This window comes from Eschrichtius robustus, chromosome 3, assembly GCF_028021215.1.
Source record: "Eschrichtius robustus isolate mEscRob2 chromosome 3, mEscRob2.pri, whole genome shotgun sequence".
In the NCBI taxonomy this organism is placed as follows: Eukaryota; Metazoa; Chordata; class Mammalia; order Artiodactyla; family Eschrichtiidae; genus Eschrichtius; species Eschrichtius robustus.
Genome location: NC_090826.1, coordinates 102565631 through 102709809, shown reverse-complemented (window position 1 = coordinate 102709809; position 144179 = coordinate 102565631). Strand labels below are relative to the sequence as shown.

Sequence of the window (144179 nt, the reverse complement as noted above, 5' to 3'; positions counted from 1 at the left end):
CTTTTGTCCTTACTTCTGCTTCACTGCAATCATTCACGCAGGAGTCCCTTTCCTCTGGTGGGGCCTTTCCTACTATTCTAAGGTTACCCCAGTCGCCCGTCATCAGATGCACAAACTTTCATCCTTTTGCGCCTGTGGTGGCCTTACCTCGATTGCTCCAGTACCGCAGCTGATCAAAATGCTGAAAGTGGCATTCTTCTCTCGTGCTAGGGTCCAGTGACACTTGCCAGATGTGAGCGGGGAGAGCAATGAACAGGGCCAACTGAGGAGCCTGGGAGAAGAAGAAGGAGCACATGCTCAGGGTGGCTTACTAGAGTCTAATTTTACCTGGATGCTGTACCCAGGAAATGGGGTGTTGTATAAACACAAGCAGTTCCCTGCTCCATGATGTTCCTTACCGGCAAAGGTTCTGAAATACAGGGCAGTCCCACAAACACAGGTGCTCTGACAGATTGGCAAAGACAACATTTCTTTGTAGATAGAGATCTCTGGCTAATTGGATATTGGATCAGCAAATATTTATTGAGCAACAGATTGCCCAAGGCACTGTGCTGTGTCACTGAGGGGGATTAAAAATGGACTCAGATTCCCCTCTTTCCTCGGGAAATAAATATCCTCGTTTCTCATGACTCACACCAAATGCAAGTATGAACATGTAAACCAACGTTAGCTCAATTTCTGTGGTGAGGACCAAGAAGTTATTCTTTAAAGTCAGTTTAACAAGGCATTCAAACCCTAAACCATCAATATGAGAAGCCCTGGGAAGATCATGTCACCTGGTTCACCAGCAAAGGTGTTTGTCACTGGTTTACCTTAGTGGCCAGGATTTTCATACCAAAAAGGGGAAGGGTTGGCTTGATTCAGATCAATCTTAAATATACAAATTCGTTAAACTTCACCAAGATTACAAATTCTGACTTATTCTTTCAAAGATTTCTTTTAATCCCAGGGTGACTCAAATCTGACAGTTCAGAGGACAAAATAGAGATAATTGTTTAAGCTGTGGGAAGCCCCCAACAATGAACAGACCCTGTCTGTTCTGTGTCACCTGCGTAGCCCGGTACCTAACTCAGGGGTCCCCAACCCCCGGGCCGTGGACCGATACTGGTCTGCGGCCTGTTAGAAACCGGGCCACATGGCAGGAGGTGAGCGGCAGGTGAGCAAGTGAAGCTTCATCTGCTGCTTCCCAAAGCTCTCATCACCACCTGAACCATCACCCCCCCCACACCCAGCCCCCGACCCTGTCCGTGGAAAAATTGTCTTCCACGAAACCAGTCCCTGGCGCCAAAAATGTTGGGAAGCACTAACCTAACACATAACCGACCCTCAATGAATAGTGGTGAATATTTCTTTGCCTTAAACATTAAAGTGACCATTCTAATAAATAAAATACTTTGAGATGCATAGAACAGCAAAGATGACCTGTTGCAAAGTAGTACATACTCAGTGATCCCAGACTGGGCTAGAGGAAAGGAAAGGAAAATATCTAGATCTGTGTCCATCTGGCTGTGTGTCCATCCGTTTATAGTTCTGTGCACTGGAATGTCATTCTGGATCTTCCTCACTCAAATGGCCCAATGCTGAAAGGCAACCCAGAAACTTATTTTTAACAGAGACCAGCTGTCGATGTAATAAAGCTCCTGCTATGGCTTGGATGACACTTTATTTTCAAATTAAATAGTAAGGTATTTCCATGTTCATATCTCTCTACCTGGTAAACAGAGTTATATTTTCATCTGAAACTTTTCCTTAAGTCAGGGTGCAACTCCCTTCCCTCTGCTCTGAGTCATGTGAGGCTGGCATATTTTTCAGTTGACATCACCAGGAAAACACTGGGAGTGAAGAAAGCCTTTAAGGAAGAAGACATTTGGCTTTATTAATCTGTTATACCATGAAACTAACTGGTTCACCTAAGTTTCTGTGATACCTGAGTTAGGAAGTGGCAGGAAATAGGTGATGGGAGGAATTAATTGTTCCTAGTTCTTGGGAACACAGGGGACTGCTTTTCCTCCCCCCTCTATTGCTCATGACACATGACAAATTTATCTGTTTTTAGTTAAAAGAGACCCAGCCAGAAGATAAAGACATAGAGATCGAGGGAACAAAATAGAAAGTCCAGAAATAGACTCACACAAACACAGTCATTTGATCTTTGATAAAGTGTAAACACATTTCAGTGGAGGGAAGATATTTCTTTCCACTAATGTGTATTGGAAAAATTGGTTGTCCATAGGAAAAGAAATAAACCTTGATATAAATCTCATACCTTACATAAAGATTAACTCAAAATGGATCATAGATCTTAATGAGAAACATAAGCTGAATCCTTGTGACCTGAGGTTAGGCCAAGAGTTCTTAGGAGTGATAAAAAAAAATTTGATAAATTAGACTGCATCACATTTAAGAACTTTTGTTCTTCCAAAGATACTGTCATGAGAATGAAGAGACAAGATATGGACTAGGAAGATATATTTGAAAACTACATACCCAACAAAGGACTTGTATCCAGAATATGTAAAGAACTCTCAGACTTAATAATAAGAGAACAACACAACTTAAAAATGAGTAAAGGGCTTGAACAGGCACTTCACCAAAGAGGATATAAGGATGGCAAATAAGCATGTGAAAAGATAGTCGGTATCATTAGACATTCAGGAAATGCAAATTAAAAACACGAAAAGATACAATTACATACTTAATTGAATGGCTAAAATGAAAAAATGGTGACAATACCTAGTGTTGACAAGTATACGGAGCAACTGAAACTCTCATACATTTCTGATGGGAATGAAAAATGGTTTGGTAATTTCTTATGAAGTTAAATATATATTTGACCCCCAGCAATTCCACTCCTAGGCATATAGCCTAGAGAAATGAAAACCTGGTTTACACAAAAACCTGTACATGAATGTTCACAGCACTGTTATTTGTGACAGTCAAAAGTTGGATGCCACCCCAAAGCTTCTCAACAGGTGAATTGATAAACTGTGGTACGTCCATACCATATAATAATATACAACAATAAAAAGGAACAAATTATTGATATACACAACTTGGATGAATCTTAAATACATTGTGCTGAGTGAGAGAACCCAGTTTCAAAAAGTTACATATTGTATGATTCCATTAATTTGGCATTCTCAAAAATTCTTGAAAAAAGACCAAGTTACAGTGGTGGAGAACAGATCAGTGGTTGCCAGGGGTCTTGGGTGAGGTGAGGGTGTGACTACCCAAGGGATAGCGTGAGAGAGTTTTTTGGAATGGTCTAACTGCTCTGTGTTCTGATTTTGGTGGGGTTTTCATGAATCTGTATATATGTTAAAATTCATACAACTTTTCACCAGAAAAAAAAAGTGTTACTATAGATCATTTTTAAATAAAGAAACCCAAAGATATTGATTATAATGAAAATACAATCAAGTTACCAGGTCCTCATAGATAATACATTTTGTGTTATTTTTTGGGAAAATGTAAGTATTGTGTAATCAAATAGTATCTTTTTAAAAAAAACTTTTTAGAGCAGTTTTAGGTTCACAGAAAAATTGAGAGGAAGGTAGAGATTTCCCATATACTCCCTCCCCCAAGACATGCATAACCTCCTCCATTATCAACATCTGCCACCAGAGTGGTACATTTGTCACAGTTGATGAACCTACATTGTCACACCATTATCACCCAAAGTCCTAATTTACATTATGGTTGACTCCTGGCGTTATGCATTTATGGGTTTGGACAAATGTATCCATCATTATAATATTGTACAAAGTATTTTCACTGACCTAAAAATACTCTGTGTTCTGCCTATTCATCCCTCCTCCACCCCCACCCCCCACCAACTCCTGGCAACTATTCTTTTTTATAGTCTCCATAGTTTCACCCTTTCCAGAATGTCATATAGTTGGAATCATACAGTATGTAGCCTTTTTAGATTGGCTTCTTTCACTTAGTAATATGCGTTTAAGTTCCTCCATGTCTTTTCATGGCTTGATAGCTCATTCTTTTTAGTGCTAAATAATATTCCATTGTCTGGATGTACCACAGTTTATTTATCCATCGCCTACTGAAAGACATCTTGGTTGCTTCCAAGTTTTGAAAATTATGCATAAAGCTCCTACAAACATCCAGTTACAGGTTTTTATGTGGATATAAGTTTTCAGCTCCTTTGGGTAAATACCAAAGAGGGTAATTGCTGGATCATATGACAAGGATATATTTGGTTTTGTAAGACTCCACCAAACTGTCTTCCAAAGTGGTTGTATCATTTTGTATTTCCACCAGCAATGATTATAATTTCCTGCTGTTCCACATCCTCTCCAGAATTTTGTACTGTCAGTGTTTCAGATTTTACCCATTCTTATAGTTGTGTAGTGGTATCTCATTGTTGTTGTTGTTGTTTTTTTTTTAAAGACACCAATTGTACTTGAACATTCATTATTATTATTTTTTTTTAATTTATTTATTTATTTATGGCTGTGTTGGGTCTTCGTTTCTGTGCGAGGGCTTTCTCTAGTTGCGGCAAGTGGGGGCCCCTCTTCATCGCAGTGCGCGGGCCTCTCACTATCGCAGCCTCTCTTGTTGCGGAGCACAGGCTCCAGACGCGCAGGCTCAGTAGTTGTGGCTCATGGGCCTAGTTGCTCCGCGGCATGTGGGATCTTCCCAGACCAGGGCTCGAACCCGTGTCCCCTGCATTAGTAGGCAGATTCTCAACCACTGCGCCACCAGGGAAGCCCCTCATTGTTGTTTTAATTTGCATTTCTCTGATGACTTATAAGGTGAAGCATCTTCTCATATGCTTATCTGCTATCTGTATGGCAGTGGTGAGGTGTCTTGTTAAGGTCTTTGGCACATTTTCTAACTGGATTTTTTGTTTTCTTCTTCTTAAATTTCAAGAGTTCTTTGTATATTTTGGGTAATAGTCCTTCATCAGATGTGTCTTTGGCAAATATTTTCTCCCAGTCTGTGGCTTGTCTTCTCATTCACTTGCCATTGTCTCTCATAGATCAGTAGTTTTTCTTTTAATGAAGTCCAGTTTATTCATTAGTTCTTTCACGGATGGTGCCTTTGGTATTTTAAGTAAAAAGTCATCACCATACCCAAAGTCATCCAGGTTTTCTCTAAAGTTATATTCTAGGATTTTTACAGTTTTGTTTTTTATATTTAGGCCTATGATCCATTTTGAGTTAGTTTTTGTGAAGAGTGTAGGTGTCTAGATTCTTTTTTCTTTTTTTTTTTTGGCATATGGATGTCCATTGTCCCAGCACTATTTGTTGAAAATATTATGTTTCATTGTATTACCTTTGTTCTTTTGTTAAAGATCAATTGACTATATTTATAGGGGTCTGTTTCTGGGTTCTCCATTCTGTTCATCCATTTGTCTATTCTTTTGTCAATACTACACTGTCTTGATTACTGTAGCTCTATAGTAAGTCTTGAAGTCAAGTATTGTCAGTCCTCTAACTTTGTTCTTCTCCTTCAATATTATGTTAGCTATTCTGTGTCTTTTGCCTTTCCATATAAACTTTAGAATCAATTTCTCAATATCCACAAAATGACTTGCTGGGATTTTTATTGGGATTGCATTTAATCAAGTTGGGAAAAACTGACATCTTGACAATATTAAGTCTTCCTATCCATGTACATAGAATATCTCTTCATTTATTTATGGATCTTGTACCTAAGTATTCCATTTTGGGGGGATGCTAATGTAAATGGCATTGTATTTTTAACTTCAAATTCCACTTGCTCATTGCTGATATATAGGAAAGCCATTGGCTTTGTATATTAACCTTATATCCTGCAACCTGTCTATGATTGCTTATTAGTTGCAGGGGTTATTTTCTGTTGATTTTTTCAGATTTTCTACATAGAGGATCATGTCACCTGAGAACAAAGAAAGTTTTATTTTTCCTTTTTAAATCTGTATACCTTTTATTTACTTTTCTTGCCTTATTGCATTAGCAAGGACTTCCAGTATGATGTTGATAAGGAGTGGTGAGAGGGGACATCCTTGTTTTGTTCTTGATCTTAGTGGGAAATCTTCTAGTTTCTCACCATTAAATATGATGTTAGCTGTAGGTTTTTTGTAGATAATCTTTACCAAGTTGAAGAAGTTACACTCTATTCTTAGTTTACTGAGAATTTTTATCTCAAAGAAGTGTTAAATTTTGTCAGATACTTTTTTTGCTTCTATTGATATGATCATGTGATTTTTCTTTCTTAGGCTGTTGATGTGATAGATTATATTAATTAATTTTTGAATGTTGAACCGGCCTTGCGTACCTGGGATAAATCCTACTTGGTCTTGGTGTATAATTCTTTCTATACGTCGTTACTGATATTTTGTTGAAGATTTTTGCATCTGTGTTCATAAGAGATATGGGTCTATAGTTTTCTTTCCTTGTAATGTCTTTGTCTCATTGAGTATTAGGGTAGTGCTGGCCTCATAGAATGAGTTAGGAAATATTCCTTCTGCTTCTATCCTGTGAAAGAAATTTTAGGGAGTTGGTATAATTTCTTCCTTAAATGTTCAGTAGAATTTACCGGCAAACACATCTGGGACTGGTTCTTTCTGTTTTGCAAGGATATTAATTATTGATTCAATTTCTTTAAAATATATAGGCCTATTCAGATTGCCTGTTTCTTCTTCTATGAGTTTTGGCAAATTATGTCTTTCTAGGAATGGGTCCATTTCATCAAGGTGATTAAATCTGTGGGCATAGAGTTGTTCATAGTGTTTCTTTATTATCCTTTTAATGTTCATACGACCTGTAGTGATATCGCCTCTTTCATTTCTGATATTAGTAATTTCTGTCCTCTCTCTTTTTTTCTTAGTCTGGCTAGAGGCTTATCAATTTTATTGATCTTTTCAAAGAATCAGTTTTAGTTTTGTTGATTTTCACTATTGATTTTCTATTTTCAATTTCATTTATTTCTGCTCTAATTCTTATTCTTTTCCTCTGTGTATTTTGGATTTTTTTCCTAGTTTCCTAAGGTGGAAACTTAGATTATTGATTTTAGATCTTTCTTCCTTTTTAATATATCCATTCAATGCCATAAAATTCCCTCTAAGCACTGCTTTCACTGCATCCCACAAATTTTGATAGGTTGTGTTTTTTCATTTAGTTCAAAATATTTTAAAATTTCTCCTGAGATTTCTTCTTTGACCCATGTATTATTTAGAAGTGTGTTGTTTAATCTCCATGCATTTGGGGATTTTCCAGTTATCCTTCTGTTATTGATTGGTTTTTTAGTTTAATTCCATTATGGTTTGACAGCAGACACTGTATGATTTCTGTTCTTTTAAATTTGCTTTATGGCCCAGAATGTGGTCTATCTTGGTGAATGTTCTATCTGAGTTTAAGAAGAATGTGTATTCTGCTGTTGTTGGATAAAATAGTCTGTAGATATCAATTATATTTGGTATATTTATTAGATAAATATTTAGTTGCTTTTTAATTGAAATATAGTTGATGTGCAATATTATGTTAGTTTCAGGTTTTATTATAAAATGGTTGAACTTTTGCATACATTTTGAAATGATCACTGTGATAAGTCTAGTAACCATCCATCCCCATACGAAGTTATTACAATACTATTGACCATATTCCTGATACTCTTTATTACATCCCTATGACTTATTATATAACTGGAAGTTTGTAACTCTTAATCCCCTTCACCTATTTTACTCCCTCCACCCCCCTCCTTTCTGGCACTTATATCTAATATTGATGGTGTTGTTGAATTCAACTATGTCCTTACTGATTTTCTGCTTGCTGGATCTGTCCATTTCTGATAGAGGGGTATTGATATCTCCAGCTACGATAATGGTGTCATCTATTTCTCCTTGCAATTCTGTTGGTTTTTGCCTCACATAGTTTGACACTCTGTTGTTAGGTGCATACATGTTAAAGACTGCTGTGTCTTCTTGGAGAATTGACTCCTTTATCATTACATAATGTCCTTCTTTATCCCTGATAACTTTCCTTGCTTTGAAGTCTGCTGTCTGAAATTAATATAATTATTCCTGCTTTCTTTTGATTAGAGATAGCATGGAGTATTTTTCTCCATATATTTACCTTTTATCTTTATATTTAAAGTGGGTTTCTTGTAGACAACATACAGTTGGGCCTTGGGTCTCGTTTTCTGATCCACTCTGACAATCTTTGTCTTTTAATTGGTGAATTTAGACCATTGACATTCAAAGTGATTATTGACATAGTTGGATTCATATCTAACATGTTTGTTACTGTTTTCTATTTGTTGCCCTTATTCTTTGTGCCTCTTTTTGTCTTCCACTCTTTTTTCTGCCTTTTGGGGTTTTAATTAAGCATTTTTTGTGATTCCATTTTCTCTCTTTTCTTAGCATATCAGTTAATTAATAAGTTAACTTATTTTAATATTTTTTAAGTGGTTGACCTAGAGTTTGCAATATACACTTATAACTAACCCAAGTCTACTTTCAAAGAACACTATACCACTTCACAGGTGGTGTGAGTACCTTATAATAATGAAATAATCCTAATTTCTTCCTCTCATCCCTTCTATTCCTTGTATCATTGTTATCATTCATTTCATTTATATATAAGCATACATAAATGTGTGTGTATATATATAAATGCATTATATATATACACACACATATATATAATATACAGAAATACACATAGTCAAATTCATTGTTGCCATTATTATTTTGAACAAATTGTTTTCTGTTAGATCAATTAAGAATAAGAAAAATAAGTTTTTATTTTCCTTCTTGTATTCCTTCTTCAATGCTCTTCTTTTCTTTATGTAGATCCGAGTTTCTGACTTATATTATTTTCCTTCTCTAAAGAACTTCTTCAACTTCTTTAACATTTCTTGCAAGGCAAGTCTAATGGCAACATATTCTCTTAATTTTTGTTTGTCCAAGAAAGTCTTTCTTTCTCCTTCATTTCTGAAGAATACTATATTGGTGGTTTTTATTCTTTCAACACTTTAAATATTTCACTCCACCCTTTTCTTGCATCATTTCTGAGAAATCAGATGGAATTTCTTTGTTCTTTTATAGGTCAGTGTTTGTCTCCTTGTCTTTGATTTTCTGTAATTTGAATATGATACACCTAGGTGTAGTTTTTATGGCATTTATTACACTTGGTATTCTCTGAGCTTCCTGGATCTGTGGTGTGGTATCTGCAATTTATTGGGGGGAAATTACCAGTCATTACTGTTTCAAATATTCTGTTTGTTTCTTTTCCTTCTGGTATTCTCATTATGTGTATTTTACACCTTTTGCAATTTTCCCACAGTCCTTAAATATTTTTTTTATAGTCTTTGTTCTCTTTATTTTTCAGTTTTGGAGGTTTCTATTAAGATAGCCTCTAGCTCAGAGATTTTTTTTTTCCTCAGCCATGTCCAGTCTACTAATAAGCCCATCAAAGGCATTTTCATTTGTTTCAATGCTTTTTTGTTTTTTTTTTTTCATCTCTAGCACTTCTTTTTGGTTCTTTTTTAGAATTTCCTTCTCTCTGCTTACATTACGCATCTGTTATTATATGCTGTCTACTTTATCCGATAGAACCATTAGCATATTAATTACAGTTTTAAATTCCCTATCTGAAAGTTCTGACATCTTTGCCATGTCTGATTCAAACTGTGTTTTTTGTCATTTCATATGCCTTGTAATTTTTTCTTGTCAAACATAATGTGCTGGGTAAAAGGAACTGATGTAAATAGGCTTTAGTAATGTGGTGGTGGGGAAATATTCTAGAGTCCTATGATCAGTCTTTTAGTGAGCCTGTGCTTTGGACCATGGACTTCACTAGTGTTTCTCAGGGTTTTTTCTTCCTCCTTCCTGAAGTGGGACAGGATGGCTAGAGTGGGCTGGAGTTGGCTATTCTCCTTCTCCCTTATGGAAGGCTAGAGCTTACTAGAGTTGGATATTTCCCTTCTCTCAGGTCTGATAATACCCCAGCAGGTTAGGTTTTGGTTACCCAGTTTCTGCTGAGGACAGGCCTTGCTAAAAAGAATAGATTGCTCTGGTTCATTTTCTCTCCCCTGCAGGAAGCACGAGGGATTTTTGGTTTTGTTTTGTTTTGTTCTTTCTGATGTTTACTGTGAGGATCTGGTGGAGAACCTAGAGGTAAGTCTCACAAAATTGTGGAGGTCTCCCCATGACCGGGTCCCTGGAGTTTTCTGCATTGAGCTTCCAGCAATTCATCAATTACAGTGCAGGTTTCCCTACCTTGGTGCTGGTTCCCATGGTGGTTTCTACGTCCATGCCTCTGCTCTGTGACTCCTTGTATTTGCTTGTCTGCCTCTTCAATTTGGGGGAGAGTGGTCTGCCTTGTGTTATCTCCTCTCTTACTAATCCAAGAGGAGTTGTTGATTTTTCAGTCTGCTCAGTCTTTTTTGTCATTGTGAGGGTCGAGTAGCAACTTCCAAGCTCTTTACATGTGGAACCAGAGACGAGACATCCAATAGCGTCTGTTTTGAACTCTCATTATTAGATCTCAAATATTTCTAGTTATTAAAATGCTAATAGTAATTTAAAATTTTAAAATCAGACAGGTAACAAGTCAGATTTAAATAATTAAGTCTAATATTATGAGTGAAAATCAGGAGGGTAATTCTGCATAAGTAAATGTGCTATTACTGCCTTGGACAGTGGTCTTTCTGAATGATATATTTTAAACAGACATTTTGGAAATTTTTAAGAATGTGTAGAAGAAAGAGGAGAGGGAGAAAAATATGCGATGAAATTAACAGTTGTTATTTTTGGATGGTGGAATAATTACGGGCTTATTTCTTTTTGTGAATTGGTTTTTATACATTTTCTACAAAGAGCATATGCTATTTATAATCAGAAAAAAGGTGTAAATGCTACAAATGCTATTTAAAATAAAACAAAATGAATTCATTTCTTGATGCTTCTTTTTATATTTGCTTTCCAGTTTTGCCAACATTATTCTGCACAATCAGAAAACAGACCCAATCTTATAAATGTTCAAAAGTAGGAAAATACTATTAGCGCAACTGTAACGTATATATTTCTATGTTGGTTTTCTTTATTAAGATGTATCATGCTGAAGCAGGAAAGATATAATCAGAAAAAGAAACAAATGTAGGTCAGAGGCAGTAAGAGAACATTCATAAATCATTTTGCGGTACATGTCTATCTTTTCAAGGTAGCTACACAATTTCAAGGGCAAGCATTTAATATTTGAAAGTACACTGGGAAATTTTAAAAGAATCTTCAGATGATACAACCAAAGTCATTGCCCTCCTGCTTTGTCCAAGTCCTGTGCTGGGTGCCCAAAATGCAAAGATCCTATGGATTCCATAGGTTCCTCCCTCAGGTAAAATTAGAGAGTTGAGGCCATAGTATAAAGAGTGGTTATCATCAGTCCTATACTGAAGAGTCAAGCCCCAGCTGTCCCAGACAGGAATTGCTGTAGGGAAGCACGGGAGGGAAGGCTGAGTGTACACCGAGGAGGTGAGTGATAAGAGAGGTAGGTGGGAGGCGGCATCCTAAGCCAGGGATAACAGCTGGGCACAGGTATAGAGACGTAGCCAGGGACTGTGGTCAGAGCAGAACACCTGAAGGATGCCAGATTAGTCTGAAGAGATTACACAAGGTGCTGAATTCAAGGCTAAGGTATTTTAATTTTTCCTTGTAGGCAATGGAGAGCCTTTGAAGGATTTTGACACTGATAGGACAGAAATTGTTCTTTAAAGTGATTTATTTTACAGCTAGTTGTCTATGGGATTATCCATCTCTATTAGCTTGTCAGCCTTGCAGGCATAGATTGTGTCTGATTCACTGTTGTTGTGGGACTCAGGGCTGATACTAGCTGCTTTAACACCATTGTGCAAATCAGGAAGGGTGGCCCCTCTGGGTAGACTCAGTCCTACAAGGCCAATGCTTGGTGAGCTGACCATACCTGTGTGAAAAAGATCTTCCAGGAAGAAGCAGCCCTCACAAAGGTTTATGGCTTGACGAGGAAATAGGAGAGAATTATATACACTTTCTCTGTATCTCCCTAACAATATAGTGTGGAAATTCCCACCCCCTTACCCTGCCATGTTTACTGCTATAGACAGAATTCACTCTTTAAGCAGTTTTATAATAGTCTATAGTATAAGCATGTCACAATTTACTCCACTTCTGATGGGCATTCCCTTTGTTTCCAGGTTTCTGCCTGGAAACAAACAATGCTGCAATTCATCTATATTTTTTGAGAGTTTAGAATGGCTTAAATAATGTAAGGAATGTCTTTTCTTCAAAACTTAGATACAACTCAGCTGCCAAAGCATTTTGGCTAGGTCCTTTTAAAAATAAAAAAATCTATTTTTGAACATCTCTCAATACTAATGATACGTTTAATTTTTCTACCTCTTCTAGGGTCAATGTTGGCAGTTTATAGTTGACTCAAAAATCATCCATTTCATCTAAATTTTCAAGTTTATTGTCACAAACTTTTACATAATAATATTCCTTTATGATTATTTTCATTTCTTCATACTAAACCCTCGATATTTCTCCCAAATCTTCTCTTTGTCCAGTTTTATGGAGATCAGAAAAAGGAACCATCATCATCCCAAATTTAAAGTCATCTTTGTCTCTTTCCTATCCTTCACCTCCCACATTCAATCTTCCATTCAATCCTGTCTGACTCTAAAATAACTCTTAGGTCCATCCATCCATCCCTCCTGACCGCATTGCCATTGCTTCTCTACCTCACCCTTGGGAATCTAATTCAAAGAAATAAATAATCATATATGAAGATACCAGATACAAGTAATAATGACAATTACTTTTCTCATTTTACAAGTGTACTAGAAAATGTAAATACAAGGATGTTTATTACAGCATTATTTATAATAAAGACAAAAGGGTCGCCTATCATTGCTGGAATAGTTGAACAAAATGTGACCATCAAATGGAAGCAAACTGGGACTTCCCTGGTGGCGCAGTGGTTAAGAATCTGCCTGCCAATGCAGGGGACACGGGTTCGAGTCCTGGTCCAGGAAGATCCCACATGCAGCAGAGCAACTAAGACCATGCGCCACAACTACTGAGCCTGTGCTCTAGAGCCCACGGGCCACAACTACTGAGCCTGCGTGCCACAACTACTGAAGCCTGCACACCTAGAGCCCGTGCTCCACAACAAGAGAAGCCACCACAATGAGAAGCCCGCACACCGCAACAAAGAGTAGCCCCCACTTGCCACAACTAGAGAAAGCCCATGTGCAGCAATGAAGATCCAACGCAGCCAAAAATAAAATACAATAAAATAAATTAAAAAAAAAAAAACAAATGGAAGCAACCTGAGTGTTCAACAACAGAGGAATGGATAAAGAAGATGTGGTATACATACACAATGGAGTACTACTCAGCCATAAACAAGAATGAAAATTTGTCATTTGCAGCAACATGGGTGGACTTGGAGGGTATTGCGCTAAGTGAAATAAGTCAGAGAAAGACAAATCCTATGTGATATTACTGATATGTGGAATCTAAAAAATACAACAAACTAGTGAATATAATAAAAAAGAAGCAGACATATAGAGAACAAACTAGTGGTTACCAGTGGGGAGAGGGAAGGAGGGAGGGGCAATATACGGGTAGGGGAGTAAAAGGCACAAAGTATTAGGTATAAAATAAGCTACAAGGATATATCGTATAACACAAGGAATATAGTCAATATTTTATAATAACTATAAATGGAGTATAATCTTTAAAAAAATTGTTTAGGGACTTCCCCAGTGGTCCAGAGGTCTCTTCCAATGCATCAGACGCGGGTTCGATCCCTGGTCGGGAACTAAGATCCCACATGCTGCAGGGCAACTAAGCCTGAGTGCCACAACTAGAGAGCCCGTACACCACAACTACAGTGTGCTCTGGAGCCCATGCACCACAACTAGAGAGAAGCCCGCACACCTCAAGGAAAGATCCCGCGTGCCACGACTAAGACCCAGTGCAGCCAAAAATAAATAAATAAATATTTTAAAAAGTTAAAAAAAAATCAGACCATCCATATCATACAACAGTGTGTAACTATTTAAAAGAATGATTTGGATTAGTTCTCAACCCTGGTTATACACAGAATCATCTGAGTAGCTTTTGAAAAACATGCTTGGGTCCCACCCCAAACCAATTAAATCAGTCTCTGGGGGTCAGTTAGGGTGACAGTCATTGAGTTATATTTGGCAGTTAACTTGGAGGGATGTCCATAACAAATTATTAAAGATGCCAAGAAGGTTGCATTACATAATGCCATTTTTAAAATTTTATTTTATTTATTTATTTTATTATTTTTTTGGCTGCATTGGGTTTTCACTGCTGTGTGTGGGCTTTCTCTAGTTGTGGTGAGCAGGGGCTACTCTTTGTTGCAGTGCACAGGCTTCTCATTGTGGTGGCTTCTCTTGTTGCAGAGCATGGGCTCTAGGCGCACAGGCTTCAGTAGTTGCAGCACGTGGACCCTAGAGCTTGTGGGCTTCAGTAGTTGCGGCACATGGGCTCAGTAGTTGTGGCTCGTGGGCTTAGTTGCTCTGCGGCATGTGGGATCTTCCCGGACCAGCATTCGAACCCGTGTCCCCTGCACTGGCAGGCGGATTCTTAACCACTGCGCCACCAGGGAAGTCCCCATAATGCCATTTTTTAAAACAATGACAAACAACCCCAATCTGAGTGTATATCTTTCTACTACATTTATATTTGGTGTATATAGACACACTATGTAGATATAGATACAATATATATACTTATATAAAATGTCACATATTATATATAGTATATATATCATATATAATAATACATGGGAAAAGTATATATATGTGAACATGAAAAAAGTACAGATATATACACACATTGTTGTTATTAGTTAAGAAATGGGGTACAAATGGCTTGTAAGTGGGAGACAGAGAGGGAGGAGGTGGAGGGAAGATGGGAAGAAACTAAAAAAGCAAACGAAGCTTAAGGCTGCTCTTCACCATGTAAAAAAGCATATATTCTGATAGTAGTTATCTCAAGGAGGTAAAATTTCAGGTCATTTTTTTTACAGTTCCCTGCGTAAAAAAACATTTTCTATAAGCGTGCATCATTTATACAATCAGAAAAAACTTTCACATTATCTTCTTTTTTTTAAAGCTGTCTTTTGCTTATGACTTTAGCACACACAGTGCTCTCTGCTGGAACAATGCTCCTCTGATTCTTTGCCTGGCTAACTCGTCCTTATCCTTAAGGCCTCAACTTACATGTCAGTTCCTCAGAATTCCTTTGAGTTGGATCAGAATGCGTTCTCTCTGTCACTCTCAATCCTGTCCCACTGCCCTTTGATTTCAGAGCATTTATCACAGTTTGAGATTAAATGTGTGGCATTTACACCACATCTGTTCCCTGCTCTAGAGTGGAAGCCACAAGAGGTCAGAGACCAGGTCTGCTTGGCTCTCAGTAAACTCCCAGTGCCTTGCCTAGGGCTGGACACACAGAGGTCTCAGAAAAACCTTGGTAAATGTTTGGATCATTTCTCTGAACTTAATAACTTTCCACATGTTCCTACTTTGTGCTTTAATGAGATTTTGTGCTCTCTGATGTCTGGGACTGTGTCTTCCACTTCTCAGCACTCTCCTGAGCGCTCAGCAGATCTCTGGCTGATTGGACATGCTGATAAACCTTGGTTTCCCCAGGAGCATAAGCATATTTCCTACCATTCCACTGCTGCTGTCTCCTTCTCCTGCTGCTCTGGGAGAAAGATAAATGGGGATAAAGTTCCCAACTACCCCAGAGGTTTCAGTTCTTTTGAATACACTTCAGCTCTTTTGACTATACTTAGGTGGTCATTAGTTGCCAAGTATTGTAAATTACAGGTCTTTTTTTTGGTGGGGGGGGAGTGAGGGAGGGCTTTCCCTCCTATCCCTTCTTATTATGAACTTATGTTGCCCCCCTGCTCAATTCATATGTTGAATTCCTAACCCCTAGTATCTCAGAATGTGACTGTATTTGGAATCAGGGCCTTTAAAGAGGTAATGAAGTTAAAATGAGGCCATTTGAGTAGGGTACAAATCCAATCTGACTAGTGTCCTTATAAAAAGAGGGAGAAACATCAGGGATGCATGTGAACAGAGGAAAGGCCATGTGCAGACACAGTGAGAAGGTGGCCATCTGCAAGCCAAGGAGAGCCCTCAAGAGAAACCAAACCTGTTGACTCCTTGATCTTGGACTTGTCATCTCCAGAACCGTGAGGAAAGAACTTCCATTGTTAAGCCACCCAGTCTGTGGTATTTTGTTCCAGCAGCCACTGCACACCAGTACTCCTCTGTTGAAGACCTCATGTGGGTTCCCCAGGGCTAAACAGGCCTCTTAGAGGCACCGCCCTTTGTTCACTCCCTGACACCAGTCAACCAATTGCCCCAGGAAGGGCAACAACATTTCAGCTGGTGTCTTCTGAAGGGTGAGTTTCTTACTTTTCTGGGACATGTTTCTGCTACTCTTTCCACCTCTACCAGAAGTTGGGGACAGCTTTTTCTTTACTCAGGACTTTCAATCCTACGACCACAGAAAGCTCACTCTTACACCACAATTCCCTCTTTGTTATTTTTCTTCAAATGAGTCTCCCCAAAAGTCTTGATAACATAGCATTCTTTGTTTTTTTTAATTAATTAATTAATTAATTAATTTTTGGCTGCGTTGGGTTTTCATTGCTGCACGCAGGCTTTTCCTAGTTGTGGTGAGCAGGGGCTACTCTTCGTTGTAGTGTGTGGTCTTCTTATTGCAGTGGCTTCTCTTGTTGTGGAGCATGAGCTCTAGGCGCGCGGGCTTCAGTAGTTGTGGTGCACGGGCTTCAGCAGTCACAGCTCGCGGGCTATAGAGCGCAGGCTCGGTAGTTGTGGCGGACGGGCTTATTTGCTCCACGACATGTGGGATCTTCCTGGACCAGGGCTCGAACCTGTGGCCCCTGCATCGGCAGGCAGATTCTCAACCACCGCGCCACCAGGAAGTCCAATAACATAGCATTCTTGATTTAGACCCCCAACTTGGAAGCTACTAAAGTAAAATCTTTCTTTTGAGCTTTCTCTCAGGACTTTAGGAAACCTAGAAAGCTCACAGAGGCTACATGAGGAACAACGCCCTTTCTTTCCTCTCAGAGTGCATGCTGGAGGCTTCATCACCAAAAGGAACACTCAGACCCCCTTCTCTGCTTCACTACTCAGAAACCACAATATTTGTTCTTGAAACATGATTAAGGAAACCAAATGCCAAGGAAAACAGCTTTTTATCATGGGTTTATGGAAGTTTTTAATCTACAGTCAATGTTGAGAAAAAAAAATTTGGCCTTTTGGGCAGATGTTCCTTTAATAAAAGTGATCAAGGTCAACCCATCCAGAGAAAACAATAACAACAATAAGAGAGAATAGAAAAGAATGAATGAAGTTTGATTCCTAAATATCAAGGAGTCTTTATTATTAAACATTTTATTAAAAAAAAAAAACATGGTGGAACAAAGTGCCAAATGACTGGTACCAATTGAAATAACTCTTTTACATTTTGCTTTAGTTCCTAAACTTATCATAAAACACTAAAATTTTTCTTACTACCAAGTCTCTGTCTCAGTATGTAAGCCTCCTTAGGGTCATGGGATAATGGAGTGAACACAGAGACAAGTCTGATTTGCAGAGCCATAGGATATTTTACTGTCTTCATTTTATACTCTAGCATCAAGAGAGGCAACATGATATTACAAGCCCTATTCAGAGGAAGGCTATAACAAAGTCCTATTAACAAAAGATATGTAGGTTAAGTCCTGTTCTTCCACACTGCAATGTCTATCACAGCCACCTCCCAATTCATTCTCTCCCATCACCATGACAACCCCCATCAGTCATAAGCAGCCAGAATACTATCAACCAAGAAGTAAAGAGTAAGCCTTTATCCCCAGCTCGTGTGGGTTTATTTCAAATAATGATCTTGTTTCTCAGTAAATTCTTGCCTTATTACATCGAGTAGTCAGTCATTAGCACTGGAGAGATCCAAGGCTTCTGGGCTCTTGGCACCAAAAACTGCTTAGATTCCGATTTCCTCTTTAATATCCAATTAAGGGTAAGATTACATAAATCCTCAGCTTCCCAGCTAAGTCTAACTATACCACAATCATTAAATGAGACTAAAATGATCTAAAATAAAAGGCAATGCTGAATGACACTGGGCAACAAATTAATCATACACAGGCCTTACTAAAAAGGAAATGAAAGAAATAGCATAAAGGCTAACCAGGTCTGCAGTTTGCGTACCTCAGCTTGGGGACCCAGTATAGCTCAACATAACTTCTTTTGATTAACTACTTCTAGAAGCTTCCTAAACCAAAATATCTGTTAAAAATATTTCAGGTTAATTGAGACAACCCAGGTAAAGATAGAACAATCCATGGCTATAATTATGAGGGGATTATAACAGCTTTTGTCTACAAGCTGGGAGCAAAGTAATTATTCTTCATATAGTTTGTAAACCTAAATTGGGTAAAAGCCAATCACTCGCAGCAAGACTGCTATGTAGGGTGGATAGAAGAACACATAACTGACAAATCTGTCTGCCATTTGGAGGTCTATCAATAAGTTGGTTTTAATCTTTTGATAAGTGAATTTTGTATTTTCTACTTTAAAGCCTTAAGTAAAATCTTTCAGGGTAGCTGTGTGCATTTAAGTTAAGCTGTAGAACACTGAGAACAATTTTCTTTACATTAAACATGGTGCCACACTGAAAAGTTCCAAACTCATGGAAGGGAAACAAAAGGACTGTTTTCATGATGAGAGAAACACAGACACTTAATTGTCATACAAGGTGATAATAAGTACGAGCAAGACCATTAACGGTGCTAAAGTAAATAAGATCAATACTGCCTGGCAGGTTAAGGAAAACCTCACTGAAGAAGGAACACTTAGACTGAGTCTTGAAAAGTTAAAAAAATTCCATGAGGGAGTTTAGTAAAATGATCTCTATTTGAAGATGACATAATCTTGTATATAAAAAATCATAAGGAATCCACACACACACAAATCTATTAGTGCTAATAAACAAGTTCAGCAGAGTTGATGGATATAAGCTCAAAACCAATATACTAAATCAGTTAAGTCAGTTTTATTAATATACACTTAGAAATGAACAATCTGAAAATGAAATTAAGAAAATAATTCAATTTATTATAGCATAAAAAAGAATAAAATACTTAGGAATAAATTTAACAAAAGAAGTATAAGACTTGTACACTGAAAATTAAAAAACACTGACAGAAATTAAATAATACTTAAGTAGGTAGAAAGATATTTCATGTTCATTGAATGGAAGACTTACTACGGTTAAGATGGAAATACCCCCCAAATTGATCTACAAATTCAGCACAATCTCTACAAAAATTCCCGCTACCTTTTGGGGAAGAAATTGACAAGCTGATTCTAAAATTTATATACAAATACAAGGGACAAAGAATAGTCAAAGAAATCTTGAAAAAGAACAAAGTTGAAGGACTCATGCTTCCTGATCTAAACTTACTACAAAGCAACTATAATCATGACTGTGTGACACTGGCATTACGTACAGACATCTAGAACAATGGAATAGAATTCAGAGTTCAGGGGAGAAAACCCATACGTCTATAACCAAATGATTTTCAATAAGAGTGTCAAGACAATTTGATGGGAAAGAACAATCCTTCAAAAAATGGTGTTGAGACAATGGATATTCATAGGCAAAAGAATGAATGTGGATCCCTACCTCATACCATATACAAAATTAAATAAAAATGGAACAAAGATCTAAATGTAAGAACTATAAAACTCTTTGAAGAAAATATAGGTGTAAATCTTCATGACCTTGGAATAGCGATTATTTCTTAGACATGATATCTAAAGCACAAACAATTAAAGAAAAATAGATAAATTAGACGTCATAAAAATTAAAAACTATTATGCTTCAAAGATCACTATTAAAATGTGAAAAGACAACCCACAGGATGGGAGAATATATTTGCAATTTATATTTCTGAAAGAGTCTGGTATCCAAAGTCTATAAAGAAGTCTTAAAACTCAACAATAAAAAGACAGTTAATTAAGAAATGGGCAAAGGATCTGAATACACATTTCAACAAAGTAGACATACAAATAAGCCAATAAACACATGAAATGATATTCAACACCATTAGTCATTAGGAAAATGCAAATTAAAACCACAATGAGATGTGACTTCACATCCAGTAGGATGGCTATAATCAAAAAGACAGACAATAACAAATGTTGGGAGGATAAGGGGAAGTTAGAATCTTCATAAATTGCTGGTGGGAATGTAACATGGCGCAGCCACACTGGGAGACAATTTTGCAGGACCTCAAAAAGTTAAACAGAGGGTTATCTGATGACCCAGCACTCCTAGGTATATACCCAAGATAAATGAAAACATATGTCCACACATAAATCTGTACCTGAATGTTCATAGCAGCATTACTAATAATAGCCCCAAAGTAGAAACAACCTAATTGTCTACTGACTGATGAATGAATAAATAAAATGTAGTGTATCCATACAATGGAATATTATTTGGCAATAAAAAAGAATAAAATACTGATACATACATGCCACAATATGGATGAAGCTTGAAAACGTGCTAAGTAAAAGAAGCCGGACACAAAGGGCCACAAGTTATATGAAGCATCTATAATAAGTCCATAGAGACAGAAAATAGATTAGTAATTGCCAATGGCTGGGAACAAGTGGGAATGGGGAACCACTGCCAGTGGGTACAAGGTTTCTTTTTGGGGTGATGAAAATAATCTGGAATTAGAGAGTGGTGATGGTTAATGCTAAAATAAACAGTGAATCATACATTTTAAAAGAGTGGATATTATGGTATGTGAATTACATCTCAATAAAAAAATAAAGAAAACATGAAGTCATAACAACTTTCCTAAAGCATTCTCTATATGCTTCCTGCTATAGGAGTTATCAAAACTGGATTGATAATAAAACTGATACATTTCTGTGTCTCCTCAACCAGGCTTAAAAGATCCTTAAAATTAGAATTTATTAGAAAGATTGTTTTCCTAGAGTCCAGCATAATGCTTAGCAGAACGTAGGCTTAAGGTATTTAAGCAACTGAAATGAGTTAGTCATTGCTGGAATGAGGTGAAAAAGTGGTCGGATTTGAGACCCTAGAGGTCAGCAGTGTCCAGATAATGGCTGGGCCTAACATGAAGAGGCATCTGAACTTTGTCCTGTAGGTACTGGGGAACCCTTGAGAGTTTTTAAGCTGGGGAGTAAAATGATAACATTTGCATCTAGAAATAAATCCCTCTGATGGCAGAAAGATGGCAACAAAATAGAGATATTAAGTTAGGAGGCACTGAATGACCATAGACTTCCAATCAAATGACAAAATACACCCAGGCATCACAAACCCTACTCTACTCTCACCCCCAAGCCAACTGAATTGACTAATGAAAAATAAAAATATGTTTGTTTTTGAATTCACATTGGAACTAAGACGTGATATTATCGGTCTGTCACAACCTGCAGAGGGATACAAATTGGAAGACACCGAGAGCCAATTCCCTGTAATGATAGTGAGGATGGGATATATGTTATAGTAGGTAGGTATGGGTTCTGCCGAAACCCATTAATCATCCTAACTTGGAAAGTGAGGGTAGGATACTAGCTAGAGGAGATGTGCTTCACCTCTCCCACTTCCCAGTGGTGAGGCACCAGTCTCAGAGGCTATTGTATTGGAAGTCTCTAGGTGAGAAGAAGCCCAACCAGACTGTAAGCCTGCTAGACGTGGGAGGATAAACTAGTAAGAACCCGGATGCATGCACATTGACCCCCTGGGGTGACAGCTAAGCCAAACAGAAAATTAAATTCATTAAACCAGACCCTGGTTCAGAGGTTTTGCCCAGCCTGAAGGAGACATATTTCCTCTGCTGAAACAGCCTGCAGCCCCAGCTCTGTCTCCCCTCCATTCAGGTCCTGGGACATTGAATTATTTAGGTAAGCTTTTATCAACCGTTTCCCAAAGATAAAATCCAGGGATTAAAATTCTAATAGTATCCAGGTGAGGGGATTCTCCAGTAAGAATCCAACAAATTTGCTGGCAAGCATCAGGACTGGATTTGTCCTTTTGGTTCATAAACACTTAATAATTAACATGGGAGTGTGAAAATATTATATAACCTAAAAACATGGAGGAAGAGCATCATTCAAGACATGAAGCATGAGGATATTTGTGAAAGTACTATAAGAAAGAAGATTTAGGGGGTTTCTGTTTTCATGTTGTATATAAAATTCAAAAAAAAACACATGGAATTGATTAAATCAAAGGCAAAAGATAAAACTCTAAGGCAAGAGGGATCTGGCTGGACTGAGTTAAATAAAGATTGTGAGGGGCTTCCCTGGTGGCGCAGTGGTTGAGAATCTGCCTGCCAATGCAGGGGACACGGGTTCGAGCCCTGGTCTGGGAGGATCCCACATGCCGCGGAGCAACTAGGCCCGTGAGCCACAATTACTGAGTCTGCATGACTGGAGCCTGTGCTCCGCAACAAGAGAGGCCGTGATAGTGAGAGGCCCGCGCACTGCGATGAAGAGTGGCCCCCGTTTGCCACAACTAGAGAAAGCCCTCACACAGAAACGAAGACCCAACGCAGCCAAAAATAAATAAATAAAAATTTAAAATAATACAGACATACACTTTATTAAAAAAAAATTGTGAGAAATATAACAATAATCAAAATGAATTTAAAACAATTAAAAACAGAAAGAGAATCTGCATTACTGTTAGTCAAATTAATCATGTGGACAAAATTGAGAAACCTCCTCTAATGCAAAGAAAAAGGACAAAAATATTAACATAATGGGAAGATGATGGATGTAAAGAAAAGAAAATGGAAATCTTACATATGGTGCGCCTTAAGAAGAGAGAAGAAAAAGAACAGAAGCAATAATTAAATTAAAAAATAGAAGGAAGCTTCTTCCAATGAAAAAAGACCTGAATCCAGACGATAAAGGACTCACATGTTCTATACAACATAAATGAAAAGACAAGACTAGTTAGATGTGTCCAGGTAAATCTCTACAATTTAAATGATAAGCAGGGGGCTTCCCTGGTGGCACAGTGGTTAAGAATCCGCCTGCCAATGCAGGAGACATGGGTTCGAGCCCTGGTCCAGGAAGATCCCACATGCCATGGAGCAACTAAGCCTGTGTGCCACAACTACTGAGCCTGAGCTCTAGAGCCCAAAAGACACAACTACTGAGCCCGCGTGCCATAACTACTGAAGCCCGTGCACCTAGAGCCCGTGCTCCACAACAAGAGAAGCCACCACAATGAGAAGCACACGCACTGCAACGAAAAGAAGCCCCTGCTAGCCACAACTAGAGAAAAGCCCATGCGCAGCAACGAAGACCCAACACAGCCAAAATTAAATAAATAAATTTACAATAAATAAATAAATAAATGCTAAGTAAAGAATTCTACTGCATGCAGGATGGAGAAAAATAACCTAAAAAGGAGCAAAAAATGAGATAGCCTCAGACTTCTCTACAACAATGAGTGACAGACTGCAATCAAGCAAACTGACAAAGTTTTTGGGGAAAATATTTTTATTTGTCATGAAGGCAGCAAAAATACCCTCAGACATATATGAATTTAGAAAGTACACCACTATGTAGCTATCGTGCAAAATTTACTCAAATTCATGAGGACAACTGGATTTCCACATGCAAAAGAATGAAGTTGGATCCCTACCTTAAACAATACACAAAATTTAGCTCAAAATGGATCAACGACCTAAACATAAACACAGTAACCATAAAACTCTTAGCAGAAAACATAAGGGAAAAGCTTCATGACACTGGATTTGGCAACAGTTTCTTGGATATGACACCAAAAGCATAGGTGACAAAAGTAAAAAGAAATTGGACTATATCAAAATTTAAAACTTGTGCATCAGGCTTCCCTGGTGGTGCAGTGGTTGAGAATCTGCCTGCCAATGCAGGGGACATGGGTTCGAGCCCTGATCTGGGAAGATCCCACATGCCGCGAAGCAACTGGGCCCGTGAGCCACAACTACTGAGCCTGCGCGTCTGAAGCCTGCGCTCCGCAACAAGAGAGGCCGTGATAGTGAGAGGCCCGCGCACCGCGATGAAGAGTGGCCCCCGCTCGCCACAACTAGAGAAAGCCCTTGCACAGAAACGAAGACCCGACACAGCCAAAAATAAAATAAAATAAATAAATTAATTAAAAACAAAAAAACAGAAGTCTTGTGCATCACAGGGAGATCAGCTCCATGCTTTGTGACAACCTAGAGGGGTGGGATAGGGAGGGTGGGAAGGAGGCTCAAGAGGGAGGGGATATGGGGATATGTGTATACATATAGCTGATTCACTTTGCTGTACAGCAGAAACTAACACAAGATTGTAAAGCAATTATACTCCAATAAAGACGTAAAAAACAAAAACAAAAAAACTTGTGCATCAAAAATCATTGTCAAGAAAGTGAAAACACAATCCACATAATGAGAGAAAATATTTGCAAATCATATATCTGATAGGGGAATGATATACAGGATATATAAAGAACTTCTACAACTCAGCAACAACAAAACAATTAAAAAATGTGCAAAAGACATGAATATCATTTCTCTAAAGAAGATCTACAAATAGCCAATAAGCACATGAAAAGACGCTCAACATCACTAACCATTAGGGAAATGCAAAACAAAACCACAATGAAGTACCACTTCACACCCTTTAGGAAAACTGTAATTTAAAAAATTAGAAAATAATAAATGTTGGTGAGGATGTGGAGAAATTGGAACCCTTGTACATTGCTGCTGGGAATGTAAAATCGTGTAGCTGCTGTGAAAAATAGCATGGCAATTCCTCAGAGAATTAAACATATAGTTACTACCTAATCCAGAAATTTCACTTCCGGGTATTGTACTGAAAAGAAATCAAAGCAGGGACTTGGACAGATATTGCACGCCCATGTTCGTGGCAGTATTATTCACAACAGCCAAAAGGTAGAAGCAATCCAAGTGCCCATCAATAGATGAATGGATAAACAAAATATGGTATATACAAACAATGGAATGGTACATGACCTTAGAAAGGAAGGAAATTCTGACAACATGCAACAACATGGATGAATCTTGAAGACGTTTTACTGAGTGAAATACGCCAGTCACAAAAGGACAAATATTGTACCATCCCACCTGTGTGAGGTACCTAAAGTAGTCAAATTCATAGAGCCAGGAAGTAGAAAAGTGGTTCCCAGGGGCTGGGGAGAGAAAGAATGGGGATTTAGTGCTTATTGAATAGAGTTTCAGTTTGGGAAGATGAAAAAAATTCTCGAGATGGATGCTGGTGATGGTTGTACAACAATGTGAATGTACTTAATGCCACAGAACTGTACACTTAGAAATGATTAAAATGGTAAATTTTATGTTATGTATATTTTATCACAATAAAAAACCACAATTCATACAGAAAAAGATAGAAAATATATAATATAGCAAGAAAACACACAAGCCAGAAAACATAAGATGACAGAAGCCCGAAATATCAATTACGACAATAAATATCAGTGGGTTAAACTCCCTTATAGACTCGCATATGGAACACAATCATTTCAATTTTCTGCTATTTTTAATAGGCATTGTGAATATGTAGTAGTCAAGTAAGAATCATCATGTACCATTACTAACATTAAGAATAATCATATAAAGCATAAAATACTAGAAGTCCAAAAAGAATTTGGCATAAACACAGCTGTGGTAGGAAGTTTTAACACTCCTATTTCAGTCCCTGGCAGATCAAGTAGGCAAAAATTAAAACAGAAACCTGAACAGTCTTATCAAGTGCTCATAAAAAATACGGAAAAATCATGGCAAAGAGAATCTTAAATATTCTAAAAAGAAACTGCACTGACTACATATTTTGACCAGTGCAAAACAACAAAAAGTTATAATGATTATATACGAAATAATTCCAACTACTTGGAAATTTTTAAAAAATAAATAAAAGCAACAGAAACACAAAGACACTTTAGTTAATCTCATCAAGTAAAAAGAAGACAATTACAATATACAAAATAGGAATCAGAAAGATATAGTCACAGATAAAAAGAGATTACTCTGTTGAAACACATACCAATTAATTCAACACCTGAATAAAGTGGATAATGTCCTAGAAAAAAATTAATGAGGAAAATCGACTCAAAAGAATTAAGAACACTTTAAGGGCAACCGCTATAGAAGAAATGATAAAACTGTTAAGAAGGTGCCAGGCTCAATTTACTGGTGACTCTTTTAAACTTCCAGGGAATATACAGTTCTCATAAATTTTTTTACAGAGCACCAGAAAAATATAGAAAATCATTCTAGACCCATACATCTAGACTTTACAAACGAAAACATTTGTCATTTTTTGCTACTGATTTTTTTTTAAAAAGTGTAATTGACATACTAGTCATAAAGTTGAAGTCTCCTTACTTTCTGCCTTTCCCAAGCCCCATTCCTTCCCACCCACCTCCCTTCATCTGCCTGAACAACCCTGACCATGCACGAGCTCTGGATCCTTACAGGCTCTGAGATAAAGGTGGCATTTTTAATCTGTGGGGATAATATGAACCACTGAGATGAAAGAAAAATGCTCAGCTATTCAGGAATAAAAAAAAAAAAAAAAAGCCAGGCTCCTATATCCTTTCATACACCAAAATAAATTCCAAGTAAATGAAGGAGTTACATATAAAAACAAATCACAAAAGAAACCAGAAGAAAAAGGAGATCAACATTTATCTAAACTTGTGTATATGAAGAACATATGCTGAAGGTCCTGAAAACTTTAAATAAAAATTAAAAACTTCAAAATTAGAAAACATAATTCCACAATATAGAATAAGCAGAGTATCTGAGTAGGCAATCCATAGAAGAATAAATACAAATGGTTAATAAACATTAAAAAAAAAACCGATTACATCTCTAATTACAAAAACATGCAAATTAAATTCTAACGATGAGATACTCCTTCATCTGGCCCGTCCCCCAATTTGATAACTTGGCAAAAATTAGGAAAAGGTAATAGTGCTTAGAAGCCTGTTGGAAATGTGGCCCTCATGTATTAACAAGGGCAATGTAAACTGACAGGACAATTTTCATCAAAACTTTAAAGAAATCCTGCCCATTGACCCAATGAGTCTGCATCTTAAAATTTATATGAAGGAAACATAAGGGGTATGCCAACTCTCTGTATGCCTCATTTATAATAGGAAACAATGGACATAAACTAAATAACAATTGGACGCTGGCAAATAAGTTACAATTCCATCTATATGATGGAATACTTTGTAGCCTTTAACCGTTATACAGTAAAAGAATATTTAATAACAGAAAAATGTTTGTGATATTATTGGTAGATAGAAAAAAGTAGGTCACAAAACATTACCCATACATGTAGAAAAAGTTAAAATGGTCTTCTCTGGGTGGTGGGAGTGCATCCAATTTTTACTTTCCATGTTACCTTTCTTCCCATTGATTTTTTTTTTTTTTTACAGTTAACGTACTGATATTTTTATAATCAGAGAAAAGATATATAAATAATAAAATTCAATATTCAGAGTGGATGGCGTTGAGATTGCTCAGGGAGAGTATATAAAGTGGAAAGAGAAAAGGGCAAGGGATAGAACCCATGTGAACAACAAGATACAAATGAGTGGTAATATTTGTTTGTTCTCAAAACAGTAAGACCTGTCCATCAACCTTAAGGGTGGTCCACATATTGTAATTGAATTTGCTTCCTGTTCCTTCACCTAAGGCTCCCTTGAGTTTCAAGGATTTAAACACAGATGACACTCTGGCCAGAGCACAGTCTTCCTGAGCACACCTACAGCCAGAAAGAATCCTCAAGAATCATCCCCTCTCCCTACAGCCCAGAGAATGGTGCAATCGGTGTTCGTGGCTTCCTCTCCCCAGTTCCCTTATAGAGCTCTAGATGGGAAACACACACACACACACACACACACACCCCCTAACGGTGTTCGTGGCTTCCTCTCCCCAGTTCCCTTATAGAGCTCTAGATGGGAAACACACACACACACACACACACACACACACACACACACACACCCCTAACTGCCTCTCTCCCACACTTACCCTTCCAAGCTGGTTCCAAAAGGGAAAGAGAGAAGATCTGCCGTCCAGGGCTAGAGGAAATTGATTTTATAGTCCTTCCTCTCCTCCCACCAGGAGGCTACCATCTCCTCCCCAAACCAGGATTCCTCAGGAAAGTGGGAGGGGAAAGGGGGAGGGGAGCTTACAGATCTTCAAGGAAGATAAGAAGGAAGTGGTCTTACAAAAGTCTTATTTCCTCAGTTACATGATTAGGTGGCAGATGAACTGGACCAGATTGAAAATATGTTTTCTTGAAACATTCCTTATCAATTTCATTTTTGGAAAAAAATATGGCACCATGAGAGTTCACTTTTTTTTTTAACATTTTAAAAAATGTGTGTATTAAATCCTTGTTTTAAAATATTTGGCAGTTTCTAGGTAGTAGAATTTATTGAAGTCCTCCTACTTGGCAGCTGGAGTTTTACATACACATTACTTAGTAATCAGCACAAGGACTTATAATAAAAATGATATTACTAATATTTCATGTTAAAGAAAAGGAAAATGAGAATAAGAAAGAAAATCTCTCTTGATTCTAAAACCGTATTCCTGCGATACTGTGACGATTTCAGAGGGTACTTAAAATATCTTTTGGGAATATTCTGAACTACTCCAAAGCTAAAAGTTATTAAGAATCAAATAAAGAAGTTTAATGAGGAATGTGGGGAAAAAAATGGTGGCAGTCGGGAAGGCCTGGTCTTTACACTGGACTTTTAACTGATAAAGGGAAAGAGTATTTACAAGAGGAAATGTTTATGTGTCCCTTTGCTGATAGCAGCATGCTTACTCTCCCCAGATAACAGGCTTTAGCCTGTTAATTAATTTTAATTGTTGGCATAATTAAAAGCATAGGGTGAGGGACAGCTCAAAAGTTCTGTAACTTAGACTTCCTTGAAATCACTATCAAAAGTCTCAGCCTGCGACCTCACTGCTCAAGAAATTTTTCATTGAAAAAGAAATCCATTTCTGTCACTAGCAAGTTTCCCAAACTTGGATCCCAGAGGCTGTCTCAATTTCACCAAGGCCTTTTCATCTTTGCAGTACTTAAATCCCTCTGGGAAGGCTCACAGCTTGAGAAACCCATCTCACTGATCTTTGACAACTCCAAGCCTACGACAATCCCTAGTACACAGTAGGCGCTCAGTGAATTTTTCTTGAATATATTTGGTGAAATGGTAGGTTAATAGTTGCCCTAAAGTGAATAATTTAAGTAACCTCAAAGGGTACTCCAGAGATATGGAGAATTTTTCCATCTTCTCTATGAGATCATAGCTGGATTTGGCCCATTAATGAGGAGTCTGAATCTTGATGAGCTTCTGAATCCACATTTTTGACTGACAAATGTATTCCTTTACTGATTTAATTGTGGAGAGAAAAAAAACCTCAATGGTTCTAAAATACAGGGAGAATCATTAACTAATTAGAATCCTTAAAATGCTCTGCCTCCAGAAAGAGCCTAATCAAAATGTCTGGGCCTTGGCATAAGACAAAATGGGATCTAGACCTAACACTGCCTATTATTAGCTGTGACCTTGAAAAAGTTATGTAATGCCCCTAAGCTTCATTGTTTTCATCAGCAGAGCAAGAATTATACACTACCTAATAGAACTGTTGTGAGAATTTTAAGACATAACCACAGAATGTATGGACATGGTGACATGGTGCATGGTACTCAGTGCATAGTAGTTATAATCACCATCATCAGTATCATCAAACAGCCTATGGAAAATATAAGGCCTGGCTAAAATTTAAGAGCCCCTCTAGAATTGTAGCGGTATACCTTAGTCTCTTAAGAAATGACCTCTGGTTGGTGGGAATGTAAACTGATACAGCCACTATGGAGAACAGTATGGAGGTTCCTTAAAAAACTAAAAATAGAACTACCATACGACCCAGCAATCCCACTACTGGGCATATACCCTGAGAAAACCAGAATTCAAAAAGAGTCACGCACCACAATGTTCATTGCAGCTCTATTTACAATAGCCAGGACATGGAAGCAACCTAAGTGTCCATCGACAGATGAATGGATAAAGAAGATGTGGCACATATATACAATGGAATATTACTCAGCCATAAAAAGGAACGAAATTGAGTTATTTGTAGTGAGGTGGATGGACCTAGAGTCTGTCATACAGAGTGAAGTGAGTCAGAAAGAGAAAAATACCGTATGCTAACACATATATATGGAATTTAAAAAAAAAATGGTTATGAAGAACGTAGGGGCAGGACAGGAATAAAGATGCAGACGTACAGAATGGACTTGAGGACACAGGGAGGGGGAAGGGTAAGCTGGGAAGAAGTGAGAGAGTGGCATGGATATATATACACTACCAAATGTAAAATTGATAGCTAGTAGGCAGCAGCCGCATAGCACAGGGAGATCAGCTCGGTGCTTTGTGACCACCTAGAGGGGTGGGATAGGGAGGGTGGGAGGGAGGGAGACGCAAGAGGGAAGAGATATGGGGATATATGTATATGTATAGCTGATTCACTTTGTTATAAAGCAGAAACTAACACACCATTGTAAAGCAATTATACTCCAATAAAGATGTTAAAAAAAAAAAAAAAAGAAATGACCTCTGAAGTCAGATAATCCAATCTTTGCCAACTATTAGTTGCCTGACTTGAGGAGGTGACTTAACTAGGGCCTCGGTTTTCTCATCCATAAAATGGAATCCATAGTATACGTTTCATAGTTTTCTTCTGAGGATTGGATGTACCAAGAAATATAAGCTGTTTAGAGTGATGCTCAATACATGTTCTTTCTTTTAACCCAGCACCAAGAATAGGACACAGCACATAGTAGGTACTCTAAATATTTTATGAATAAGTAAATGATTTTTTTCCCTGAAATAATCTTTTGAATACAAAGAAACTAATTAAGGAAATCTTTTGATCTTTTGTGCACATCTTCCTAGGATAAACTTGAAGCTATCTGGGTGGTTTGAAAGAAAATTTAAAGACATACAAAGCCTAGGTGGTCACTCCACTTCTCATTGGATGTCATTTTATGACACTTTTGTCAACAAAACTTGTTAATGATTCTATACCTCTGCTTAACTCAAATACTTTGTTCCACAAGACAAAACAACACTACCTTTGCTCTCTGATTTTTTCCCCAAATTCTCTGCTGCTATCCAGGTCTTCAACTTTTTACCAAGTCATTCTTTCCTTTATCAGTTAAATCCTTATCAAGCCTCATCTCTCTCCTGATGGACTGGATTGGGAAGATAATAAATTCTTTCACTGTGAGAAATGCATCTGCTATGCTCTGACCCTGCTTTAATATTGGCAAATCAATCATTATAGAATTCTATAGCTCAACGGCATCTGAATGCATTTTCTGGCCTTGAAGATGCTTTGGAACCTACTTACCAATAATAAATAGTTTCTGGATATGGCAGGATGGAGAAGTAAGTACAACTAGCCTAACTGTCCAGCATTCCCCTTAGGCTTTACTCTGAGTTGTTTTCAGTTATTTATTCATTCCTCTGACAAAGCATTCCTCTGATAAATTAAGGAAAACCTATATTTTAGTCAACATTAGAGCCAGCTTGTGAATCACCTAGCAAACAGGAAAATCTAAACATTGATCCAACTCCTAAAAACTTTCTTACTGGGCTGATCCCTCAAGTGCCTGGAATCAAATTGACAGCATTTCTGAACTTTTTACATGTTGTTTCCACTAGATGAATTATTTTAGGAGATCTGAATATTACAACATTGAAGGTTATACCAAAAATTCCTCCAAAGAATACACTCATAGGGTAGAATGTCTCTCTATGGGGAGAGGGAGATGCCTCAGTGAAAAGAAAAGAATCACCAAATTAAAATTATTCTACAACTCAGTGGGAAGAATCGTATTTTAGTAATAAGTCCATAAATACATGGACAAGATTGTTATTTAATAATCAACCCTTCTTTGCTTACTTCTATTTTCAAGGTAGACATTTTAGACCAAGGTAGACATTTAAAAGGGATCATTTCTCTCTTGAATATATTCTAATCCTAACTCTTAACTTTGCTCAAAATGGTAATTTACGTAATAGGAAGGTTAACGTAAATGAAGGTTTTTCTAGTTTCCTATGAGTAGTTTTCTTAGAGCTAAATAATCCATAGACCTTTTCAAGTTGATCTTGGGGAAGAGTATCCCGTTTGAGAATATTACTTGATAGGTCAGTTAAGCCAATCTTGACTACCTTGTGTCCAGGTATTCACTCATATAAAAATTTAATAAATGCCTACCATGTCCCCAGTACTGTGCTAGCTCTTAGAATTACTAAGATGAGTAAGATACAGCCCCCTTGGTTGCTTTTGAGTTCAATGTACTGACTGAGCTCATAGGAAAGAGTGGTGAGGGATTCATGCCTTTCTTCAAAAATATCTGAATGCCTAATAAACACTGGGTCCAGTGTTATGGGCAGGAATGTAGTAGGAAAAAAGACAGACATTTACCCAATTTTCATAGAGCGTATGGCTTAGTAGGGAAGACATCATCGTTTATTAAATTACACAGTAAGTACTATAATTATGGAAAAGTATAGGATGCTTAAGAGCATGTAACAAAGGCAGAGATAATAACAATTGATTTTGATAAGAAAACTACTGGAAATTGTTAAGATACAGCAACAAATAAAACTCAGAAATAAAGTCTTAGTAGGTTCAAATTCTTTTGTAAGCAGTTCATTCTTTCAAACAGTAACTGGAAGACTTCAGGCTTAGCCAACTGGGTCTATAAACTCAATAATAAAAGTAGATTTGAGGCTGTTACCTGTGGTCTGGGTCCAGCTCCTCTTGATAATGACTAGGTTTTCCCATAAAACTTACAATTATACACTGATGACTCCAGCAGGTCTCATCTACTCAGAAAACTTTAATGACACACACTTAGGACACCTGTGATAAGCTGAATACTGGCCCCCAAAGATATCCACATGCTAATCACCAGATCCTGTGAATGTTACCTTTTATGGCAAAAGGGACTTTGCAGATGTGATTAAGGATCTTGAAATGGGGAGATGAGCCTGAATCATCTGGGTAGGCCTGATGTAGTCACAAAGGTCCTTATAAGAGGGAGGCAGAAGGTCAGAGCGAGTAGAAGGCCGTGTTAGACAACAAGACTGGAGTGATGTGGCCAGGAGCGAGGAATGCTGCAGACTCTAGAAGCTGCGAGACAGAAGCTGCAAGAGACAAAGGAATGGATATCCCCCAACCACCCGCCCGCCAAGAACTCAGGAAAAAACAGCCCTGCTGACATCTTCATTTTAACCCCTTACGATTCACTTCGTTGTCTAACCTCCAAAACTGTAATAGAATAAATCTGTGTTGTCTAAAGTTTGTGGTATTTTGTTATAGCAGCAATAGGAAACTAATATAACGCCCGATTACTTATGTAAACTAAAAAGGGTCTTGGGAGTCTTTATGGAAAAGTTAGTTTGATTGGCATTTCTTAACCACCCGTCTATTCTGCTGCCATTCTGCCAGTAAAAGCAAAATACTCTTCCTCTTCCTCCTCCTCTCTCTTGGTTACAGTATCCATTCAGAGAAAACTATAATGGAAAACTTAATGACAATAAATAGTACGGGAAGGATATTATTTGAAAGTGAACTGCTGCTCTCTACCAATTTCCTTCCCTGTTAACTTCAGAATTAAGTTTTCCAATCTAACTATGCTGCATTAGAGGCAAGCATATCATAGACATAACAATTCATTTCAGTTCACCATTCTTCTATTTTGTATTTTCAGGGAAATTAGTGGGGGGAGATGTGAGACTTTAAAATATTTGGGGATCATCATCAACCTGTTTCCTTAAGAAAGATCATCAATATGGTGAAATGCTGCCCTTGATGTTATTAGTATTTCCTCAGAACCCATTGAAAGAATCAGAGCGGTTGAGGGAGGTCGTTTGGCAGATCACACTCCAGTGGCAGGCAATGTAAAACGTGTTAGAGTCCCTCTTATATTCATTTACATATAACTTGATCCTGCTACACAATTAAATAGGTGCATGCCATCTGCAATAGCCAATAGGAAAGCAAACATCCTATATATGGTGAAATGCATTTCTAATAATTAAAGTGGCTCTAGGAAACAAATGAACCTATTATATTATCACCGGCAAGCATATTGTAGCTTCTACAATTTTAAAACCCTAATCTGACATGACAAATATTTACCATCTTTCAAGTGCTTCCCAGTGCTGAACAGTTTACCTCTCCGGATCCACTCCTCGACCTATGCTGTGTGGACTGTATCAACGGGCTTCCTTCTGCATACTGCCTTCTGTTCTGTGGTTTCTGGAAGCTCTGCCTACATATTGGTAAATCATTCATTGATTAAACTCACTTCCAAATTGAGTGTGCATTTTTGCCCATCTTACACAATCATTTCACTCAATTTCTTGAAGTTATATTTTGAAGCAAAGAAATTCCATCAACATCTATTCTATTCAAAATCAATTGTTCTGCAAGGTCTAGACTGAAGTTATTTTAATACTACTTTGACTACATCTGCCCTTGACATTTTTCAATAAATAAGTAATCTCTTCTAAGCTTTGTATTACAGAGCTCCAGGGTCTCAGCTGAGAAGTCCAAATGTTTCCACAGATGCAAAGCTCTTTTCCAAGAGAAATTTAGACCTATAGGGAAGAGGGATAACTCTTCATTTGGGTGGGAATAACAGTGAGACTTGTATTTCTGCAACAGAATATCAACAGTCTTGACTGTAAAGTGTGGCCTAAAAAGCATTTGAATCTCTTTAACTGGCAAATACTCCTGTCACTCACTTAAGAATTTAACCATGAAATAACTTTGATCTAGCAAAAATTTTGTTTCACTTTTTCCAACTGCTTGATTTGCTTATGAATTGTGAAATCACTTTTGTGTGTCTTCACCAACATTCTTTTCATTTTAAAGTAAAATACAATACCATAGAAAATACAATGCAATGTATCTAGTAAGTATTATTTTATAAAACTTTTTTTGGTGATATATGTATGTGTGGATATGTATATGTAGGTGTGTGTACTGTGTGTCGCAGAGTGTGAAACAGTTTTCTTAAAATGTTAGTCAAAATATCTGAAAACTCTTCCATGACATAGATATAGAAGCAAAATTCCTGTGTCATAGAACATTTACAGTTTTCAACCTCACTTGCTACTGACAATCTAGTTGATGAATAAATTTATACTACCAGGATGTAAGTAAATTCCTTTTTCTTCATATCTTCAAAATTTGGTATTAGCCTCTTTTTTTCTCCAATCTAATGGATTTTACATAACTTAATCTTCTTTCAATTTGCATTTCTCTGGTCCTCTACTGAGGCTGAGCATCTATTATCTGTGAACTGCCTAAAAATATTTTTTGTAAACTTTCTTATTGTTTCTCTTTCTTATCTGCACTAATTCTTTCTATATTCTGGATATTGATCCTTGTTTTTTTACAGCAGTTGCAAATATTTTCTTCTTATCTATTGCTTTTCTTTTAACTTTGTGGTGTGTCTAGTCATACAGAAAGAAGTTTTAAATTTAGATGCAGTGAAACATATCAATCTGTCTCTTTAAAAATGATTTGTGATTTTTACTTCTTGTCTGAAAAATCCCTCAATCCCCCAAGGTCATAAGAACATTCTCCTATACCACTTTATAGCTGTTTTAAAGTTTTGACTTTTTCCATTTAGGTCTTCAACTTATTTGGAATTTTTGTTATGGTGAGAAGAAAGGTCTTAATTTAGTTTTCTTTGATATGGAAACCCAGTAGTTCCCACATCAATAATTGAATAGTTCGCTCTTTTCCCACTGATTTGTCATGCCATCTTCAAAAAATGCCAAATTGTTATATATGTTTGGTCTTGTTCTGGGATCTATTATGTTCTATCGATCTGCTTATCTACTGCTACACTGACACCACGGCTTCAAAAGTTTCAATATCTAGGAAGTTGAGTCCCTTCTGCTTGCTCTTATTTTTTGGGATTGTTGAATACTTTCGAATCATTACTTTTCTTTTTTTTTTTTTTAATTTAATTTAATTTATTTATTTTTGGTTGAGTTGGGTCTTCGTTGCTGTGCGCGGGCTTTCCCTAGTTGCAGGGAGCAGGGGTTACTCTTCGCTGCGGTGCGCAGACTTCTCATTGCAGTGGCTTCCCTTGTTGTGGAGCACGGGCTCTAGGTGCGCGGGCTTCAGTAGTCGTCGCACACAGACTCAGCAGTTGTGGCTTGCAGACTCTAGAGTGCGGGCTCAGCAGTTGTGGCGCACGGGCTTAATTGCTCTGCGGCATGTGGGATCTTCCCAGACCAGGGCTTGAACCCGTGTCCCTTGCATTGGCAGGCGGATTCTTAACCACTGCGCCACTAGGGAAGCCCCGAATCATTACTTTTCTTTACTAGAATTATTTTGCCAGGTTCTATGCAAAAAATCTTGTTAAGATTTTAATCAATATTGCCCCTGACTGTCACATCTCTGCTGAAACTGCCTCAGCAAGACCAAATGCCTCCATCCCTGGAGACCCCAGCAGGAAAAAACGATGCATCACAAATATGGCCTCCACCTCACTCCCACCTTCCAAATTCCATCTGAATCTGACTGATGGAAACTTAATTGCACCTAGAAGCCTAGCTGCAAAGGGTGTTTGGGAAATGTACATCTTAGCTTTAAAGCCTCTGCAGTACAAGAAGACAGAGAAGAACCAAGGTTTTTTTTTTGGTTTTGTTTTGTTTTGTTTTTAAGCAATTAATGTATTTATTTTTGGTATTGCTCTTTTTTATTTATTTTTTATTTTTTTATTTTTTTACATTTAGTATTTTATTTTATTTTTTGTTTAACATCTTTATTGGAGTATAATTGCTAAAGACACAGACCTACTAGAGAATGGACTTGAGGATATGGGGAGGGGGAAGGGTAAGCTGTGACAAAGTGAGAGAGTGGCATGGACATATATACACTACCAAACGTAAAATAGCTAGCTAGTGGGAAGCAACCGCATAGCACAGGGAGATCAGCTCGGTGCTTTGTGACCGCCTAGAGGGGTGGGATAGGAAGGGTGGGAGGGAGGGAGACGCAAGAGGGAAGAGATATGGGAACATATGTATATATATAACTGATTCACTTTGTTATAAAGTAGAAACGAACCAAGGGTTTTTAAACTACAGTAGGTCATGAAATCGGTTTAGTGGGTCACAAGTGGCATTTTATAAAACAAAATGGGACAGAATATAAGCTGTCAGTGTACCAAGCAAGAATAAGCATGTTTCATGAAAGTTTTATGTATATATTTTAATATATTTTAAATATATATATAGTAAGTATTGTAAGGCGGGGAGAAAGAGACAGAGATAGAGACAGAAACAGAGACAGAGACAGAGATTAGAAAGAGGTGGAGGAACAGGGAAGAGAAAGAATATGTAAAATACATTTCTTATTGTGGTCATTATCAAGAAAGTCTGAAGGTCCCGGGAAGGTGAAGAGATGCCTTAGGTCAATTCACCTTACGTGCTACAATACCCCTTATACTGCTAAGGAAGTTTCCTTTTACTCCTTGTCTGCTAGTAGCTTTTATTTTAAATAGGTGTTGAATTTTGTCAAATAGTCTTCATGCATCTATTGAGATAATCATAAGATCTTTCCCTTTAACATACTACACAGATGCATTTTCTAACAATGCAGTATCTTTGCATTTTTCTTTTTCTAGAAATACTTTTATAGTTATCTTTTGTACCCACTGACTCCCTAACTTTGCTACAGCCCCTGACCCACATACCACCCATAATTTCTAGCAGATTCTATATTTGCTCAATTTGTCAAAGATGCTACTGTGTACATCCTGATAACGTTCTGTAAGAACAAAAGGTCTACATTTTACAATTCTTTATCATATTCACAAGAAACCAAAATACCTGCATTTTATTTTGTTAAAAAAATCCTTTATACGTGTCCAAGAACTAATAATCTAGTAAGAATTAGTAATGGAAGAGTAAGTCCTATTAGAAAGCTGCAGTTTAATTCAGTTTAATTAGTAGAGATAATTATTTCAATATGTTTTCGTTAGGAATATGAATCTATTAAAACTACCTTTATCAATTTGACCTCCATAAAAATACTTGCCCAGATAACATTTACTTAAGTAGTGTCCCAGAAACTTTCATTTGCTTCTTATTTGTTGTATTTTATTTGTTCATTTTTAAGTACTAAAGAATGTCTACATTGCTTGAAATCAGCCAAATGACAAATACCGCATTTTCAAGGGGCAGTGGTTTTAACTCAACAATCAGGAAACTACAAAACAGTTTCTTTCAACATATCCGTGTGGTGCCAGGGTTCTGGACAAGCTGTTGATAAGACCTTTGACCCTGGAAGCCCTGGGATTTCTTATGTGTCTTATGGTTTCCTTGCTGCTTTTTAGGAGAAAAGAAATTTAATTTTGAATGCAATAAAAAATTTTAAAGGATACCTTTTACAAATCATCTGAACAGACAAAATATGTTACCTATAAATTAAGAGTTTTCCAATAATTTAATCAATACAAATATGCTCATGTGCACCATCTCTACAATCACTATTTTTCAACAGTTAATAGCAAAAGGAAAAAACCTGTTTTTATAAAAGGCAAAGGGATGAAAAAACAGTAATTATTATTTTTTTAAATTATTTATTTTTGGCTGCGTTGGGTCTTCGTTGCTGCACGCAGGTTTTCTCTAGTTGCGGCGACCGGGGGCTACTCCTCGTTGTGGTGCACGGGCTTCTCATTGCAGTGGCTTCTCTTGTTGCAGAGAACGGGCTCTAGGCACGCGGGCTTCAGGAGTTGTGGCACGCAGGCTCAGTAGTTGTGGCTCACAGACTCTAGAGCGCAGGCTCAGTAGTTGTGGCACACGGGCTTAGTTGCTCCGCGGCATGTGGGATCTTCCTGGACCAGGGCTCAAACCCATGTCCCCTGCATTGGCATGCAGGGGACATGGGTTTGAGTTGTAAGTTCTTCCTTTCTTCCTCTCTTGATGGTGGGCAGGGTCTCCATTTCCCAGAGAAGGACAGCGAGATTCCACAATTTGGGGGTTTGGGTCAGATTTGCCTGTGATTTACAAAAATGATACTGGGAGGAGTTCTACAATTTCCCTGATGGCTAGAAACAGTAATACTTACCGTGTTCTGGGCACAGCAGAGAGAAATAAACAGTAGTAGAGATGGTCCCTATTTATAAAGAGCCCAATACATAATCAAGGGCATGAAGGACATAAAAATACTTTAACAAAGGTACAAGCTGGTATAGTGCAAACCAAGAGGTCAATGGAAGAGGACAGGAGAGGGTTGGAGCCAATGCGAGGTGAGTCCTCCAAGATTTCCAGAAACAGACTCAGTGATGACTTCTCTTTATCTCCAGTGAAATTTCTTTTTCTCCAAGGGATTAATAGAAATGGAAATTCTGAAAACACAGAAATTTTCCCAGTTGGGAAAGTGACCTAAAGCAACACTGTCCAAGCTTGTTGACGCCAGGTTAACACTCCTATTTGAGATAATACTCAGGTTTCATGGGAAACACTTTCAGCACATGATTTTAGGAAACTGAGTACGACTTTGATTTATTTGAAAGCTGGCAGTACTTAATGAAAACCAACATTTACTAGGAAATTACTGTGCCTTCCATTCTAGCTAACCAAACAGACTGGAGCTGATCTAGGACTAGAAGAGTTCAAGTTCTTAAATGTTGCCCAAGTCCCTCCTTGCACAACACTGAAAACAAACAGAAAATTGTGAAAGATAATTTTCTTTTCTTCCTTATTAAAAACAGCACTTTTTTTTTTCCTTTTTTAACATCCACTTTTTTTTTTTCCTTTTTAACATCCAAAGTCTTGACATGTCACTTTTTTTTTTTTAATTTTTTTTTAAGTACATATTCTTTTTTTAATTAATTAATTTATTTATCTATCTTTGGCTGTGTTGGGTCCCTGCTTCTGTGCGAGGGCTCTCTCTAGTCGCGGCAAGCGGGGGCCACTCTTCATCGCGGTGCGCGGGCCTCTCACTATCGCGGCCTCTCTTGTTGCGGAGCACAGGCTCCAGACGCGCAGGCTCAGTAGTTGTGGCTCACGGGCCCAGTCGCTCCGCGGCATGTGGGATCCTCCCAGACCAGGGCTCGAACCTGTGTCCCCTGCATCGGCAGGCAGACTCTCAACCACTGCGCCACCAGGGAAGCCCCGACATGTCACTTTTTAACTGCCCTCCCCCTTTATAAGACTTCGTCATTTACTGGGCATGGTTTGGAAGTTATTGCTGGTACTAGAATCTGAGATGGAAATTTTTCTCCAGGCGCACACAAGTGGGAACTGAAGAAATTACACGATTCGAGTTATCAAAGGGAGCTGCCAGGGAGAGGAAGCCACACCTCGGACTCTGAACATTACTCTGGTGCAGCTGGCTTTTCCTAGCGGGTCATCTGTGGGACTGACTGAAAGCACAGGACAGGGAGCTCAAGCCAATCACTGGGCCAGGAACCAAGCTGGGGGCCCAAATTTCATCCGTTGGGATGAAGGTGGAGGGCCTCAGGCCACACAAATGCCCTCTCAGTGCTTTTCTTCTGGCACGAAAAATGAATGAAATGCTAACACCAACCTGCCTCAAGAGATTCCTGGTGAGGAGCAACTGAGAGGGGCAGATGTCAAATTTGGTGGACAGATTACGTGTTAATGGTGAGAAGAAATTTTACATATTTGCCTTTAGGTCACAATGAAGTTGAAAGGCAAGGTAATCAAACTTCTAGAAACAAATGAGCTTACCACTCTGGCATGTGGACTTCAGCAATCTGGCCAGAGGTCATGATTTTGAGCTAAACCCGAATTGCGGGCAGTTAACAACTATTCACTTGATGCAGTGATGTCCTGTTTCTTGAAATCTCTTCTCCAACTTCCTTGGTGCCTAAAAAACATCAGGCCACACTGAGTACCTTCGATGTTTGTTCAAGCCTATCTTTCCACTGCTCCCTTCAGTTTCCTGGGAGAACCTGCCCTCGTTGGAGGCAGAGAAGATGACCCTCTGAGTCTGAGGAGGAATCTGGGGCACGTCACTTGATCATCTGTGTCTCTTCATCCGCATCATAAAACTCTTCCTCTTCCTCACTCTCACTCCCTAACGGGCTCTCCTTGTCCACAGACTAAAGCAGGAAAGGAGAAAAGGGCAGGGAAATGATGTCATGACATTTCTAAAATTAAATTACTGTCTAGCATTCAACTGACAAGTGTACTCTGATGACATTTATTCCCCTAAGAACTAGCCCCTAAAGTGTTCTAAGAAAGCTAATGAATCATCTTTATTTCTCTGACAATCAGCTGCTATCAGATCCCACCTTTTCTTTCCAGCAGTTTTGCTCAGTTCTATTTAATATAACCAGATATTCTTTTTTTTTTCTTTTTTCTTTTCCCCCAAAACTATCATCATCCGAATGGTAAATCTGAATGATTAAGAAAAATTCCATCATACCTGAGGGGGATCCAAGGTCTGTAAAGATAACGTCTCCTCCCCCAGCCTCCGATATGAGTACACCTGAAGGTCAGAAAACGTCTCTAGCAATGGACTGTTAAGGGTTTCTGGCAATAATAAACTCAGGAGGCCTGAGGTCAGCCCCGTGGCTCCAAAGACAATGAAGGGTAAAGACCACTGCACGTACTTCTATGGGGGCAGGGAGTGGAATGAAAACAAACAAAAACTCAGTGTTAGTTTCCTAGCAGATGACATCAGCAGTCTTATGACCCAGGACCTGCCATGTTTACTGTCCAGGCCCTGCCTCCTCACTAGAATACACCAGAAAGCCCATCTTCTTTCCCCTTAGAGAATTACCCCAGGAAACCAGAGCCAGTCCTCGGGCACAGAGACAGGAGTGAGTAGATCAAAAGGACAGCGCTGGCCTGTGCAGCAGACGCAGCCGACTGTTCATGCACGGGCTGGGGACTGCGGGGAAGGGGCTTGGCTGTCTGAGCAGTGCCGACACACGGCCAGAGTGCATGGTGAGCCGTACACTCAGCTTCCACTCCAGGTGAGTGGCCTGCAGCACAGTGATCTCCACACGCAGGAGACGCCCCGCATATTTGCTGACAACGACGAACTTTAATGCTCTCAACACTGGAACGGGCCAAACAGTCCCACATATGTGTTCTGAGTCACTAAGCACCAGAACTGAGAGGCACGGGGCTTAAAGGCGTAAACACCCTGAAAAGGAAGAGAAAGGCCTAGAGAAACCTATACACGTGGTTTGGACATGGTAGCGGGCCGGTCCAAAAGACGTTCTCAGGAAAATTTAAATACAAACATACAATTTCAAAGATAACACCAAGGTTCTTGCAGGACGGGGCTCTGGGGGATTTCTGAGCTGATTACCATTCCTGAGTTCCTGCACAAGCCACCCAGCTTTATCACCTTCCGGTTTGGGCTTCCAAATTCGGCAGCTAGTTAGGATGTCCCTTCTGATCATCTTTTCCTGATTTTTCAAAGGTGAAGAGATGATGGAGGAGGAGAGGGAGGCACGGGAAGGAGAGAGGAGGGGGACGAAAAACTCTGACCTCCGGCCCCCTGCGTGCAAACACGTGCCCAGAACTGTGGGCCTGCTGTTGAATCAAGGGGAATGTTCACCTCTCCTCAACTTAGTGCGACTCAGGGAAGACACAGCGCTGGGTGTTACAATGTTCTAGGACAGCCGTCCAAAGTCGGGCATCATTAATGATAAACACCTAGCGTTGGACACATTTTGCAAAATGAAACTAATATGACTCCTTCATAAGAAGGGTCTTGTGATCTAAAATTGAGCATGATAGTGGGAAGCAGCCGCATAGCACAGGGGGATCAGCTTGGTGCTTTGTGACCACCTAGAGGGGTGGGATAGGGAGGGAGGGAGGGAGGGAGACGCAAGAGGGAAGAGATATGGGAACATATGTATATGTATAGCTGATTCACTCTGTTATACAGCAGACACTAACACACCATTGTAAAGCAATTATACTCCAATAAAGATGTGGAAAAAAAATTTAAAAAAATAAAATTGAGCATGAAACACAGAGAAATACTCAGAAAAAGGAAGTGTATCCCACTTCCTCAAGAAAAGAAAAGGCTACAGTGGCATTTCAGAGACGTCCTGTACTAGGACGAGGCGAGCAGTTGCCTGAGTGATAGCAATTGTCTCCAGAAGAGGCTCAAAGCCCCACATCAAACCTAATCACGCTTCAACAAGTCTTGCCTGGGAAAGTCCTAGAGGAGACCAAGCAGAGACGTGCACAGGGGCTCCATGGGATCTTTCTCAGAACATGGACATTTTGAGATTGGATGGAGTTTACTTTATCTCCCTTTCACCTTCTCCTCTTCTAATTTTCTTTTCCGAGTGGTGTGCTGTGTTCTCTGTTATTTAATACAGGGTACCAATGCCTACAGCATATAGTTGTGGTGAAGACTGCATGATATGATGTACGTAAAGGGCTTAGCACAGAGCTCAGCACACAGCAGAAACTTAGGAAATGTTCACTAATCAACTAACGTACAAATGGGGACAGGAAGGGGCAGGCTGGCAGTAGCTAACTCTCCAGTGAATACAGCCAATCCCTGGGAAGGGTCCATCTGCCCTCATGGATCCTTAATCTAAAAGGCCCAAGGTGCACATTTGTGTCAGGCTGATCTTAAAACGGCAGCTGTTTGTTACCTCTTTCTACTCAAAAGCACAAACATTTCCAAAGCAGAGAATCAAGAAGAACAAACTAGGAGGTACAAACCAACCAGTGAGGGGATGAAGGGAGCAATAATCCCACCAACTCTGGAGAACATGGAACAAGTTCCAAGCCCAACATTCCTGAAAGGCAAAAGGAAAAGTAAAAAAAAAAAGTCAGTAAGTTCTAGGGGGACAATTTAAAGACTCTAAGGGATAGTGGGCTCAGAATAACAAACCCCAAAGTGGAAGTGCAGGATGCTACAGAGCAGTACTGCCCACTAGAACTTTCTGTGATGCTGCAAATGTTCTGTACTTGCCCTGTCCAATACGGAAGCGCCCAGACACAGGAAGCTACAGAGAGCTCAATGCAACTAAGAATGAGGAACTGAATTTTTAATTCACTTCATTTTAATTAATTTAAACTTAAATAGCAACATGTGATATTGGACAGTGCAGGTATAGAGGCTGGTGCAGAAGTGAGCATGTGAATATTTCTTGTTAAATGTTCTCCTGGGTTCTCGTGTCTTAGGTCTCCTATCAGCTAAAACATCCATAGAAGAGCCAGGGTTTAATGATCTGAAAAGTCTGCCCATTTCTTTAAACTCAACTAATTAACTACGAAAGGATCAGGCATATAAATAGGAATTGATTGGACATATATTCTCAGGAAACCAAGAACATTACCTTCTTGGGGAATGTGGGTATCAAGGAGGGAGAGGAAATGAGAATGATAATGATTATACGTAGGGTGACCATACAGCACCCTGTTATCCCAGCCAAATTGTTAATAATGCCCACATTCGCTCTCAAAAGTGTCCCAGTTTGGAACTAAACGGTCACCCTAGTTTTACAGGCAATAGCCAGAGGAAGCAGGTTCTGGGAATAATCAGGGAATGACACGCCAATCACAGACAACCTGATCTCTTACTGGGAAAAAGGCAGACAGAACCATTACGCTTCTTGCCTGGATAAGGGAAAAAGAAGGATCTGTTTGGAATGATCCTCAAAAAAAGACCGGGAAAATGCCGACTGGGGGACTATGGTCCAGCCCACAGAGGCCGTTCTGTAAAGACTAAGCTGCATCCCTGCCCTTCAAATTTAGGTTTGTTTTTTTGTTTTCAGACTTATTTTATGAGGGGAAACTTAGGATGGAATATGTTGGGTTTTTTGGTTTTGTTTTTGAATATGTTATTTTTTTTTTTTTAATTTTATTTATTTATTTATTTATTTATGGCTGTGTTGGGTCTTCATTTCTGTGCGAGGGCTCTCTCTAGTTGCAGCGAGCGGGGGCCACTCTTCCTCGCGGTGCGCGGGCCTCTCACTATCGCGGCCTCTCCTGTTCCGGAGCACAGGCTCCAGACGCGCAGGCTCAGTAGTTGTGGCTCACGGGCCCATTTGCTCCGCGGCATGTGGAATCTTCCCAGACCAGGGCTCGAACCCGTGTCCCCTGCATTGGCAGGCAGATTCTCAACCACTGCGCCACCAGGGGAGCCCTTGAATATGTTATTTTTGATATAAGCACGTCCTACTCATTGAAAACCACCTTTAACAACTAATATATAAATATAATATTCACTTATAACTATAGGGAATTATCTTTATTTATTTATTTATTTTTTGGCTGCGCTGGGTCTTGGTTGCTGCGCGCGGGCTTTCTCCAGTTGCAGCGAGTGGGGGCTACTCTTCGTTGCCGTGTGCAGGCTTCTCATTGCAGTGGCTTCTCTTGTTGTGGAGCACGGGCTTTAGGCACGCGGGCTTCAGTAGTTGTGGCATGTGGGCTCAGGAGTTGTGGCACACGGGCTTAGTTGCTTCGCGGCGTGTGGGATCTTCCCGGACCAGGGCTTGAACCCGTGTCCCCTGCGTTGGCAGGCGGATTCTTAACCAGTGCGCCACCAGGGAAGTCCCATCATTTTTTAAATGTGTATATTTTGTACTAAAATATAGGCTCTGTGATAACAGGGACCTTGTCTCCTGGTCCATCGTGTACCTGACACAACAGGGTTGACTGAATAACTCACGTGCACTGAAATAAAAACGACATCCGAGCACTATTTGGGTGACGGGATACGTTTAGTGTAGAGTACTTCTCTCAAGATTGACAGGGAATTCAGCCCAAGATAAAGTTACGTTTTCCTCTGCCAAGAGGGCAAGAACAGTCTCCACAGGTGCTGGGCTCACAACTGCTTGCCGAGTTGCTGTTAGCCCACACTCGCTGTGCTCCAGGTGGAGTGAGGACCACGCCTCTGTCAATGCAAACATCTACAACAGAATTCAGGACATGGGAAGGAGAAGCCTGTGTGTGAGGTATACCTGATGACCGTGGGGTACAGCTCCGAGGTGTAGATATACACGACATTGAAGGCAGCGCTGATGGTCAGCTTCCCCAGCAGGGACAAGGAGCGGCTGTTCACCACTGCGAACACACCTGTGTCTGAGGAGGACAAGTGCCACATCTGTGAGGTTCTCGGTGGAGAAAAATTCATCTAAGTGACACACTTAATTCTGAAGGAGCGAGAGACATTTGTGGTGATCTCAAACAGTGAAGAGGTCATATAACCAGACACACATTCAGAAGGTTTAGTCATCACACACAGCAAATATTTCTCAGCATTTTGGCCATCCTCAGGAAATCTTACACAGTGGCTGTCGTGATGTGTGATTAAACCCGCACAACCTAAACGTCCATCAACAGATGACTAGATAAAGGAGATGGGATATGTATATATACATACACACACACAAAGGAATACTACGCAGCCATAAAAAAGAATGAAATAATGCCATTTGCAGCAACATGGATGGACCTAGAGATTATCATACTAAGCGAAGTAAGTCACACAAAGACAAATACCATACGATATCACTTATATGTGGAATCTAAAATATGACACAAATGAACATGCCTATGAAACAAAAACAGACTCAACAGATATAGAGAAGAAACTTGTGGTCGCCAAGGAGGAGGGGTCGGGGAGGGAAAGCTTGGGAGTTTGGGATTAGCAGATGCAAACTATTATATAGAGAATGGATAAACAACAAGGTCCTACTGTTTAGCACAGGGAACTATATTCAATATCCTGTAAAAGCCATAATGGAAAAGAATATGAAAAAGAATATATGTATAACTAAATCATTTTGCTGTACAGCAGAAATTAACACATTGTAAATCAACTATACTTCAATAAAATTAAAAAAAAAAAAACAAAAAAAAAAAACCTGCACTCACTCCTGAATGACAGAGTTCCCTGAAAACCTCTGTACTGGGGTCAAGTAAGCTTCACAGAAGTCGTTAAGTTCCACCTATCTCAGGGTATTACTTGCCTCTCCTTTCTTCCCAACCTCATTCAACAATCAATGATGTAAAAGGTTGATTAGCATGACAAGCCCTGACACATGAGAGGAGTGAGTCTCAAAAAACTCCTATCTTCAGTTTGCACTCCTTGGTGTTCCATTGTAAAGATAAGGAATAATCCCACTAAACTACTACCGGAAGATATAAAACATTAACGTTCTTTAAAGAACAAGACTCTAAATGTGGAACTACTTTTCATCCTTCCTCCTCCCCAACTTCTTACTTGAAGATTACTAATCAATAATGATATTTCAGTTTCTTAATGTAACGTTTTTTACATAGAATGCAAAAATACAGTTTATGCTAGTTCACGTCCCTATCAAAAATGCTATCAATTGTCCAGTGGTTCTTTCCTTTATTAATACTATCTTCTCTGGGATCTTACAATTTAATTATTCCCTTTCAAACATATATAACCTCTCCCCTTCAGCAGCCCACTAGGCCGTAACCTTCAAAATAACATTTTTCTTCCCCTTAGGAAAAAGCAAAAATTCTCATTGGCTCCATTGCACTTTCTCCCCTTCACAATCAAACATCTCCAGTGAGTGACTGACCCTCCATTTCCTCAAACGCATCTGCCCTGCACATCACTACAATGTGGCCTCCAATACCATCCTCTCCTGAAACTCCTATTCTTGAAGGTCAGCAGCAATGTCCTGATCACCAACGTAATTGCCTCTCATTCTCTTTGACATTTCTGACTAATAGAACATGCCTGTCCCTTCCTTGGGACTGCACGCCTGGCTCATCCAAACCACTCTTCCTTTAAATAACTCAAATGCAATATTCTTTCCTGCCTGGACCTCCACGGCGCCCATTTCCCAATCCATGCAAATGGCATGCTTTAGACACTCTCCTGTAGTTGCTTACTTTTCCATCTTGTCTGCCCCCAAATATATTTTGAGTTGCCTCAGGCTAAGGCCTTGTTTGTATCTGTTCCCCTCACGGCACCTCCCATAGTCTGATCACTAAATATTTATTGAAAGAGTCAGTATAAGGACTATAACAGGATTAATTTAAGTGAAGAGAATCTGTGCTCCTGTTCTTTCAATGTCTCAGGAAGGAGGCACATAATATATCCCATTCCAAAATAAAAGTTTCACATTCCCAGCTTGACTATGAAATACAACTTCAACTACTTTAAAGATGGCGCTCTGAACGCAGTGGCCCGGGCACTGCCAAACTTGACCATCTGGGGCCTTCTTCTCTTCCGCCAGGCTATCTGGAAGAATATGTCAGCAATTTTAAGTACTGAATATATTATTTTAAGCCATGAGGTGCTTCTGGAAAAAGAATCATGCTCAAGGTATAGGTCTGGACTTTTGATATCTAACAACTTCAAGTAAACCAATAATGAGGGCAAATTAAATTCATCAATGATTTTCCAGAAAACTGAGTGAGTCAGGAAGAGGTCTTGGGGGGCACTGAAGCAAACAGAAATGTGCACATCTGCATGACTGCAAATGATCTTTGGGACTGTTTTCTACCCATACAGGATGGCACCTTTCAGAACTGTGTTGGAGATACTCTACAACATCTTTAAAACAGGTTAGGGGATTGCCATCCTGAAAATTAAATTCAAGTAACAGGTCGCAGAAGGCTTACCATCTAAACACCCACAAGATCCAAGGCTGGAAGATTTCTCCCCTGTGAGGCTCAGGACACTTCCAGCAGTGGCCCATCTGGGGAGCCTGGCTCCAGCCGCATACCCACAAGTGCTCCCATCAGCCTGACACCTCATCTGATGCTTGAAACTTCTCTCCTTGTTCCTGCCAATGGAGTCTGTAGTGGCCATTTGAACCTGGGGGAACTCACTCTCTCCCAAGATAGCCCATGCCAATTTCAGACAGCTCTGTTTATTAGAAAACTATTTCTTAGCCTGCCTGTGGAGCTGCCGGTCTATCGGTCATCATGAGTTAATATTTAGGAAGGCTTTGCAACCACTGGGCTGGTTCCCTGGATTTCTGACCTTGGTTTTTATCTGAAAATGAAATTAGATATTATTGGCTATTATCAATGAATGTTCAAAGTGACTGTTTAGGAAAAAAGAGTGATTTAAAAGGAAAAATTAAGCTCAATTATCTTTGGGAGGAAAAAAAAGGGAATTTTCAAAACACTTGTATTCTTCAAAGTACTGAACTTCAGAGGTTTTAAGTTGATTCCAATGATGAAGATACTACGGACATCATTTTCAGACCTAGTTATCTGAAGTTTTCTCAGAGTCCATTAGGGTCTCAGTATGCTACAGTCACATTTCACTGACCCAAATAGTAAAAATTAAACTTAATCATCCACTTCATTCACTGGGTGATTATAGTAAATTTTTATTGTTTATGAATATGTTAAAAATCTTTAAGACAGCTGTAGGTCCTGTACTATGATACATAAGTTGGGCAAAGAACCACAATTCATTTTGCTTTCCTTTGGCTTTTTTTTTTCTAAAGAAAAATACCACATATGCCAAAAATTCTGTCACTATAGTTTTGCCATTTCTAGAATTTCACATGAATGAAATAATTGTTTGTAGGCTTTTGTGTCTGGTTTCTTTTAGTTAGCATAATGCTTTTGAAATTCATCCACATTGCTCCCTGCATCAGTAGGTCACAGCTCATTGCTTTGTTGTTGGTTGAGTAATTCATTGTACGGATATAACACAATTTGTTTATCCGTTCCTCAGCTGAGGGGCATTTGGGTTCCTTCCAGTTTGGGGCTATTATTAATAAAGCTACTATGAACATCAAAGTCCTTTTGTGGATCTATGTTTCTGCTTCTTTTGGGTAAAGTTGAATCAGACAGTAAATGTATGTTTCTCTTTAAAATAAGCTGCTAATGTTATCCAAAGTCTCTGTACCATTTTACATTTCTATCAGCAGTGTATGAGAGTTCCAGTTCTTTCTTATCACTGCCAACATTTGGTATGGTCAGTCTTTTTAATTTTAGCCATTCTAATAGGTGTGTAGTGGTATCTCATTGTGGTTTTAATTTCCATTTCCCTAATGTCTAATGATGTTGAACATCTTTTCCCATGCTTATTTTCCATATTTATATCCTTCTGCAGAAGTGTCTGTTTAAACCTTTTTCCCATTGTTTTCTCATTACTGAACTGTGAGAGTCCATTCTATCTTCTGGGTACAAGTTCTTTATCAGGTATACGTTTTACAAATATTTTTCCCAGTCTGTGCCTTGCTTTTCATTTCCTTAATAATGTCTTTTAAAAAGCAAAAGTTTTCATTTTGATGAAGTCTAAGTTATGAATTTTTTTGTGTGCTTTTTGTGTCATATTTAAGAAATCTTTGCCCAAAGTCACTGAGATTTTCTTCCATGTTCTCTTTTAGAAGTTGTGTAGTTTTAGCCTTTATACTGTCGACTGAAAAAAAAAAACACAACCTAAAAGTTGACAATCATGTTTTATTCCAGGGACACACTGAGAACTTACACCTGGGAGACAGCCTCTCAGATAGCTCTGAGGGACTGTTCTGGAGAGTAAGAGAGGAGCCAGGATATATAGGAGTTTTTGCAAAAAAAATCAGGTAGTCAGAACATCAAAAGATTACTGCCAGTTAAAGAAAAAACAGATATCTCAGGTTAATGAATTTAGCACTTTTCTATGCATGGGAAAATGCAAGAATCTGGGCTCACTGAAATCATTCTTTTGATATGCACCTTAACTATCTAGGGCCAATATCCTGTTTTCTCCATCCTGAATCACCTCAGGGTGCATCATAGGGGGAACCGATATGGTGGCTGATGGTTTGATGGCTGCGACATTCTTTGTTTACTGATATGGCTGGTGATTCTTTGTCCACAACATTTAGACCTACCATTCATTTCAAGTTAATTACAGCATATGATGGGATGTGCAGGTTGAAGGTACATTTTTTACATATGGATATCCAATTATTCCAGCACGGTTTATTGAAAAGATTGTCTTTTCCTCATTGAATTGACTTGTCATCAAAAATCAATTGACCATGTGTATTTTTCTCTATGTGTGTTATGATTGAATGAAACATTTTTAAAAGGTGAATAAAATCTCAGCCCCCTCAAAAATAAAATAAAAATCAAATGACCGTATATATAGGTCTATTTCATATTCAATTCTATTATCTATGCATCCACCATTATGCCAATATCACATTGTCTTTTTTTTTTTTTAATTTTCAGGCCATGCCTCATGGCTTGTGGGATCTTAGTTCCTCAACCAGGTATCGAACCCACACCACCGCAGTGAAAGTGCCAAGTCCAGGGAATTCCCCATACTGTCTTGATTAACGTAATTTTGTAGTAAGTTTTAAAATCAGGTGGGAAAAAGTCCTCCAACTTAATTTTTCTTGATAAAAATTATTTTGGATATAATTTGCAGTTCCACAGAAATTTTAGTATTAACTTGTCAATATCTATCAGCAAAAAGAAGCCTGGTGGAAATTTTATTGGGATTGTGTTGAAGATAGATTGATTTGGGCAGAACTGACGTCTTAGTATTTTCTGATCCTTGAGCATGGTAAGCTCTTCATTTATTTTATTATTACCATTACCACCAATTCATTTATTTAGTCTTCTTTAACTTCTCTCATCAATGTTTTATATTTTATAGTTTTCTATAGGTCTCATACATATTTTTAAGTTTTTATTTCTAAATATTTCATATTTTTATTTTTTATAAATGGCATTGTTTTACTTCAATTTTAAATTGCTTGTTGTTAATATACAGAACTAAAATTATGTGTCAAAAGACTGCTAATTCTAATTCCTAATTAGAATTTCTAATTAGAATTTCTAATTTCTTAATTCTAATAGATTTTTTTTTAGGATTTTCTATGGAGACAATCATGAAGTCTTGTGAATAAAGACAGTTCTAGTTCCTCCTTTTCATTTTGGATCCCCCTAATTTCTTTTTATTGCCTTGTTGTATTCACTAATAATTTCAGTACAATGCTCCAAAGAAGTGGCAAGAATGGATATCTTTGCCTTTTTCCCAATCTTAGGGAACAAGCATTTAGTTTTTCACCATTAAACGTGATGTTAGCTGTAGGTTTTCCTTTATCAGGCTAAGGAAACTTCTACTTATACTTGCTGCTAGTTTTTGTAAAGAATGGGTGTTGAAACATGACAAGTGCTTTTCCTACTTGTATTGAAATGATCATATGATTTTTTTTTTTCTTTTTGGTATTTTAATATGGTGAATAACACTGATTAGCTTTTGAATGTTAAACCAACTGTGCGTTTGTGGGATATATCCTGCTTGGTCACGATGTATTATACCTTTTTTATTCATTGCTGAATTTGCTAATGTTTAGTTAATAGATTTTTGCATCTATATTAATGAGAGATATTGGTCTGTAGTTTTCTCATAATGTCTTTGTTTGGTTTTAATATCAGGGTAATTGCTGACCTCACACACTGGGTTGGAAGAGTATTTGCTCTTTTTTTTATTTTCTGGAAGAATGTGTAGAAATTATATTATTTCTTCCTTATGTGTTTCATAATTTACCAGTGAAGCCATCTGGGCCTGGAATTCTCTTTGTGGGAATGTTTTAAACTACAAATTAGATATCTTTACTGGATAAAGGGTTATTCAGGTTATCTATGGGTTTGTACACTTTGGTAGTTTGTATCTTATAAGGAACTTATCCATTTTACCTAAGTTGAATTTATTGGCATAAAAATGTTTATAATATTCCCTTATAAATGTCTACAGTTTCTATAGTGATGTCCCTCTTTCATTCCTGATACTGGTAATCTGTTTCTTCTTTCTTTTTCCTTTATTAGTGTGGCTAGTGGCTTATTGATTTTATTGATCTCAAACAACCAGCTTTTGGTTTCATTGATTTTTCTCTATTATTTTCATGTTTTTACTTTATTGATTTTTACTTAGATTTATTATTTCCTTCCTTTTGCTTACTTTGTGTTTAATTTGTCAGTCTTTTTTTTTTTTTTTTTTTAATTTGCCTTCTATTTTCTTAAGGGAGATGCTTAGATCATTGATTTGAAAACTTCCTTTTTTCTGATACTTTTTAAAAAAATCTATTTTTGGCTGCGTTGGGTCTTCGTTGCTGCATGTGGGCTTTCTCTAGTTGCGGCGAGCAGGGGCTACTCTTCATTGAGGTGTGAGGGCTTCTCATTGCGGTGGCTTCTCTTGTTGTGGAGCACGGGCTCTAGGCACATGGGCTTCAGTAGTTGCAGCACACGGGCTCAGCAGGTGTGGCACACTGGCCCTAGAGCGCGCAATCTTCAGTAGTTGTGGCGCAGCTCAGTAGTTGTGGCGCGCGGGCTCTAGGGTGCGTGGGCTTCAGTAGTGTGCCGTGCGGGCTTCAGTAGTCGTGGCACGTGGGCTCAGTAGTTGTGGCTCGCAGGCTCTAGAGCACAGGCTCAGTAGCTGTGGCACAGAGGCTTAGCTGCTCTGCAGCATGTGGGATCTTCCCGGACCAGGGATCGAACCTGTGTCCCCTGCATTGGCAGGCAGATTCTTAACCACTGTGCCACCAGGGAAGCCCGATAGATTTTTTAATTATACAAATTTCCCTCTAAGCGCTGCTTTACTGCATCCCACAAACTGAATATGTTGTACTTTAATTATTGTTTAATTAAAATTTTTCTAATTTCCTTTGCGATTTCTTCTTTGACGCATGTGTTTTTAGAAGAATGTTTTTGGAAATCCAAATATTTGAGGATTTCCTGATAGCTTTCTGTTATTGATTTCTACTTTAATACCATTATGGTCAAAGAACTTATTTTTGTAAGATTTCAATCCTTTTAAACTTATTGATACTTGTTTTATGGCCCAGAACATGATCTCTCTTGGTACATGTCCTGGGTGTGCTCTTCAGACAGAAAGCATATTCTGTTTTAGGTAGTGTGTCCGACAAATGACAATTAGGTCATGTAGGCTGTTTAAGCCTCCATATCCTAATTCTTTTCTGTCAGTTTTTCTATCAGTCATTGAGAGAGAGTACTGAAATATCCAACTGTAATGTTGGATTTGTCTATTTCTCCTTTCAGTTCTGTCCATTTTGCTTCCTGTGCTTTGAATGTTATCAGACACACACATAATCGGGATTGTAGCATCTTCTTGATGAACTGACCACTTTCTCATAATGTGTTTATAGTTTTCATCAAATCTGGAAAGTAGTTGACCATCATTTCTGCAAATATCTTTTTTTTTTTTTACTTCCTCCTTCTCGGGTTCCAATTGCATAACTGTTGGGCTTGGTGTTGTCCTACAACTTTTGTTTGTTTCATTCTGCAGCTTCTTTTGTTATATCTTCCTCACTGATCTTTTCTTCTGTGGTTCATCTCATCCACTGCCTTTTTTTTTTTTTTTCATATAATGTATGTTTCATCCCTAGATGTAATGTGTGCCTCTTTTTCTATCTTCTCTTTCTCTGCTCATTATTATCTTGCTTTCTTCTACCTTTGTAAACATATGCAGTATATTTATAATAGCTGTTTTAAGGTCCCTGCCTCTTCATTCTATTGTCTGTGTCATTTTTGGTTCTGTTTCTATTGACATTTCTCCTGGTTGTGGGAGGTATTTTCCTGCTCATTTGCATGCCTGGTGATACTGCCTGGATGCCAGAGGTTGTGAATGTTACACTGTTAGGTGCTGGATTTTATTGTATTCCTTTACATATTGTTGCTCTTTTTCCTGGAATGCAGTTAAGTTACTGGGAATCACTTGATCCTCTGAATTTTTTAAGCACTTTTAGAGCAAGCTCTGCTATAGCAGAATAGCCTATAGTGTTGGGCTACTTTGACCCAGGAGATCTCTACCCAGTGCTCCACGTCTGGCTAAAGGCAACACGAACCAGGCATGGCCCTAGGTTCCAAGAATTGTTCCACTTGTTCCTTTCTGGTGGCCACCTCCCCAGCCTCAGTAGCTTCCTCAAATGCGTGCCCAGATCAGTAAGCAGCCAAGGGCTCAGAGATCTTCTGCAGATCTCTAGAATTCTTCCTCTATATATTCCTCTATATATCTTACTCCTCTCCAGTAGTTTGCCCAGGAAATTCTACCCATATTGGCCTTCCCAAGCTTTACTATCTCTCTTATCAATTTGGTAAGAGCACCAGGATTTGCTGGGTGTCCCTTTGTGCACTGAGGCCTGGAGACCTGAGCTAGGGCACTCTTAGGGCACATCTTGCTTCATTTCTCTCAGGGATCACTTCTGTGCTCTGCAACCTGTTGTCCAATGTCTGAAAATCAGTGTTTCTTATATTTTGTCTGGTTTTATAGTTGTTTAAAACAGGAGGTTAGCTGGTCTCCATTACTATCATAGCCTGTTAAAATTAAAGTTCCTATAGCATTCTGTTGTCAATTCTCATATGGCACCCTCTGTTGTTATTGTTTTTGTTTCTGTTTTTATGAATCATTCATTTTCCTCACTAGATTATAAGCTCTTTGAGGCCAGGAACCAGGTCATATTTATAAATAGTACCCTGTACATAGCAGGCCCTAGAGAAGTCAAATGAATAAAGAACGGGCAGGCCGAGGTTGAACAAAGCAATGAGAGATAAAGGTTCTACTAGAGTTGAGTCTGAGGACACTCCCTTCAACTGTGAAACTGTTTATCTAGTCATGTGCTGTGACGTCCCAGTATTCAGATTCTCTGGCAGGATCATACCTGCCAGAAACCTCCTTGCCAACCTCCTTACCCAGTGCCACCCTGACAAGCCAGGTTCTTGAACTCTGGCCAATTCCCATCAGGCCTGCCCATTGAAGAGTTAAGAATGGGTCCTAGTCAGGCAGCATTAATTCTCTAAGGCTATGGCTTTACCATGTGCAATGAATACTTTGGTCCTAAAACTCTAAGAGGACAAATAAGCATTCCCAAAAGAGCACTGATTTTAGAGTCAGAGAGATGTGGGATCTGAATCCCAGGTGTGCTGCTTACTTGCTGTGCAACCTTGGACAAGTTGCTTGACCTACCTGAGCTTTAGTTTCCTTAGGAAATGGGGATAAGAGGTAATACCTCTATGTATGAAGAAAACCCAGCACACAGTTAACATTTAATAAGTGGTCACCAGGGGACTTCCCTGGCGGCACTGTGGTTAAGACTCCACGCTCCCAATGCAGGGGGCCCAGGTTCAATCCCTGGTCAGGGAACTAGATCCCACATGCATGTCGGAACTAAGAGTTCTCATGCCACAACTAAGGAGCCCGCCTGCCGCAACTAAGACCCGGCACAACCAAATAAATAATAAATAAAATAAATATTAAAAGAAAATAAATGGGCGCCAGTATTACAGCTTAATTAGGCCCCTTTAAGCAAGGATAGAGATCAGGTAAAATGTATGAGGACCAATCTGTGGAAGAAATTAGTGGCCACTTGGTAACACTGCCCTCAGGGGAGAACATTTACTTGGAGGCCAACCAGGGTGCAAATATGTACTGAATAGGACACTTCTGTCCAATAATTATCAACCATGGGCTAAGGAATGCCACGCAATCTATTTTCTAGCTTACTGGCTGTCTCTTATAGAGGTATACCTATGTCTGTGCCTCGGACACTGGGTATCACAGTCATACGTAGATGTTAAAAAAGAGTTGGTAGGCAGAGGGCCACCTGAGTTGACAGAGACAGCAAATGCATGTTTGGTGGGAAAAAGTGAGGGCAAATGAGCATAAAAAGCAGTGAGAAAATGAGTGGTCACCAAGCTCACATAAGATGGTAACAGACGTTTTCAAACTGCTAGGTCTCTTTCTTAATATATATTTATCAGAACTTTCACAACAGGTAGCCTAAACCTCGGCACTTTGAAAAAATTGAGATTTAAAAGAAAGCATTCAAAATGTTTTGAAGAGTAAATATGAAAGGTTCAAAGAAAGTTTAAAGAATAAATACTTCTAGCTCAAAGTAGCGAAGATTCAGGAATAGCTAGATGACTCCCTGCAAAGGGAGAAAGGATTATGCATAAAAGGGGTGACCATCTGTTCTCTGTCTCTAGTGATGAATAAAATGAAAGGAAATGGGCTCAGCTGTAGTGGAAGAGGCTCATTCTAACCTTTGCGTGGCTATTAAAAATAGAAACTACTTGCTAAGGAACATTATGGAACTTCTTTCTCTGGAAATCTTCAAAGATAGACTACATCCACTTTTCTAAGTACGACAGGAATCCTGTTCGGGGGGCGCATCTGTGGGTGTGTAAGACAGATGTGCTGTGTTTGTAACTCAGTCTCCACCAAAGGCATGATCCACGAGGGGCTCAGCTGCTCTCTTAGGACAGACTGGAAGTGAGCACAGTGTGGTGACCGGTCTAGACAGGAGACCACGAATCTGCTTTCCCTTTGGGTTTGTGTGGAAAGGGCTGTGTGCAGAGGCCCAGGGTGTGGGTTACCTGGAGTACAGATATGTGGGAGCGAGGAAAGACATGAATCGGCCTGGCTTGCCGAGGTGTGACAGCTTACAGGGGCATTTAGAGTAACAAGGAAAAGTTTCTCTCTATAGAGTAATAAATAGACCGCCGGATATAACAGGTAGAAAACAACTGAATTTCTAGGTTGTCTATGAGAAACAGAATCTGCTGAACTGAAAGTTGCAGTGATTTGAAGCCCATTAATGTCTTGTCCCAGACAAACAGAACTGGGCACTTAGTTCTACAAGCCCACGGCAGGGCAAGAGCTGAGGAGTTTCTCGTTTTGCTGGCACTAGCACAGGTAACAACTTTCTTAAAACTGAGACATTTTTTTTTTTTTGTACATGGAAAAGTATTTATTGAAAACATGGTTACTGACAGGTAGATCCTGGCTACTCTCAGGTTACAATCTTGGCTCACAACTGGAAGTGTTACCTCTTTTTTTTTTTGGCCTCCCATTTTATTTTCCCTAAAACGTTCCATCCTAGGATAGGTAGATCTTATATAAATATATATACATCTCTGTATAAGTATGGCCTATAGTAAAAAAAACATATAGTACACTCTTCATTGGGCAGTACCCACCATGCTAGGCGGCCAATGCTGAATGCCACTGTGCCCACGTGTGTCCAAGGAGAGGAGCTGTGCATGCGGTTTACAAGTGCTGCAGCACCAGGGAAGCCTTGACGGCAAACTTACTGAATTCTCTAGTTTCCAGGATTCCGTGAAAATCACTGTAAGGCTGTTCTTTTTTTTTTTTAATTAATTAATTAATTTATTTTGGGCTGTGTTGGGTCTTCATTGCTGCACGCGGGCTTTCTCTAGTTGCGGTGAGCGGGGGCTACTCTTCGTTGTGGTGCGCTGGCTTCTCATTGTGGTGGCTTCTCTTGCTGCGGAGCACGGGCTCTAGGCACACAGGCTCAGCAGTTGCGGCTCGCGGGCTCTAGAGCACAGGATCAGTAGTTGTGGTGCACGGGCTTAGTTGCTCCATGGCATGTGGGATCTTCCCGGACCAGGGCTCGAACCCGTGCCCCCTGAATTGGCAGGCGGATTCTTAACCACTGCGCCACCAGGGAAGTCCCCAAGGCTGTTCTAAATATTGAGTAAAATCCTAACTAATGAACCAGCAGTGCTCTGGATTTAAGGCACAGAACTCCAGGTGGCAGCTAGCAGCACAGCAGGTGTACTGGAGGGCTGCATAACTAGGACACGTGGCCTTGGAGTCTTCAGTGAGATGCTGGTACACCTGACCCTTAAGGAGAAGCGATCACCAAAGGAGCACTTAATACGTGGTGTGCTCCGACGGGAAATGAATTCGTCAGCTGCATTTCTAGTCGTTATCAAAACTTTATGTTAGGGACTTCCCTGGTGGTCCAGTGGTTAGGATTCGGGAGCTTTGACTGCTGGGGCCCGGGTTCAATCCCCGGTCGGGGAACTAAGATCCCACAGGCCGCACGGTGCAGCCAAAAAACAAAAATTTATGTTAAACCATTTCACAATGATTCCCACCTGAAGAACAAGCGCCATGGTGGAACCCTATCAAAATCCAAAAGTCCCCAAAACAGGGCTTTCATTGTACCCTATTCCCTAGCAGCAGAGAGTTTGTTATGACCCACTTCTTATGGTTGAAAATCACTGCTAAAACCACAGTTTTTGATGTAATAGAGGGCATGTCTCAGGTGTGCTAGTGCAGAAAAGAGGTTGAGGACCAGTACTATCTATAGAATTTCTATAGAGGGGCAGAAGCCATGTTAGATATGGATGCCAAAGGGACCTTTTTTTAAAGCTGTGTTTACACAGCAAAGCTACAAATATAAAAATAGCAAGTTTCCTAAGGATGTTTTATTCACACTTTCTATAAGAATGAGAGAAGGTCAATCGGCACCAACAGTGACTATTATTCTTATTGTGCTGTTGTTATTATCAGGGTGCCTTGGGAGTATTGATGGAGACAATGAGGGGTGCTGAAGCCACTGTGGAGAACCAGTGCCTCTCACCTCCAGTCTCGTGACTGGCTGGAATGAGGAGGGCAATCTGCAGCCTTGGACAGAGTCTCCTTCTGTGCAGAACTAAATGGCCCACATCATCATCAAATAAACAACTCCAACATCACCAGTACTGCAGTCCAGACACCCCAGATGGTAGCTTAATCGCCTGAAAGAATTAATAGTGCACCTCTAAGCACATTATTCACCCGGAGAATAGTTTAGGCAATGGAAAGAATCTGGTCCATTATACCCCACACCATTGCTAAATAATATGCAATCACAGAAATGAAGCATGGCATATGGTGATTGCTCCACTATATTGAGATTCATTGTAATAAAAGTGCTATTCAAAACCCTCATGTAGAAATTGGAAAGGCATACCTTTCTTTTCTGGAAGAAACATGACAATAAGACAAGCCAGTCCTCCTAGGCACAGAAATGCTGCTAATGTCCGCTTCCGACCAAACCTAAATAATACAAAGAAATTCACGTTTCCCTTGAGAATCTTATACATTCATCTGCTTCATCCCCCTAACCTTCCTTTTTAAATGTCCTCACTTTCATTATATGTTCATCTTTTCTTAAGGAGTGGGTGGCACATGTGATTGACCGGGACATAAAATAAGTAACCATCACAAAGCCAAGGAAAACTTGCTGGATGGCGGGTTTAAATCATGTGTGCAGGAAAAGAATAGGGAATCATTCTATCTATTTCTGTGAGTGCTTACTATGTTTCAGGCACTTTCTGTGCTGAAATGCTTTCTATGTTATCTTACTTAATACTAATAATAAACCTGTAAGGCATATGCTGTTATATTCTCTATCTTCTAGAGAATAACACTGAGACATGGAGAATGGAGTCTTCCAGCTCATTTCATTTTCTGGTTACTGGTATCTTAAGCAGTTAAAATTTTAAACACACCTCTCTCTCTCTTAAAAAGACAAACAGAAAGAAACTCTTGTTAGTATGTCAGAATTCAGTGAAATTTATTGCACACTTTCTTGGGAGAAATAATTTTCAAATAAGAGCTCTAGACTTAGAAGAAAGATATGGACATTAATAGGCCTTCCTTTACTAGGAGCCGGCAATGTGCTAGGTCCTCTGTCAGGAGCTTCAATGTTATTGTAATTTTTATAACAATTTTTCCAGGGGAATTTTATAATCCCTGGTTTAAGGATAACTACATGGAGGTTTAGCAAGGTTAACTTCTCAAAGCCATAAAACTAACACGAGGCTAAGACTAGATTTGGACGCAGGCCTGCCTGATCCCCAAGGTGGTGTTCCTTCCCTCTGCTTCAGATTTTAATCCTGACTCTGGTGCGGAGGGCTGGGAGACAGGGAAGGACTCAGGTCTCCAGGTTATTGTGCTTAATTTAACAGTCAGTATTGCATGCCTTTCAAGTGACAGGCAACATTCTAGCCAGGCACTAGGGATGCAAAGACACCTAGGACACACACCCCCATCGACTGTGTCCTTATAACACTGTCCGTGGTCATCAGAGGGGGGCATAGGAAGCTGTAACAGGAAGCACACCGGGGATGGTGGCAACAGATTTCTGAACACTCTGCCTGACTCAGCCCTTGGACCATGATGAGAGCACACTCAGTCACTAACAGAGGGGTCAGCAGAGGCAACTGGGACCACCCCCCTGAGAAAAGCCCTGCAACTGAACAGAATCCAAAACTGCCCTTTAAAATGCGCTGACTGCAATATCCATGACGACAGCACCCAGTGCAACGCTAAAGGAGTGCTGTTTTTGGTAAAAATGATGATTTCTGGAGAATGAGAAATGGCAAAATCCAACTGATTCCTAGCTCACAATTTTCAGTTGCCCTGGTCAGGGGTTCAATAACAGAAGGAATCTGAGAAAGCTGAGGAAAGGGTGCTCTATAAAAGAACTTCTAAAAAATATTTCAAAACTGTGCCCACTGACAATGGACAGCAAAAGCAGGATCTCTTCTTCCTCTCAACAAAGTCCAGGGCATCTTAAGAGGAAAGAAAAGTCTTTTTCATTCCTCCAGCTCTTTGTCTTGTGTGAGAGCTTCTAAATGACAGTGATTGGGTCATGGAGCTCTACCTACGTCGAGTCAATATTCCCACATGTTGGGACGAACAAATCACACACAGACTGCTCAAAAACAGTTGGGTGGTAATGTCTTAATATTGGATTAAAAACCTATGAAGACCTAAATAGACATTTCTCCAAAGAAGATGTACAGATGGCCAATAAGCACGTGAAAAGACGCTCAACATCACTAATTATTAGAGAAATGCAAATCAAAACTACAATGAGGCATCACTTCGTACTGGTCAGAATGGCCATCATCAAAAAGTCTACAAACAATATATGCTGGAGAGGGTGTGAGGAAAAGGGAACCCTCCTACGCTGTTGGTGGGAATGTAAATTGGTACAACCACTATGGAAAACAGTATGGAGGTTTCTTAAAAAAACTAAAAATAGAGCTACAATATGATCCAGTAATCCCACTCCTGGGCATATATCTGGAGAAAACTATAATTCGAAAATATACACGCACCTCAGTGTTCACAGCAGCACTATTTACAATAGCCAAGACACAGAAGCAACCTAGATGCCCATCAACAGATGAATGGATAAAGAAGATGTGGTACATATATATATATGATGGAATATTACTCGGTCATAAAAAAGAATGAAATGATGCCATTTGCAGCAACATGAATGGACTATCACACTGAGTAAGTCAGACAGAGAAAGACAAATATCATATCACTTATACGTGGAATCTAAAATATGACACAAATGAACTTAACTACAGAACAGAAACAGACTCACAGACATAGAAAACAAACTTATGGTTACCAAAGGGGAAGGGCAGGGAGGGATAAATTAGGAGTTTGGGATTAGCAGATACAAACTACTGTAGATAAAATAGATAAACAACAAGGTCCTACTGTACAGCACAGGGAACTATATTCAGTATCTTGTAATAAACTATAATGGAAGAGATTATGAAAAAGAATATGTATATGTATAACTGAATCATTTTGCTGTATACCAGAAACTAACACAACATGGTGAATCAACTATAGTTCAATTAAAAAAACCTACATAATAACTCATAAACTTGAAGCCCAAGAAATAACACACTAAAAAATGAATTCTCACTGTGTTTGGTCTGAAAAGAATTCTAATCACCATGGAGTACTTAGCAGATCCTGCATATGGACAAAGACAGTAATACTTAGATATTTATGTATGTTAGTGTGTGTGTGTCCTCTACGTGGTGCACTTCATATCCACCCATACTCACCATTTTTGGTTAATCAAGTAGATGCAGATAGGGTAAGATGGAATCTCTATGAGGCCAGACAGGGCCAAGTTGGCATAAATATTTCCACCTAGATCACCTGCACTCAGAGTTAGGCCATAATACACCAAGCTGCACACAAACCTGCAATTGGGGGTGAAAGACAAGAAAGACAATGAAAAAGCCGGTAAGAATTTACCAGAAGATTCAAATCTTGGTTCAATAATGCCATCTGGCTCAAGCACTAAGCCTGACTCTCCCACTAAGCTTTCTATCCTAATATAATTTCTATACTAGGACAAAATAAAAAAGGGGCCTTGGAAATGATTTGAGCTACATCCAGATGCTCTATAAAGCAAATGTGTGGCCAGCTCCTGACAGAGGAGACATCGCTTGTGCTTTCATCACGCTTTTCTGCATTTAAATGAAGACAGTGACTCTATTCTTACTGTATTTAATTCAACAGCTTATTGAACACTTGCCCTAGGCAATTGTGATATTATCGAAATGACTCGAGAAAAGAACTCCCAGAGAGAAAGCCAACAGAGGATGGTGTTGAGAACAGATGTTGATAAGTGCCTGGGTCGCCAGCGGGTGGCCTGCAGGCCAGGGTGACAGGGACTCTATAAGCCCTGACCAGGTTCTCAACCCCTCCTGGCATTCAGCAGGTGCATATGCTATAGACGCCCAGAACAGGAAAGAGAAGACGAGGGCCACGGTAGAGGCAGGCTCCTCTAGGATGAGCAAAGCCCTGCATCTATTTCTGCACGCCACCGCCGAAACACTGAGGGGGCGCCTCCTAGGAGGCAGGCATTGTGCCAGGCACAGAGCCCACGTCCCGCAGCCCAGGAGCTATGCTGGAGCAAAGGTCATCCTGAAACTCCAGGTTGGGGAATAATAGGAACTTCTTCCAGAGTGAAGGGACTACAGTAGCCCCCGCTTATCTGCTGGGGGATACGTTCCAAGACTCCCAGTGGATGTCTGAAACCTCAGATAGTACCGAACCCTATATATACTATGTTTTTTCCTAGCCATACACCTATGATAAGGTTTAATTTATAAATTAGGCCCAGTAAGAGAACATCCGAATTGCTGGCATGACTACTCTCGTGCTTTGGGGCCATTATTAAGTAAAATGAGGGTGACTTGAACACAAGCACTGCAATACTGGATAGTTGATCTGATAAGAAAGACAGTGATTAAGTGGCTAATGGGCAGGATATGCTGGACAAAGGGATGATTCAGGTCCCAAGTGGGATGCAGCGGGAGGGTGCGAGATTTCATTACGCTACTCAGAATGGCATGCAATTTAAAACTTATGAGTTGTTTCTTTCTGGAATTTTCCGTTTAATATTTTCAGACTGCAATTGACCTTGGGTAACTGAAACCACAGAAAGCAAAACCTTTTGTGCCTAGGAAATTGCAGTATTAAAAATAAAACAAACTAGAATAGAACGAAAATAAACCCTGACTAGGCTTTGTTAATATACGGATACATTTTGTAAACCATAAATTTTTTAAATTAATTTTTATTGCAGTATAGTTGCTTTACAACGTTGTGTTAGTTTCTGCTGTACAGCAAAGGGAATCAACTATACGTATACATATATCGCCTCTTATTTGGATTTCCTTCCCATTTAGGTCACCACAGAGCATTGAGTAGAGTTCCCTGTGCTATACAGTAGGTTCTCATCAGTTATCTATTTTATACATAGATCAATAGTGTACATATGTCAATCCCAATCTCCCAATTCATCCCACACCCCCTCCTTTTCCCCCTCTGTAAACCATAAATTTCTATACAAACAGTAAAAGACTTGGGCTTCGGAAGTTCATTAGTTTTTATGTTTTTACAATTCATTTTGACAAGTGTTTATTATGAGGAAATTCCCATTTGCTTCTCTTTTCCTTAGAAAAAGTCCAATGAGCTGCAGCTATGATGAGACCAACAGGAAAGGGAAAGTTTTCTCTCCATCTCTGCCAAAACAGCAAAATGGGCCAAATGCCCTGGACTATTAAGAATGGGCCACAGGAACCAAGGAGAGGGATGGGGAGGGACGACGGACCCCTGGAGCTGGCCTGCTTAGTGACTCATCCCTCTCTGGCAAATTAGCCCAGGCAGCAGCTACTTCCCATTACTTCTTCCTGGGTGGAGCTGTCATTCATATACTGGGGATGATGAGCAGAGTCATAGCTGGGACATCACGGGTAAGGATGCAAGGTGACACTGAATTGTCTGTTTTCCCTGTCCCCGAGCACTTTGCCTGTAAGCAGCAGGCTAGACAACTTAAAATATTTTCCTTAAGTACTTAAAAAATCCTTTCCATCTGCAGTAGAGACCCCCCCCCCCTTACGTAACGCTATTCCAAATGTGTTGTATGTGTTAGTGTGTATCTATCCTGCATTTAAAATAGAAATCCCGGGGCTTCCCTGGTGGCGCAGTGGTTGAGAATCTGCCTGCCAATGCAGGGGACACGGGTTCGAGCCCTGGTCTGGGAAGATCCCACATGCCGCGGAGCAACTAGGCCCGTGAGCCACAACTACTGAGCCTGCGCGTCTGGAGCCTGTGCTCCGCAACAAAAGAGGCCGCGATAATGAGAGGCCCGCGCACCGCGATGAAGAGTGGCCCCCACTTGCCGCAACTAGAGAAAGCCCTCACAGAAACGAAGACCCAACACAGCCAAAAATAAATAAATTAATTAATTAAAAAAAAAAAAATAGAAATCCCAGTGAAGTATTCCAGCAATGGAAACACACATACATATTTAAACTAAGTTGTGAAGGTAGCAAGTAGGGCACAAATAAACAGAGCCAGTTCAAGACACTAGAGGGATTTAGTTGCCAGCTGGTGGTGAGAGAAAATGGGGAGAACGTGGGCAAGGAAGGCCTATGGTCTCAGACTCCGTTTGCAGATTTCTTTGCTGGTAGAGTTGGTCGTTGGGATGCATAATTACAGCTATTCAAATCATTTCAATCCTGTTTATGGGCCCCAAACAAAATTTAAAATGCTTGCGTAATATTTAACAGTATATTTAGGGCATCAAAGAACTACTTAAAAAGGCACTACTGTGGGAAATAACCAAAGGAACAGATGTTAAGCACAGAGGTATAATTTTACTCCCCAGTTAAGGTTTTCTTCAATGACAGATCCACAGAGAAGATTTTAGAATTTTATAGCATCTTCAAAAAGAACGGCAGTATGTGGAATGACACCGTCTCTGTTATCGTGTATTTTAACATTCTGAGCCCGGGGGAAGAAGTTTATTTGAGAACAGCTCCTTTGGCCGTGTAAGACAGAAAATAAACATGAACATTCTCCCTGGCTCTAAGTCTAGTTTGTTTGTTTTTCTGTCTGTCTGTTTTTTATCCCCTGAAGGCCAGAACCCAAAAGTTAATATTCCTGGAAAAAACAAAAACTTAAAAACAAGAAGTAAATAATCCCTAAGAAAGGAGATACTTCCTTCAAGGCAGAGGGTTTGACTGACTGTCTACTTGACATGCAAATGCAGTTTTATGGAACCTTAAGTACCTGAATATACTTTGTAAGGATTTCCTGTACAACTGGTGGAACCTCAAATTAGTAGCTCCCACGCTGTATTGTCAGGTTTGGCTTTAAAAAAGCATGAAACAATGCCATTTGCAGCAACATGGATGGACCTAGAGATTGTCATACTGAGTGAAGTGAGTCAGACAGAGAAAGATAAATATCATATGATGTCGCTTATATGTGGAATCTTAAAAAAAAAGGGTACAAATGAACTTATCTACAAAACAGAAAAAGAGTTACAAATATAGAAAATAAACTTATGGTTACTGGGGGCAAGGCGGGGAGAGGGATAAATTGGAGATTGTGATTGACACATACACATTACTATATATAAAATAGATAATTAATAAGTACCTAACTGTATAGCACAGGGAACTCTACTCAATACTCTGTAATGGCCTATATGGGAAAAAAAATCCAAAAAAGAGTGGATATATGTATACATATGACTGATTCACTTTGCTGTACACCTGAAACTAACACAACATTGTAGATCAACTATACTCCAATAAACATTTTAAATAAATAAATAAATAATAAAGGCTCCCTTAATCTCCATGCCTCCAAACGTGTGTCCTTCATTCAACATTTCTTATGCATCTGTGATATTCCAGCACTAGGCTGGCTCAGTGGGGACGGTGGCAGCTGATGTGACCTGGCCCCTAACCATACAGGTGGTAGCCAGGGTTTGGTTGGGTGGGAAAAGAGAATCAAGATATAGAAAACTATCTTGGCAGCTTCTTATTCTCAATATACTGTTCTTTTTAGCTTTACATATACGATTAATTTCATATAAAATGACTCTCCTCTTTTCCCAAGTGAAAAATGTAGGTTTCTATGCAGGCTTCTTGCCAAATACAGGCAAACCATAGCACAACAGTCCTCTAGGCCAGTAAATATGATATTCGTGTCCAATCCTGGACCAAATTACATTTATGGCACTTTAATGGAATGAATAGTATTAAAACCCATGGTACTCCACAAATTCTATGTATGAACCATCCATTGCTCCCCTTTCCACAATTTAATTCTTTAAATGGCACAATCTTGAACCATTCAGTACAATTTACATTAATGCTGAGAACATTTTGAGGGCAGGTCAGAATCAGCCAAACTAGAAAATCAGGTTCAGAGAGTACTAATCCGTTCATTCACCGACTTGCACATGTGGCTTTGAGGCTGTCACCTCACACTCCAAGGATCTCATTCCCACGAGGCATAACGTTCAGCCCACCTGTTGAGTGAGCGAGTGGGATGCCGCACAAAATGCAGTATAGGGCGTTGCAATTAGAATGTGCTATCTAAGTGCCTGAGGCCAAAACCAAGGGGAGGTGCCTCCAAGTCCTCCTTAGAAAGTCTTCTGTCTCTGGTGTGCTTCCTTGCTTTCCTTTTCTTGGAGTGGGGAAGGGGGATTTAAAAATTTACATTAAATACCTCATAAGCAAAGATGTGCTTCTGACACCTACTTCTACAAGTTCAGTAAACCTGCCGCCAGGCACCATCATTTCCTCCTTGAAGGGGAGGATGCTGAGAAAGCACAGGTGAGTGAAATTCTCTGTAACCCTGAAGAAATAACTGATTATCAATAACCTGAGTTGCAGATCAACAGAAGAGCCCTTAGAGAGAATTACCAGATGAACATCAGGGTCAGAGTATGCCCCAAGAGGACCCGGTAGCGGAACAGGTCCAGGAAACTTCCCGTCTCCTTGCAGCTCCTGTTGGCCGGGTGTGTTAGTGAGAAGGTACACTTGAGCTGGCGGTTCCTCTTGGCGATGAGGTGCAGGGCGGCTTCAGCCTCACGCAGTCGACCCTGGGAGTATAACCAACGAGGTGATTCAGGAATGAATCTGAAAGAGATGTCATCAAAGGCAGTATATTCGTATAGGTACACGTGCACCAGAAGGAGACAAATCACCCACGCCGTACGTGGTCCCCAAACCACAACCGGATTCCACGTTAGGTCTAAAGCTTGACTCTCCCAATGACACGTGGAAGAGAGAGAGGGCTACTGTCAACAGCTGCCATCATTTAATGATGGCCTCCTTTACGAATGGAAACCAAAAACACTCTCCCAAAATGGCAGTAAAAAAGTAAACAGTATGCGTTTACTTTCAAGTAAATTTTAATGTATGAATGGCAAGTTAAGTTTACAGTACTGAGTAATTCTTCAGAAAGCATGTGTCAGAGATATGGCTCTAAATCATAGCCAAGTGTTGTTAGAATAATACTATAGAGTGGGTTTTTAAAGTTCTGAAAAAGCCTCACAAAGAAGATTAAAATCTCTGTTATCCATCAGAAAAGAATTTTTAAGTGTTTTTAACACAGTGATATGTTATTTAAAAGGTAGTTTATTTTAAGACTACACATAAAAATGAAAAAGGGTTTATCACATCTTAGCTACTTTTGAGCTTTAAAGCTTTAAAATACTCCAATCAGCTAACACATTCACTTTAATATGTCCTGAGGATATTTCGTGATCCTCTAAGACCTTCAAGAATAAAAGTTTATTTTCTGGTTAACTTCTCCAGTTCCAAAACAACAGTTACTTCTTACTATAGCTACAAAGTATTGATCATTTCTATTGCCACTGATATCTTTCAACAGTTTCAAGACTTAGATATTACGTATCTTTTCTCCTCTTCACAGTTCTGCATACTTTTAGAGGACTTTGCAAAAACCAACGGGTGGCAGGAACATGGAAGCCTTGTTTACAAAACACAGCATCAAGTACCTTTTGATCTAATTTGATATTATTTTCCTAAAATGAAACTTGTATGAATAATACTCAAAAAGGCTATTTAAGGTGCCTTTCAGAACTCCCCATGCCTTTCAGTAAGGAGAGTGAATTGGCAACAAACACCACAGGATTTGGAACTTCATGGACAGCCAGTTCATCAATAACCATTTACTGAACACTTTCATTTTGTACAGAGCAATGTAATAGCTGCTGAGAGGAAAGACACGGAAACAAAAAAGCAGGCATTTTCCCAGGAGTTCTGCTACTGGGGAGAGATTATTCATGTACAACATTTGGTTGTCAACAAAAGCAGGAACAAAGGCCTCTACAACATCCTGAAAAATTCTTTTATTTACTTCTTCACTGCTATCTGATGATTGTTACTAACACACAAGTAAATAGTCAAGTAAAATATTGTTTTGTTGGAAGTTACGTCTGCCGATCATCACTGGATCCACTGGCCCTGTCCACCAGCCCATATATGAGGTACCTATGTAAAACTACCTGATCAAGTCTAAATACAAATAAGAAGAATATAAGACTAGTGGGGTGAATATAGAGAGTATACTTGGGATAGAAATATAAGTGAAATGCTAGAAAGTCTATGATAATAAAAATTAAAGCTGAGGAGCGCTAAGAGGAGTGAAAAAGGACCAACAAGGAAATAGTCAAAATATAGGAAGTCATTATTATCTTTGGATAACTTAAGTCATTTTTCCCCTTCCTATTAAGCTTCTCTGTGTTTTCAGAATTGTTTATAGCAATAAAAATTACTTTTAAAACTATATAAATCATGTTTAATGATGACATTTGAGAGATATTCAGGCTTTGGAAATTTGACTCTGAGTTAATAAAACGATCTCTACTTAGGAAAGGGTTTATCTGGATTATGGAAACTTAGGACCTGATATTTCTCCACATTTTGAGAAGCCTATAAGCTTCTCAGTAACGAAGCCTTACCTAGCTGCCAGTGGACAGATTTGGGAATATGAGTTCTAACACACGCTGATTGCACATGCAAAACAGTAAGACATGTTTTTAAAAGAAAAAGCAGGCCCTTGAACATGCTGCCTGCTACATAATGCTGTGCTCACCTTTAGAAGTTACCGTGCTAATTTAACAATGAGGCCTCTGCTCAAAAATGTCCTGTGAATTTCTTTAAAGGTGGAAAACCTTTGTAAATTAAGGGGGCACTGGTTTCTAAAGTAAAACTATCCAAATTCAAGTACTGTGAAAGTAAGGAGTTTTTAAGCTAAGTAATAATGTCTCTAGTAAAACAAACAAGGTATGTCTCTAAAATAACATGACTTTTTCTGATGTTGCTGATGGCTAACGCAGGCTAATTCCAAAGGTTTTTTGTGCCAACATCTGCCCAATGGATACGAGGCATCTACTATGTGGAGGAAGGCCCAGAGCTCTGGAGCTGGGGGAAATGCAGCTGAGCAAAGAGCCTGTGCTATCAGAGAGTTCCTGCTTTATAAAGAGGACAGGCTCCGGGTGAGGCAGAAATAAGGGGCCACTTGAAAGGTGCCAGTTTAGTGCTGCAGAATTAAGAAAAGAAAGCGAATGACTGGAGGTCTGACCTGGAAAAATGCAGAGGGGGTGGCATTTGAGCAAACTGGGAACGCTATCAACTAAGAAAGAAGAGGGATGGGGAGAAGGGCGTTGAAGGAGCCGGCAATAGCACTGAGTAGGAGACACGGAGGCAGACAAGCCTAAGCTGCAAACTGGAACAGAGAGCAGCTTAGTGTGCCTGGAGCAGCGTGTGTGAGATGAGATGGGAGGGAAACTGGAGGCTGACTGCAGCAAGCCTTACTTTCTAGGCCTGATGGAACACACATATACTGTGATTTTACATGCTCTTTTCTCTGTTTTCTATTTTTCATGACCTGAATTAATTTCCCAGTGAGTCAATGTCCCCACCTAGCACTAAGCAGTAACAAACAGACTACACATTCTGAAAAGGAAAAGCAGAATGGCTCGGATCATCCAGTGAAGTCACTCTGCTATTGAAGGAGAGATGAAAGCCAGCCTGATTAAGAAGTATGCGACTTATTAAATATTTAAAAAGAAAATTCGTTGATCTACTGATATTTACATGAATGCTTATTAATTCAAGGAACTATACTAGGAACCCATTTATTCCAAAAATTTACAATACACAAGCGCATAAAATATGGTTTGTTTTCCTTTCTAATAAAATTATGTCATTCTCCTTCACATAACTAAATGCATTTCATAAATCTTGCCTTTCTAAATATACGTTAACTATTTCTACTATATTCATTTTTGTACTTAACAATCTTCTTACTTTCAAAGAGAGAATGAAAACAGATTTCAGGTCAATTCCCACCAAATCTCAGTTAGTAGAACTTGAATAAAGAATTACTATATCAAATCGCTGAGTGAAAATTCTATTACGGGTATCTCTCACTTCACAGAAGAAAGCTGGTACCGTTGGCTGAAAACTGTATTTATCTCAAAGATTTTAATGACTAAAATTAGAGGTCTGATACCTGAGGGGAGAAAACCTTTCAGAAGCACAATAAAACTTCTGGTGAAATAGGCCTAAGTTGGCGGCTCATCTTACAGCCTTTAGAGGACCATGGTGTGATACTCTGGATGAGTGTTTCGTAGAACCCTGCCCTGACCAGGGTATCACCCTTTTACTGCTTTGAGTCCATGTATTCTAAGGATTTCTCCCATATCTGAGTATCTTCCCATGTCCACATGTAGAGGCCCTGAAATTATACTCATCCGTGGGATGAAGAGGTGTCCCTATATATTCAATATGCACAGATTGCTCTATAATATCATACCTCAGTCGCACCCCTAGCACGTGATCTGACCAAGCCTGAAGATCTTTAAGCTTGAAGCATTAGGTTAAAAAAGAAATTGGTACCCTCCACTGGCAATATGAAGGTTAAAATGCACTCTACTGAGAGGTTACTTTAAACAAGGGATACCTGCATTCTGAATTAATTAAGCATCTCTCTTCCCGGGAGCTGCCAAGCATTGGAGCGCTTGCGGAATTTAGTTCTTCACCAAAGTCAGTTCAGGCAAACTCCTGAAAGGGAATAACGTCGCTCATTGACCCGCATCCTCTTAAGACATTCCTTCTGCTTATTAAATTAAAAGTCTAAGAGGAAAAACTACTTACAAAGATAAGAGAAAGACCACTGTTCCCTGCAGGTTAACCAGAATGGCTAGGGTTCTCCAGGAGCGGATGAAGTATCCCAACAGGGCATACTGGGCGATGCCGACTGCGAAGAAGAGGCCACCGATCGACCCTAATTCAGGAAAAGACACCTGTTACCGGGGAAAGGACCATCTGCAGCCCCATTTCCAACCCAGGTCACGGAGTCAATCCCTTCCTTGTGAGATGTCAGCAGAAAGAAAAACCTACACAAATATGGAGGATCAGATGATAAAACTAGAAGAGAGGCCAGGAAATCAGTGGAAAAGAAGGAAGGACAGATGAAAAATACAAACCACATGTGGTCAAGATGAATTCTAAGGGCCTGCCCAAGTGCTTTCTGCATTGATGTTGTACTGACATCCACCGGAACTTGTGGCTGAGGCTTGGAAATATTGTTTGCTACATGGTGGGAAGGTTTTTAGGTCATGAGACTGTGACAATGCTGGGACTGCATCTTTATCACAGGGGCTGTCCCTGAAATCCTTATCTTAAATCACAACCTACTCCCCAATTCTCCCTATTGTCCTTCCCCACTTAATTTATCACCATCACATATATCACCATCAGTTATATTTGTTTCTTGTCTGTCTATCCCAAGTAGAATATAAGTTTTATGAAGCATGAATTTTTGTCAGCACACTGATAGAAAACTCATCAACTATGGGGCTGTTAAGGATCCTATGGTTTTTGAAATAAATGCTGAATGGGTACAAACCCACTGCCTTGCCCAATATACTCACAAATTCTATACCTCTGACATACTTTCTGTACCTTCTACTATTAGTAGTAGTTAAATCTATCGCTATTTATTTATATAACAGCTACTATTTATCGAGTATTAAGCCTTATCCCTACATTGTCCTATAATGCAGGTACCATTATTAGCCATATACAGCCATAGAGCTCAGAGAAGTTAGGTGCCACTGCCTAAGGACACAGGGCTGTGTGTGGCCCAGACAGGAGGCTGTCTGTCCCTGGTCTGTCTGACTGGAGAGCCTGCACTCTGTACCGTTCCCCTCCCTGTCACCACCCCTCTGGGGAAAGGCGGGCTCCTGGGGGCATCCCACAGCAATAGGACTTGTTACAAGAATTTTCTACAACAATCCTGTAAGACAAATGTTTCTTTTATTCTTGTCCATAGATTATTAACCTATAACAAAAACAATGCCTTGTATGCTGTCTGCCCTAGTGAGGAAAAGGGGGACGCAGAAGGGAAAGCTGCTGTGACAGCAAGTTCAGTGTGCTCAGAAAACCAATCAGAGCATGTGGTCCACTAAGTAAGGGAATGCGGACTTCCATTCTCTGTGATTTCCCTGGAAACTTAAGATAATCAATAGCTATTGCAGGTTCATTACAGTGCACCGAATAGCACCAGGTTTCCAAGAACAAGGCTTTCTGTCATTGCTCAGAACAGTCCTGAGTACTCAGTGTCCACTGACAACAATGTAGGCAAAAAGACAAGAGACCACAGGATGGGACCACTTCAGAGGACCAAGTTCAGACCCCAGTTCTGCCACATGCTGCTGTGTGACTTTAGGCAAATCACTAAATGTCTCTGAGCTTCAGTTTCCTTATCAAGGAAAGAGAAATAATAATATCTACTCCAAAGGGTAGTTGTTGGTTTCAAATGAAACAATGCATGTGGTACAAATGTGAGGACGTTATATCGTCCTACTGTTAAAATGGGTATAGCCCCTTATATCTATTAACCTCCCCCAAAAAGCCATCTGGAAGCCTCCTCTACCTAGCCTCCTCTATCAATAATTATAAAATAGTGTCTACCTAGTACTCCTTTCTAATTCCAAGAACGCTTTCCCTTTTTCAGAGAGATGACCTCCCCATACTTTACCCCTGTGGTTCAAGTCAGGGCTGCCAGTCATGGGCCTCTTGCTGGGACCATCAGAGCTCCTACCAAGGATTTTAAATACTGGACGTGGTGGTGAAACCTGAGAGCTGCTGGATCCCATCCCTGACTGAGCAGAGGAAGCTTCTCAGAGATGATGGGAAACAGAAATGAGATGCCTCTGACTTCCGGGTTCCAGGTATCGCAAGGGCCTGTCTCTCCTGTGGTTTGGTTGTGTTAACCAAATGATTTCCCTTTATACCTAAGCTCATCACAGTTGAAACTCTGTCTCAGAAAGACTTGGTATCAACTGGATATAATGGATAGGAGGAAATGATTCAAAGGTTCTAGTTTAATGGCTTTAAATAAAATGATGACGTTCCTATAGAGCTCCCAGAAGAGGATGGAGATTTTAGGTAAAAGAAAGCAATATGTTTAATTTGAGGCGCCAGTAGACATTTGTATCTAATATCCAGCAAGAAGCTGCACATGTATGTCCCGAAATGACAACAGGGATAAGGTGAGGAGATACAGGTGTGGTAAGGCTCTAGGTCATTTGGTTAAAAAATTTAATTAGAAAAAAAAAGAACACTTCAAATCACCACTTTTGCACATTGTAATTCTGGAGAACCATAGGTGGTTGTATAACTGTTTATGGGCCTTTGGGTATTTATGCCTATTTTTCAGATTTCTTTTCTGCTTATTTTAAATTAATTTCATGTCTGCTACTCCCACTCAGTTCGCACTAGTAAAAGCCAAGTTTCAGCAGGTTAGAAAATAGTGTATAGTGATGACTTCGTTTTTGTAAATGTCTCCAGTGATCCCTCCAGTTTTCAAGCACAAGCCATGAAGTCCCCTTGATTCCTCTTGCTCTTGCCTTTTCTGCTGGTTCTTTAACAGGTCACGTTCCCACCAAATCCAGCTCAAATGCACCCTCTTTCCTCCTCCTCCACTACTCCCACCTGGTCTAAGCTGCCTCTGGGTTGCATGGGGCCAACCGCACCAGCCTCCTGAATGACCCCTCAATTTCTACTCTTGTTCCTCTATAATCGATTCTTCACACGCCTACCAGAGTAATCTTTCTGTATACAAGATCCCATTGTTCCTCTCTTTAATTCACTCACTAGCTACTCACTGCACTGTGAGTGAAAAAAACACCAAAATTCCTCATTTGGCCTATCATGGGCCCTATATCATTCTGCCCATCCAACCTGATCTCATCCCAACCTCCCCCTGCCTCTCCACACTGCCTCTTTTCAGGTCCTCAGAGAAACTCATTCCTACCTCAGGGCCTTGGTCCTTGCCATTCCATCTGACTGGAATGTTCTCTCAGAATCTCAGATGCCCAGGCCTCCCTCATCATTCACATCTTTGATCAAACACCTACATCTCGGTTTTCTCTAACTATCTGTCCCCTGCACTTACTGCCTAGTCTATTACCCTGTTTAATTTTCTTCATTGCACTTAAAATTTTCTGAAATTACCTCATATTGGTTATGTCTCTCCTGATTAAAACATAAGCTCCATAAGAGCAAGGACCTTCCCCCACCCTGGCCTGCCATGTTCACCCTTTTATCACAAGTGTCTATAAAGGCAGTGCCTGGTACATGGCAGGGTCTTTTTAATAAACGAATGTTGTAGAACAGATACGCAAAGGAGAAGCTCTAGGATACACAGCAATATGTTTACAGTGGTGGTCTTTACATTGGTAAGACTATATGTATTATTTATATTTCACTTCTATATGTTCTTGATTTTTTTTACAATGAACATCAATTCCTTTTGTTATATTTATATAAGAAAAATAAATAATAAATATATTAATATGACATTTTTCATAGCTTTAGTATTTTATTTTTTCTACTCTCAATAATTTTCAATCAATTATCCTCATTCTTGTTAAACAATACACTGAAAATTGGTCAAAAAATGGATGTTTTCAGTTTGTACTTATATTTTTTTATATGTACTTTACATAGTATTTTATACATACTGCAAATATTTTGTAATCAAGCACAATTTTTCAAAATCTTTTTAAACTGCTAAACAATTAGGCTACTTCCAACTAATCCCCTATTGCTAACCTTTTAGGTTTTTTTCCCAGTTTCTTGCAGTTCATGAGCGTATCTGAAGCCATAGGAGTGTATAAAATTGTGCTGGAGAGAAAACAGCTTAGAAAGAAAGGCCAAGGACAAAATTCTGGGGAAGACTCGGCTCATGGGAGAGGGACGAAGGAAGCTCCTCACAAAAGAGTTCCAGGGGCATCAGAATCTTACTTCTGTCCTGGTGCAGGTCAAGTGCACTGGCCTTCAGGGAACTCTCTCAAGCTCCTTCTGAATTTCACATTGAATTTGGCAACCATCTGATACCACTGTTGCAGGTTTTTTTCCTTTCTCCCTTTTCCCTTTGCTATAGAAATTTTAATAGCCTCATCTTAACTCAGCTTCAAGGACAAGAATGGAAGGTAAATGCGTTTTAAGAGCAATCTTTTCACTGTCTTTAGGCCGAATGGCAAGGAAGCAAGAGACCAGGAGATCTTTCTTTTTGCCCAAAATATGCAACAGGACAGGAATAGTCCTAGAGAATTGGGTAGGGTGGGGGTAGTGTATGTGTTTTGTAAGAGAGCATCTTCTTCATGGAACAACTAGAGTCAAATGTGAATATTTTAATAGAGGAGTGTGCTGGGTACATGAAAAATATGTACTCATGATGCTCTACATGAGCAAGATTTAATTTTTTTAATTTTTTATTTATTTATTTTTAAAAAATAAATAAATTTATTTATTTATTTATTTTTGGCTGCACTGCGTCTTTGTTGCTGCCTGCGGGCTTTCTCTACTTGCAGTGAGCGGGGCTGCTCTTCGTTGGGTTGCGCGGGCGTCTCATTGCGGTGGCTTCTCTTGTTGCAGAGCACGGGCTCTAGGCGCCCGGGCTTCAGTAGTTGTGGCATGCAGTCTCAGTAGTTGTGGCTCGCAGGCTCTAGAGCACAGGCTCAGTAGTTGTGGCGCACAGGCTTAGTTGCTCTGTGGCATGTGGGATCTTCCTGGACCAGGGATTGAACCCGTGTCCCCTGCATTGGCAGGCAGATTCTTAACCATTGCACCACCAGGGAAGTCCCTGAGCAAGATTTTAGACTCAGGAAAACCAAAACCCCAGGAGAGGGTGCCTTTGTGTCTTCCCTGGACAATGTGAGTGGTCGTGATCACGATCATTACTCATTTCTTGGGAAGTCCCAGCAAGTCTGAACCCACTACTTGAAAAAGTGACCTTAAAAGTCTCAATGCAAACTGAAGACTCAGAGGACACTTTCTCACTGATCCTGACTTAGGAGCTGGGCTAGGGAAAAAAGAAGCCCATCTCTAAAGGCTTTGAAAGCTGCTATAGATAAAGTGAGTCATAAAAAAGCACCACGTGTAAGTGACAGGCAGGAAGTCTGTCCTGCTAGGATGGAGCAGGTGTCTCTTGCTCCCCACCTTAATTCTAATTTGTCCAACCCTCTGTGTCCTTCAGCTTGGACAGCAGTTTGGTCGACATACAAATAGAGCAAAATTTATTTTATTTAGCTTTTGTCTTCCAGCTCAATACGTTAGCCCTCACCAACTTCGAAAACACCACCAAGTGAGAGAAAAATAGGCTAAGCAGACCAGTATTCGTATAAGGTGACCCACTGAAGATCTAAGAGGGGAGTACTCAGGGAACAGTGGGACAACATGAGCCTGGCGTCATCCTAGCCCTGTCAGTCATGATTTGTGTGAAAATGGGCATATCACCCCTCCTTTCAGAGGTGAAGTGTCCTCATCTGTAAAATGAAGGTAGAAATTCTTAGCTTGTAGGCTCTGGGAATATTACAGATATGAGTCAGATGCCTAGCATGGTACCTGGCACATAACAGATGCTCAGCAAATGGTAGCTGGCATGGTCTCATCCACATCCTCAGGCAGGCAAGTTTCTACAGTCCCACAGTCAACTTGTTCCCATATTAGTACAAGATCATCAATAGCACTCAGTAATTGTCAAATGAATGGAAAGCGAAACAAAGTTCTCACTGCAAACCTACAGTCCACAAAGTAGAGTCTTAGTGCAGTTGTTCTCCTAAGACATTATTTTAAGTCAAGGAAGCTTTTAAAATCATTCATTTGACTATAGTGTAGTTCTTAAGAAGATGATGGGATAGTTAAAAATAATACAGAATATGGCCTCTATTTTGGAACTTAAACATCATTAAAGAAATACAAGAGTACTATTAACTTGAAGAGACCAGTAAAAATCAGAAAGGCCTATGAGACAAGGATTTAATACAATACAATACGAAGGCACTGAGAAAGGAGTTTCTAGTATTTCCTCTGCACTATCTTTCACTTTACCGGTAAAAAGCAGTTAACGAATGCCCTTAGGCAATCCGTGAGGATAGGGGCAAGGTCACCATCTGTGAGGCAGGCCCCATGGGAGACTATCTAGAGAGGAATACAAATAAAATGACTAATGACTCGTTCAAGGTCATATAGAACAAACTGAGGAAAGCAAATCTAATAGTTGGATAGAGCACCTCAAGTCCGAGTGCATTTTTAGACTCGATGGTTGAACTGGTTCCTATCAAGTTGTCTGGAGCCGTTCCCCATCTCCTTGTCTGCATGGATTGAAGCAGTACCTGCGAGTGCCCAGTAGGCGGTGCCCACACATTCGTTCAGCAGGACAAAGGCCACCAGCGACATCCCTCCATTCATCACGCCCACCAGGAAGCGAGTCATTGCAAAGAACTCATACGAGGGGGAAAACCCATTTGCGATAGCAAATAAGATGTCAAGGGCAAAACCTAGAAAGAGAAGAACACTATTCAATAATTCAGAGGCAAAACAGCATTTGATGAACGTAATGTATTATATTCATTAGTTTGTAAAGATAAATCTTCGTGAATTTAAATTTTCTGAGCTATGTTATTTTTTTAAAATAGTTTCTCTTAAAGACTATCAAGAAAAACTGAGGTTTTCTTTGTTACAAGTTGATTTCTGTCATGCGCAGTTTTCAATTATTAACAATAATGCTGGAAACTGAAAAATCTTAGCTCGTACTCAGCTTGTCAAGAGGACTATGGTGAGTCCTATAGAGCTCATCTGAAATGAATCAGCACACAGATATAAGGAAATGGATCTAGTAGACTGCCTCAATCTTTGTTCTCCTTAGAAACATGGCATGAATTAGAATCCCGGGATGGTAGAATTCACCACCATGAAAAGCTTACGGTGCAAATATCTGGCCTTCCTCGGGTATGCTGGTCACTTTAAAATGCTTGGCCAGAATCCACTCAGCCTCTTGCCAGTGAAATAAAAATCAGTTCTGGGTCCACATGGCAATTCCCTGAGAACCTTAAGGAAATGGTCCCCTTATTATTTCCCTGGGAACCTTAGGGAAATAACTCCTCTTATTCAGCCCATGAACATTAAGAGATTACCTGTGAGATAGACTTTTTTCCTTCCGAACCGATCTGAGAGCTGACCAAAAGAGATAACTCCCACAAACACACCACTGAAGAAAAAAGAGCTTGCTGCACTCACTTTGTAAGATCTGTTGGCAATTAAAAACCACTAGAGAAAGAAAATACAAAAGGCAGACATTTAGGTCACGGAAAAGATGGATGGATGGAGTTAGCTATTAAAAAAACCAAATGAACAACAAAAACTTGAATATTGGAACTTCTCCACTGCATTACCACTATTAACTGGAATTCAGTAGAACATCCATCCAGGACAACACCCAAGGAGCTTCTGTCTTCAGGAACCCCAGAAATCATTATTATAAAGTGCTCCCACAATAGTCTATACACATCTTGTTCCAGCACTGAGCACAGTATGTAATAGCTAATTACTTACTCATCTGTTGGTCACGTCTTTCATCGTAAGTCCCTGTGTTTCTAGACAGGAGGAGCCGTATCCCATTAATTTCCATTTCTCTGACACCTAACATTTTACAAGACATATATGAGGCAAAAAATGAATGGTCCTTTTCTCCAATAAATTAATGGGTTTAAAATCTCTTGAGTACTTTCCTTGAAAAATGGAACATACAATTACCCTATGATCCAGTGATTCCACTTCAGAGTATATACACAAAAGAACTGAAAGCAGGGATTCACAGATTTTGTACACTAAGGTTCATAGCAGCATTAGTCACAATACCCAAAAGGTGTAAGGAACCCAAATGTCCATTCATTGATGAATGGATAAACAAAATGTGGTATATACATCTAATGGAATATTATACAGCCTTAAAAAGGAATGAAATTCTGGAAAGCTACAACATGAATGAACCTTGACCTTACGCTAAGTGAAAGAAGCAGACAAAAAGGGAAAATATTGTATGATTCCAATTATGAGTGTGATATTGTAATTTATAATAAGCAACATATATTTGGTTTTTATCCATTGTTCCTGGAACACAGCTCCGGAAATCCTCATAATTTCCTATGCAAGAACCACAGGGATATCATTTTTTTATAATATTTAGATTTTTTCCCAGGTCCTGGAAAAGCTTCAGAGCAATAAAGGTAAAATGGGCGTCTTTTGTTATTTATAACAAGCCCCTTGCAACCACCCTGAGCTTATATTAATGAGGTGACTTTTGGAAAGCCCCTTAGATGGGGGCTGGTTGTCAAGGGAACCAACCGTGTGAATAGAGGGCTGGGATTTCAGCCCTACCCTCTAGGCCTCTGGGTAGAGGAGAGTGACTGGAGGTTGAATCAACTGGCTACAGCCAGTGGGTTAATAAATCATGCCTTCGTAATGAGGCCACCATAAAAATTCAAAGGGAAGGGGTTTGGAGAGCTTCTGGATTAGTGAACATGTGCAGGTGCTGGCAGGGTGGTCAGCTCAGAGAGGGCATGGAAGCTCTGTGTCCCTTCCATCCTTCCATACCTTGCCCTGTGCATCTCTGCCATCTGGCTATTCCTGAGTTATATCTTTGTATAATAAACCAGTGATCTAGTAAGTAAAATGTTTTCTTGAGTTCTGTGAGCTGCCCTAGCAAATTAATCTAACTGAAGGAGGAGGCCATAGGACCCTCTGATTTATAGTCAGTTGATCAGAAGCACGGGAAGCAGCCTGAACGTGTGATTGGTGTCTGAAGGGGGTGGCGGGGCGGTCCTGTGGGACTGAACCCTAACCTGTGGGATCTGACGCTAACTCCAGGTAGATGGTGTCAGAACTGAACTGAACTGCAGGGACACCCAGCCGGTGTGGCAGAACGGCTTGATGTGGGAACCTCCCCCACTCCACACACACACACACACTCCCGCCCACCCATATTTGGCGGCAGAAGTGTCTGAAGGGAAGTAGTTGCCGGTAGAGGAGAAACCAGAGGAGTGTTTTTCCTTTTCCTGGAGTAGTCACATCCACAGACACAGAAAGTAGCATAGTGGTTACCAGGGGCTGTGAGAGTGAGGAGTTACTGGTTAATGAGGATAGAGTTTCAGTTCGGGATAGTGACAAAGCTGTATAGATGGACAGTGGTGATGGTTGCACAAAAGATGCAAATGTACTCAATGCCCCTGTACCGTATTCTTTAAAATGATACATTTTACGTTATGCATATTTTACCACAATAAAAAATAATCCCTTGAGCACTATGACCTGCTATTTTAGGAAAACTTATAAACTCAAAGAGAAAGTAATCATCCTCTGCTTAAAATGTCATTATCTAAAGCCCTGCCTAGTGATGTGCTACTGTGATCTCTGGTTATAAAGATAAAAGTCAACCTGTGTCTCAGAGGTGACCTCAGAGAACCAAGAGAATGCTCGTCTCTCCCCTCCACAGCCCCCTTCCTAGGCTCAGCAAAGACAGGTTTAAGAAAGCCCCTTCTCGAAAACTCACATGGAGACACCCCTTAGTTGTCCCTTCTCTGTCTTTCAGACCACTCCTGTCCCACACTTTGACAACCAGTCATTATGGCCCAAAGCACATCTAACTTCTCTCCTTCTCTTGTATTTCCTGTAAGACAAGATTGATAAAGATCTTGACAAGACAGCTTCTGTACGTCTTTATGCAACAACAACACACACAAAAATTTAGGCACTGGAAAGTAAACAAGAATAATGCCCCTCACTAATGCTGTGCTTTACTTCTAAGTTCTTCTGTCCTTCACATGCGGTTATTAACAAGATTAACTAACTGGTTTTCCTAGCTCTTCATGGATTAGAAATAGTAGTCTAGTGTGACACTGCCCTTAGAAATAGTAATCAGGCAGTTACCGCTCTTGGTGGCCGTCATAATTTAAATAAGAGAGTGATGGAAGCGATATGATTAAAAAAACTGAACTACATTCCAGGTTTTTTTCATTCCGGTATTCAATAAATAGTTGATTAGTTTCTACTAGAGGTTAATAACTATTCTAAACCCTGGGAATACAGATGCGAACGATCTAGACTTGGTCCCTGCCCTCATGGAGTATAAGTTCCAGTAGCGTAAGCTAGACATTAAACAAGTAAACACAGAGGGAGAGACTGGGAGGAAACCTCTTTAAATAAGGTACTCAGGGAAGCCTTCTCTGGGGAGGTGACACTTGTGACCTGAATGATGAGAAAGTGACCAACCCTGAAAAGCTGTTTGGAGAACATGAAGATAACTGCAACGGCCCTAAGGCGAAGACACATCAGGGTGCCTCTCATGGGGGTGGCATGAAATGAGGCCAGAGAGGTGGGCAGGCATCAGGTCACGCAGGGCCCTGAGCCACGGTAAGGAGCTAGGATTTTATTCCAGTGCAAAGGGAAAACATTGAATTACTGTATTTATGTCTCTAAAGATCAGCCTGGGCCACACTTAGAGAATGCATTACAACAGGGAAAAGTGGGAGCAGGGAGGCTACTGCAATAGTTCAGGAGATAATGGGGGCTTGGACTAGGATGAAAGCAATGGTGATGGGATTACATGAATTACATGAATTACATGAATTACATGAATGTGGGATGGATCTTGAAGGTGGAACTAGCAGGACTTGCTGATGAACGAGATGTGGAGCGGGGAGGAGAGAAAGGGAGAGTCAGGATTTAACCTAAGTTTTTAACTTCATCCATTCAGTGAATGGTGATGACATTTACTGAGATGGAGGGGGCTGCAAAGGGATATCAGGTATGTGGTGGTAAAGTTAAGAGTTCTGTTTAGACACGTGGAGGTTGAGATGCCTAAAAAACACCCAAGTGGAAATGCCAAGCAAACATTTGGATGTGGGTCTTGAGCTCGAGGGAGAGGACATGAGGGCTTATGAACCTAGAGATAAGGAATAAGGCTCGGGACAGAGGCCCAGGACACTTCCACATTCAGAGGCTGAGTAGAAGAGAACCACCACAGAAAACTCACAAGCAGGGGTCAGACAGAGAGCAAGAGAACAGGTGGGAGGGTGGTGTCACAAATACTACAAGAGGAGATGTGATTCAGGGAGAAAGGGGTGGCCAAGTTATGTCGAATGCTGCTTTAGAGGTCAAGTTAAGATGAGGACAGAGATGTGCAGTTATATTTGGAAACAAAATGGACACTTAAAAAATAGCAATTTCAGTAGAGTGCGGATGGCAGCCGGATTGGAGAAGGTTGAAGAACTGGACGAGCTTGAGGAACTGCAGGCAGCAGACGTGCACAGAACGGGTTCCATAGGTTTTGCTGTGAAGAAGAGCCAGGAAATGGGACACTATTTGGACAGGGAGGTGGGGTCAGAGATTATTGGCGTGTTTTTTAACACGCGTGTGCATTGATGAGAACGATCCAGTAGAGAAGCTATCCTTGCAGGAGAAAAGTACTTGGAAAAGCAAGAAGGAAGGGGCTTGAGTGTACCAAGTAGAGAGGGTAGCCTTTCGTAGAAGCAGGGAGGTTCCACTGTAAGTGGGAGGAAAGCAGAATGTGGGTTCAGAAGCAGGTAGTAAAGGAACCCTTGCTGGATTGCATCATTGCTTTTTCACTGAAATATCAAGTGAGGTCGACTGTTGAAGGGAGTGTAAGTGGAGGGGGAGCTAGAAGGAGGAAGAAGAAAGGCCCTTCTCAGAAGGGGACATGGCCCATTCACAGGAAATGTCACGCGACTGCCATACCGAATGCACACTTGAGTTCTGTACTTATCCATTTTGTGAGGAGAAGGTGGGGAGTTGGGGGGTTCCCAGGAGTATTCCACAGGGAGAGAGGTACCAGGAAGTTGCAGGGATTTGCAAAGGAGTGTTTATTATAATAACAAAACACATGCTGGTTAAGGAGAAAAGGAAGACATAGGAGGATGGTAGGTAGTGAAATAATGTCACCATCAGGAAATCCCCCTATTTCTTTAACTCCTCTGTACTTTCCATTCTTGCCCTTATTGAAATTTGGTTGTCCCCAGAAGAAATCACTCACTGAAACAGATCCCTCTCAACTGGAGGCTGTTTTTCCTTTTACACCCATGGACCTGAGAACCTGAGATGGGAGCAGATAGCCCAACTTCAAAATCGTCAGCTCGTGTGAAGATCACATCATTAGACTGTGTAACCTACTACCTTTCTAGGGCAGAGAACCTAGCCCGTTTGGAAATAGCCACTCTTCCTTTCTTCCATAGGAAGAGAATGTTTAGCTGGGCATAAATTTCCCAATATCCCTGACAATTAGGACGGCCACGTTATCAAGCTCTGCACAATGAATGTAAGCAGAAGCATCACGTGGCAGCTTCCAGGAACAGGTCTTAAGAGATGGCTGATCAGCCCTTTTCCCCTTCTTTATTTCTACTACCCTTCTGCTTAGAATGCCCATTTGAAAGCTGGAGCTCTAAAAAAATAAAAGCAGAGTTACCATATGATCCTGCAATCCCACTCCTGGGCATGTATCTGGAGAAAACCATAATTTGAAAACATACATGCACCCCTATGTTCACAGCAGCACTATTTACAATAGCCAAGACATGGAAGCAACCTAAATCTCCATCAATAGATGAATGGATAAAGAGGGTGTGGTATATAAATACAGTGGAATACTACTCAACCATAAAAAAGAATGAAATAATGCCACTTGTAGCAACATGGATGGACTTAGAGATTTTAATACTAAGTGAAGTAAGTCAAACAGAGAAAGACAAATACCATATGATATCACTTATACGTGTAATCTGAAAAAGAAAAGATACAAATGAACTTATTTACAAAACAGAAATAGACCCACAGACATAGAAAACAAACTTCTGGTTACCAAGGGGGAAGGCAGGGGATAAATTAGGAGGATAAGATTAACATATACACACTACTATATATAAAATAGATAAACAACAAGGACCTACTGTATAGCACAGGGAACTCTACTCAATAGTTTGTTATAACTATAAGGGAAAAGAATCTGAAAAAGAATATATATATATATATATATATATATATATATATATATATATATATGTATATGTAAAACTGAATCACTCTGCTGTACACCTGAAACTAACACAACATTGTAAATCAACTCTAATTTTAAAAAATTAGAAAATAAAAAGATAATGTGTGTATGAAAAAAAAAAGAAAAAGAAAAAAAGCTGGAGCTCTACCTGAGGCCATGATGAAGAGGGTCACTTGTTAGTGATAGTGAAGTCAAAGGCTGGGTCCCTGACAACACTGCGGTAGAGCCCAGGCACTGCATATGTTTTTAAGTTCCCCAGATGATTCTCATAGGCCATCAGGTTAGGAATTCCTGCCCTGGACCTTGTCATCCTCAACAACAGCATCACCTCTAAAATCTTGATTTTGAACAGCCCACTCACCATTCCCTAGACTTCTACCCACTTCCTCCAGTACCCCTACTCCAAACATTCTTCAACCTCTTCAAGGCCTCCAGTTACCAAACACTATAGGAAGCATGGCCTGAGTCATCAAAAAAGCTTAAGTCATGTTAAGAAGCCCTGATTTAAGGATCTGTAAAGGAAATGGTAAAATACATTTTAAAGTTTCACATAAAATGATTAAAAGAGGTTTGGAATTTGAAGGAGAAATTCTGTTTTGTGAAAAATTAACTTATTTTGGACGTATGGATAGTTCTGTGATAGAATTTTCAACTTACAAGGAATGCATATGAGGATATTTTTCCAGGTTGAAAAATGAATCAAATATTAAATATTAGGTTGGCCTAGAGAAGACAGGGCTGCATTTGTCACAGGGCTATATCCCTTCTCTTACAATGGTCAATAAAAAATAAGTACAATTAGGCCTTGTTAACACCCTGGAGTTCAAATACTTGCTTTTATGTCTTTCATATTCTTAGTGTTTGTTTTGGTGCTTTCATGCCTTTAAAATCTGGCCTGCAAGTTTAGCTTTGACTATCCTGCACCTCAATTCTGCTGGTCTGTTTACATGGCCAAGAGGTTCAGGCTCACACTGATTGGTTTTGTGTTTAATCAATAAGGAGAGGCCAACGTGGCTGCTCCATCATCAACTATCCCGTGAACCACATTTGCAGAACTTCTCAAACTCATCAAAAAGGCTGTAATATTATCCTTCTAGCAACTGGATAACTATCAACTTGGATGGCAATTTTAGGAAGACATAGCCCAAGGAATGTTTGACCAGCAAATTTCAAATTCTAATTCTTAGGCTGCCAGTTCTAAGTGTCAAAGTAATTTCTAGTAGTTTTTCTTCAGGTCAATGCTGGCTGGGCTAATGCATCTTCCTACTTCTTCTGGAATACATGCAGGAACTGATAGAAAAATTGAAAAACACTGCCAGATTTTTAAAAAGCAAATTAGAGAATGTGAAGAATGGAACCCAAGAGATCTCACTGACTGATGTAGGTGAACGGGGGATGGCTGACTCAGGAATGCCAAGTCAAGCACTTACGACGATGTGTTTACAATCCACTTTCCACATTCCCCGTGCCCTAATATTGAGCAATTTTGGTTTAAATGTTTTGTCTTGTTTTCAATATTAAAAACTTTCCAAATATAGTTTACATACTTACCACATACCTACTATATGATCTAAAGAGTTTCATTTCATCAAAGCTCAGACAAAATATATCAATAATACACTAGGAGAGTGACCCTTACAGTATTTGAGAAAATGTATTGGGGGATGACCTATTTTTACAGTTTTAGAAAGAGGTCACCCACCAGGCTAGACTCAATTACTAGGTTATTTTCTTGTCCCTTTGGTCAATACTTAGTAACAAGGTAAAACCAAAACCAGGATACCACCAGGATACCAGAAGTTAAACTATAAGAAACCTAAATATGATGACTGTGACATTCTTGAAAAATGTGTTCTTTATGAGGCTTTACATTTTAAAAATCATAAATTTATAAGTCACTCAAACCCTTAATTGGCTAGAGATTACAGTGATGACTCTCCTATTATTTTTAATGACAAGCCAAATTCTAAAGCTGCAGAATGTTCCTTTTTATACTATTTCACTTCAAATTGAAAAATCACTTGTAAATTGAAAAAGCAGGAAATCTACTTTTCTATTCCCATACATTAACAGAACGGGAAGAATATAAAGACAAAATGTTTTCCGTGCCTCAGTTTGACCTAGCTATAGCTAAATCTATTTGTGTTTCATAACCAACATCTGTATTTTTGTTCATATGCTTACCACAATCACTCTATTGAGTTCTTAAGTTCATTTATCATACTGCATTTTCAAAAAGGATATAAGGAGCCTAGCATTAAAAGCACTGGTACAATCATTTACTCATCTAAAGAAAGCAGACCTGAGAGAAAATCGGGCACAACTGGGGATAGACACCAAGAGTAGGTGCCTTGAAAAGAAAAGACGAAAGGAACATAAATATGGCAAATATGGGTTTGAGTACAGAGCCAGGTGCCATGCCAGGCCTTCCAGCTCTTAAAGAGGGAAAAAAGGCAGGCAAGCAGAAGCAAAGAGTTGAGACAGTAACTACTGACTGGGTATTAAGGAAGCATCTGGGAGGTTTTTTGCTTAATGTTAGGATTCTTACTGCTTAGAGGCTAAGAATAAATGGCATCTCTCAAAAAGGGATAAAGTATTGGTGTATGTCAAGAAAAGTTGCTCTAACTACAATATATAGAAGGGATAAACAGCAAGCTCCTACTGTATAGCAGAGGGAACTACATTCAATATCCTGTGATAAACCAGAATGGAAAAGAAAACAAAAAAGGTGTATATATATATATAATTGACTCACTTTGCTGTACAGCAGAAATTAACACAACGCTATAAATCAACTATACTTCAAGAAAATAAATTAAAAAAAAAAAAGAAAAGTTGCTCTAGCTGCAATTCAGAGAATGGAAGAGTAACTGTAAGCATGGGTGTGGGAAGACCTGTCAAGGTCATTACAGTGATCCAGGCCAGCTGGACAAGGTGGAGACCTCAGAGAACAGAACAGATTCAAGCCGGATATACTAAGGCTGACTCATCCATGAGCAGGTATTATCTGACACCACTAGTATGGACTAGATCAACCACAGATTGAGTGAAGCTTGAGATAAGTTTTAAAGGTGGTAACAAAATATGTTTTAAGCATCTCCCTTGAAATCATCAAACCTTAAGCTTTAAGGAACTGTCACAAATCAAATCATTTTTTCTGACACGGCAGAAATATAATTTGAAAAAATTAATTATTGCTTTAAAATGGATTGCATGCTTATATAATCCTAAAAATAAAATTAACATCTGAGTAATAAAAATATATATCAAAGATGTGTCACAGACATGTAGATCAATGGAACAGAATAGAGAGCCCAGAAATAAACCCATGCATATATGGTCAATTAATTTACAAAAAAAGAACCAAGAATATACAACGGGGAAAGGATGGTCTCTTCAATAAATGGTGTTGAGAAAACCAGATGCAAAAGAATGAAACTGGACCCCTATCTTACACCATACACAAAGATTAAAAAAAAAAATCCAAGTGGATTAAAGACTTGAGGGTAAGACCTGAAACTATAAAACTCCTAGAAGAAAACATAGGTGGTAATAAGTTCCTGGACATTAGTCTTGGAGATAAGTTTTTGGATTCTGACACCAAAAGTAAAGGCAACCAAAGTAAAAATAAACAAGTGGGACTATATCAAACTGAAAAGTTTCTGCACAGCAAAGGAAACCATCAACAAAATGAAAAAGCAACCTACTGAACAGGAGAAAATATCTGCAAATCATATATCTAATAAAGGGTTAATACCCAAAATATATGAAGAACTCATAGAATCCAATAGCAAAACCCTCAAACAATCAGATTAAAAATTGGGCAGAGGATCTGATTAGACATTTTTCCAAAGAAGATATACAGATGGCCAACAGGTACATGAAAAGGTGCTCAACATCACTAATCATCAGGGAAATGCATATCAAAGCCACAATGAGATATACCTGCTAGAATTGCTATTATCAAAAAGATAAGAAACAACAAGGGTTGGTGAGGATGTGGAGAAAAGGGAACCCGTGCGCACTGTTGGTGGGAAAGTAAATTGGTTCAACCACCGTGGAGAACAGTATGGTGATTCCTCAAAAAATTAAAAACAGAACTACCATATGATCCAGCAATTCTACTTCTGAGTATTTATCCAAAGAAAATGAAAACACTAACTAGGAAAGACATATGCACCCCCATATTCATTGCAGCATTATTTACAATAGCCAAGATATGGAAATAACCTCATATTCATCAATAGATAAGTGGATAAAGAAAATGTGATATATACATGTGAATATTATTCAGCTATGAGAAAGAAGGAAATTCTGATATTTGCAACAATATGAATGGGACTTGAGAGCATTACGCTAAGCGAAATAAGTCAGACAGAGAAAGACAGATAAACAAATACTGTATGATCTCATTTATATGTGGACTCTAAAAAAGAAAAAAAAAGCTCATCGATACAGAGAACAAATTGGTGGTTGCAGGGAGGGGCAGGGGAAGGGGCACAAAATGGGTGAAGGTAGTCAAAAAGTTCAAACTTCCAGTTATAAAATAGGTAAGTCATGGGGAGACAATGTACAGCATGGTGCCTATAGTTAATACCATACTGCACATTTGAAAGTTGGTAGGAGCGTAGATCTTAAAAGTGCTCATCAGGGCTTCCCTGGTGGCGCAGTGGTTGAGAATCTGCCTGCCAATGCAGGGGACATGGGTTCGAGCCCTGGTCTGGGAAGATCCCACATGCCGCGGAGCAACTAAGCCCGTGTGCCACAACTACTGAGCCTGCGCGTCTGGAGCCTGTGCTCCGCAACAAGAGAGGCCACAATAGTGAGAGGCCAGCGCACCGCGATGAAGAGCGGCCCCCGCTCGCCGCAACTAGAGAAAGCCCTCGCACAGAAACGAAGACCCAACACAGCCAAAAACAAATAAATAAATTTTTTAAAAAAGTGCTCATCACAAGAAAAAAAATTTTGTAACTATGTATGGTGAAGGATGCAAGCTAGACTTATCGCGGTCTTTTCACAATATTAAAAATATTGAATCGTTATGTTGTACACCTGAAACTAGTATAATGTTGAACGTCAATTATATTTCAATTCAAAAAAGATATGTCAAATGGGAGTATGCCACTTCGAACCAAATAATTAATAACCATCCAACTTTCATATAATATTCTCCTCTAATCCAAAACAACCACCTTTTAAAATAGATATTTATTATTCCCATTTTATAGATGATACAAACTGCAGCTCAGACACAATCACACAATCACACAAGCAGTGGATCTGGCCCTAACGCCAAGACATCTGCCTCAAAATCTTCTTTGAGTACCATATGTTTGAATTAGTTAAGTCTTAGAATTCTGGAGCTAACTAGTGATATAACAGTATATTTGAGCGTGTTAAACCACAAGCACAGAAATTACAATATGCTGGGTAAAGACTTTCTATTTTTTAGCATGTGTTCCATTCAGGAAGCTATGGAAAAAATCAACTGAATATCAGAAGAAATACTAGAAGTAAGAAGGTCCTTGTGGCTTAGGGTAACAGAACCAGGGGTAGGCAGAAAGGAGAGGGAAAAGAGAAAAGGAAGATGGCATGTCAAATATGAAGTGAAGGTTCTGTGGCCTGGGTGCTTGGGAAATGACAAGGAAAAGGCTGGGCATGAGGAGATGTGAATAATTAATTTTAAAATCAACTTCCAAGTTGGTTTTGTTTATTTATTTACTCATTTTTTGGAGTAGATTTAGTTCGTTCTACAGTGTATGCTTTAAATACAAATACTTAATAAAATTTCTAACTTTTAATTGAACTTTTTTTTTTTTTAACATCTTTATTGGAGTATAATTGCTTTACAATGGTGTGTTAATTGAACTTTTATCCTTTACTTACTGTCTATCTGACACCCTGGTGTAGCCACATGGACACAAACAAACCATCCCCAGGTTGCTTTCTTTACTTTCCTCCGCTGAATAGTCCTGTGCTGCCTTATCCTTCCCCACTGGCCTAGAACGCAGATTATAAGAGATGTTTCTTAAATTGGTCATGAATATTAGGAAGACTTCTTTGGAGCAAGAAGGATCCTTAGACACACATCCAGCCTCTGCTCTGAGCAACTTCTCATTGGCTGTCAATGTCATGAATTTTGTCTGTCTCTGCTTTATAGTTTTCCCTTGTGACCTGAGCTGCCCATTTCTATGGTGACATTTCATGGAACAGGGGTTGAGAAACATGCTATAACCAGAGACCTCTCTAATGGAAGGGGCGGTGCATGGTAAATAAAAGCACTTTCCCCTAAGCGTTCTCAAGCGTGGGTCATTTCCCTCCCCCAAGGAGGTTGTGCCCTTCCCGTCTTCCTTGCTTTGGCCATCAGTAGGTGAATGATTCTGCATTAGCCACACATGAATAATGTAGGACCATGCCTTGCAGCCGACAAGGGAGGGCACCAATCCCCAAAGGAAAACAAACATTACTCACTCCACTTTTTCCGAGAAGCCTGCTACCTTACAGAAACTGACTACTCTTCCTACGGGCTGTGCCCCTGCCCCCCACGCCTGTCCCCAACTCGGCCTCATCCCCTAACGAGCTCCTATTCACCCTTCCTCCTCCTGTGAAGTCCTGCCTGACTGAGGGAGCAGGGTTGACCACTCCGTCCTTTCTGCCTTCTCTTTCCTATTTTTGCTTCTGCTGTGATGTATGGTGAATTATATGTTTACTTGTCTCTTCCCCTATGATGCTGAGTTTCCTAAGGTCATATTTATATCCCAAGTGCTTACCTGGCAGTGCCAGCACAAACTAAATATTTGCTGAACTATCTATGCAATAAGAGTGAATGCTAGAGTCTTACAGGCATCTTCATATACACTATCTCAATGTCACGACTTCAAGCATCAAGTTGTAAGTTTACAGACACCCGGGAAACTACCTAGCTCGTCATCTTTTCCCTGGAGCCACTGAATGGCTTTCTCACAAAAGGGAATGTGAGGGAGATTTGGAATTTGAGGGGTTTTCCTTCCTCCTAGAGCCAGTCTGACAAATGGAACACTTTAGTTTCATCTTTAGCCCTACATTAATGAGAAAGAAAGATAAGGAGAAACATAACTATGGCAGTTTTCTGGAAACGTGGCTGAAAAAGCTGTAAAGGCAAAATCTGTGCCATTGAAACATCTACTTCCCAATGCCCAAGTGATCGAAGCGGTGTGGCCCTGAAAGCACTTTCACTGGTCCACAGATACCCCACTAGAAGCACGGGGATCTCGCAGGGGTAAGAACTTTGCCACAGACGATACACAGAGTATCAGTGAGCCTGCAAGCCAGGCAGTGGCTGCAGCAGGTCGGAGAGGGGCACCCAAGCCCCCCATCTGGCTGCTGTGTCTCTTCCAAAAGGCACACTCGCTCACGAGCCCAGAGGAGGTCACTAGTCCCAACTCAGCCTCCCCTGGAAGGGGGGACAGAACCCATGGCTACTCAGGGGTGTAGCCTGCCTGACCATAAAGAAAAACAAAGACTAAAGCAGCTTCCGCAGGCTGACCGGTGGGCCAATGAAAATGGGCAAAGAAGACTGGGCACGTGTTACTGATCGAGCTCCTTTTCGCCCAAAGTCCTGCTTTGATGAAAACTAAGTCAGACCACCAGCACCATAGCCTGAACCAGACTGACTCCCCGCGTGTCAGTATTTCAAGGCTGCAGGGCTGGATCAGACAGCAGCTTTCCCCACACCCCTGCAGTGCATCCCCCAGGGCTCTGCACAACCGGTGCCCTGGTTACTGTTCTGAGAAAAATTCTGAATGGTTCTGGTGACCATTCCAGCCAAACTTCAGCCCTCCGCTGTTCTCTATGTCCCATAAAAATATATACGGCTTCGTACAGGAAAATCTCCCTTCTATCAGAAGCCTCCTGTGATTAGGGAGTACTTGGACCGGGTAGTTCAGGAACAGTTTCACGGTGATTAACTAACTTGCTTCATTTCAATGTAGTTGTCACTCTGAATTACCACTTAATGGGTGAAGTGTGCAGCCTATAACAATCAGTAGTACAGGCGTAAGGAAGCAAGACATTAAAAAAAATTAGCCCCTAAAGCAATTATTGCAGTGAATTTTTCAAATAGTTTTAATACTGTCTTTTGACCCCAGGGTATGGCTTGGGGAAAATATATTAATCTCAAGATAATAATCAGTCAATTTCAGTTCTTCAATATCCACAATGATATTAAAGATTCCAACCTTACTCTTTTTGGTTGCAAACATTAATTAAGCATGATAATTGTGTGTCTCCATGATATTTGGTGCTTTCTGAATGAGTCAGAGCTCAGGGAATAATTTGAATACAGCAGACAGCAATTTGCTACATAAATTCACCCCAATGGCTATTAGCTCATTTTAAAGTAGTCAAGACTCCTAGATTAGAGGGGTTTTTTTTTTTTTGCATTAATACCAAGTTAATCACATCTACATAACCTTTTATTCACCCTTCCCCAAAACCCTCCATGAATAACTTCTGCAAGGCCTGACCTGAATGTAATAAGGTAGAGGGTAGGAGTTTTCAAATGTGTATTTTTAAGACAATCTTCTTAAACTATAGAGTTCTGTAGACTCTATCTTGATATTTATTTTCAGGAATTTAATATGAGAAGTCAACAAGACTTTATAATTTTTTTTAACTCTCATTTTATACCGAATAATTTCAATATGAAACATGTATTGTCTACATACATAGACTGTAGTGTATACTAAGGATATTTACCAACTAACTGGCAAAGTTTGAGTGCTGCTTTTAATATTACCACTTTGGAAATTTGAAGGAACAATTGAAAAACTACAGCAGCAAGCAAAATTAAAGCAATGCTAAGCAATTAAGTGAGGGTTTGGCTGGGGCTGCGCTCCGCCATAATAAAGAGGAACGCGACTGGGAGTGAGCATAGAGAACAGCGGCTCCTCAAGGATACTGGCTGAAGGGTGGCCGACGCGGCCATCCCTCCCGGCACCGCTGCCCCTCGATCATCACCTCAGTATTCTGCCCTCTGCTGCTGTTTCCCTGCTAACTCTTGTCACTCTGGTAGCGGCAGCAGGAAACCCGGACGCCACCCATACCACCGGCTCCAAACCACTCCCGGACTTGGAACACCACCCGACTGGGGCTCTGATGTCCTAGGTGGAAGTGGAGTGTGTGAACCTGCGTGGAACTCACACACTCTGAGTGCTGGAGAGGAGGGCACACAGGGGGGACACTTTATTTGTACCTCGAAATAAAATGACTTCAGGGAAGACATGAGATTCTGCACCAAAAATGCAAAGCAGACAAGCCTCGTGCTGGGTCTATGTGGACATACGCAAAGAGATGGGGTGACGCTATGAACACCAGCGCGGCAGGCTGCTGAGTTCTGAACATGCAGGCGAACCGCTGAGGGGCGTGGGAGCTGTTGCTTGTTTTATTTGGTTCTTTGTTATTCTTGGTTAGATCAGGACACCTGTAAGTTTATTTGGGCTTGACAATTATGAAAGCTGAACTGAATCGTTACCACTTCTGTAGTACTTGTGTGATTTGTTTGTGTGGGACCGCTAGCCAGGATCCTTGTGAGCTGGATACAAATATCCTGAGGGTCCCATCACTTTAGAGAAGACAAGCCCGTGACAGATTCCTAAGTGGGCTGCCTCCCTGCCTCGCTCCCTGCCTCTGTCACATGCCACTGTAGAAGGGCCACAGAAATCAGTGGCCACGCTCCTCCACTTACCAACCATGACACTAACTCACCCAGCTACTCTGAACCCGGGCAGTCATATTTTTCATTTGCAAGCCGCGATACAAACATTACGATTGTTTGCCCTTCTCCCTTAGAATTCGCTCTGTCAGAGGCAATTTCAAGCAGGCAACTGGCAGCCGGTGGAGGTAAGCATCTACTTTGCTTAGCTTTCAACCCAATGTGTGTGCACCATGTGCTATCACCCACAGTCACCCTGCTAACCTTCACTCTCACCGACCCATGCACCCACGCTCCCATCCGCTCCTCCCAGGCAGAGCTGAGCTCTTGCCCTGTTCCCCGTGGAAGGGCTTGTGCAGCTGGCAGGGCTGGCTGCTGGCGGCAGAGTGCTGGGCCCTGGCCTCTGTTCCTCTTCAGTGATAGCAGCACAGCGCCCTGCTCTTTTCATACTGAAATGCCAGCTGAGGCGCCATTCAAAACTAAAGGCTTCTGTTTGTTAAGAGAAAAAAAAAAAGAGTTTGCAAATCACTGGTGTAACGGGAAGAATATGGGCTGGCTCATTGAGTCCCAGATCAGTGGCTTATTAAATATGTGATTTAGGGCAAATTTAAAAAATTCTCTACACGTCAGTTGTTTAATCTACAGGGTAGGTCTGTTGGCAGGAGTAAATAAGCAGCACACGTGGAAGGCCCCTGGGAGGGGGCCTCCCACACGAGAGGGCATTGATGGAAGTAGTCACGGTTATCTGCCTCTTCACTCGCCTCTACCTAATAACCCTTACAAGACTCATCATCTCACCCACAAACTCTCTGCCAAGTACGCAACAGTCTCGTTGCAGCTGAGGCGCCTGTGGGGACCGTGGACTTCTGCCCCACTGTGCAGCCGGCGATGCCACCCGTGCTCCTCCATCACCAGGGCAGGCAGGCCACGGCCACCCTTGCAAGCACGAACCCACACAGGCTGGGAGCAGCCGGTTGAGAATCGGGGCTGCTCCAAGAGAATTCATCCTAAACCGTGACCCCAGACTCTCCACGGAATATCCCCTGGAGATCCCACGGAGCGGCACATTGATATCAACCAGCTGTGCAGCTGGGCAGGCCCCCCCTACCCCTCACGCATAGCTCTGGAGCACCTGCTGGAGACTGAAGGTCACTCTCTGCACAGGGGATGTTTGCGCCTTGAGACACACCTCGGAGATGGAGAACTGTCTGACCTTCTGATGGCATGGGAACATAATGTGTGCTTCTATACCGTGGGGGGGGAAGTATCGTGTATTTATAAATCTATAGTGGTATATGTATAATCAAGATGGATAACGGTATATGCAAGTATATGTATCTCAGTGGAGCGACACGGGTGGGAATGAGGAAGAGGACAGCCGAGTAACCAGGAAGACGGAGAGAGGGCAGGGAAGAAAGTGCAAAAGAGAAAGACACATGGAGATATACACAGAGAGACGGAGACAGAAACATCAGAGAAAGAGACGGAAAGGCAATTCAGAGACAGCCAGTGAGACAGAGACACAGAGAAAGGCAGAGATGAAGAAACGGGATAAATACAGAGAGACAGAAACAGATGGAGAGAACTAGGGATAGAGAGAAACAGATTCAGAAAGACGAAATGAGAGAGACAGAGGGATACAGGAAACAAGGAGGGAGAAAAGAAGGAGGGAAGGAAGGGAAAGCAGGCAGGTAGACACAGAGTTACAGTCTGACAAAGACAGATTGCAGGAGAGACAGTCACTCACAGGCACACACAGTGGTAATAAGAAGAGGGACCTGAGGCTACTATCACAGGTAGGTCAGGTAAGGGCCATCTTAGCCCTTTATCTCCTCTTTCTCTGAGCTGCTTTACAGACCTTCAGCACTTGCTGGGGAAGCTATCTAATTCCATTTCTCCTGCATCTACCAACTCTTTGTCTTGGGAGTAGTAGCCCTCAGGGCTCCCTTCCCTCCGTATTCAGCCTCCAGTCAAGCAGTGTTAAGGGAGAGCCTCCCAGGTGCCAGCACAGGAGACGAGCTGGTGACCAGGGTGCCCATTCCTACCGTCCCACAGCATAGGGTCTGACAACACTCTCCCTCTCTGTATCAAGGCTTTCTCTGGCATTGGGCAAGTAGTCATTGCTCAATGACATTTGCTAAGAATGGTTTCCCTCCAGTGATACCTAAAAGGGCTCCTAATTACAGATTTCCTAAGTATTCATTTAATTCAATTCTACTGAAATTCATTGAGTGCCTGTGATGCTGAACATAGTGCTGCTATGTTATCTAATTTACTTTAAAGTATTAAGCACGTTCAGTGGGATATTCTGTATCAATGTTAGGTCAAGCTTTCACCCTGGTACTGCGAGCATTCTCATTAAGGTTGCATTGTCCACTGGTGGTCAGCTGGCTTTCCCTTCAGAAAGCCCATTCTCCAGAGGGAGCTACTACAAGGGCTTCTGTAATCATTGTCTCTATCAACAATGGGTGCTTTGCTTATTCTTTTTTTTTTTTTTTTTTTACGAGATAATAACTGTGAGTGAATCTTGTTAACTCATCAGCCTGGGCTGGTTATTAGAACTACCAGGGCACCACGCGTGCTGCAGGGAGACTTTATTTTTATTTTTTAAAAACTTTGGGTTTGTTTGTTTGTTTGTTTATTTATTTATTTATTTATGGCTGTGTTGGGTCTTTCGTTTCTGTGCAAGGGATTTCTCTAGTTGCAGCAAGTGGGGGCCACTCTTCATTGCGGTGCGCGGGCCTCTCATTATCACGGCCTCTCTTGTTGTGGAGCACAGGCTCCAGATGCACAGGCTCAGTAATTGTGGCTCACGGGCCTAGTTGCTCCGTGGCATGCGGGATCTTCCCAGACCAGGGCTCGAACCCGTGTCCCCTGCATTGGCAGGCAGATTCTCAACCACTGCGCCACCAGGGAAACCTAAAAATTTTTAATTTATTTTTGGCTGCATTGGGTCTTCGTTGTTGCTTGCAGGCTTCAGTAGTTGTGGCTTGCGGGCTCTAGAGCGCAGGCTCAGTAGTTGTGGCGCTTGGGCTTAGTTGCTCCGCAGCATGTGGGATCTTCCCGGCCCAGGGCTCGAATCCGCGTCCCCGGCATTGACAGGAGGATTCCTAACCACTGCGCCACCAGGGAAACCCAACAATGGGTGCTTTGTTTATTCTTGATTAAAATAGTGGCCTGTTGACTAGCAATGATGAATATAAAAAATAGGCTATCCCTAGTGAAATTAAAGACATTCAAGATACACAGATTAGCTCAACATATTTTAGAGACACTCATTACCCTTCCATGAATTTTTGAGATAATCCAATGTGTTCTGTACTCTATCTATAGGGGTGATGCCCTAGGTTAAAACCCCTCCTTGATCCTGAGCCAATATGAACTCTGGAAGTTTCCGTGTGCTTGGAGCTGATGGGAAGTACTACTTTCCATAGTACCCTGACTATGGAAAACTGGGGTTTTCCTGTAGCGACCTGCCATACAAGCAGTGTACAGAACACCTATAAAAGCAGAGCTGAGACTTCTAAAGCCTGCAAGATAGTTTATTTTGAGCTTCCTTGAGAATGAGAATTGAGTTAATAAGTTAATAAGTTCATTTATACATGTGGTAGAATTTGGCTTGCGATCCACTTTCATTATCATGTGTTTAATGGATTTGTTGGAAAGCAGAGCGATGGCTCTCACCCATTTCAAAATCCTATGCGGGCAATAAATAGAACCAGGGCTTTCTGGAGAAATACCTAATCCCACAGTTGGAGTAGGGAGATGCAAGATAAACCTGGACTATTTTGTTATGTCAAAAATTTTCGAAGTGCTCAAAAAAATTAAAAAAATAAAAAAAAAGATGGACACATCAAAAGGACATAGGGATTTCAGCTCCAGGAAGACGGAGTAAACATGAATACAAAAAATAGGCTAAACATAGGAGTAAATATACTGTGATACTGTGATTTATAGGAGAAATATATATTTGGTCATTCAGACGACCAAATGCAGATATATTTGTCATATATATTTGGTCTTCATTCATAGTTCCTGGCTCACAGCTCCCAAAACCCTTGGAATTCCTGAGCTTAGGTTAAGAGCAATGGGATAATTGCCTCTTGTCCTTAGTTCCTGAAAAATGCTTCAGGGAACGTGACTTTTGGGTCCCACCCAAGGGTGGAGGCTGGTTGCCGAGGGGAACCAACCATGTGATTAGAGGGTTAGATCTTTTACTCTCAACCCCCATCCCTCTCCCCAAACTCTAGGGAGAGGAGAGGGGCTGGAATTTAAATCAATCACCAACAGCCAATGATTTAATCAATCATGCCTATGTAATGAAGCCTCCATAAAAACCCAAATGGAGAGGGTTAGGAGAGCTTCTGGGCTGGTGAACATGTGGAGACTGGGGAGAGTGGCGCTCAGAGAGCATGGAAGCGCCACACTGTTTCCCCATGCTCTGTCCTACGTAGCTCTTCATCTGGCTGTTGTTCCGTATCCTTTAATATCCATTCATAATAAACCAGTAATCTAGTAAGTAAACGGTTTTTTCCTGAGTTCTGTGATCCATTCTAGCAAATTAATTGAGCCTGAAGAGGAGTTCATGGGAACTTCTGATTTAGAGTCAGATGGTCAGAAGCACCGGTAACAACCTGTGTTTGCGACTGGCATCTGAAGCAGAGGGCAGTCTTGTGGAACTGAGCCCTTTACCTGTGGAATTCCATTCTATCTCTGGGTAGATAGTATCAGAATTGAGCTGAATTCTTGCACATACTGCTGGCATCCGAGAACTGCTTGTTGGAATTGGGTCCAGGAACTCTTTCGCATGTACTTTTCCTTGTTTCCCCTACTAGGTACTACTAAAAATCCTGGACATTATACATAAAATAAACGTTAAGACAACTCTGAAAGGTGGAGAGAAGACCAGCTAAGGACCTTGGGACACAAGGAATGGTGCAGTGGTGAGTTCCCTGGGTTTCCCTTTACCTCACACACCCAGACTGGGTACTGGAGAAGCCAGCGACTCAGAAATGCTAAGAGGAGCCACAAAAGAAGTCCCAGTGAGGTCTGCTCTCTAGCAAAAGGCCCAGGAGAGGGGCAGCCCAGCAAGACAAAAGACTTTTGGGCAATCACTGCTTTATTCTGGCCAATTACCACCACAAAAAAATAAATAAATAAAAAATAAACGAAAAAACCTACCAACTGGGGCTCCAACCCCATCTACACCAGCAAAGTCTAAGTGGGGAACCGAGGCTTCCGCCTGGTCAGGCAGTGATGAGTCGCTCCACCCCACCCCACCCCACCCAGGTGGTGTCACAAAAGACAAGTAGGAGCCAGCACTTTCATTCCTGCCAAAGCTCCCCTCCCTCCTGCCCCAGTACCACCACCACCACCACCACCACAAGTGTCAGTGGAGACCACATGGGGAGACTGGATTTCACTGCCTGGTAGTAATGAAACACCCTTCCCTTCTTCCTGTGCCAGAGCAGTGTCATAGAAAGCCAGCTAAAACAGAAGGCTTAAATAAGACACAGTATCTCTTAGCATAATCCCCCAAACTTCAGGTTTCAAACAAAAATAATCTGTCATACCAAGAATCAGAAGAATCTCAAAGTAGAATGAAAAAAGACAACCACTGAGATGACAGAAATAACTGACAAAGGTTTTAGAGCTGCCATCATAAGCACTTGTAAACATGCTTGAAATAGATGACAAAATAAAAAGACTCAATGCAGATAAAGTCTCAGCAAAGAAAGAGGATATATAAAAAAAAAGAACAAAATAGAAAATTTTAAACTAAAAGATACAATGAATGGATTCAACAACAGAATAGAGGGAAGAATCAGTAAACTTGAAAATACAACAACAGGAAATACCCAATCTGAAAACAAAGATAAAATAGACTGAAAAAAAAAAAAGAACAAACCTTCAGGGATCTGTGGGGCTAGAACAAAAGAATTAACATTTTTGTCACTGGAGTTCTAGAGGGAAAGGAGAAAGAGGGAAGTACTAAAAAAAAAAAAAAAAGTACACAAACAAATAACAGCTGAAAATCTCCCAATCTAAGAGATATAAACCTGAAGATCCAAGAAGCTCAGAAAACCCCAAATAAGATAAACCTGAAGAAATCCATACCAAGAAACATCACAATCTAACTTTTAAAAACTAAAGACTAAAAAAACCTTAAAAGTAGCAAGAGAGAAATGACACCTTCCCTATAGGGGAAAAAAAAAAATTCAAATAACACCATATTTTTCGTCACAAACCATAAAGGCCAGAAGGAAGTAGCACAGGAGTTTTTAAATGCTGAAGGAAAAGAATTGTCAACCAAGAATTTTATAACTAGTGAAAACAAGAGATGAAGGGGAAACCAAGATATTCTCAGATAAAGGTAAACTAAAAGAATTTGTCGCCGTCAGAACTACCCTAAAACAATGGCTAATGAAAGTTCTCTAAAAAGAAAGAAAACATAAAAGAAGGGACTTTGGAATATCAGGAAGGAAGAAAGAACAATGTAAGAAAAAACTGGGGTAAATACAACAGACTTTCCTTCTCCTCTTGAGTGTTGTAAATTATGCTTGATCGTTCAATGAAACAGAATGTTGGTTCTTTAAAAAGATCCGTAAAATTGACAAAACTCTATCAGGACAGATGAGTAACTAAATACGAAAGGACGCAAATCACCAATATCAGGTAATAAAAGGGGATATCATTTCAGACTCTGCAGATGTCAAAAGGATAATAAAGTAATACAGTTAACAACGCTACACACATAAATTTGAAAACTTAGATGAAATGGACCAATTCTCTGAAAATCACAAACTGCCCCAACTCACAACACAATAGAGGTCATTTAAATAGTCTTACAACTTTTGAGGAAATTGAATTCATAATTTTAAAACTCCCAAAAAAGAAACCTAAAGACCCAGATGATTTTACTGGAGAATTCTCCCAAATGTTTAAAGGACTAACACCAATTCTATACGAAAAGCCAAAGGAACTAAAACAATCTTGGAAAGGAATAAAGTGAGAGGAACCAATCTACCTGCACACAAGACTTATTGTATAACTAAAGTAATATAATTAAACCTAGATGAGTCTGTAGAGAATTATGCTGAGTGAAAAAAAAAAGCCCTAATCCCAAAAGGCTACATGTATGATTCCATTTTTATAATATTCTTGAAATGATGAAATTAAAGTATAGGAGAAAAGATTAGTGGTTACCAGGGAAATCAGACAGTGCTGGGGAGGGAGGAAAGTGGGTGTGGCTATATATAAATCTATATGGTAACAGATCCTTGTGGTGATGGAAATGTTCTGTGTCATAGCCATATCAATGTCGTTATCCTGGCTGTGATAGTATATTATGATTTTACAAGCTGCTACCATTGGGAAAAACTGGGTAAAGCATTCACAGAATCTATCTGTATTATTTCTTGCAACTGCATGTAAATCTACAATTATCTCAAAATAAAAACTTTAATTAAAAAAAAGGCGACAAGAGCCAGCTTGAAGAGGTTCCCACTGGTAAATTGGGGATAATTTGAGCACCAAAATAATTAAAAGCTGTAATAAATTATAAATAATTTCAAAGACTAGGAATCCACTAGTACATGCTAATGACAGAGAGATAGAGAGATGGACAGATAGAGAGAGAGAGAAAAGAAGAGGGAGATGAAGAGGAAGAGATAGAGACAGACAGGCAGACAGATGGACAAGGAAGAAGAAAGGGCTGTTGCTTACAGCAAAATCTGAAAAGACAAAAAACAAAAAATGAACCCAAGCTCTGACATATAGAGAACAGACTGTAGTTGCCAGAGGCAAGAGGTGAGGGGGTAGCTGAAATGAGTGAAGGGAGTCAAAAGGTACAAACTTCCAGTTATAAAATAAATAAGTCACAGGGATGTTATGTACAGCAGGGTGACCACAGTTAATACTGTATTGCACATCTGAAAGTTCCAAAGAGAACAGATCTTAAAAGTTCTCATCAGAAGGAAAAAAAATTTTGTAACCACGTATGGTGAGGAATGTTAACTAGACTTGTTGTGGTGATTTTTTCACAGTGATAGAAACAGCAAATCATTATGTTGTACAACTGAAACTACTATAATGTTATATGTCAATTATACCTAAATTTAAAAAAAAAAGCCCAACTGGCAAATGTAGAGGAAGCACTAGAGTTAAGAATTCATCATTTTGTAACCATCATAGTCTAGCTTGGTTTATGAAAAAATCATCAAAGGAAGCTAAATTGGAGGGAGGGGTTTCTGATAAGGAATAGTAATTTAGCATAATCTTAAAGTGACTCGACTCCACATAGATTAGTTATTTCTTGAAATGAAAAACAAAAAACAAAAAACTGTACAGGGGAGAAATCAGGCAATAACCTGGATGGTCAAATTAACATCACCCGAAAAGGGCAGATGAATATTGTGTGTCTCCCGTGTGATCCACCAAGGACACATTACTTATGTACTAGTCTGACTGTGGAGGCATAACCTGAATGAGGAATCATCAGACAGACCCAAAATGGAGAACATTGTTATTTTTAAAAAGGGAGAGATTATGCATTCTTCAAAAGTATAATATCATAAAAGAAACAGAAAGGCTGAAGGTGAAAAGATACTAAAAAGCCATGACAACTGTATGCAATGTTTGATCCTAAACTGAATTCAATGCAAGAGGGGAAAACCACCACTATCAAGGACATTACTGGGTCAAGTGGCAAAACTGGGTATGGATAGTAGATTTGATAAAACTGCAGCATCGATGTTAAATTTCTTGAAGTTGATAATTGTACTGTGGTTATGTAAGAGAATGTTCTTATTTTTAGGAAATACACACTGAAGTATTTGGGTATAAAAGAACAACAGTATGTGCAACTTTCAAATGGCTTTAAAAAATTGAGAGGGACAGTAACACCAGTGAGGTAAGATACTAACAACAGATGAAACTAAAGAATATAAGGGTATTCTTTGAACTATTCTTGAAACTTTTGTCAGTTTGAAATTATTTCCAAATAAAATAACTTTTAAAGTTCTTTGGCTTTTGTTAACCTGTCAAAAAGAACTAAGAGATGTGCATACCAATTTAGATGGGATAGGGCCCTAAAAAGTACAACAATAAGAGCATAGGCTTCTGAGTTAAGACAAATTTGGGTTCAAATCCTAGCTCTGCCCTTATTAGCCGACCTCAAGAAGTCTCAATTTCTTCACCTATAAAATGCAGAAAATAATGCTTACCTCATAAAATTATTTTGAGGGTTAAATGAAATAAGGGCTGTAAAATATTACCATCTCTGGCATATAGTCATCATTCCACAATGCTATTTATTATTTTTATAGCTGAGTAGTGGTGATACGTGTCATGGGAGTTATTGTGGCGGTGGCCAGAAAGCCATGGAAACACAAAGACGACCAAAACATGGCTCCTGACCTCAAAGGACTTAAAAACATAGAGCTGAACCACAAACTACAGTGTGTCACATAAGTGCAAACAAACTGTTGCTGGAGCAGAAACAAAAGTGTATTTACTTCTTCTGGGGAGTGGGTCGGGAAAGACTTCTCAGGGAAGGTAATGGTCACGTGAGCAGTAGAGGGTAGGTTAGGATTTCACCAGGCAGAGGCGAGGGTGAGTGTTTGGGGCCATCCTGACGCAGGTAACAGGTATGGGCTATGGGCTCAGAGCACGTGTGGGAAGCAGGGGAGGCAGAGAGAAGTGTAGAATGGGGCTGGAAAGTACACCCAGGACCAAGCTGGGGAGGGTGAAGGGCTTTGAATGTAACATGTAGGGTTTCACTGTTTTCTGGGTGTGGTGGGAGAACCACTGGAGGTTTTTGGGTGAGGGATGACAGGACTGGATCGTTGTCATGGAAACACCACTGGGCTAGGGTGTCAGTGTGCAAATGGATAGCCTGTGGGGAGCAGGCAAACGACACACAGTATTTCAACACTTTAACAACCAGGACCCGTGCTTTCCAGCTGTGCCTGGGCCCTGCACCTCTTATCCCAGGGTTTCTCTTCACCAGACTATCTATCCTCAGCTCAGATACCTCAGGCTGGCCCAGACGGTGCTCTCCTTACCAGAACCTTCTTGGCCAGGAAAGTCCCCTTGAAGGTAAGGCTTTCTGCCCACACTGGGCAGTACCATTTGTATTTTACGTCATACAGTCAAGGTGCCCCATGCAGTCTACACACAGGACTGGACTTAAACATCAACTGTGGGTGTTATAGATGAGCCATTACATTTCCCTCTCTTTACTTTGTTAATTTTTGAGGATATAAGAAACAGACATGGGGACTTCCCTGGTGGCCAGTGGTTAAGAATCCGCCTGCTAATGCGGGGGACACGGGTTCAAGCCCTGGTCTGGGAAGATCCCACACACCACGGAGCAACTAAGCCCGTGCGCCACAACTACTGAGCCTGCATGCCACAACTACGGAAGTCCGCACACCTAGAACCCGTGATCCACAGCAAGAGAAGCCACCGCAATGAAGAGTAGCCCCGAGTGCCGCCCCAGCCCCGCCATGCCCGCCGACCTCAGCGGCACCTGGAGCCTGCTCAGCAGCGACAACTTGGAGGGCTACATGCTGGCCCTAGATATACTGGATAAATAAAAATGCATTATAAGAATTAACTTCGAGGATTAACCAAGATGGCGGAGTAGAAGGACGTGCTCTCACTCCCTCTTGCGAGAGCACCAGAATCACAACTGGCTGCTGGACAATCATTGACGGGAAGACCCTGGACTTCACCAAGGAGGATACCCCACGTCCAAGGACAGAGGAGAAGCCACAGTGAGATGGTAGGAGGGGCGCAATCAGAGTAAAATCAAATCCCATAACTGCTGGGTGGGTGACTCACAGACTGGCGAACACTTATACCACAGAAGTCCACCCACTGGAGTGAAGCTTCTGAGCCCCACGTCAGGCTTCCCAACCTGGGGGTCCGGCAACGGGAGGAGGAATTCCTAGAGAATCAGACTTTGAAGCCTAGTGGGATTTGATTGCAGGACTTCGACAGGACTGGGGGAAACAGAGACCCCACTCTTGGAGGGCACACACAAAGTAGTGTGCGCGTCGAGACCCAGGGGAAGGAGCAGTGACCCTGGGGGAGACTGAACCAGACCTACCTGCTGGTGCTGGGGGGTCTCCTGCAGAGGCGGGGGGTGGCTCTGTTTCACCGTGGGGACAAGGACACTGGCAGCGGAGGCTCTGGGAAGTTCTCCTTGGCGTGAGCCCTCCCAGAGTCTGCCATTAACCCCACCAAAGAGCCCAGGTAGGCTCCAGTGTTGGGTTGCCTCAGGCAAAACAACCAACAGGGAGGGAACCCAGCCCCACCCATCAACAGTCAAGTGGATTAAAGTATTACTGAGCTATGACCGCCACAGCAACAGTCAGCTCTACCCACCACCAGAGCCTCCCATCAAGCCTCTTAGATAGCCTCAACCACCAGAGGGCAGACAGCAGAAGCAAGAAAAACTACAATCCTGCAGCCTGTGGACCAAAAACCACAGTTACAGAAAGATAGACAAGATGAAAAGGCAGAGGGCTATGTACCAGATGAAGGAACAAGATAAAACCCCAGAAAAACAACTAAATGAAGTGGAGATAGGCAACCTTCCAGAAAAAGAATTCAGAATAATGATAGTGAAGATGATCCAGGACCTCGGAATAAGAATGGAGGCAAAGATTGAGAAGATGCAAGAAATGATTAACAAAGACCTAGAAGAATTAAAGAACAAACACACAGAGATGACCAATACAATAACTGAAATGAAAACTACACTAGAAGGAATCAATAGCAGAATAACTGAGGCAGAAGAACGGATAAGTGACCTGGAAGACAGAATGGTGGAATTCACTGCTGAGGAACAGAATAAAGAAAAAAGAATGAAAAGAAATGAAGACAGCCTAAGAGACCTCTGGGACAACATTAAACGCAACAACATTCGCATTATAGGGGTCCCAGAAGGAGAAGAGAGAGAGAAAGGACCAGAGAAAATATTTGAAGAGATTATAGTCGAAAACTTCCCTAACATGGGAAAGGAAATAGCCACCCAAGTCCAGGAAGCGCAGAGAGTCCCATACAGGATAAACCCAAGGAGAAACACGCCGAGACACATAGTAATCAAAGTGGCAAAAATTAAAGACAAAGAAAAATTATTGAAAGCAGCAAGGGAAAAACGACAAATAACATACAAGGGAACTCCCATAAGGATAACAGCTGATTTATCAGCAGAAACTCTACAAGCCAGAAGGGAGTAGCATGATATACTTAAAGTGATGAAAGGGAAGAACCTACAACCAAGATTACTCTACCCGGCAAGGATCTCATTTAGATTTGATGGAGAAATCAAAAGCTTTACAGACAAGCAAAAGCTAAGAGAATTCAGCACCACCAAACCAGCTCTACAACAAATGCTAAAGGAACTTCTCTAAGTGGGAAACACAAGAGAAGAAAAGGACCTACAAAAAACAAACCCAAAACAATTAAGAAAATGGTCATAGGAACATACATATCGATAATTACCTTAAACGTGAATGGATTAAATGCCCCAACCAAAAGACATAGACTGGCTGAATGGATACAAAAACAAGACCCATATATATGCTGTCTACAAGAGACCCACTTTAGACCTAGGGACACATACAGACTGAAAGTGAGGGGATGGAAAAAGATATTCCATGCAAATGGAAATCAAAAGAAAGCTGGAGTAGCTATACTCATATCAGATAAAATAGACTTTAAAACAAAGAATGTTACAAGAGACAAGGAAGGACACTACATAATGATCAAGGGATCAATCCAAGAAGAAGATATAACAATTATAAATATATATGCACCCAACATAGGAGCACCTCAATACATAAGGCAACTGCTAACAGCTATAAAAGAGGAAATCGACAGTAACACAATAATAGTGGGGGACTTTAACACCTCACTTACATCAATGGACAGATCATCCAAAATGAAAATAAATAAGGAAACAGAAGCTTTAAATGACACAATAGACCAGTTAGATTTAATTGATATATATAGGACATTCCATCCAAAAACAGCAGATTACACGTTCTTCTCAAGTGCGCACGGAACATTCTCCAGGATAGATCACATCTTGGGTCACAAATCAAGCCTCAGTAAATTTAAGAAAATTGAAATCATATCAAGCATCTTTTCTGACCACAACGCTATGAGATTAGAAATGAATTACAGGGAAAAAAACGTAAAAAAGACAAACACATGGAGGCTAAACAATATGTTACTAAATAACCAAGAGATCACTGAAGAAATCAAAGAGGAAATCAAAAAATACCTAGAGACAAATGACAATGAAAACACGACGACCCAAAACCTATGGGATGCAGCAAAAGCAGTTCTAAGAAGGAAGTTTATAGCTATACAAGCCCATCTCAAGAAACAAGAAAAATCTCAAGTAAACAATCTAACCTTACACCTAAAGAAACTAGAGAAAGAAGAACAAACAAAACCCAAAGTTAGTAGAAGGAAAGAAATCATAAAGATCAGAGCAGAAATAAATGAAATAGAAACAAAGAAAACAATAGCAAAGATCAATAAAACTAAAAGTTGGTTCTTTGAGAAGATAAACAAAATTGATAAGCCATTAGCCAGACTCAACAAGAAAAAGAGGGAGAGGACTCAAATCAATAAAATCAGAAATGAAAAAGGAGAAGTTACAACAGACACCGCAGAAATACAAAGCATCCTAAGAGACTACTACAAGCAACTTTATGCCAATAAAATGGACAACCTGGAAGAAATGGACAAATTCTTAGAAAGGTATAACCTTCCAAGACTGAACCAGGAAGAAACAGAAAATATGAACAGACCAATCACAAGTAATGAAATTGAAACTGTGATTAAAAATCTTCCAACAAACAAAAGTCCAGGACCAGAAGGCTTCACAGGTGAATTCTATCAAACATTTAGAGAAGAGCTAACACCTATCCTTCTCAAACTCTTCCAAAAAATTGCAGAGGAAGGAACACTCCCAAACTCATTCTATGAGGCCACCATCACCCTGATACCAAAACCAGACAAAGATACTACAAAAAAAGAAAATTACAGACCAATATCACTGATGAATATAGATGCAAAAATCCTCAACAAAATACTAGCATACAGGATCCAACAACACATTAAAAGGATCATACACCACGATCAAGTGGGATTTATCCCAGGGATGCAAGGATTCTTCAATATATGCAAATCAATCAATGTGATACACCATATTAACAAATTGAAGAATAAAAACCATATGATCATCTCAATAGATGCAGAAAAAGCTTTTGACAAAATTCAACACCCATTTCTGATAAAAACTCTCCAGAAAGTGGGCATAGAGGGAACCTACGTCAACATAATAAAGGCCATATATGACAAACCCACAGCAAACATCATTCTCAATGGTGAAAAACTGAAAGCATTTCCTCTAAGATCAGGAACGAGACAAGGATGTCCACTCTCACCACTATTATTCAACATAGTTCTGGAAGTCCTAGCCACGGCAATCAGAGAAGAAAAAGAAATAAAAGGAATACAAATTGGAAAAGAAGAAGTAAAACTGTCACTGTGTGCAGATGATATGATACTATACATAGAGAATCCTAAAACTGCCACCAGAAAACTGCTAGAGCTAATTAATGAATATGGTAAAGTTGCAGGATACAAAATTAATGCACAGAAATCTCTTGCATTCCTATACACTAATGATGAAAAATCTGAAAGAGAAATTATGGAAACACTCCCATTTACCATTGCAACAAAAAGAATAAAATACCTAGGAATAAACCTACCTAGGGAGACAAAAGACCTGTATGCAGAAAACTATAAGACACTGATGAAAGAAATTAAAGATGATACCAACAGATGGAGAGATATACCATGTTCTTGGATTGGAAGAATCAACATTGTGAAAATGAGTATACTACCCAAAGCAATCTACAGATTCAATGCAATCCCTATCAAATTACCAATGGCATTTTTTACGGAGCTAGAACAAATCATCTTAAAATTTGTATGGAGTCACAAAAGACCCCGAATAGCCAAAGCAGTCTTGAGGGAAAAAAATGGAGCTGGAGGAATCAGACTCCCTGACTTCAGACTATACTACAAAGCTACAGTAATCAAGACAATATGGTACTGGCACAAAAACAGAAACATAGATCAATGGAACAAGATAGAAAGCCCAGAGATTAACCCACGCACCTATGGTCAACTAATCTATGACAAAGGAGGCAAAGATATACAATGGAGAAAAGACAGTCTCTTCAATAAGTGGTGCCGGGAAAACTGGACAGCTACATGTAAAAGAATGAAATTAGAATATTCCCTAACACCATACACAAAAATAAACTCAAAATGGATTAGAGACCTAAATATAAGACCGGACACTATAAACCTCTTAGAGGAAAACATAGGAAGAACACTCTTTGACATAAATCACAGCAAGATCTTTCTTAATCCACCTCCTAGAGTAATGGAAATAAAAACAAAAATAAACAAATGGGACCTAATGAAACTTCAAAGCTTTTGCACAGCAAAGGAAAGCATAAACAAGACGAAAAGACAACCCTCAGAATGGGAGAAAATATTTGCAAACGAATCAACGGACAAAGGATTAATCTCCAAAATATATAAACAGCTCATTCAGCTCAATATTAAAGAAACAAACACCCCAATCCAAAAATGGGCAGAAGACCTAAATAGACATTTCTCCAAAGAAGACATACAGATGGCCACGAAGCACACGAAAAGCTGCTCAACATCACTAATTATTAGAGAAATGCAAATCAAAACTACAATGAGGTATCACCTCACTCCTGTTAGAATGGGCATCATCAGAAAATCTACAAACAACAAATGCTGGAGAGGGTGTGGAGAAAAGGGAACCCTCTTGCACTGTTGGTGGGAATGTAAATTGATACAGCCACTATGGAGAACAATATGGAGGTTCCTTAAAAAACTAAAAATAGAATTACCATATGACCCAGCAATCCCACTACTGGGCATATACCCAGAGAAAACCGTAATTCAAAAAGACACATGCACCCCAATGTTCATTGCAGCACTATTTACAATAGCCAGGTCATGGAAGCAACCTAAATGCCCATCAACAGACGAATGGATAAAGAAGTTGTGGTACATATATACAATGGAATATTACTCAGCCATAAAAAGGAACGAAATTGAGTCATTTGTTGAGAAGTGGATGGATCTAGAGACTGTCATACAGAGTGAAGTAAGTCAGAAAGAGAAAAACAAATATCGTATATTAATGCATGTATGTGGAACCTAGAAAAATGGTACAGATGAGCCGGTTTGCAGGGCAGAAGTTGAGACACAGATGTAGAGAATGGACATATGGACACCAAGCGGGGAAAACTGCGGTGGGGTGGGGATGGTGGTGTGCTGAATTGGGCGATTGGGATTGACATGTATACACTGATGTGTATAAAATTGATGCCTAATAAGAACCTGTAGTATAAAAAAACAAACAAACAAAACAACTAATACTAAACTTTCATTGGGTTATTTGTATGGAAATATGTTAATATAAATGTTTCAGACATTACATGAAATTTCTAAAAATCTTATATTTGTATTTGTATGGAAATATGTATGGAAATATGTTAATATAAATGTTTCAGACATTACATGAAATTTCTAAAAATCTTATATGTTCTGGTATAATGTTATAAGTAATAATCCTAGTTATTACTTTAAAATGTATATCTCAGAAATAACTAATTTTCTTGCCAACTGCATTATTATGAACTTTCATCAAATCTTTAACAGTGGTCATTTTTAAGTCTTTTGTCATTTACAGACAGTTCTGGGTGTACTCTGATGCTTTTGCAAATATGTTCCTATAAAAGGCTTTCATCTTCAAGAAATTCATGGAAAAAACTCTGACAAGTACAGGTTTCTGGTAACTGACTGTACTGCTGAACTGAATGAATAAGCATTTTCAGAACTCTAATGAAAAACTGATGAACTCATAAAAGTGCTAACAAAAGATCAAGATGAAAAAAAAAATCAATTACATGGGACTGAGTGAACTGATGAGGATGAGTATAATTTTTGTGACTTTCTGTCTGAATTAAAAAAAAAAAAATCCCACAAGGACTCAGAGGCAAAGAATATACAAATCAATTTTCACTGCAAAGTAAAGGAGCTGTTACAGTGGAGGATTGCTGGACTGAATGTCAATATAATGACATAGTATGAGTGTGTTTCATGTTTGGTAATTGCAATCATTGTTGCTTTTGTTATGGTCATCCATGTACAATGCTTGGTGTCAGTCTATTTATGTCTCTTGTAAAAATAAAATACAGTGTGTGTGTGTGTGTGTGTGTGAAAAAAAAAAAAAGGGTTTCATCTTCAAGAAGTTCATGGAAAAGACTCTGACAAGTACAGGTTTCTGGTAACTGACTGTACTGCTGAACTGAATGAATAAGCATTTTCAGAACTCTAATGAAAAACTGATGAACTCAAAAAAGTGCTAACAAAAGATCAAGATGAAAAAAAAAATTTAATTACATGGGACTGAGTGAACTGATGAGGATGAGTATAATTTTTGTGACTTTCTGTCTGAATTAAAAAAAAAAAAATCCCACAAGGACTCAGAGGCAAAGAATATACAAATCAATTTTCACTGCAAAGTAAAGGAGCTGTTACAGTGGAGGATTACTGGACTGAATGTCAATATTATGACATAGTATGAGTGTGTTTCAGGTTTGGTAGTTGCAATCATGGTTGCTTTTGTTGTGGTCATCCATGTACAATGCTTGGTGTCAGTCTATTTATCTCTTGTAAAAATAAAGTACAGTGTGTGTGTGTGTGTGTGAAAAAAAAAAAAAAAAAAAGAGTAGCCCCCACTTGAGGCAACTAGGGAAGGCCCACGTGCAGCAACGAAAACCCATCGCAGCCAAAATTCAATGAATAAATAAATTAATTAATTAAAAAAGAAAAAGAAAAAGACATGAAAGTTCTAATTCACTTTTTAAAAGGATACGCTGATCAAAATGGGGCTCTTCTGGAGTTTATGTCTTACTTCATCTATAACTAGTTTGGTAGGACTCATGCTTCTCCCATTTGCAGTAAGAAGGAAGGACAATGTATTTCCATAGGATATTCTCCTTTAACTCTCAAATTTACTAGAAAGTGATTGGAAGGTGAGCTGAAATTTAAATCAACAAGACCAAACAATGGCTCCAGGGGGATCATTCAGTGGTCAGAGGGGCCTGTCCCCTGCTCCTGCCGTTACCTCGGAGGCGATGGAGGTGAAGGTGCTGCTGAAGTGCACGTGCTTGTGCATCTCGCTGCCGTTGGCCGTCAGGAGCCAGGCCCCGAGCGCCTGGTCCTCACCAGCCGACCGGTTGCTGTGGCTCTGGTTCGGCAGGAGCTCCGCCAGGTCCCAGTGGTACGACGGTGTGGCCCCGACCAGCGCAATGAGGATGGCCTCCGTGGCCACGTAGAGCTGAAAAGAGGAAACACAATTAGTAAGCTCACAAACCTTGAAAGAGCAGGTCTCGCTTTTATGTCTGTAGGAGCTACGGAAACGAGATGCTTCAGAAACAAAGGAGAAAACAGAAGGAAGCTTCCTGATCTACGACTAACGGAGCCATCAGCAATCCCATCTGTAAAGCACCTTCTACTTCCTCCGAGGGTTTTCTTCTACATTTGAGATACATCTGATGCTGAGGACACGGCACATAAATGGTTCCACAGTGGCAGGGAGTGGGGGAGGGGGTGATATTACTGGCTCTGATTTAGAAGACTAACATTCCAGCTCTTTTCTCCTGACCACTACACCTCAGTTCAGATAAGCAATCACCAGGGCCCAGGAGTCTCTTGGTCTTGAATTCACGATCTAAACAAGAAAACAAGTTGTGGCATAGTTAAATGTTTCCAAAAATAGTATGTGTTTGTATACACACACACACACACACACACACACACACAAACACACGGGGAGGACAGATGCTCTATTAAATCAGGGAAGCATTATATGCACTTGAGTAGGTACTAAAGTATAGTATACAACTTATAAGATGTAAACAATTCAAAATCCCAGGAATAGGTACTCACTTTATAACCTTTAGCTGTAGTTAATCGTTGTTTAATCTAAACATAGTTTCCCTCTAAAGTAAAAATTATTTCATTCATTCATTCAAGGAATATTTATTGAGCACATACAACATTTGTCACTGACTGTTTTGGGCTTTCTGGAGATTCACAATTGGGTTTATAAGCTGTTGAGCCCTGTGCAGCGTTTTAATGCTATAGTTCCATTTATATAACTCTCCTTGGATGATTGTTTCAAACTTAAAATTTATTAGGAAAACACGGAAATAGTCTGTTCCATACTGAGACAATCTTATTTGAAGCAATCGCTATTTTAAAAAAAATTTTTAATTAAAAAAAATTATCACTATTAACTTAGAACTTAATGTCTTAAAATAGCTTTAAACAGAGTAAGTGTTTAAAAAACACAAAGCATGTGATTTCGGTACAGCATATAGTAACACCCCCACTGGATGGACGAGTTGACTGCGGCATGAAAGGATGGAGACCTGCCCACAGCATTATCTCCACTGTCAGGGAACTCCCAGCTCCTTCCACACCCTTCTGGAGGGGCATATTCAGCTGTTAAGGGGATAAGCTAAAGCGCCAAAAGCAGAGTAATTTATCACAAGTAGATGATGGAATTACTGACAAGGAAAGAGGAAAGAAGTCATGACATTGTGTGTGTCATAACAGAGAGCTAATGTAAAACCCAAGATGTGATTTTTCCCCTCTCTGCCAAGGCTGCAAGGCTGTAAGGCAGCCCCAATCTATTGTGAGTCGGATGACTGTGAGCCTCTGGAGATGCACAAAGCTGCCACAGGTCAGTCTGCATGGGTGATTTACTGTAAAACGCAAAGGAAAGAAAACACGTTTCTCGGTTTATATTGCTTCCTGGCCCCTATTTGCATACTATTAAGGAAGTTTTCAGGACAGGAGGCAATCAGCTTACAAAAATGAAAACCTTAATAATTACAAGAACAGACAGATTACACATTTAGCTATAATTACAAAGCCACTTGCACCCATTTTAGTAACTGCCCTTCCTGATTACAACCTGCTGAAATTTAATTCATGGGTAAAGAACTGAAAAAAAAAAAAAAATGGGGAAAAGGGAACTCAGGAGATGACGCAAAACACATGTTCCAGTAAACACACAGCCTTCAATCTGGCAAAGCTAACTAGTTATATTTTTTTCTCTAAGCATGCTCTTTTCTGCTTTTGTTCATACCATTCACTTCACCTAGAAAGCACTTTCTCCTGCTGTGAATGTCTGAACCTTTCCCATCCTCCAAGATGTAACTCAGATGCCCCCTCCTCCATGCCACCTCCTACCACCTTGCCTTCCCTCCAACCCCTCCAGAAGCCCTCTCCTGCTTCTCCTCACCTCCAAAAGTTCCATTCAGACCTTCCTTAGAACCCATATCATTTTCTTCACTGCACTATATGTATCTGCTTGTCTTATTTTTTCTATTGAAATATACTCTCTCTGAGGGTAGGATCTGTGTCTGATTCACCTTTAGGCTCCCAAAGCAAATAACTCAGGGCCTAGATAGATGATATCACACATTCAACAAGTCCATGGATGAATGAATGACCATAACGGAATACTAATAATAACAGCAAACACTTCTCTAATGCTAACTATATGCCAGGTACCATTCTAAGTGCTTGGTGAAAATATATTAATGCATCTTATTTTTATCTGTATTATTCTAGGATAAGCAATGTTCTGTGTAAAACAGGAAATGCTCCAAAGGGTCCTCTAATCTGAGGTGTATTTCATTGTGGAGGCTACCATTCTTGGAAGAAACTACAATGTGCAGAAAAAAAGTTAAAAAACGAAGAGGTGGTGCTGATATATACCCTTATTTATAACGCAGGGAGCAGTGAAACCTAGCTAATCAGTATTATCTGTATTAATCAGTATTATCCTTAGCAATCAGTAGGTTGAATAAGCACTTTCCTCCTTTCTCACTTTCTCTGCTCTCTTCCTACCCCCACAATGTTTCCATTACCCACCCCATGTGCACACACACACACACACACACACACACACACACACCCCCAGGGACCTCACAGAATACACAGGGCCATGGCTTTGTGTCAACAGAGGGGTCGGAAACATGCAGCTCTTCCTTGCAGTGCCAGCCTCCATAACATGGTGTCAGCCTTTCTGTCTTTGACACAAATGGCCATGCCTGGTTTTGCTAAAGGTAAAAGAGAGAGTAGGCAGGCATCTATGACACATGCTAACTATGAAAGGTGAAAGGGACATCATGAGGATTAGGGAAAAGAGGAGATGCTTAAACTCTGCATACAGATTACTGTTAGGTACTTTACACCAGAGCCACATACATGGGTCACATGGTCCTATGAAGTCAAAGATGGTTTAGCCCTTAGCTAGTCAAGGGGATGCACCACCTATACAAGGCATATGGGGCGGTTTTCCTCGGTTTGCCTTCTTTGTCTGCGACAATGTCACAGAGCTCTCATCTTGCTTCTTCCCCCAGGGTACAAACACTCTCCCACTCTTCCCTCTGCTGTGACTCTGTGCACCCATTCACTACGTAGCCTTGTCTAGAGAATTGCACCCATCAGCAGATGGGTCTTAAAGCCACAATGAGAAACCACCATCCATTCTCCTTCGGAGTGGGACCAACAACATCTCAAATAAATCATTATCTTCTCTAGTGCTACCTCCAGGGAAGGAGAACGAGTGCCACAGATGGCGGGACTGTTTTTTCCCCTTCAATGTAATTATAATTAGAAAAGTGACTAAGATGCACTGGGGGATTGAAATTTTTAAAGTTTCAAAAGTGAATGCTTTAAAAGTAATTTTATACTAACAGCATTATGAGCCTTTATAATACTCAGGAAACCAAAAATGTCTCCCATAAATTATCTCATCACAATATCTTGTGCTGTGAAGTCATGGTAAATATGATGTTTATGTTGTAAGTGGGAAAGATGAGCCACGGAGTGATTAAGTTCAAGGGTACGTAAAACACTAATGGCAAAGCCAGGATGAGACTGGGAGCCACCTAACTTTGGGGCCAGAGCTTTTTTCAGAGAAAAAGTTGCGGGGAGGGATCAAAGATGATTCTATTGTTGTCATCACTGTTAGTATTTTATGCACTTAGAACTCAGTTATCTAATTGACTCAATCAAAAGCATTACACGAGTATGACCACATCACGAAGGCAGCACCGAATGCCCAGGGCCCAGCACAAAGTGGGTATTCAATAAGTATCTGTGGAGTGACTTACTGATACTATTTCTTGTGTATAAAAAATTTAATTACGCCCTGAATAACAGATGTCTCTAAGTCCCATTTCTTCCCTGACTCTAATTTATCCACATGATGCCACCAGATCCGTCTCCCTGAGACATTCTTCGTGAAACTCCTCTGGTCAAAACATACTAATGGATAAATGATAGCTGTCCTAGCATCCAGATCTCCACCACATGACCCGATGCCTACCTTATCTGCATCCAGGCTTTCTGTACTAGCCTGTCCAGTTCCCCAAACAGGACTTTTCATTGTGTGCTGTGAAAAGCATATGGGATCTGTACACCTGAGTCTGAATTTCAGCTCTAGTAAACTTCCAGCAATTCAAAACCTTTCTAAACTTCATGTTTTCTTCCAGTAAGACTGGACACTGGTAGTACATCTTTATCTAGTTCATTCATATCTAACTAACCTAATCTGAAGGTCAAAGGGATATTTCTTTAGCCAACATCACACAGTAAATCGCACAGCACCACCCAAATAGCATCTATCAGCGCCTCCCAACTTTAACTTGCAGAGTGTGACTCTGCAGGCCGGGATGAGACCTGAGATCCTGCTTTTCTAACAAGCTCTGGTGAGGTCAAGGCTGATGGTCTGGGCCACACTTTGTGTAACAAGGGTCTAGGTTATTCCCTCTTCTATACTTTCTCCAATGTTATGTTTTTCCACCTGAAACGGCCTACCCACTTCTCTCTTAACCCAACCTTCAAAGTTCAGCTCAAGCTCAACCCTCTTTCTGAAGTTTCAACAAACCACTCTGGACCATGCTGATGTCTCTTTCTTAATGTCTAAAGCATTCAGTGGCTGTATTCTTTACTGGGGAAGTATTACTTTGTACCATTATTTAACAGTATAGATATAAATTTTTCTCTTCTAATGATTTGCCATCTCCCGAAGAAAAGAAAACCCTAATTTCTACTTCTATATCCTTTCAAGAAACCCAACACACTACTGTGTACATAATAGGCTATAATGTATTTGGTTAACTAATTCCTTGCATAATGGTGCGGCAAAGAAAATGAGGATGGATTAAAAACCAGTAATTATGGGAACTAATCTTGGTTCCAACCACTAATTAAGACCTTGGACACATTATTTGACCTGCATCAGTTTCTCTCTCAATCTCCCAAATAAAATGGGAATGTCACCACCTGACCACCTTCCTTCTGTTATTTCAGTTTAATTTTTAAAAAATTTTAGTGAGTACCAACACTTTGCAACACAGTGTATTCTGAGCCTCAGGTGATAACAATGATGGATAAGAAACAGTTGTTTCCTTCTTAGGCACATACATTCAAGTGAGGACAACAAATATGTCCAGAGCTATAAATACAAGGCAGATTTGGACAAATGCTCTATTAGCCAGAGTAGAAATGAAGTTAATGAGAGAACAAAGAAAGCAGATGTGAATTCCAACTCGGGGAATAAGGAAAAGGTTGCAAATGTGACACCTGAGCTGGGCAGTGAAAGACTGCTAGGGGTTTAGTCAAAACAAAAATCAGGGAAGGAATTCTTAGGCCAAAGAAAGTCTGATCAGAGTCATGAGAGTAAAGAACCTATTTTTAGTGTTCTTTGAAGAAGTATTACTGGACAGGCTCAGCTTTCCCCAAACTTCAGTCACGTGAGTACCCCCTGCAAGAGTGTTACGTGCCCATTTGTTTTCTATTATTTACTTAATGGTCTGCTTTTAAATTGACTCAAATTTTTTAACTTAAGTAAATTTACAGGGGAATAAAATTGTATATCAATACAAATATAACCAGCCAGATGGAACTATAAAAATACAATGTTCTGGGGCTTCCCTGGTGGCTCAGTGGTTAGGAATCCGCCTGCCAATGCAGGGGACATGGGTTCGAGCCCTGGTCCGGTAAGATCCCACATGCTGCGGAGCAACTAAGCCCGTGAGCCACAGCTACTGAGCCTGCGCTCTAGAGCCCGTGAGCCACAACTACTGAGCCTGTGCTCTAGAGCCCGCGAGCCACAACTACTGAGCCCATGTGCCACAACTACTGAAGCCCACGCTCACCTGGAGCCTGTGCTCTGCAACAAGAAAAGCCACTGCAGTGAGAAGCCCGCGCACCGCAAGGAAGAGTAGCCCCCGCTCACCGTAACTAGAGAAAGCCCGCACGCAGCAATGAAGACCCAATGCAGCCAAAAATAAATAAATTAAATAAATAAATTTTAAAAAAATACAATGTTCTTCTACAGCACTAAGTGTTAGCTGGCACATTTTTATTTAAGGTGGGGCACAAGAGAGATTTTCGGGCAGGTTTTGGGGCCAGTGATTTTGTGCCTCACATCCACCGTCATGTTTCTGCTGCCTCACCTTGTCGCTGCAACACAGCAGCTGGACCTGCTACTGATCTACACTCCCCTGGATCCTCCTTTGGCTGCTCTGACCCCTGGGCCAAGTGTGTGTTTAGTTCCATGATGAAACAGATGTGCTTCATCAAGGTTGCAGGCAGTGAGAATGACACAGATTCCAGTCAATTCTGATGTGTTCCAGACTGCCTTCCCTGCAGACTTCAAGCTCCAACATCAGACACAGAGACAACAGCCTTACAGGGACTGCCGAACTAGCTCCCACAATTATATATGGTCAAATCCTCATAATAAATTATTCACTGATTACATATATGATCACGTACGTATATACAGATACAGATACACGTATATATACAAACACATACATCTCCAGCCTAGAAGTTCTGCCTCCTGTTTCTCTGGTTGAACTATGCGGACATAACCTTAAACAAACATGGCAAAATATCAGCATTTGTTAAACCTGGAAGTAGGTACATGTGTGTTTGTGATATTATTCTATGTATTTCATTTGAAATGTTTAATAACTTTAAAAAGTTTTAAAAGAAAATGAATAGTAAGTACAATAAAAACATAATAATGTTATTCAAGTCTAACTAGGTAATGTTTTCCACCAAAGTCTGAACTTTCCTTAATTCTGGTTCATTCCCTTTGTTAAAACAGAAATATTTGCAAATGTTTTGAGAAATACTAGCACCAAATGAGACTTTCTTCTTAGATAAACAAAAGGATTAAAGAAGAATTGAAAAGGGAATAACCCTCTCACTTTATGAGTTAATGTTATTTAATAACATTTCCATAGACCACCTAAATCTACCACACGGGCCACTCCTTGGGAGGTCAGAGAATGCAGAAAGATAGAAGATCAGAAATAACTGATACAGAGTAATATGGAATCAAGAACAAAGTGAGAGGATATCCCTGGGAAGAGGGTAGAGATGTATCTTCCTCCTTGATCTACAAGAATCCGCCTGCCAGTGCGGGGGACACGGGTTCAATCCCTGGTCTGGGAAGATCCCACATGCCGCGGAGCAACTAAGCCCGTGTGCCACAACTACTGAGCCTGTGCTCTAGAGCCCGTGAGCCACAACTACTGAGCCTGTGTGCTGCAACTGCTGAAGCCCATGTGCCTAGAGCCCGTGCTCCACAACAAGAGAAGCCACTGCAATGAGAAGCCCGTGCACAGCAATGAAGAGTAGCCCCCGCTCGCCGCAACTAGAGAAAGCCCACGCACAGCAACGAAGACCCAACACAGCCAAAAATAAATAATAAATAAATAAATTTATTTTAAAAAAAAAGAGCGATTCATCCATGTGGCTGTGTGTAGACCTAGTTTGTTCATTTTAACTGTTATATTCTATAAAATTTATGTCAGATTTTAATTATCTAGTCCTTTTTTTTTAAGATTTTTTTTTGATGTGGACCATTTTTAAAGTCTTTATTGAATTTGTCACAACATTGCTTCCATTTTATGTTTTGGTTTTTTGGCAGAGAGGCACGTGGGATCTTAGCTCCCTGACCAGGGATCGAACCCGCACCCCCTGCATTGGAAGGCAAAGTCTTAACCACCTGACCACCAGGAAAGTCCCCAGTCCCTTTCTGAGAGTCATTTAGGTGGTTACTAATTTTTGTCATTACAAACAGTGCTGCAATAAACATCCTATACATATCTGCTTATGCACATGTTCAAGCGATATTGTCGTACATATACCTAGGAGTCCAATGCTGGTTGTAATTTTACTAGACACTGCCGAATTGTTCTGTAAATGGGGTACTTTCTACTCATTTTCATCACACTTGTACTGTTAGACTATTTAATGTTTGCTATTCTAATAAGTGTGAAATGATATTTCATAGTCATTTTAATATGCCTGTCCCAGATGACCACTGAAGGTAAACATCTTCTCATGTGTCGACTATTATTGTTCCCTCTTCTGCAAAATACCTGTCCAGTCATTCCACTTTCTAAAACACCGTGAAAAGATATTTATTGCGTCGATGATATGAATGCACTGGTAGTTCGAGGATCTGAAAAGTAAGGTTGGGGTTATTAAGAGTTTACATAAAAATAATGCATTCCGAAACACCAGAGTACTGCAGCTCAAGCTGAGGTTCACAGCACCATCACAATTCTGTGGGTGAAACGAATGTTTATTACAGGTTACATGTTCCTGTTGGTTAATGGATGTTTTAAATTCTGTGCAAATTATACCACAGCATATGATTCATGATCCTGAGGAAAACGAAGGAGCCGGAGTCTCTGACTTAGAACAAAGGAGTAGGGTCCATTTCCACTTTATGTCTAAACGGATCAAGAAACAAAGAATTGTACTCAAACCTTCCTCCAAACAGTCTGGCAAATAAGCACACACTAACAGAAACACAAAATAGTGATAATGGCGTCAACTTTGAATCACGATCGGAAAATAGAAATGGTAAAAAAGTAAATAGAATTATTCATATTTAAATACCACAAATAACTCTTGCCCAAAGGAGGGCATGTATATTTGAGTGGGTAAGAATTTTTCTAACTGCAAAATTATAAATCTTATTGCTTGTTCATAGGACAACCAGTTTTACAGAAGGCGATTTTTCTCCTCTAGCTTTCTGCTTAGGTACTGTAAAACCAAGTATCACTATTATCAGGTCACTTGTATCTTATCATGTTGATGAGAAATCTACAAAATCTGCATTTATTCTGTACGTATCTGAAAGTTGACCACTATGGAGATTCCAAAGGTTGTGTTTGCAAGGCAAGTGAAGGTAGGTCTCCTAGGCAAAGGAAACAATACTGAGACGTTTGAGGAGCTACCTGATGATATCTATAATCCAGGAAAACAGTTAACCTAAAGACCTTTAGAGTTGGCTTGTAATGTGGTTTTGTCCTCTTAGTTTGAACTTGGATGTGTTTGAAGTAAAGGGAGTTAATATCATTTAAAAAATAATAATGATCCTAGAAGGAAGAAAACAAAAGAATCTGTAAGGTTTCCATCTCTGTCCCTCTAGTTTTGTGTTTCTCAGCTGGAGTTGGTCATCACCAAACCACAGATGCAGATAATGCTTCCGCTGAGGCAGCCCCCTCTCCCTGGTGGTCCCTCTCCCTGGCAGTCCCATCTACAATGTGCAGGACTCCCCCTCTCTCGCAGGGCAGCTATACCATTGGTCTGTACACTCACTGGGCACTGGTAGACAAGTGCTTTGGTTTTAAAAAGCAAACATCAAGCTCCTTCCAGTCAAGCCAACCAACTCTGAAAAAGGCTTCTTACTTTTTCCTGTTAGAGGAAGCAGCCTCCAGAAGAATGATGAAAGCATCGTGTTACAACTGTGTGATGGGACCCTCTAGTACTCGCACTCTGCAGGCCAGCTCCCCTAGTCTAAATCATCTCCAACAACAGACTTGATAGAGCAGCCTTTGGGGAACTACACTCTCATATCCAGGAGAGCTTTGGGTGACCACAGGACCATTTGGATTATGTATCTCAATGGGGTAGTTGAGTCCTCACAAACAGGTAGCAGCTGTGAAGAATTCACTTCTGCTTGGACCTGGGCATCTACTCTTTTGGGGTCCGCACCTCCTCAGCCCATACCTACAAGATAAAGTCAGTCACTCATCCCCAACACTCTAAGAGCTAGTTCTTCTATGGTGAATACTGACCACACATCAGGCAGGGTTCAGTGAACAGTCATGGTCATGGGCTTAGACCTCTTTGGTACCAAACTCTAACCAACTGGGTCAACCGTAACAAAAAGTAAATGATGGAAATTTAACAGGTCCTGAACCCAGAACGGTGGCCTTTTTAGTGCCACACTCCACTCAAGACAAACTTATTCAAGGTCAGTGGATACCTGACTAGGCAGGTGAGAACATAATGATACAGGAGATAGAGTGTAGGTGAGATTACTCAGAGAGGGAGTTATGTTCCTGAAGTTCTTGGTTAGAATAGGAAAAGAATTTTCTCAAAGAGAAAATATTATAAATGAACGTCAGACATCATGGTCACAATTCTATTCTCTCTGCATTAAATACTCTTTTGTGATTTAGCACAAATACTTTTCCCCCACAGGAAAGTGCATTTAAAGCTAAAACACACTTAAAGGAACCTCAGAATATTGCATATTTGTGAACTGAGAACTTGTTTTGCTAGAGAAAGAACTGACTTCATCTGTCAGTGCATCATTTAAATGGTTCTTCTGGCTGGTTATGAAATCAACTGAACTTTCAAACATTTTAATGGAAAAGAGAATTGCTTAGTCAACCCTCACCTCCAACCCTCCCAGTCTTCCTGTTGAGCAGTTGATTTATGCAAGGTTTAAGCAACTGGCGGACTGGTGCTTATACCCATGACCATCCTGTCCTTCCCTCAGAATAACTATCATCACACATTAATTGTAATTATTTAACTGCCTGCCTGCTTCATCCCACCCCCACAAGAATGCAAACTTCACAGGAAAGGGGCTTTGATTTATCTGACATTATAGCCCCTGATAAGCACATAGTAGGCACTCATTAAATATACGTTGAATGAAGGAATAAGTTAAATGGCCGACTGGTAGATACTAATAAAGGATCTGTGAATGAAATGCCTTTAGAATAAAAGAAGTAATTGACGTCAAATGGGCCATTTAAGCTGGCAAAGGAGGAGGAACTTGCGTGGCAAAGTGTATTTGTAGTGACCTTGAGCATATGGAACCTACATTTTTAGGCTGGGACAGAAAGTTTTAATTCCTGTAAAAACAGTTCCCTAAGTTCAACTTTGTGGGAAAACTTTTGGGGCCACGTGGCAATTCTCTGAAGCGTTTACAAGAAGAAACCTTGACAAAAATGTCCATCCTTGGAAAAGGCTCCATGAGAGACAAGGCAAAAGAAGAAGAGTTGAGGAAAAGTGGAGAAGCAAAGTACTTCCACTTCAATGATGATCTCCATGTTCTGACTGAAGTGTTTGCCCCCCTCAGCAGAAGCCTATGCCTGGATGGGACATGCTCTGGAGGAAATCAAAAAGTTCCCCATTCCTGACTATAATGATGAAATCAGGCAAGCACAGCTCCAGGAATTAACGTATTTGAATGGTGGTCCAGAAAATGCAGATGTACCAGTTGTTACCTTGCGTACAAGAGGGGTACCAACCCCAGCAATAACCAGGGGAAGGGGAGGAGTCACAGCCCAGCCAGTGGGAGTCGGGGTACTGCGAGGGACACCGACTTCCAGGGGAGTCCTTTCCACCCAAGGGCCAGTGAGTCAGGGAAGAGGACTTCTCACTCCCAGAGCAAGAGGAGTCCCCCCCAACTGGGTACAGACCTCCACCACCGCCCCCAACACAAGAGACCTATGGAGATTATGACTATGAAGATGGATATGGCACTGCCTATGATGAACAGAGTTATGATTCCTATGATAACAGCTATAGCGCCCCAGCCCAAAGTGGTGCTGATTACTATGATTATGGACACCGATTCAGTGAAGAGACGTATGATTCCTAAGGGCCAGAGGAGTGGACTAACTCAAGACACAAGGCACCCTCGGCGAGGATGGCAAAGGGCGTCTACAGAGACCAGCCATACAGCAGATACTGACTGTACTGTCTGATGTTGTGACATAGCCAGTCTCCATCAGTCCTGTATACTGTTCAAAGTAATTGTTTTCTATGAACAATCCCTTTTTAAATAAATCAAAATGCTTAAAATCTGGAGAAAAAAAAAAAAAGCAGTCTCTGAGAATTCTGTACAATGAAGAAATGATTCCATTTTACACCACACGTTGTAGATGGCACTATGGACTTCAAAAAGTCTCAACCCAAGGGGACTCTGGGCAGAATGACCCAGCAGAACTTAAACCAGAAAGAAATAAACCCTATGCATTCAAAGCCCCTGGATAGGAAGCCCCCTCAAATCCAAGAAAAGATGGTAAGTAGATACCAGAGCTGAAGGAGGCCGCTCTAAATCAGCCCTTTTGTCAGCGGGTGATCAGGGCCCTCTCTGTGTTCCAGATTCCAAAGTGACAGCGCCACAGGTTAAAAATTCCCTTCCTATTCACGGCGTATTCCAGGTAACAACTGGATTTTTCATCTCTTACTAACCAGCTCGCTGGCTTAAGTACCCCCTACGCAGTCCTTCCCCACTCGAGGTGAGAGGAGCATGGCGCCGAAGGGACGAGGATCCGAGGCTTGGTTTGACAGGCCGACCGGCGACCTTGGCTTTCCGGGGCCCAGGCCAACGCGCGGCGCCTAGCCCAGCGCCGCCCTCGCGCGGGGTGAAGGTGGAAGCGGGAGAGGCTCGCCACACCCGGGGGTTTGCATAGGCTCGGCATCCCGGCCGAGCGCTGGGGAGTGGGGAGGGAGGTACGCCTCTCCCGGGGCGGCCAGGAAGCGGGGACGTGGGAGCCATACGAGCGGCGGGTGACTCACCTGCAGCAACACCGCCAGCAGGAAGCACAGGTACATCTGGTAGATGCCCATCTCGCCCACCGCCTGGAACGCCTCCTCCACCTCCATGGCCGGCCGCGCGCTCGGCCCCGGCCTAGCCGCCAGCGGGAGCCCGGTCCCTACCCGCCCTCCCGCCGCCCCCGCTCCGGCGCGGCCCTCCCCGGCCGGCCCGGCGCGCGAGCCCCACGGCGCCCGGCACCGGCTCGGCCCCGCCAGCGAGGAGCCGGGCGCGGCGTGGCAGCGCGGGCGGGGCGGCGGGAGGTGCGTCTGCGCGGGCGGGGCCGGGGGCCGGGGGCCCGCGCGGGCTTGCGTGTCCGGGGCGGGATGCCAGGCACCCGGGCCGCTGGGCTTCCTGTTAAAGATTTTTTTCTGAGAGGGATGGGTTTCTGCGCCGCTTAAAGCGAGAGGAAAGAGGAAGTGGGAAGTGGGCTCGGGCGTCGGCATCCTCTCTGATGGAGAAATACGGGAAGGGCAGCGGCGTCTAAGCCACAGCCACTGCTTCGGGGGCGGGGGACGCGATGACTGTTGGGAGACCCGGTGACTGCTAGCATAATCTGTCCTTTTGTACAAATCAGTTAAATGTGGGAAGTGGGAATGGGTTCTAGATCCTTCGGAGAAGAGTGCTGTTCAACATTTCTTTCCATCCTGCTCTGTGCTAGCTATGTGGTCAGGCAACCACATTCTTGCAAAACCCTGAGATACATTTGGTTATAGAAGTATGCATGAGGTACGAAAGAAATACAGAAGATGAAAGATTAATTTGTGGGACAGGACGTGATGGCTGCCAAAGTGTTTGAAGGATAAACAGCAGTTTGAAGGGCTGGAAATGGAGAAAGATGCAGCAGGGCCTAGGGACGCTGGTCACTTGCCTTAAGCCTCCTCATTTCTCCACCTCCTTAGATTGGTTTTAACAGCTGCATAGTAGTCCATCGTCCAGGCCAGGGCACTCAAAACAATATTGAACAGAAGAGGTAACCAGCTAATGCTTTATCTAGACTTTTATGTCTAAGAGAGTGAGATAGGTCTATAATTTCCTTGTTACTGTTCTTGTCTGGATTTGACTGTGAGATTATAGTAGCTTAGTAACATGAGTTGGAAGTGTTTAGTAAAAACTCTTCTTTAAACCATGTGCACTTGGTTTGTTTTGCAGGGAGAGCCTCTTTATTACAGAGATAGAGACATAGAGAGATTTATGTCACTTATTTTTATGGCTTTTTGTTCTTGAATTACTTTTAGTTTTTTTTCTAGAAGTGTTACTATTTTATCTAGTTTTTCTATTGTTTTTGGAATAAACTTGTTCACTTTGTTCTCTTGGGGTTTTTAAAATCATGATCTAGCTGTATTTAGGCCCCATTTTTTTATTCTGAATATTATTCATTTTTATTGTCCCATTCTTATCAGTCTTGCCAGAAGCTTGTCTACTTTATTATTTTTTGAAGAAACCAGTTTTTATTTTGTGATTTTTCTTTCTTTATGTCTTTGTTTTCTATTTTATGGAATATATGAACAATTTTCTTTCTTTACTTATTTTTGCTAGTATGTAATCCTTTTACTGCCTACATGACTTGAAAGTTTAGCTTTTTGCTTTCAATTTTCCTTTTATAAGAATAATTATACATAAGACTATGCATTTCTCTCTAGGTACTACTTTGCTCTATTCCACAAGTTTTGTCATGTGGTACTTTCATTGTCTTTAGTTGTAAATATTCCATGACATTGTAATGTCCTCTCTACCCAATGAGCTATTTGTTTATTTTTTTTAAGTTTCCAACTAAAGGTTGTTGCTATTTTTTAACCATCTTTTTATTGTTGATTACTAATTTAAATGCTTTGTGAACATAGATGATATTAAATCTTGGAAATTGAATTTTCTTGTGACCTAGTATGTGGTCATTTTAGAAAAGTGTACTGAATGTATTGAAAATACTCTCCATTTGTTTGGGTGCAAGGTTCTTTATATATTAGATCAACCTTGTTAATTTTATTAAAGTAGTCTGTATTACTACTAAATTTTACTTTGCTGAATGCATCAGTTTTTAGTAAACGCATCAAAATCTTCCAAAATGATTATCATTTTCGAGTTTTTATCAAGTTCTTTTTTTATTTGTGAAAGTTTATGAAAGTACCAATTGTATCATTCCTTTTATGGTGATAAAATACCTTTTTTTCTCTTAATGCTTTTTGTCTTACTTTTTATTTTGTCTAATGTTAACATTGCTGTGTCAGTTTTTTGTTGTTGTTGTTATTTTCCTTGTAATCCCTTTTTTTTCATCCTTTTAGCTTTGTTACATTCTAGACATGTTTATGGAAGGAGGGTTTATTTGTCTATCCAATTTTGTGGTCTCTGCCTTTTAACAGGTGAGTTAAATCCGCTTATACTCATTGTGAATGATATATTTGGAATCATTTCTACTATTTTGTGTTTTATGTTTACCATCTTCTTTCTTTTTACTTCCTGGCCATCTATTGAAGTCTTAAAGCCATTTTTATATGGTCCTTCTTTCTTTCTTCTATTTTTGGGAGCTACACATTGCACTATTATTGTTATTATTATTGTTATTATTATTATTTTAGTAGTTACTCAACGTTTTAACATCCACATAACTGTACACTGTTCTACAATGTTGATAGTTACTTAATATAGTTATTCTCTTTTCAAACTACACAAGATTCCAGAATGCTTTATTGGAGAAAACATAGGAGGACATAAAATGTTATGTTCTGAAAAGCTTTGTTAGGTGACTCAAGAAGTGACTATTGTGGTGCGAAAACATTGATGAACAAGACTAATGTGAAGTGTTTTAACAAAAAACTTTCACTGTTAAGGAAAATTGTCCTACACTTGGAAATAATCAGGAAGCAAGAAGAGGACTGTATGTCCTTTCAATGTAATCATGAAGCATTATTCAACAAGCCCACCCCCAGGATTATTTAATTATTTAATTCAGTAGGAAAATTTACCAGTGTTTGACCTGGCTATTTGCTATGAATTAGAGTCTAGATACTGTGCAGTTACATGTAAATTTGTAGATTTTATTTTTGGTAGAGATGTAAATGATTACGTTTAATAGGAAAGATAATAATCTATTAATTCATTGCCCTGCAGAACATTAACTCATTTTAATATATAATCTAGCAATCTTTTTTTTTCTTCCTAGAAATAACCAGTTCTTCAAACGCTCTTAGAACCAGCTTTACCATCCTACTGCTTCCTTCATCAATTAAAATAAAATCATTGACATGGGTTCATTCTGTATAGGTAAGAGAGTCATATTTTGAACTTTTGAAATTTTCCTTTGATATTATGATGTGTGAGAGTGAAAAAATTATACGTCCATATTTTATGATATATAGCTAAATTAATAAATGAAGTGTTAAGTAGAAATTGGGTTATTTCATCTTACTCACTAAAAGTTTATGTATTTTAAGTGGGTCAGAAACTTATCTACATGTTCCGTGTTAATTCACATTGTGTTGGAACATATAGCCTAAAAGCAGTTGGTTATTGTGAGAACAGAAAATACAACCCTGGGAGTGTCAGAAATGAGGTCTGTGGATTGATAGAGGCCAGGTATGCAGTGCTAAGGGCTTCAACTATTTCCTGCAGGCGATGGGGACCACGGACGTGTTTTTTCAGGTTGAGCGCTGTGATTTTTAAAAGATGATTTGGCAGCAGTGGAAAACGCACATAACACCAGTTGAGACACTGTTGTAAGGGCCCAGGCAGGACCCAGTGAGGGTCTGAGAGCTTAAACCAGGACAGTGGTAATAGGAATTGAGAAGTGAAGTCAAATTTAAGGTAAAATCTGCCAAAATCGACAGTGATTCATTTTGCAGAAGCATACGAGAGAGAAATCATCAATGATTCCTATGTTTCTGGCTTCAACAACTGGGAAAATGGAGGTAGTACTATTAACTGAGGTAGGGAACACAGAAGGTAGAGTAGGTTGTGGTGGTAGGTTGAAGGGCCTGAGACAGGAATGGTGGGGCCTAGAGGCATTGCTCTTTTAAATGGTCGTTGCCCCTTTAAGATCCTGCCCTTCCCCCCCACCTTAACCCACCCAGGCCCCTGCTGGATTTCCTTGCCCTCATTTACAGTCCGTGCCAGAGCTTCTGAGCATGCGCTGAAGGAAGAGCAGGACTAATTAAAGCTCTCCTGAGGCTCAAGATACTGCGTCTGTGGCTCTTAGCAAAGAGTTCCATTTTGAGAGCATATTTTCCCCATCTGACCGTTCTTTACTCATTTTTCTTTTTCTTAAGTCCTTTCCTACTATAATTTTATAGTACCTGTATTTCTTTTTATAACTCAGAAGTAATGAACATCTGGGGTTTTTGTTTTTTTTTTTTATAAATTTATTTATTTATTTTTGGCTGTGTTGGGTCTTCGTTTCTGTGCGAGGGCTTTCTCTAGTTGTGGCAAGTGGGGGCCACTCTTCATCGCGGTGCGCGGGCCTCTCACTATCACGGCCTCTCTTTTTGCTGGGCACAGGCTCCAGACGCGCAGGCTCAGTAGTTGTGGCTCACGGGCCTAGTTGCTCCGCGGCATGTGAGATCTTCCCAGACCAGGGCTCAGAACCCGTGTCCCCTGCATTGGCAGGCAGATTCTCAACCACTGCGCCACCAGGGAAGCCCCTGGGGGTTTTTTTTTTTAATAATAAACAATGAAAATAATGTTTAAAATAGTGTGTCTATCAAATATACACTTGTTGGGATATGAGAGGAAGAAAGGTTAACTTTATCTGGTGAATTACATAAAGCCTTGAAGCAAATATACTTAATTATTGTCATCTTTCTTTTATTGTAAAACCTCCACACCTAACCACAGTGTCATGCCTTTTGCTTCACTGGTAATTTGGTGTCCCTGAAGGCTACTGAAATTTGGTATGCAAGATAATAGAATTCATGTGTGTTAAGTGTTGTTTCAAATCCTTGGAAATCAGTGTTGTATACCAGCCAAAATGTACCCAGAGTTAGTCTTTTTAAAAAAATCTAAAGAACATTTTTCCTTCTGCATAAACCTTCATGCTGAGATAACTCTTTATTGTTAATGTGTCACAGCAACACGCCTTAATAAAGACAGCCAAAGTCCAAATACCTCTGTCAACATTAAGTTGATATAAACACAGCAAATGTGATGGGAGTGACCAGATCACAAGGAAGCCAGATTTTGAGGACAGATGTCTGGGAGGAAGGAGCAAGAAGACAAAGGGAGGAAAAGCAAAAAGAACGTGGAATTAGCGGTGAGATGGACGTGTCTCCGTGTTCTGGCCTCCCAAACCAACAACTATCATTCAAAAACCGTCTGTAAGTGGGTGAAAGCATATACTAAAATAGATCTAAATCTAATATGGAGGAATTGGCCATTTCCATGTCTCAAACCTTAGCAATAAAAGAGTAGGAATAGAGTTAGGTCTAAAGTTCTATTTTTAGGTTACAGCAGAAAGAGATGAAATATGAGGGAAATTAGCCATTAATTATGTTTGAATTTAGATCATAGAGTGTTTTGCTTGCTGAGAGTCCAGTTTTACATGCTGTCCCAAGAGGCACTGAGCTTAGAGAATAGGACATTCATTTAATTCAACAGATTCATTCCTGAGTGCCCAACTTTAATGAAAATGTCAGGGTTGTTGCTGTTACTGCCGCTATGCTGCTGTTATTTCTTAACGCAGGGAAGTTCTACAACTAGGAAATACAGACTGAAATGATGAATTTACCATACTCGTGGACGTCTATCATTTGAGGCTATAATTCAGTAGGATGGATAAAAATTTGCCAAATGCCCCAAAGTTCCCCAGGATTAAAATCAGGGTGCTATTGGAATTGCCTGAACCACTTGAGTTGGTTAAGTATTGCGCAAACATGATGATAACCTGCATATCAAGAGTCTTAACCCCAACCGGGCTTTCTAAATTAAAACCAGCAATTTACATTGCCTTCAGAAAGTAGGAAGCCAAAGTAGATTTCAGAGAATCAAGTTTGATCCACTGGATCTACTCAGTCTCAGAAAGGAGAAGTCACCAATCCCGAAACCATTCTGAAAATCGTTATGTACGAGAATTCATTCAACAGATGCGTCCTGGGCAACCACTCTGTCCTGGGCATATTATTCTAGGTGTGAGGAATACAGGGTTAAACCAGCAAAGCCTCTCCTCTCGCTAGTGGCGCTTGCCTTCCAGTGAAGACTTTCTTCTTGGCTGCAGTACTGGATGGGGTGGTAGGGGTGAGAGCAAGGAAGAGGAAGAGGAGGAGGAGTTGTTGACTCTGGAAATTGCACACTTGCTCTACTATCTGATCATGAAATGGGCTCCAAATTAAAACAACAATGTGACTAAGTAGATTAGAAAGAAGGATGGTATCCATTATGTCTTCTTCAGTCTAAAGGCTCTTGTCCCTGTGTTTATCTGCCTTAAGAAGAATTAGCCAGATCTTGTTATCTCCCTATAGTAGTGAAAGTCACTTAGTAGAAAGTTACATGAGCGCACAAATTCACATGATTTTCAGAACCAAGTTAATCCTTAATTTACTGGCATCCAGCTATTTGAGCCAGAAGATCATATTGCATCTTAAATGATATAAACTCATCTTCATCGGTTTTCATATGAATGAGAAGAGTATCTTATTCTCAGCCAAACAGCAAATCAAATCCTCCTGTCAATTATCTGTTTCAGTGCAAGATTTTGAATAGTCTCAGTTTTATTTGCCCCTCCTACCAAGCCTGAAATTCTTCTTTCACCTTTTTTTAATAAAGACATTTTTTAATTGAATTATAGTTGATTTACAATCTTACATTAGTTTCAGGTGTACAGCAAAATGATTTAGTTATACATATATATGTATATATATATGTATACTTTTTCAGATTCTTTTCCATTATAGGTTATTACAAGATATTGAATATAGTTCCCTGGGCTATACAGTAGGTTGTTGTTGTTTATCTATTTTATATTTAGTAGTGTGTATCTGTTAATCTCAAATTCCTAAGGTATCCCTCCCCAACTCCTTTTCTACTTTGGTAACCATACATTTGTTTTCTATGTCTGTGAGTCTTATTCTGTTTTGTAAATAAGTTCATTTGTGTCATATTTTAGATTCCACATATAAGCAATATCATATGGTATTTGTCTTTCTGTGCCTGACTTACTTCACTTAGTATGATAATCTCTAGGTCCATCCATGTTGCTGCAAATGGCAGTATTTCATTCATTTTCCTTCACCTTTTTTTGTCACCGGACCTTGTGCAAACCCAATGAAGTTAATGTTTTTTTTAAAAATGTATTTTATTTATTTATTTTTGGCTGCACTGGGTCTTCGTTGCTGTGCGTGGGCTTTCTCTAGTTGCGGCGAGCGGGGGCTACTCTTCGTTGCAGTGCGCGGGCTACTCTTCATTGCAGTGCGCGAGCTTCTCATTGCAGTGGCTTCTCTTGTTGCGGAGCACGGGCTCTAGGCGTGCAGGCTTCAGTAGTTGTGGCATGCAGGCTCAGTAGTAGTGGCTCACGGGCTCTAGAGCACAGGCTCAGTAGTTGTGACGCACAGGCTTGTTTGCTTCACATCGTGTGGGATTTTCCCCGACCAGGGCTTGAACCTGTGTCCCCTGCACTGGCAGGCGGATTCTTAACCACTGTGCCACCAGGAAGCCCGAAGTTAATGGTTTTTCCTCAGGACAATGAGGGTACTGGAGAGGGTGCACTCATACACACACACATTTTGAATGCCATTTTTTAGAAATCACTGAGCCCACCCACCCCCACATTATAAAAATGTTAAATTTAGGCTATGGGAGGTTAGATGATAGGTTTAAGATGATTCAGGGACATACCGAAAGTCACATAATTAGCACAGCAGTAACTAAAACCGAGTTCTCAAAAGTTTGTGAGTTGTTTTTTTGCTTTTGTTTTGCTTTGTTTGTTTGCTTTTACTAACAGATTCCACTCTCTGGTATAGGCCCCATCTCTGAACCATTTTTTCTTGTCTGGAAATATTAATATAGAACAATATTATCTTTGTAACACATTTACACTCTGATTCCTTTGTAAACAGAGTAAATGTGTCCCCAGATCCACGATTTTAAGGTTGGGACTTTAGCTCAGTAGGGGCCCTCCCTCCCTAATAAGTCAGCGACATGACTGCAATCGCAAACACGTGCTGAAGCCTTTCTCATCTGTTGTGTTTGAAGCCAGAGAATGGAATAGCACTGTAGCTTTCCTTTGTGGATTATTCCTTACTCAACAGCCATTCTGCTTTCGACCTGAAAAACTGGGCCACAGAGATCTTGCAGCATCAGGCTTCTTTCTTATTGGGCTGTGAAAGTCTAGCATATGGCTAATTACAATTTACACCTCCTTAAGTGCTCCAACAATCCGCTAAAGGATGTTTTGTCTCTTTGGTTTAGTGTTCAGAGCACTTTTTGCAGACAAAGCAGGAAACAGCTCCTTTGGAGGTGCTTTTTCATTTCAGATGATGATGGAAGATGGTGATCTTCTGTCTGGGTTCTTAATGATGTATTCTCAGCCTGGTCTGTTATATGACGGTGTTCCTAATGGTGTGTCATTGCCATTTACAGCATCCTGGTGACCAGCTTGCCGTTTCCTCACCATCTTCTTCCCATGGTCAAGCCATGAGACAGGTCCATCGAGGATAAAGTGAAGAACTAAAGTAAGTGAAAGAAGATGAGATCTTAGGAGCGAAATGTCCATGGCATAAAATAAATTAATATAACTGACAATAAAGGTATTTGACCCAAGATACCTGAGTCATTTTGTGTTTACGTTTTTATTTTTGTCATTGCTCCTTTCAACTGTGTATGCGTTTATGAGATAAATACATGCTCTGTTGCAAGGAGATGGGTGCTTCTTGAAATAACATATAATGGAAAGTTATAGCTTCAGACTAAAAATTTAGTTTTTGTTTGTTGGATGTCAAAATACAAGCTGATAACGAGAAATCACTTAAGCAGAGAAGTTTTCCATTCCGTGAAGTGGTTTGCGCAGGGAGCAGATGTGCTGATGGAGATGTTTTATTTGAAGCTGGAGGTGGAGGTAAGGATGGATTTAGTCCTGGGGCTCTCTTCTGGCCCCGCCAACAGGTGACCAGCTGGCACCAAATATAAGCATGACAGCTTGGTGCACTCAACTGAGACCCACATTTCTGTTTTCCTTCATCCAGGGAATAGCTAGAAACACAACTTCTAATTCCCTTACTGGCATGGGGCTGTGCAGAAATAAATAAGTTTTCAGTTAAACGAGTGTAAATAAAAAGATGTCCTATCATTTATAATTTTAAAGTTTAAGGTTTGTAGTAGTGCTTTAGAACTAAAGTGATCTATGAACTAAAGTAATGTGAGCTCCCATGAGTTCTTGACCGTATGAACAATCTTGGAAAAGCTGATAATATGGGAGATTTCAAATTTGAAAATTCAGCTTTGAGATCAATGTTTATGGGATGAATATCCTTAGGGGAAACCTATACCTCCTTAATGGGGATGCAGAGCTAGGTGAGAAGATCTGGTCTTTCTCCTATTACCTTAAATTGCTGATGTGCCCAAGACTCAACATAGCTCTGATAAAGATGCTCACAAATATACCAGATGACCTCCTGAACTTTAGTGTTTTCCTTTTAACTAATATTTCTTTTAACTTTAAGTATACCTTTAAAAGTACTCTTAAAGCTCCCAAAGGATGGTTAAAAGAGAATGTGGCCAGCATTTATGACAGTTCTGCCACAATAAGGCTCAGGACTGTTAGACCTTAGGTCAGAGGGACCAATAGGCAGGTGGACCCGAGACACCAGCCTGTTCAGGAGAACACACAACCTGGTCATCCCTGCAGCTCTAGTTTCTGCTCTGTGCTCAGAGACCAGGAAGTCTTGTACTTTCTACAAACAATGTCAATTCAGGGCAAAAGTGCATCTGGAATTCTATCACAATCACACCTCCCTCCCTCCTTCCCCAGCACCTATCAAGGTCACTTTAAACTTTCTTTAAAAATTACATATGATATGGTCCCCAAGGCAATTTTAAAATACTTCCATACGGGCTTCCCTGGTGGCGCAGTGGTTGAGAATCTGCCTGCCAATGCAGGGGACACGGGTTCGAGCCCTGGTCTGGGAAGATCCCACATGCCGCGGAGCAACTGGGCCCGTGAGCCACAATTACTGAGCCTGCGCGTCTGAAGCCTGTGCTCCGCAAGAAGAGAGGCCGCGATAGTGAGAGGCCTGCGCACCGCGATGAAGAGTGGCCCCCGCTTGCCACAACTGGAGAAAGCCCTCGCACAGAAACGAAGACCCAACACAGCCATAAATTAAAAAAAAAAAAAAATTTTTTTTGAAATACTTCCATACAAGGAAACAAAAGTACAAAGTTATAGGAAAAAAAATCTTTTGCAGAAAAGAGGCTGCAGGGTGGGTTATAGTTTTTTTGTTGGTGGGGGGGTGGTGCTTACTGAAAAAGAAATCTTGATATGATTGCTTATATTTTCTTTTTTATATCTTCACTTCTCATTGTAGTCATATTTTCCCCAATACATGGCCAAATTTCTAATAACTATTTTGAAGTCTTTGTCTGCTAATCTGCTCATTCTCTTATCTCTTCCTTTCTGGGTTTGTTTCTATTGATTGATTTTTCTCCTGGTTATAAGTCCCAATTTCTTGCTTCTTATATATAGTGATTTTTAATTTGGGGGGGAGATTTTAAAAATGGAAGTATAGTTGATTTACAATGTTTCAGGTGTACAGCAAAGTGATTCAGTTATATGTATATATGTTATACGTATATGTATATATTCTTTTTCATATTCTTTTCAACTATAGGTTATTATAAGATATGGGCTGTAGTTCCCTGTGCTATACAGTAGGTCCTTGTTGTTTATCTATTTTATATATAGTAGTGTGTATCTGTTAATCCCAAATTCCCAGTTTATCGCTCCCCACCCCTTTCCCTTTTGGTAACAATGAGTTTGTTTTCTATGTCTGTGAGTCTATTTCTGTTTTGTAAATAAGTTCATTTGTATCATTTTCTTTAGATTTCACATATAAGTGATATCATATGGTATTTGTCTTTGTCTGACTTACTTCACTTAGTATGATAATGTCTAGGTCCATCCATGTTGCTGCAAATGGCATTATTTCATTCATTTTTATGGCTGAGTAGTATTCCACTATATATATATATATTCCATTATATATATATATATATTCCATTATATATATATACACATATATACCACTTCTTCTTTATCCAGTCATCTGTTGATGGACACTTAAGTTGCTTCCACGTCTTGGCAATTGTAAACAGTGCTGCAATGAACATTGGGGTGCGTGTAAATGATTTTTTATTGGATTCTATAAATTGTGAAGTTTTGTTATTGACCACTGGATGTTGTTGTCTTAGTTAAAGCATGTTAGCCTTTGTCCTAGCAGGCAGTTTATTTATTTGTGCATTAGCTTGACCTTTTGAAACTTTCTCTTAAGCTTTGTTGGGGTGGGTTTGGAGCAGCCCCTACTGCAGGGCTAATTTAGGCCTCCTGCAAGGGCATGACTCTTCTGAAGTGTCTAGTGACTGCCCCACATGTTCATGGTAGACTCTTCACACCAATTTGGCTTTTGCCTTTTCCATACCTTAGAATCACTCTTTCTGGGATCACCAAGGACTTTTTAGTCCAGAGGATACTTTTCAGTTTTCATGTTACTTGACTGAACAACAGTAGCATTTAATATTGTTCACCACTCCCACCTTTAAAGACTTTCTTCTTGAGACTTTTGTTTCATGCCATTCTTCTTCTTTTCCTCTTACCTCCATGGATATTTTGCCAGTTCTCCTTCTACCCAATCTTTGGATATTCCTCAGACTTTTTCCAAAGCTCTGTTCTTATTTTACTCCACACTCTTTCTCTCTCTGCAGGGGATCTCATGCTGTCCCAGAGCGTCCACTACCTTCTATTTTACACTGAAAAAACCGTGTGTGTGTGTGTGTGTGTGTGTGTATTTTCTCAACCCCAAATGTTTTCCAAGCTTCAGACTCCCCCATTACCAATCACTTCTTCAATATCTCATCTTGAATATTTCAAACACATCATGTTCTAAAGTGACCACATGATTCCAGCCCACTGCCCTGCACCTGCTCCTCTCCCAAGGTTCCTGTCTCGTTGAAAGGCACCATCCAGTTTCTAATGCAAAAAAATCTACGAGTCATTCTTGACACTTCACTCTCAGTGTATATGAATCTTCAAATACAATCATTTTTTCCTTCTAAATATCTCTCGAATCTGTCCCCAAGATCCAACAAGAAACTATTGGTCCTACATACCAAGCATGATTCTAGAGCGGAAGAGAGATATGTGACCAAGGATGTGTCAGTGGATTTCAGAGTAGAACACAATCAAGGAGACAAGATTGTTCCCCCGACACCCACTTTGTACAAGATCTCAGCATACCTTCTTCCCCAAATTCAGATACATACCAAGGAAGAAGTGGAGAGACACCCCCCAGCAAATTGACCAAAGTCAAATTTACAAATTCCAGAAGAATGTGGCTTGAGACTGAAATTAATTTCACTTATATAAAAAATAATACTCTACTTCTTTGCAAAGGCATACAAATCATACTCAATATCTGACCAACATAATTGATAAAGACTTGATATTTAATCTAAATTGTAAATAAATGTAAATGAAAAGATTAAGTAGGCTCTGCAATTAGGAAATCTTCATCCTCATCCAAGCCACCATCATTTCCTGCCTGAAGGCCAGCAATCGCCTTCTGAATGTTCTTTCATTTTCACTCTTATTTACCTCCAGTCCCACTCTCTACACCAAAACATGGGTGATCTTTTTGAAATGCAAACTTGAGCCTATAACTCCTCTGCTTATGACCCATTAACAGCTTCTCTTTGTTTTTAGAGTAGAGTCCAAATTCATTTACCAGGGCCTCCAAGGTTACCCATGCAGTCCTCTCTTTTCCATCCTCACTTTCAGTCTCTTCGCACTGGACTTCTCTCAGCTGTTCTAGTGTGCTAATTCCATAGGACTCCAGACAGACCAGGAGTACTCCTCTTCAGTTCCTCGCTACACACACACTGACCTGGCCAACTCCTATTCATCCTTCAGTTTCCTGTTTAAGTGCCACTTCCTCCCTGAAGCCTTCTTCCCTTTGCCCAGACCAGTCTGGGGCCTGCTGTGAGCCACTCTCATTTGCTCCCTATGATTTTCCCTCATAGCACTTTACTACCACTGTGCTCCGTGAGAGCAGGGCCAGGCTCTCTCCTATCCTTCATACCCGTGTAGTACCCCAAACGGGGCTGTCTGGCACAAGAGGACATGCGGTAAATGTTGAATCAACGAAAGGAGTCCAGGAAACTAATTCCCACCAAAGTGTTAACTGATAATGGTTTAAAATGCTTCCTGGAGGGTGGAAGATATTCAGATAAAATTTCCAAACTTAAAGGAATGCATCTCTACTGGTAAGGCTTCAATTACTGGCATATTTCTTAGCTAGAGGCTTTCCAGCCCCTGATACTTCCAGGCTGTTCACCAGGAGAAAAGGGACCAGCGATGTCTGCCATTACCCTTGAATCTCTAGGTCATCTGTCCCCTGCCTACCTAACTTCATCTGTGCTCTTGTCCTCCCTTCCTGCTGTGCTCTGCCCAAATGGGTTTGTTTGCATCTCTGACACACACTAAGCTCTTGCCCCACCTGGGTCCTTGGGTGCTGTCTCTCCATGTGGGATGCTCTCTTCCCCCCACCCTGCTCTTTACAAGACAAAATGCCATTTCCTAAGACAGGCCAGCTCTGTTATTCTCTGGCACTGTACTCTCTTTATCTCTGTCACAGCATTTAACCACAGTTGGTCCTTTTATGTATTTATATGTTTACTTGCTGTAGTGCATCTCCTTTACTAATCCATAAATGAAGGCAGGGACCACATCTACCTTGTTCCCTGCTGTTCTGCCAGGATCTAACATAGTGCCTAGGGCATAGTTGGTACTCAATATGTATTTGTTGAATAAATGAATTAATATTTATTATAAACCATGAGCTGGTAGTTACATTTATTATTATACCATAGATGATTTCACAAGGAAAATTGGAATGTTTCTGTTAACATTATAGAGGTTTGGCAAGTCAGACACAAAAGTACATCTGAAGTTGCATCTGGATGGGTTGCTAATCTTGGGGTGGAGGATATTGGGAGAGGGAGGGCAAGGAAGGACAAGGGGATGGAGAATCCAAGGCTAGAGAGTGGGATAAAAGCTAAGGAAAGATGAGAGGGCAAATGCCATTTAGAGCACTTTACCCTTTGACCTGTGTTCTCCCAAGACCTTTATCTTAGAGATTTCTATTTTCCATGCTTTAAGCCTATAAAAACTAATGTGATTGAAGGGAAAAAATTCAGCCTCTAGGTTAATTTTGTGAAGTCACTGGGGTCCTGTATTAGGGTCCTATTGCTGCCATTACACATTGCCACAAATGTAGTGGCTGAATACAATAGAAGTTTACTCTCTTACAGTTCTGGAGGCCATAGTCTGCAATGAGTCTAATGGTACTAAAATCAAGGTGTTGGCAGGGCTTGTTCCTTCTTGAGGCTCCAGGGGAGAATCTATTCCCTGCCCCTTCCAGCTTCTGGCAGCTGCTGACATTCCTTGGCTTGTGTTACATCACTCAGGTCTCTGCTTCGTGGTCTGTAGTCTTCGTGCCTTCTCTTCTGTAGTCAAATCTCCCTCTACTTTTCTCTTGTAAGGACACTTGTGACTACATTTAGGGCCTCCCTGGATAATCCAGGATAATCTCCCTCTGTCAGGATCCTTACTTAATCACACCTGCAAAGTCCCTTTGGCAATATAAGGTCACATTTCCAGCCTCCAGGGATTAGGATGTTTGTATCTTTGAGTGCCATTCCTCAGCCTATCATGGGTCCATTTCAAATTTGAATGTCTATCATATTGTCTCTTTAAAAAAGCAAGTGCTGTATTTGTTTGTTTTGGGTTTGGTTTATTTTTAGAACTCTAACAGGCTCTTCATAATTGTTCTTTTCTTCAGAGCTCTAGCAATTTTCAGTGCTAACCAAACTTCAGCTCTAAATGTAGTGCCTCTCATTTCTCACAGACCAAAACTTTGTTTTTATAAAAAAGAGAAAGTATATCCTAAACCAACAAAACACTTCAGTTTTGTTTTATGTCAGACATTTTTTTTTTAAGTTTCTTTTTTTTTTTTTTAATTAATTAATTAATTTATTTATTTTTGGCTGTGTTGGGTCTTCGTTTCTGTGCGAGGGCTTTCTCTAGTTGTGGCGAGCGGGGGCCATTCTTCATCGCGGTGCACGGGCCTCTCACTATCGCGGCCTCTCTTGTTGCGGAGCATAGGCTCCAGACGCACAGGCTCAGTAGTTGTGGCTCACGGGCCCAGTTGCTCCGCGGCATGTGGGATCTTCCCAGACCAGGGCTCGAACCTATGTGCCCTGCATTGGCAGGCAGATTCTCAACCACTGCACCACCAGGGAAGCCAGGCATTTCTTTTGAAAGGCATCTCCAGTGAGACTAAAATAAATATTTATCTGATTAAAGGTTTGTTTTAGAGATGACAAAAAATAAAACTTCCAGAGATTTCTGTTAGGCAAAGTCCTGAGCAGCATAGGTTTTAGTATGTTTCTGCTTTTAACAGATCTAATCCCACCTACTTAGAAAGTAGAAATTCACTGTACAGAGTTTTTTGCTTTTTTGCTTTGATATCACAGAAGTGGTGCTTGAAAATCAACTTAAATGGAATTTGCCCTTTAGACCCTTATCTCATAACCCTGAAAACCTGCTAAATGACATATCCTCAGGTTAAGTCAGATTTCTGATGCAAATGTTTTTAATGACCACTCCCTGAAGGCACATAATTTGAGAGCCGGAGTGAAGAGCCTGGAGCTGCTCTTTGATGGAGACCTCAGTTTCCGGCCAGGACCATGCAGGGAGGAAGCTATTCCTGGAAAGAACCCCAGCCTTCTCAGCTCAGTTGCCATGGACATGAATGAGTTACTTCCAGCCCAGTGCTGTCCAAATAGAAATATAACACAAGCATTATAATTAAATATGTAATTAACATTTTTCTAGTAGGCACGTTAAAAACAGCAAAAAAGAATAAGTGAAATTAATTTTAATGATACACTTTACTTAGCCCAATATATCCAAAATGTTATTTCAACACGAATCAATAAAATAAATAATTATTGAGAGATTTTACATTCTTTTAAATTTTTTTTTCATATTAAATCTTGATTCTGGTGTATATTTTACACCTCCAGCGCATCTCAGTTTGGACCAGCCCTATTTCGAGGGCTCAGAAGCCAATGTGGCTAGCAGCTATTGTGTGGGTTACGTAGCCTTTTTGGATGACTAACAAAACTTTACTTAGTCAATTGTGGTTCTTCGCCATCACAGATGCACACTTTTACTTCTTTATATACTTTCTGGTTTTGTGGTATTTTTGCTTATTAGTTTTCTTGTAAGCTGTAAATCTTTGTTTTTAAAGGATTTTTTAAAATCTTTGTTTTTCTTCAATGGGAAACAAGAACTTTCTCTTAAGGGATGAGAGTTGGAGGATAACCTGTGTACTAAAAATGAGATTAAATGATTTTTATTCCCCTGGTTAGCTTCACAGATGCTCTCTGAGCCCTTCAAAAAGATCTCCTCCAAGTCCTTGGCTGGAAAGGCGCACATGGGAGATGGTGATGGAACCATATCACAGCTGCCCTAGCAAAGCCCACATGCCTCCCAGGACAGAAATAACACCTTCTCAACACAAGGTCAGGGACAGATTTTGGAATAAACTTGTTTTCTTATATCTGGGATTCCTCAGTCTCTGCCTAAGGAAAGAGTCTTGAGCTGAGACTCAGAACACCTGGCTTTCTTAGCTACTTGGGAGACCTTGGGTAACTTATTTAAATTCTGTGTGCCTCAGGGCACTCATTAGTAAAATGATGAAGTCAGAATAGATCAGTGGTTTTCCAATACTAAGCAGTGAACTCGTTTTCCAAACAAAACTTTACAAATCCTGATACTTTAAACAGATCCAAGTGGAGCTGCTCTGATAGCAGTCAGGGCAGGGAGTTGTAGGAGATGGGGGTACAAACAGGAGCAGGGTAGACCAGGGCCCCAGTGCCTCAACCTTCCTTTTGTATCTGAGGCACAGTTTGAAAACCTGAATAGATGGTCTCCACTGTAGCTTTCAGCATTAAATGTTCTAATTCTCTGTTATTCTCCATTGTACTCTATCAGCCAGTGCTCTCAATAAACAAGCTATAGACCAAGAACAAAGTAGGTGGAAGATCATTCCCAGGAGGTTCAAGGCTGGCTCAGGGCTTGCATATGTTCTAAGTACTTTTCCTTTGGAACCCCACTACCCTACCCCATAGCATATCAAACATGTAATTTTCTTTTGGTATTTGAGAGACAATTTTTTTCAGATCTCAAACATTTCTGAAAGTCCTTTAAAAACTCAGTCTGAAGGTACCATGCCTTCAGTACCTGATGGATAAATAGCCCAGGGGAAGGTATCTCAGTGTCATGTCTCCACGGGTCCAATTTCTTTATTTCCAGTGATGGAACGTGATGGAGCAGAACTGGCCAATGTGCAAAACTGTCCGTTTCCTTCAGCAACTCTTTTTTTAACCCCAAATAATTCCTATCTTGCAGTTAGAATATAAAAAGAGCTAGTCTAAGGTATCAAAACCATGAGCAAATGAATGAAGGGAAATAAGAGCTATGGAAAAATTGCAGTAGAACTGAAGCTCAGTAAATATTAAAATATCTGATCTGAACCTGAGTATTTCAGGGTATGTGACCATTGACATAATAAATAATGTCTGACTTTGA

At 40.2% G+C, this 144179-nt stretch overlaps 1 protein-coding gene, 1 long non-coding RNA gene, 1 other non-coding gene and 1 pseudogene across 5 annotated transcripts; 3 read left to right on the top strand and 1 right to left on the bottom strand.

The window, feature by feature from the left end:
* Window positions 1-38272: 38272 nt before the first annotated feature.
* On the bottom strand, window positions 38273-126445 carry SLC22A15 (solute carrier family 22 member 15). Of its 3 annotated transcripts, XM_068540574.1 has the most exons (12): window positions 126319-126445; window positions 113504-113716; window positions 79612-79744; window positions 78811-78975; window positions 72281-72410; window positions 68015-68230; window positions 62840-62980; window positions 59926-60011; window positions 46165-46285; window positions 43923-43995; window positions 41646-41834; window positions 38273-41319 (listed from the first exon to the last, which is right to left on the bottom strand). In XM_068540574.1, exons 1-12 carry the CDS (start codon window positions 126403-126405, stop codon window positions 41230-41232), a joined length of 1644 nt encoding a protein of 547 aa, XP_068396675.1. In that variant the 5' UTR covers window positions 126406-126445; the 3' UTR covers window positions 38273-41229. The 3 variants fall into 3 exon arrangements, with proteins under 3 accessions (XP_068396675.1, XP_068396677.1, XP_068396676.1); XM_068540575.1 differs by lacking the exon at window positions 38273-41319 and having other exon boundaries at window positions 41652-41834; window positions 43919-43995; XM_068540576.1 differs by lacking the exons at window positions 72281-72410; window positions 78811-78975; window positions 79612-79744 and having other exon boundaries at window positions 68015-68193.
* TRNAS-UGA (transfer RNA serine (anticodon UGA)) lies at window positions 58919-58991 on the top strand. Its single transcript has one exon. It is a non-coding gene; the product is annotated as a tRNA-Ser (tRNA).
* LOC137761717 (KH domain-containing, RNA-binding, signal transduction-associated protein 3 pseudogene) lies at window positions 122314-125488 on the top strand (annotated as a pseudogene).
* LOC137762532 (uncharacterized) lies at window positions 126249-143029 on the top strand. Its single transcript, XR_011073571.1, has 6 exons — window positions 126249-126348; window positions 128617-128694; window positions 129495-129595; window positions 131395-131640; window positions 134897-134988; window positions 142958-143029. It is a non-coding gene; the product is annotated as an uncharacterized lncRNA (long non-coding RNA).
* The last annotated feature ends 1150 nt before the right edge of the window (window positions 143030-144179 follow it).

Bases quoted from the DNA above. Each gene is read 5' to 3' on its own strand.
- SLC22A15 (XM_068540574.1), bottom strand. From the start codon at position 126,405: ATGGAGGTGGAGGAGGCGTTCCAGGCGGTGGGCGAGATGGGCATCTAC. The intron at 113,717-126,318 runs GTGAGTCACCCG...TCCTCTTTTCAG, and splicing joins TGCTGGCGGTGTTGCTGCAG to CTCTACGTGGCCACGGAGGC. The intron at 46,286-59,925 runs GTATGCCTTTCC...TGTCCTCCTCAG, and splicing joins GTTTCTTCCAGAAAAGAAAG to ACACAGGTGTGTTCGCAGTG.